The following is a 144,179-nucleotide window of genomic DNA, read 5'->3' on the forward strand; positions in this document are numbered from 1 at the left end:
CATGGCACTTTTAAACTATTTGTGTGTTTTCAGCACAAGTCTCGCAGTGCAACGCGGACACCTTTAGAGATTCAGCAAAAACATTCTCGGATATTGCTATATATGCATCGGTTTCAAATTTTGTCTTCAGTCAATAGTTGAGTTGCCCGGCTCCTGCGCTTGCCTCCTATGTTCCGCTTTGTTCGGCTAGGTGTGCAAAAGGAGAACCACTGCGATTGTGCTTCCAGCACACATGGTTAAGCACCTCAGTGGAGAAAGCCGAAAACTGACTGACACAATAAGGGTAAACTGGTCGGCAATTCGATGACGGTGTTAAACGACGGGCCATTCATAACATTGGCCGAAGTGTTTACGGCTTGACCTCGACTGTCACCGAACACTACCGGGGGCTATTAACTGGCCTCCCAAACTAAATCCTCGATATTTTGCTCTTACATTGGAGCTGACGTTTCATGATCATGCTTAGCATGACAACCCAAAGAAAGGAACCGATAGTGGGACTATTTTCTTTGGAAGACATTTCTTCTGTTCAACAGTAGTATAACATGTCTCTCCGCGTACCTTTGTTTATAAAACCGTATGGCCAGATTGCCTTGTTTGTTGTAAATCTTTGCCCTCATAAAGGCTTTATAAAGTAGGACAAACACTCCTCGGCTATTGGCCGAGGAGGTGGACGCCGATGGTCGGTCAACAAAGTTTTGTACAATGCGGATCCAAGCATTAATGACGTAAAGTACTTGGATACATAGAGTCATTACACATAATTTGTGATTTTACTATGGATATCGATCCTTAATTCGGCCTCCCGTGCCCGTATTAAGGCTCGGGGGCTACTGGGCTTCGGGCTTATTATTTACAAATATTAAAGGCGCACATCGATCCCCTGATCTGGTGTTGCCACCCGACCAGTGTCTCGGGGCTACTGCATTACCTATTCTATGTAGAAAATTTTAAGTGCAATACAGTTTCCGAGGAGATTTTGATCCTCAGGTTAGTCGGCTGCATCCAACCTGAGTCTCGAGGACTGAGCATGCCGCTTTTTGTGTCTCGAAGTATTCTGTTGAGCTAGGACTTGATCCTCAGGACGATTTTGCAAATGAACCTGAGTCTCAGCAGTTACTGGGATCAGCGGTCTTATGTCATCCTTCAGGTGCATCTCGGGTTTTAGACCGATACACACCTTGAGGGCTACTGGCTTATCTCGTCAGAGAATAAATTGCATCAATAAAAATTATTGACAAAAATCGGCCCACATTCGGGGTGGTGCACCACCTCAGAAGCAGTCCGGCGTAAAGCTCGGGCGCTAGTGGCTGGCTCCATTGAGGGCACTTCCGGCATTAAGCTCGGCTAAACTCCTTCAAACTTCTTTGAACCAAGGTGATTTACGACACCTAGGATACAGTCCGGTGTTGGAGCTCGGATACATAGTCTGGCGTTGGAGCTCGGATACCGTCCGGCGTTGGAGCTCGGATACATAGTCCGACGTTAGAGCTGGGGAGCAGTCCGGCATTGGTGCTCGGCTGCAAAAGATATCTCGAATGCAGCCGGCGTTGGAGCTCAGATGCAAGAGGACGTTGCCGCCCGAGAACAATTTCAAACCCGAGGTGTGGCATAAAAATAACAAGGCATTGTTAAAGGCCAGAAACTTAAAGGGGCTCCTCGGATACCCGACGTGTAAACTCGTCGAATGCATTTCGGCGATCCTCAAGATCGAAGATGAGAAGATTTGTTGAACAAGTTTTCAAGACCGATGACCGAAGATGAAGAACAGTTTGGAAGAATCGAGGAGCGTCCCCAACTTGAACACCGGTTCATGGGGCTACTGACGGTGTCCTGGACTAGGGGGTACTCACCATGTCGTCCCCCAATCGGTTAGATTGGGCCGAGGACCCCCAGGGCCGCATACTCATGGGCCAGTCTGGACAGGTGCCACATACAAGGAAGAATCCACAAGACTTGGCGATCAATACAAGGACTCCTCCCCCACCGGCGTATTCGGCTAGAACTCTTGTAATCCTAGGCCTCTGGTGCATTATATAAACCGGGGCCAGGCTAGTTGATGGAGACATATACAACAACAATCATACCATAGGCTAGCTTCTAGGGTTTAGCCTCTCTGATCTCGTGGTAGATCAACTCTTGTACTACCCATATCATCAATATTAATCAAGCAGGAGTAGGGTCTTACCTCCATCGAGAGGGCCCGAACCTGGGTAAACATTGTGTCCCTTGCCTCCTGTTACCATTGATCCTAAGACGCACAGTTCGGGACCCCCTACCCGAGATCCGCCGGTTTTGACACCGACAGTAGTCCATAGTACGATGGCACAATGGCGGTGCAAGCTGGGAACAAACTGCAAATGCTCGGAATGATTCTAGTAACTGGGGAGAAGCTCAACAAACGAGAGTGATTCCACTGTTGAAAAGTTATAACATAACCAAGGAAACTGAGAGCAATCCCAGTTAGTGCAGATGATAACACCTAGTGCTTGTGTGTGCTCTCAAGAACTTGAGCATTTCCATATTCATCAAGGTTTTACCAATATCCGTGTCAAGGATCCTGGCAACACAACACACTACCATGATGAATACCAGTGGAGGATGCAGATGCAAAGGAAGATAACACTTTCTCAGATTTCACCTTAGCGGGGCCAAGGGGACATAATCTGGATGATCGACCAAGAGAAATTTAGCACTCCGCTTCTAGTGTTCTCCTTGATGTGCTAGCGTAACCCATGTATTGATATGGTTTGATATCTAGAACATCAAGTAAAAGGTCAGACTTCGGGAGCTCAAAAATCCATAAGGAACAACTACTGGAGATAAATCCTACGAAATCCTTATGGGGAGGTGTACAACTTTCTCAATCAGGATACTACAGTAATAGGCCTTCCGGCTGGGTGTGTTGGCCACGACATCCACTTTACCGGGTTATAGAGAGACCGATACTATAGTTCTTGGGAAAATGTTCCAACCATCATAACTGCCTTAGATTCAGATCTGGTTGGTGTCAGGATTTCCAAACTCATCATGTCTAGAAACAAAAATTAATGTTTGCAACACAAATCGATGAGATGACATTGCAAGATTCTCGGGAAATGGACTATGGTAGTAAGCTCCAAAACATGAGCTGGTTCTGCTACAAACATGTGAACACATTGTCCCAGACAAGCATGGCCATGTAGTAGTCTTATAATAAAACACTACCGAGTTCAGGTGGGGAACCATCATCGAGGATATCATACTCCTTGCATAAGGCATGCTCTTAAGAAGGAACTTCTTCTCCTTGGACAAGTCAATCAGTGGCTTGGTGTGCTAGCGAACACATATAGAATGGAGGCGTCCAACCTATCAAACCATAGAGCACGTCGCACATGTGTGACTAACTTGGGATGATTTCAATGAAGCAACATTGACTTTCTCGAATTCACGGCGGCAACTTGCATCAAATGCACATGAATTAAAGGAAGTCACTTATTTCATCCGAACATATGCTTCATGCATGGGACATGAAGATAATGCTTATATAAGTTTCCAATACTAGCTTAATGTTCAACAAGATTATGGAGAAGATAAGTATGTTGTCGATGGGCTCAACAACAATTCATCCAAGTTTCCATATAAATGGAATTCCACAATTATGTGAACACGGTGATAGCATTGGTCAGACCAAAAGATATAATGGAGTATGCTCGAGGAGAAACCATGAGTAAGACAATATTACGAACATCATTGGTTCTGATTTGATTTGAGATTAGCCCGCACTCAAATCAAAGTTTTGATAAGATAATAGGTCCAACAACTGATCACAGGAACCAATCAAGGAAGGTATCATCTTTCTTCAACATACATACCTACAAGATACCCCTTAAAATGAGATAAATCGAACAAGCTTTTATCTTCCAACTCTCCAAGTTGTTGTTTAGCTTATCCAACTAGCTCAGGGTATCCGACACAGATTCTTGGAGAAAGGGTGGTTCATAGAGAAACTAACTTGAGCTCGAACCCAACGTAGCGGTCAAGTGTCAACCTGGTAATACTTATGAAAATATATTCGGAAAATCATGAACCATCGACATGTTACTAAGCTCGAGAACAATCTTGCTTTTCAGGGCCAGACGATATGATCAAAAGAACGAGGTATCAATACAATCCCAACTCATTGATCGAAGAGTGCACCCGGAAGTAGGGACTAGGTAGCACGATCAATCTTAGGGTGATGAGTCAATAATCAACATGCTAAGAATGAGATTAATGTCCATTTAACTACCAAGCAACAGAGTTGCTAGGAGTATAGATTTCACACATCACGGTTCACTTGTCGGCACTCCGGTTGCAACAACACGGGAACCAAGGAATGAACAACGATGGCGAGAAATATCACTGGATCAAGAGTTCATAGAATGGTGTGCAACTCCTATGATATTCTTGATATAAAAGATGGTAATACTCCAAGGTAGAACAAACCAGAAGCTGGATTAGCATTTTGATCTATGGAATACAACTGATTTGACCCAATGTTCGATATGGATGAGGTACTGGAGTTTGTTTCTCCTAGTCATTCTGGAACATAATGGCTTGACGGCTCATATGAGTGGTTGGCATTGATGAACACGAATGCACGACAACTCCTAACTATCAACTGATAGGCGGAGATCAGAATACAACTAAGGAGGGACAACTCAAAGGAACATATCATTTTTTGAGTTGTGGATGCATAGATTAGTATGTCGAACAAAGCTCAACATATTTCTTCCGGATTACCCATGCAGAAAGGTAGAACTTGAAGAGTCACAACATAGAATCGAGAACTCCTCAAGAGCACTCTGGTTGTGATCTTTCGATCAGCGAGGAACTTCTGCCATAAGTAGTTCATGGTATTTGGAAGAAGGATATACCACGAACCTGAGGACTATCACAAAGGTTACTATTAACCTAAAGGAACTAACAAACACTATCAACATGAAGTAAGTAGGGTGAATCTCGGGTTCAAAACCCAGGAGTAGACTACCTACTAACTAAATTGCATCACGGGATGCTTTCGAGAATGATGGCCAGAATCATCACACTGGGACACAATACATGGCTAGATTACTAGGTGATACTCTAGAAACCTAGGGTCATAATAATAGCTCCAACATAAATGTCGAGGCAGTACCTCAACACACTAGTTAGTGTGGTTGATCTGGCACAAAGGAACTTTGGAATGGTAAGAAGGGATTTGCAAATGCATTGGACCGTTTAGAGACCTGGAATGACTCGGACAACATAACGGCTGTAAATGCTCAAAAAGGTCTGAGACATCTTGTAAAGTGGTGGCATAACCACTCAAAAGCACAATATCAAAGTTCCGAGACCAACTATGAACAAATGGAAGTAGTAGAAATTGAACTGGGGCTTAAATCCAACTATCTTATAAGTCTATGGATTAGTAACACGTGATCTTGATAGAGAGAACGGAAAGCCTAGTTCCTTAACCCCGTAGGAAGGTAGCATGACTCGGATCAGAAGGGCATGAGGTTTAAGAAGTAAAAGGAGCCTTACGTTCCCATCCACAATTAATTCCCTTATATAACTAAAGAATTTCTAGACTCAACTTCGACCAGTTTTGCTTGGTAATCCTACAGGCAGTCAGGCTCTGATACCAAAGCTGTCAAGACCCCGATCCTATGCCACACCGATCTAGCATGTAACACCTCATATCACTTTGCGGCCTCACACATGGTATTCCCACGGGTGTCCCCTTACTAGGCCCGGGACTGTTTGTGCCTTTTGGCTAACATATATGATAGTGTCGCTAGCATCCATATGACAAAGAACCCGGGCTGACATGGCTAGTCGTGAACCCAAAGTGGCACTAACTTACAGGGACATGCATACATGACCCAGCAACGAACATGTCGATCAACAACGAATGAATCCCAAGTCGTAGCAAGCTACAAGGACTTAAAGGATTATCGCGTGACATTTCCCCAAAGGGACAGACATAGGAACGAAGAAGGACACATGCCAGCCAGCCTAAGTGTTTCGGAGCAGTAGCAAGCTACCATGGCTCAGTGGAAGCACCAGGAGACATTTCCCAGTAAGAGAGGCTACCAAGGATAAACAACTAGATAGTCAGATCCCACACATACCAAACATTTAAATAACATACACACAATATGCTCGATATGTGCAAATACAACATGGCATGACAACATGACTCTACAACTCAAGTATTTTATTCAATAGGCTCTGAGGAGCGAGATATTACAAACATGGGTCTCATGACCCAACATTTAGAGCATACAAGTCAAAGCACATGCGGAAGCTTAACATGTCTGAGTACACACATCTACAAATGAAAAAGGCTGAGAAGCCTAACTAACTACCAGATCCTACCGAGGGCACAAGATCGTAGCTGAGGTAACAAGCTAAATGTCGAAGTCCACATGGAATTACTAGCGAGACTAAAGTCTCTCTGCAAAAACATAAATTAAGCAAACGTGAGTACACATGTGCCCAGCAAGACTTACATCAGAACAAACTACATATGCATCATTATCAACAAAGGGATGGTGGGGTTTAACTGCAGCAGGCCAGCTTCGACTCAGTGGCTAACCTGAACTATGACTGCAAGTAACTCTTTTGAGGTGACGCACACGAGTCCACATATTCACCATATCAATACACCACTATGGATCCGCTCCCGTCTTCCTACGAGAACGCCATACATAGCACTCATGCTTATCTTGCGTATTTTAGAGTATCCACTTTCACTTGTCTATGAACTGTATAGGAAACCCATAGGTCCTTTACCGCAGATCCGGCTATTCGAATAGGTCATTCATAACCCTGCAGGGGTGTACTTCTTCATACATGTTTCCACCACTTACCGTCTGCACACGACATGTGCTCGGCAGAGTTCAAGCGAAGCCAACGTGGGTTTAGACCACGACCTACCTAAACACTCAAGTCTCTAGTCCAGGTTTATCGCCTATCCAGGTTCCATCCGCAGGGAGTCCGGCGGAGGTTTCCACATACGGCCCCGAACGATGTGTGCAGGGTTCCATTGGTCAGTGTATAAACTAACTATCCGGGTTAATTATCACTAACCTAAAACTAACTAAAGATTAACAGGGCGGGCCCATGTGTCGGTGACCCTAGGGGGTCAAACCCCAGGTCAAACGTGTCAACCTCGCCGGATTTGGTCCACGGCTCGTCGCCGGCGATGGCAGAGACGGTGGAGGTGCTGGGAATCGCAGCTCAAGCGACCAAATGAGCGGCGGAGAGGCTCTACGTGGAGCTGGCGATCGCGCGCATCTAACGGGGCAAGCCGGAGCAGCTGGGGTGGACCAAGATCGTCGGAAGCGAGCTCGCGGCGGCAGCCGGAGTTCGGCCAACTAAGGTTTGCACATTGCAGGGCATGTCAGGAGCCGTGGATGGTCGTGATCGACTCGCGGAAGTGCAGCCAGTGTAGCGGTAGGCTCGGACGCGTGCTTGCACGGCCGTAGTCACGGTGGCGACATGACCGGCGGCGAGGAGCTGTCGGCTCCAGTGGCCACGGTGGCTAGAAGGCGCGGACGAGCACAGGGAGAGAGGGGAAAGGGGCAGGGGCACACGACGAACCTAGCAGAGGCAACGGCGAGGCCAGGGAGGGGTTGGAGCTCGTGAATCCCCGGTTAGTTCACCAGCGGTCAAAGGTTTAAGATGAGGTCGGGGATGATGCTGTAGGTCTTCCGGCGGGGCATGGCTCGGTGGGGAGGAAGAGGGGGTCGAGGTGGAGCTTCTAAGCGCTTCGGTGAGGCGAGGTAGTGGCTGTGGCCACGGCAACAGCGAGCGGCGGCGATGACGGCGCTCGGGGCATGAGAGGAAAGAGAGCAGAGGAGGGGGGAAGCTCAGGGAGAGTGAGAGAGGGAGGTCGAGGGGGCTGTGTGGCGTCACCTGAAGAGGCCAGGGCGAAGCGGCAAGCAGGAGGTGCCCGAGCGTGCGACGGCGTGCGTTGACCATGGATTGTCCTCCTGACAAGGAGGAAGACGATGGGGGAGGGGGCAGGTGGGCTGCGCCCGGCCACTTGGGCCGCCATGTGACTGCACAGGTGAGTTGGCCCAGGTAAGTTTTTGTTCTTTCCATTTATTTATCTTTTCTATTATTCTGTAACTTGATGGCTTTATTAAAAATACTTAGACACTTCCAAAAATCATGAAACTACTCATGCTCACTATTGGGAATATATCCTACAGTAAACATTTCAGCTTATGATTATTTGGGCATTTAAAATATTTTATATCATTTAAATGCCCAAATGCAAATACTATATGATTTAGTTCACTGACCCTATGATGTCCTAGAAAAGTGTGCACCATTTTTTCCAGAGGTTCTAGACCAAGGCAAATATGATGAACATTTTAGAAGGGCATTTCAGGTTCATTGAAAAATATTTTAGTAAACCCTAATTGGTTTAAGGGGGTTGCTGGGGGTTCTTTCATCCTCATTTCAAATTCATTTAAATTGTAAACATGACGACATGAGAAACAAGCAATGGTAACAGGGGCTGAGCTAGGGCTGTGACAGCAGCACACACATCTCTCTCCCGCCATTGTTCCATCTTCACAAGCTCTCTCTACATGTTTCATTCACACATTGGGATGTGGTCAAAATGTTGCTTTAGAATGGATTATCCAGAGTTATGTTAGTTTTGTTGCGTGTGCATCCGGATTATGTGACTTTGAGCATATTGATTCGGATGTCCTACATATTAATAACTATGAAATGCCTTTAGATTTTCATTTGATTCGGATTATGTGAGTTTGAGCATATTGTGAAGTATTATAGACCTGATATACATCTTGGAATTCAACAATGATTCTAAATATTGAATTGCATAAACCATTACATTCGAAGTCAGTAGCTTAATATATTTATTTCATGATTACAACAAATTATTCATTCCACTACAAACTAAGAAAACAAAAGTGTACTCCCTCCGTTTTTATTTAAGTCCACGTATTAGCATTGGTCAAAGTCAAGTTTTGTAAACTCTCACAAAGTTTATAACAAAAAATATTAACATATACAATAACAACTAAATACCATTAGATTCATTATTGAATGTACTTTCACATCATAGATATTTTTATGGTAAATGTTTATATTTTTCTATAAACTTGGTCAAACTTTAGGAAGTTTGACTTTGGTCAAACCTAATATGCAGAGTTAATAAAAAGGAGGGAGTACTAGTAGTTACTAGTACTACTCGCTAGTTGCTTAGCCCAATCACCCAACACGACAGACGGGGAGTTCAGTGTTATAGAATTTTCTGGTCGGCGGGAAAATCTCCTGTGACCCTGATTCGAGCAGGGCGAAGTTACCATCATACCCTTCATAACAGGCCTACGAATGTTGGTGGGTAGGGGACTGTTTTGGTAACTTCAGGTTCACCCTACCCAGCCAACCCACCCCGGCACCCAGAGTAGTACACCTGAATACTCCCCATTTTCTATCCCCACAGAAAAATAGACTTCTCCACGGCACTGCAGCCTTCGCGCTTCTCCCCTTCTTCATCGGCGCACTCATCCACCACAACGCATCTGCCTCATCGACGACATTGTACGCTGCACTGGAGCCGGTCCACCATCATTGTCGTACACGGAGCCTCTTCCCTGGCACCGTATTCCACGGTCTCGGATCTGCTTCCCGGAAGCCAATGCCAAGCGCAGAAGCACCACCATCATGGACAATGAACTGACTCCCGTTGCCAACCATGATGCACAGACGCCACCGTGACCATCGTACTCCTCCTCGATTGGTAATGTGTATACTAAATCTCTTAGCAATACATGTGTAGTTCCAATTTTGTTCATACCTACCCTTCAAATTTCCTAGTTGATATTGTTCTGGTAAAAGTAATTGGTTATAGCTTGCATTGTCCAACAGAATATCACATTGTAATTGTGTGTGGCTCCTGTATTGCGGTGTGCTTGGGTAGGTTCTTCATGTGCAACCAGTAGTGTGGAAAATGATGGAAAGTTTTTTAGAACTAGCTACCAAAAAATATAAATCCCTAGCTACTAAAAACATCGGAAAAATAACAAATTGAGGATTTAACTCAATATCAAAACAGAGTTATAAGTAATTTTATTACAGTAGTAGGCCTCATTTCAGAGTTCGGCATAGGGCCCCAGATTTTGACTGCCTGGCCCTGTCAAGGGACAACAGGGAGTTGCGTTCTTTATATGCTCTGGTTCATCATGTGTAGCCAACCAACTTTTTATTATTCAAAATCTGCTTGCTCTTCTTTAGCATGCTCTTCTTCCCTTCTTCTTTTGTAAGTACTCTCTCCGTACCTAAATATAAGTCTTTGTAGACATTCCTCCATGGACTACATACGGGGTAAAATGAGTGAATCTACACTCTAAAATGTATCTATATACATCCGTATGTGATCCATAGTGGAATCTCTACAAAGAGTTGTATTTAGGAATAGAGGGAGTATAATAGTTGTACAGTATGTTCTTTGTAGTGAAGAGGAGCAGGGACAATTGCAGTGTACAGGTCTATTCGGTCGCTTGTCATGGATGCTTTAACATCTTCATGTTGGTCTTCATGTCGATTGTCATGATGCTTTCAACTCCTCGTATTCAGTAGTATGTGTCGCCATTGAGAGTTAGACTGATAGTAACAGTACTGCACCTTCAGTTGTAGAGAGCTAGTATCCGAAGCCTTTCTAGCCATACCGGAAATACTAGCACATATTTTCCAGCAAGTTCCAATTTCCTAATTTTACTCCTGATGCTTAGGCTTTTCCCATTATATCTACACTATGATATGCGTAGGTGCTTTGTGTCCTACTAGCAGTTGTCCACCCTTTAAAGCTAAATAACACCAATCATAATTCCAAAGGTTAGTTGTTCCAATATGAATGTGACATGATATTCATATTAGTTAATAGACATATATTTAATTGGTCAGCTAATGCTCCCGCTTGAGTTTCCAAATGCATGTGGCAACATAGAGAGAGACAGCATGGAATCGCATTTCTTTGGATGCTCTGATTCATCATGGGTGGGCAACCAACATTGTATAGAAAGAAATGGAATATCCATAATATGCTTCCTCTTGTATTCTTTAACATGTTCCTACTCTAATCTTCTTTAATAAGTACAGTATGTTCCTCGTCAAGAAGGCAAGCAGGGACATCGGCAGTCGACATGTCTATTTGGCCGCTTCTGCAAGTTGCTTTCAGCAATTCGAGTTGGTCTGCCATAATGTCCAGGAAATGATGGGAGTTGTGCGGCCTTTTAGAGACTAGACTGATAGTAACTGTATTGCGCCTTTAGGTGAAAAGATCTAGCCTGGACGGTGATCGATAGGCTTTTGATTAGTAGCAGCAATGCAACCCCATATTTTCCAGCCAGTTCCACTTCCCGGATTTATTTAGGATGCTTATGGTGTCCCCCTTTTATCGACACTACAATCTATGTAGTGTCTTTGTGTCGTAATAGTAGCACTCCATCCTTCAAGTGAAACTACATGCCAATCATATTTCCAAAGCTTACATTTAGTTGGTCAGCTAATGTTACTACATGAGTTTTGAAATGCATGTGCGCATATAGAGACATGTTGGACTACTATTTCTCTGTGCACTCTCGTTGTCATGGTTTCACAATAAACTTTCAATACAGTATAGTCTGAACCTATTATCTGCCAACTGTCCTTAATTTTGGAGCTCCCAACGGGGATCCTGTTTTGTGTGTAGTTGTGCTAGATTATATTATTGTACACACCACAGTACAGAACACACGGGCTCTCTCATCCAAATCCAGTGATGGCGCACAAGGGTTTACAAGGATCCCCTATTATATTAGAATATCCTCTAAACTACAAAGATAATCTCACTACTATTTATGTTGTCATGCTTCTTAGATATTGAACAAAATCGCAATGAATATGAGAATCGCACATCAGAAGAGTATCACGGAATAGTGCAATGACTAACAAACATGGCATCAAGGCATCGAGTTCCATTCTGGATGGAATGAAGCCCACAGGCTCCGCACCTATAGATTCATGTTCAGAATATGATCCTAATGACTATTTTGAGCTCAAGGAGTCAAAGGGATATGGCCTATCAGGTTCACCCTACAAGGTGCCTGTTCTAATTTGGCAAGGTTTTATTGGTTGCACGTAACTTGCGTAAGCTATCTTGCGTTCTTCTGCTTCTTTGCACCGCCATCTGCTTAGTTTACTCATCATATATGTGAAGTTGTCATGCCCACCCATTAAATACGCATTCCAATTATCATCATACCATGTTTTTTCATTCAAATGTTGTTCTTGTGTATCAGACATCCAAAAGGAAGAGAGTGATTGCAGAACCTGAAGGAGTAGTAGCAAAGTCCTTGAAAAAGGTGGTGGTACCGCAGAAATCAGACAGCACCCCACTTATATTGGCGATAGAACCAGCGCCACAAAACCTAAGATGTCGCTGCTTTGCTCTTGTTAGTACATGTTGTCTTGTATCGCAGTACTTATATCCATACCTGGTTGATTATGTGACATCAGTGTGCATGATAACCTGCATATCCATTGTTCTCTCCTAATTATCAAACCTATCTTAATGCTTACATTAATGTAGAATAAACCCAATGCTTATGAAGAAGTTTAGCTCTACATTGTTCTCGTAAGTATCTGTTGTCCTTTATCAATGTACTTATATTGTCAGCTATTTGTTCATGTACCATCACTTTGCAACTTATTTTCCCTTGGTATCCATTTTCTACACATCAGATCTATGTTTACTCTTACCCAAATGTTGAATAAAACCAATGCCACTGAAGATGTTTAGCTTTGCATTACTCTTGTTAGTACCATTTGGCTGTATGTTGTACCTACATTTATAGCTAGTTGATTATGTAGAATCACTCTGCATCTTTTCTTAAATAATCTCCATTTGTTCCTATATTATTACCTCTATATTTAATCTTAACAAAATGAAGAATAAAGGCAATGCTTATGAAGAAGACTTTGTGGTAAACTTCTTGAATTTCCCTCCCATCAACAAGAAAAAGGGCTTCATAGAGCCGGTCTTCATTACTAACGTAAGTTTGTCCTTCCCAAGCCTTCAAACTTTGTTGTGTATATTTGGATAGCAGTGCCTGCAACTTCTATTTATTTTCGTCGCTTGCATCAAATAGCATGTTTAAAGTTTATTATGAGGAAGTTCACAAACATAAGTTGCTCCTTCTCTATTTCAGTTTCTTGTTATACAACCTACTTCCTTATTCATACCATGTAAATTAAACTAAATTTAGCAACCGATCTTCCATAGTACTTCATGTATGCTTGTGTTGTTGATCTGTAATCCAGTGGTGTGGTCAAACTACCAACTCCAAGACAATGTCATATTCTGCTATGTCTTAACTATGAACAATGCATATTATGTTCATGTTATTTAAATTGTGTCTCTTTATTTGACAATCTAAAATTGGATAAATTGACAGTACACTCACCATCGATGCTTATAAATTCTTTAGCATTGCATGTATGCTTGTGTTCTTCATCTGTAATCCAGTGGTGTGGTGAAGCTGGCCACTCCTGCACAATGTAATTTCCTGCCATGTCTTAACTGTGAACAATTTTTATTCTATTTTAATCCAGGTGTCTTTATTTTTCACTAAGAAATGGGATGAATTGACAACACTATTGCTTATATGTGCAAAGCATGTTATTTGTCTGTTTTTTTCTATTTCAAGGTGATATCGGTGATTCGAAGAACTACCATTGATGCTATGCAATTAGAGTTGGATATAAGCATCATACAAGTGCAGTCATCAGCTTGCTTAGCTCTTGCGCTGCTGCTCCCAAGCAGGGCTAACCTTTTTAGAACTGTGTTGAAGTGTTGTCGGCTCTGTATATTGTTTTAGGCAGTGTGTTTATTCTCACTGGTGGTGTCCTTTGATGCCCAGTGTATGTAACTAGTTGCGAATTATTATCGCTGGTGGGGAACTTTTATGACAAGTGCGTGTAATATGCAGTAAGTTCTTTGTTGTATAGCCTAGGTATATTCTTCGTCATCATGTTGTAATTTAATTTTTGTATATATTCCGTCGTCGCTTCCTCAAAAGGCCATAAACTTTGAAGGAGCGCAACGGGCCTAAATGTTCGGTTTATTATATCAAAAAATTATGGTATTAAAACTGGCCGGCCTGCCAATTGTGAATGGGCCGAAAAGTGGGCCTGCAATCATGTCCAGCTAATAGCACGCCTAGATGTGTAAACTCACCAACCATTAGTTTCGGGCCTTTAACTAGCCGAGTAAACCAGTTGCCTAAATTGGGCCAAAAAATAGTATAGGCTTTAAATAGTCTGAAAAGTAGATTGGGCCTAAACAGTGTCGGATCCCCATGATTGGCCCAGCCACAAAACGGGCCGTTAGTAGGCGAAAATATGTGTCGGGCCACAGCTGACCCAATAACATTATGGGTCGTAAACACGCCGGTTGCAAAGCGGGCCATCATTAGGCCTAGTTATCTCACGGGCCTTTAATGGGCCAATAATCAGGTTCGGCTGAAATGTATCAAGAAGACTACGGGCCTTTAATGGGCCTATAGTAAGGTTGGGCTAAAATGTATCCACGAGGACTACGGGCCTTTAATAGGATGATGTAATATCGGGTCAAACTATTACATGGGCCTTTAAGAGGCCGTACTTAAAATGGTCCCAATGGGGGCGAAAGCACCATGCCTATTAATGGGCCAGATTAAATATGGGCCGTAATTTGGCCCAAAATATGTTAGGCAGTTAACATGCCGAATCCGATATGGGCCGTCATTTTTCCCAAAACATGACAGACTATTAACGGGCCAGATCTGATGTGGGTTGTCATTTGGCCCAAAACATGACAAACATCATAACGGGCCGGATCTTATGTCGTCCGTAATTTGGCCCAAACAGTGGCACGCTGTTAATGGGTCGGCCTAGTGGAGTATGACAAAATCTTGTGGGCCCTTGGTTGGGCCCTTTTTATCTTAAATGGGCTACTGTTGGATGGACGGCATCTGTCTCAACACTGAGCTGACACGTGGATACTTTGGCGAATCAGAATTCTACACGTGGAAAATAACCATTGGTCCAGGCAATTAATGGGATATCAGATCCAAACCGGAACCCGATAGCTTAACGGCGACCCGTTATGGTGGATGCCACATGTCGGTTACCCTTGACGAAAGCACTTCCATGACACGTCATTTATCGTCATGGAAGTGAACACTTCCGTGATGATAATTTTGGTATTGTCATGGAACACTTCTACGACAACACATGTATGACTATCTTGATTCTGTCATAAAATCATCATGGATGTACATGCATGACAGAAAACGTGACCTACTGTGACAAACACGTATCATCACGGAAGTGTATTTTTTAGTAGTGATCTAAGGCCATTCAATAACAAAGATTGAGTATAAAACGGTATCAAGCTATTTCACCTAACAGATTGGCTACTAGACCAATGCAATCTACTTCACAATATATACATGGTCCTAATACATGGCAGGATATTTTAGCAACTAATCGGGTGTGGCATGCCATCTTAGCAAAGAAGATTGAGTGCAGACCAGTGCAAGGAAGCTTCTTAAGCAGAGCATATTGACTGTAAACTATTTCGACAAGCAGTGAGATTAACAACGTCTATCAGCAAACATTCAGTACTACTCCGACATGCACAGGGCCTTAGTATAGAATGTGTGTACCATTGGAGAAGATGACTCACGTGCATCTCCACAAGAACTTTGCCAGCGATGGTGGCATGGCTGGAGGATGGCAGTCTACGAGGGCATACTGTGGGAGCAACAGGATTGCCGTGCGTCCCCTCAATGAGCCGCAGCACTGACGTATCGGCGCGGCGGGAGGGCGGCTTTGGTGGGGCAAATGGAGTCGAGGGAACCGGGGGAGGGGGTTTGGGGAATATTATTGGCTAGTTGGTCGAAGGGCAGATGAATTTGGGATTTGGGGGGGGGATTTTTTGGGGGCATTTCCGCACGGTGGGCGGGGGAGTTTGGCACATGGCTGGTTTCTCCAAATGCGGTCCCATGTGTCAGTGAAGAGGCAAGCCGAAGCGCGTTTCTCTTGGGTGAGTGGTGTGCAGGACCGACTATGTGAGGGGTGCAATGCGACCATGACAGGCGTGTTGTGAGTGTATCGCCTTTTCCCTTTTAAACTTTGTGCTTCGCGCGATCCATTGATACTACCAGTATCCAGTAAACCCGACTAAAATGGCGCTGCCGGGTCTTTTCCCACGCGATATGCTGGGAGGTTGGCTTAGTTGGTTTTTTGGACTTTTTTAGGGCATGGCTTAGTTGGTTTGATAGACAGAGCGAGATAAAGATGTGAAATGTGTGAATGTGTAGTGGGTGTACTATTGGAGCGCCTAAGATAAATTGTGTATGTAAACCCTATGTGTTTATTTACCTCGCATGTTAGCTTTGTCTCGGGTCAAACCTTCTAAACTTAGACCAAGTTTATACACACAAAAACAATGACAACCACAATACCAAGTAAACATGATTAGAATCAGCATTGGATATATTTTCATACAATATATCTTACTATTATTGTGAAAGTTCATATACAGCGGACAAGATTCATGCAAACACGGAAGATTTTCGTTACATTTCCAACTTATATAGGATAGAAAAACAAAAGAAACCCGACCCTAAGACTATCCTATGGCGGTGACCGATGTCCACTTTCCGTTGTACTTTCGCACTGCTGATGACGTCCTTCAACTGTCATCTCCATGCACAGGGGTGGGGTTCAAGACCCGTGAAGTGAAGGTGCAGTCTCTGGTGAGGAAGAGTAGAACATGAGAGATGGACCGGCCAGCTGGCACACCATGCCCTAGCACCTCCCATGCGCTACTCATCCTCGGAGGAGTCCCCGATCATGGTGGTGCCAGTGGATTTGAGGTCGATGATGATGGACGAGGACGGTCCGTCACTTCACCTGCCACATGCGCCATCGAATGTTGGATGGCGGCAAGTAGGACGCGTGGTTGGTGGTGCTCTTGTCATCGGCCGCCTGCGTTGCCACCACTTGTGCAGCCGCGTCTGCATCCGACTATGATGGCAGTGCATTGCCAGCGGCGAGTTGAGCGAGGGCAGCGACCTCGAGCTTCATCCCCGAAGACAAGCTCTCCCGCAGAGCGTTCCCGCTCGCGGTCATGGTGGATATGGTTCCAGGTTGGAGGATGCTCTCTGGTGTGGAGTTTAGCTGGGTGTTGCAGCTTTAAGTAGCACATTGCAGTGAGGCCAAGCGTCCGGGTGCGTCAATATGTCGCCGGAATTGGTCCCTCGGGCAACGAGCCTGCTTAATGACGGCATACAGACGGACAACATGAATGCGGGTAGCTGGCGCCAACTGGGAACACATGTGCACGAGGAACGAGGGTTTTTGTGGGCGTGGGTAGTCAGCTGCGGGCGTGACAATGTTGGAGATACTCTTTGCTCACATGTGATCCCACATGTCATTGAAAAATCAAGACGACCCGCATTCCCTTGGGTCAGTAGCATGCCGGACCAACGGTCTTGGGGTCCGACTTGAACATGACACGGGTGTTGTTAGTGTACCGCCTTTTCATTTCGAACTTGTAAACCAAACGCTTGTACTACTAGAGCGTACTTAACACCAAAAGAATATATGAAGTTGGCACCTCACCTCTGGTCAGCCTAGTACGTAGCCCACATGTACAATAGTTATTCATACTAGTATAAGTACCATTATAATAAGTGTACCGCCCGTCAATTTTTAACTTGTGAAGCATAACACTTGATTAAGTAGCCGGAAGATGTGTGTTGCCCTTTGAATGGCTTTGAGGTGTGCTAAGTCGTACTTAATCATCTGGCTACTTAATCAACTGTGCGACATATGCCCGTTTCTGGAAATAAGGAAGGGAGATTCAGACACTTGATTAACCACCTCACCTCTGCCACGTACGCCTATCTCCATATTGTGTCTAGGCCGGATCATTGCTCTTCTCGTCATGCACGCACAACCTTGCTGCACCGACCGCCTCCAATGACGCTAGTGAAAAAGAAAGAGGCAACTCGGGGAAGCAGAGGTAGTGCTCCGCATTACGCATTAGGCACAGAACTGGTGGTTTTTGTTCCCTGGTTCAAATGTGGTATAGTACCAAGTTGTTACCCTAGCCCCAGGTGTGGTGGTTTTGGGTACAGTACCACCCTTTTCCTTTTCAAACTCAGGAAGCATAACACCTGATTTAATAGCCCGGTCCGAGCCCATGTTTAGGGGTCCAACTTATACCATGTTCCGACAGTAGTAACTGTACTAATCCATGTGTATCTTACTCTGTGACCAAGACGGATGGGAAAAAGAGACACCTTCATGTTTATTTGAGCCGTCCAAGTATAATCATGTGGTCTTGCTTATTTCTCATTCCTCTCTAACCCTCTTCTCCATCAATCATGCCGCCCTCCGGTCGACTCCATCCTCCCGCATGCCTCATTTGAACATACCGTCGAGTGTCATTCGCATGTGGGCCTAGACCATGCATGTATTTCCAATGTTGTAATTTGCCCAACATGCATACGGATAAACGGTTCGTTTAAAGTATCTCGTTGCCTCCACTATGTGTCGCTTCCCATCTTTGTTTTCACATCCCATTTGGTTCATGCCCCGACACATCTTGACGAGATCGATAGATGTTGAGAGATGAAGTGTGTGTCATTAAAGGAGATAAAGGTCTGGTGTGTTTCTATCATTGAAATGATCGTGTGGGGTGGAGAGAAGGGGTGTTTTTGTGTGTGCGCATCGGTCGTGTACCATCTAGCTATGGATCGATTGAAAGAGGACTAGGGTACGTTCGAAGATCGATCGATCTTGAGAGGGGCGGAGAGAAAGATGAATGTATGCTTAAAAAAGATAGACGAAAGGCTTGGTTACAATTAGTGCATGGCAGAGTGACCTAGGCGTGTGTCGAAGAGTGACCTGACGAGCGATATACAATCCCGATACCTTGAGAGATCAATTATGTGTGACATGCACAAAGAGTAAGAGAGGTGGTATGTCTGTGCGCACGCGCGCGCGCGAGAGAGAGAGAGAGAGAGAGAGAGAGAGAGAGAGAGAGAGAGAGAGAGAGAGAGATGGAGAGAGAGAGAGAGAGAGATACCCCGAGATGAAACCGAGAGAGGTCGAGTGGGTGCATGTGTGATACACAGAGATGTGCCCATATAAGGCCTACTTATGTCAGGTCCATTTAAGCCCACGGCACATACGAGATGTGCCAATTCGGCCTGTGAACGGCCCGTTAAAGATTTGACACCATTGTAGCCCATCGTTAGTTCGAGCCCGTTAACAGCCCGCCATATATTTGGGCTCAATATTAGCCCGATGAGATTTCGTCTTGTTAATTGCCCGTTCAATGGATGGGCCAATTTTCAGGATGTACATCTTTCGGCCTTTTAGCGACCCTTTTAAATGTTGGGCTAATTTCCGGCCCGGTGTGTCTTTCAGCCTGTTGACGACCCATAATCATATGGGCCATTTGTAGTCGGACCTGAGTTTCGTCCTTTTAACGACCCATTTAAGTGTTGGGCTAATTTCCGGCCCAGTGTCTCTTTCAGCATGTTGACAGCCCATAAATCAGTTGGGCCATTTGTAGTCGGACCTCGGTTTTGGCCTTTTAGCGACCCATTTAAGCGTTGGGCCAATTCCCGGCCCGGTGTGCCTTTCGGCCTGTTAATGGACCATAAATGAGGTTGGCCATTTGTAGTCAGACCTAAGTTTTGGCTTGCCCGGTTTCTCTTTCATCCTGCTAAAGGCCCACAACACAGTTGGGCCATTTACAAGACGACCTGACTTTCGGCCTCTTAGCGGCCCATGCTCTTCATGGTCCAGTACAAACCCGCCATCTCTTTCGTCCTGCTAAAGGCCTACAGTATAGTTGGGCCATATGTAGCCCGAACTTAGTAACGGCCTGTTAACAACCCGTGAAATCAATTGGGCCCACCTGTTTCCCACTTCGATATCGACCTATTAACGACCCATGAGGTAAGAGGGCCGACCATTAACTTTCGGCCTAGTAGCGGCCCATTAACTCAATGGGCCCACAAAAGTTCGTACATGTCTTTAGGCCAAATTAGATAATTTGCGCCCATTACGACGAGCAATTATGCACAGGACCAAAACCGATCAAGCAAAGGTACGACATACAAGGAAAAACGTCGCACATCCAACATATATTACAGGAAATTACATCCACTGGGTAATCAAAGATTGATGCCAGTGCAAATAAATGAACAGAACCTAACAATCTACAATGTCACAATCTGCAACCTTAGCACGGATGACACCCATAAGCATGTGGGCAAGTTCTTGCTACTTTGCTACACTATCTCTGAAAACATTGATCAGTTGTTGTGTCGCACGACTCTGCAGCTCTGATTCCTCCACCATTTCCATCATTGCTTCAGCCATTAATTGTTTCACAAACATACATTTTTTCTGTTACGTTTGAGGCAGAGGATATTGATAAGATTCATATGGCGATTTGGCAGGCTTGTATTATTGATAGTGGAGAGTGTCTTGACCACTACATCATAACATAAATTAGGAGGGGAACCAAATAGATTAATCATGAGTTGTTGCCATATTACCTTGCCTAGATTTATTGGAAAGAAACAATGGGGTTGCCTTGCTGTTTTCAGAGTTTGTCTTCTTATCTTCAGCAGCCTGCACCATATTAACACACTAGCATTGCTATCATTGGCCAAGTCAGATAATAGGAAAGCAACATTGACACAATGAACATTTGGGCAACTAGCCTACACCAAATTAACACAATATGGCACAACTATCATCAGCCAGGTAAGGTAATATGAAAGCAACATTGACACAATGAATTAATGGGAAACCATAGCAGCACTACAATTCAGTAATCTGCATCATATGAGATAGTACACTCATGCAGCTCAGTACGCAAAACTACCAGACAGTATTCCTTACAAAAATTGACATTGGCGCCTTTAACACTTTGCTACAACTAATTTTAGAACAGATAAAGGTTAGATTCATGCCGATTAACAAAATACATGCTGATGTAAAAATATAGTTATATACAACAGGTACTTACATCAGCATTGGAGCACAGAGAATTCCCGCAATGTGACACTCCAAAATTTTTATTTGGTTTTTATCAAAAACTTTGTGGTTTTGAGGAGAGTTTTTTTTTAAGTGAAGCTCTATGAAATTTGGGTTTTTCTTATCTTTGAAGCCACCCTTGGCTTTGTATTTTTGCCCATGAGATAAAACCCCTCCAAAACCTCCCCTCCCCCTTGTGATCAACCTAAATTCTCTGTCCCAACTAATCCAAACTGGTTTTGGATTTTTATTCTAATTATTTTTTCCCTCAATTCAATTCTGAAAATTATTTGGAGCCTGAGGGATTTTCAAAGCAAGTACACTTTTTCATTTGAGTTTTGAACTCAAACCAATTCTCCTGGATTGTCCTTTGAACCCACAACCCAGAACCATCTTGATCCACTCCTCCTCTTCTCAAATTTTTCAAAATACAGTCTCTGCAAGTTTGGACCAGATTTGCCAAATTTGGTGAAATTCATATCCACACTGCTCCAAAAATTCCACCAAAAATCATGCAGCCTACTTGAGCAAGGAGAAGCCACTCCACCAAAAATCAGCTCAAGCAAAAATCACCAGAGGCCAATTTCATTCGGTCGAACACCTGGTGGGCACTGTTACTGTTCAAAGTTCAGAAAATTCAGTTTCAGTGTCATCTTCCGTCCGTCAGTTTCAGTCACGCGGCCACAGTGCCCTTGGCACGTTCCTCGCCGCCTATTCCTCTTGTCCGAAGCTGCACACACGTGCGTGGAGCCTTCCTGGCGTCGGTAGCGCGCTGGCTCGCCCTCGCCGGCGTCTTCTGCGGCGTCGGGACCTCCCGTGGCGGCCGACAGGAGGCACACCACGGCAGAACGCCGTTCCGCGCCGCCCATCGCTCCCTGGCTCTCCGCGTGGCCTCATGCACGCCAGCGCACGACCGTAGCACAGCCACCGTGGCCGGCAAGCACGGAACGCGCTCTCCGCCGCCGACGGGCCCGCGCCATCACCGTTCCGTCGAGCTCGCCCTTAACACCCAAACCCCGGCCAGTTTAACACCAAAACGGACCCATTGAACCTCCGTGATGACGCTCGACCCCCTAACCACCCCGACCGAGCACTGCGCCACCGTAATCGCTCGCCGGTGATCCTCGTTCACGGCAACCGCCTCGGACCGCCTATATAAAGGGGTCCCGAGCTCACTCTCGTGCACGCAGCACCCCCACTACTCACCAACACCCCGCCAGGCCACTAGGGGGACCTCGAGGAGGTCTCCTCCCCCAGCTCCGGCCGCCTCGCCCCGCCTCGGCCTCCAGCCCGATTCGTTCTGGTGAGGCCATCTCCGGCGCTCAACCCCGTTCGTTACCCTCTCTAGCTGCCAGGAGCATGACCCCCTCTTCAATTTAACCTTTGCAGCCCTCTCCGTCCGCCGGAGCAAAGCTCGCCGTCGACGTGGTGCTCGCCGACCGACTCCACCACCATCAACTGACGCGGAAGGGTGCCCTGAGCATGGAGGTACTCTCCGATCTCTCTGCCTCGCCGTGGATCGCCGCCGGCGACCACCGCGGCTCTCGGGCGCCGGCGAACTCTGCCGCCCCGTTTGAACATTTGAACCTGACGGGTGGGACCCCACCGTCAGCCTCTCTGCTCTCTCTTTCGAATCGTTTTCTGGAAGCGCCTTCGGGCAGAATGCGTTTTCTCTTCGGGCTGGCGTAGTCGCTACCGAAGCGTTTTCTGTTTTTATAAACTAGCCCCTGGAAATCTTCTGTTTCATTACAGATAAGTCCCTGGACAAAAACCCTTATAACTTTTAATCAGAAAAGTATTTTTGATTGATTCTTTTTCTGTTCTCTTTAAAATTTTGTCTAGTTTTTTATCAGATTTATTTGAAAAATATTTGGTTTACCTTCTGTGCACTCCTTGGTATTTACGTTAGCGCATATATTTTCTTTAAACCGTAGATACCGAAGGAGGTGACGGAGCCGCGAACTTCACCGAGCTAGGCTCCGACTACTCTGAACCAGGCAAGCATGTTTGAACTTTTGATATGATGAGTGTCTTGGCATGTTTTGCATTTAGTTAGTTTCATGGCATGTTGGTGAGCATACCGATGAACGTTATTTTATGTGATAATAAGGTGAGTGAGTTCAATGATCCATACGTGGATGAATGTGAATATGAATGGCCATGTGTTGGCATGAGGATGGGTACGATGGCAGTGTTGTAGCATGCCAGTCTTACGCCAGACTATGTGACTTCAGTGTCAAACCATATCGGTCCAGTACCTATCATTTCCTTCCTTGTACTACCACATGTTTTCCGCAAGGAATATGGTTTAGTAAGTTGCAAACCGCTTTCATGGTACACACCAAAGAGGAGAGGCCGTGATGATGGTTCCATGGCCCTGGATTAAAGCCAGTCATCCGGTCAGGGGGCATGGGTGTTTCCGGTTGGGACCGAGAGGGGGGCACCCCTTAGAGCGCGCGTATATAAATTTGATCCCATGCTATTCGAGATTGTGATCTCCCCGTCTCAAAAGTTTTTCTTGGACGATGACTAGGGTGATTCCTAGCATCGAGAGGTAGGATGGGTGTGTACCGGTTAGCTGTGTTTTCTTCCGAAATACCATAAACGGAACTAGTCCTTCGTGACTACGGAAATCCGTTGGCTGTGGGAAAAATTTTGTACAAACTCTGCAGAGTCATATATTCCTCCAAATCATCTCTTCCATGTCAAGTTTCGTTCCATCTTATCCTAATCAATTGTCAGCTTTGATGACAGAGACTCCGGTGAATCGCATGAGTGCTAAGTCCGATTGAATGATTATCCCTGTGGATGGACTAACCCGTTTATTCTCATGGATTGAATGTTTATTATGAGTATTGTTTACTGGTGAATTTAAAGCCCTTTCTGCGATGTCGCTCAGACGTCCGACTGTGGCATTTCATTTAAAGCCCTTTCTGTGATGTCGCTCAGACGTCCGACTGTGGCATTTCTTTTAAAGCCCTTTCTGCGATGTCGCTCAGACGTCCGGCTGTGGCATTTCTTTTAAAGCCCTTTCTGCGATGTCTCTCAGACGTCCGACCGTGGCATTTCTTTTAAAGCCCGTTATGTGGTGTCGCTAAGATGCCCGACTGTGGCATCATTTTCCTTATTTTTATTTGTTCACCTTTCGAGGTGTCGCTTCAGACACCCGATCGGTCCTTATTTATGCTCTATGAAATTTCAGGCGGACCACCGCCGTTTCCCCTTTTTACTTACCCGTTATGCCAATTTTATTTATTGTGCATTAAGGAATTAATCATGTTGCATCCATGCACGCATTTGTTATATCTTACATCTGAACTGTCTTGCGAGTACTTTCAAAGTACTCACTGGCTTGTTGATTTGGCCAGATGCTGACGAAGGAGATCTCATGGATGAAGAGTTCGATAGCGAGTCCGACACTTAGAGGAGTCCCAGTCAGTCTCGTGCGACCCTGGATTTGATCACTGTTTTATATCCGCTTCCGCTACCAAATAAATTTATCGAGCCTCACCTCGACGTTCGATGAAATGATATTCTTAGAGTCTTGTTTTTCCCTTCCCGCTGTGCTTTTCCACCACCAACCTATCCATGAGTCAGTAGTATGTCTCCACACCACTGTGTCCTGTCCGCCATTATGTATGATTATTGGCGTGCTTGTAATAATTTGGTTGAGCGACCGCAGTTCAACCCTGTAATATATTTTATGCTACTGGCTTATTGTATCAAGAAATTGTCTACCAGTGAGGAGGATTTCTCTCATACTGGACTCAAAAGACTGGTTTATCAATAAATATTTTTATTGGAAAACCGGCCGTGACAAGCTTGGTACCAGAGCCAGGCTGACTGTAGGAAGCCACTAGGTGCGATCGCTAATTAGTTATTAGCATGACAGGGCTATTTTATGCTTTTGCAATTGTAGTCATTTTCTGTCAGTCAGCATAAATTTATGATCTGACCCTGCAGAATTTTGCCTACTTTTGTAGATGGCCGACGTCAGCTGCGAGTCTCAGACCTTCGCCAACGTGCCCGATGGGTTCGTCAAGCTTCTTTCTTCCATCGTTCAGGTCGCGATGGGGCCATCCGTGCGCCCAGTCTTCACACTCTACCAGCACCGAGTCAACGACAGTCTGACCATGCACCAGGCCGCGGTGCAGTTCAGGGGAGGGCGTGGTGAGTTACGCCGCTTCCGGTTCGTGGGAAGAGCCATGCCTACGGAGAGGCATGCTATGCAGATGGCAGCCCGCGAGGCGATAGCTCGTCTCAGGGATGTCCTTCCCGTGATGAAGACTCGTCGTTACCGTTATCTTCCGTGCCATGTGCCTTACACCTGTCACTACGCATACTCCTGCCCCAGAGGAGAACGAGACGAGGCTTTTGAGATGCTCATTGAGTATCTCCGGGCCCTGGAGGCAGCCTTCGACAACCTGGTGGACGACTTCGTAGCTACCCGCATGGACTCAGTCCATGGCTGTGCTGCCAACAGGAGGGAGCTCCTACCCATCGCTCCGCCACCGACTTTTGTCTCGTCATCAGCATCTTTTACGCCTACTCGTCGCCTGCCTTCTACCGAAGAATTTAACCAAGTCATTGCACCCACTCCAGCGCGCACTACACCAACCTTCGCGCCCACTCCTGTACGTGTTGCTCCGCCCCTGGCAACCGCTCCGTCCGCTCTGCGCAACACTACACGTATGGAGCCCATTAGCGAGGAGGAAGTCGAGTCCCCAACCTCGCTACGCCTCGCCCTCGGCAGGGCAAGGGAGGTCGTCAACATCTCTGCCTGAGTACGCTTAGCTGCCATGTATTGTACCGCTTTGTAAGATATGTGCATAGGTTGTGAGAAGTAGCCTGTTTGCGCATCATGTAGGATCTGGAGAAGTGCACTAGCCTTAATAACATGTCAGGATTATGTACGCATATCCTGAGTGATGTACTGTATAATTACCGCCCGCGTGTAAGATATGTAATGAGCAGTCCTTCTCCGTGCGCAAGTCGATTTGTTTTTCTTAAGTAAGCTTGGGTATTTAATAATATCTGCCAGCTTTATGCATTTATGGTTTTATTTTTGCGACTCTTTCCGCTTTTCTTAAGAGTTTTACAAAAATATTTTTCCCAGAGTGAAAAATGTCTCGTCCTTGGACACGTTCCATGCCAACTCCACCAGAGGAAATTCATGATACTCAACCCAACAATGAGTTCACTCAGGGACAGTCAAGCCAACAAGGCAGTGAATCGGCACTTTCACAAATGTGCCGCCTTTATGAACAGAGTCAGCAACAACATCGCGAGATGATGAACCAAGTCATCAACATGGGGAATCAGCATGGACAGTATCAGCAACATTCCAAGTTATCTGAGCTACAGAAGACACGTCCTCAAACATTTTCTCACACTGACAAGCCTCTTGAAGCCGAGGACTGGCTTCGAGATATGGAGAGGAAATTAATTATTGCAAAGTGTTCAGATCTCGAGAAAGTACTATATGCTCCACACTATCTCACAGGAGCAGCCGCATCGTGGTGGGAGAATTTTCTGCACATGCATCCCAACGAAAATGACATAACCTGGGATGATTTCAAGGAAGGTTTCCGTGGTGCACATATTCCTAAGAGTATTATGAAAATCAAGAAGAGAGAATTTGATGACCTCAAACAAAGGAACATGACAGTGTCAGATTACAACAGTCAATTTACCCTATTATCCCGCTACGCCAATGAGGAGCGTATGACTGAAATCAAGAAGATGGAGAAATTCCTTGACGGTCTGGCGCCCGCACTTAAATGCCAACTGGTCGTGCACACTTTTCCTGATTTTAAAACGCTGGTGGACAAGGCCATTACTCTGGAAAATGAGAGACGCAGTCTGGAAGATATCCGCAAGCGAAAAAGGGACCAGACTAATCACACTCGCAATCACCGAAGCAAGATAGATTTTAAAAAGGGTGGGACACCCAAATTCTCATCCAATGTCTCACGCCCAATCAAGAATTTTCATGCAAGGGACAAGGAATTCACCTATCGCCCCGGCGTTACTTGTTACGCTTGTGGAGAAGAAGGGCATTATGCCAAACAGTGCCCCAAGCCAAGGAACTCAACCCCAAAGCCGAACAACGGCGGCAATAATTCAGCGCCCAAACGAAACAATTTCAATCCCAACAATAACCACAGGAAGGGTCATCTGAACCACGTAACCAAAGAGGAGGCACAAAATGCTCCGGATATCGTACTCGGTACGTTTCCTGTCAACACAATACCTGCAATGGTTTTGTTTGATTCTGGAGCTTCTCACTCTTTCATCTCGAAAAGTTTTGCTTTGCAAAATAATTTTTCGATGCTTCCTTTGGAGAAATCCATAATAATCAAGTCCCCCGGGATTCAGCAAGTTTCTCAGAATTACTGTCAGAATGTGGTCATTGAGTTTGAAGGATTGGAGTTTTACGCAAATCTTATTGTATTGGAAAATAAAGGACTGGATGTCATCCTAGGGATGGATTGGCTAACCACCAATAAAGGTTTTATCGACTGTTTCAACAGGACCGTGATTCTCACACACCACCAAGGGAAGACAATAAGAGTATCAGCCAAGGAAGGAAAAAGACCCCGGCAACCGAGATTAAATAAGGTGGACGTTTCTGAGCTAAACAAGGTTCCAGTAGTGTGTGAATTTCCAGATGTATTCCCTGAAGAGCTGCCAGGCATGCCACCAGATCGAGAAATAGAATTCCGCATTGAGCTAGCACCAGGAACCACCCCCATATACAAGAAACCATACAGAATGGCACCATCCGAGTTGATCGAATTGAAGAAGCAAATAAAGGAATTACTGGATAAAGGATACATTCGGGCCAGCTCCTCACCTTGGGGATCACCAATTTTATTTGCCAAGAAGAAGGATGGAACGCTGAGATTGTGTATCGACTATCGAGCACTTAACATGGTCACAGTCAAAAACAAATACCCGATGCCAAGGATAAACGATTTGTTTGATCAACTTGCTCAGGCCAAGGTATTCTCAAAAATTGACTTAAGGTCAGGATACCATCAATTGAAGGTACGAACGGAAGATATCCCCAAAACAGCCTTCACCTCCAGATATGGACTGTACGAGTTCACAGTGATGCCATTTGGATTAACTAACGCCCCGGCATATTTTGTTCACCTCATGAACAAAGTATTTATGAAGTTTATGGACAAATTCGTCGTAGTATTCATCGACGATATTCTGGTATACTCCAAAACACCAGAAGAGCACGCAGAACATCTCAGGATTGTACTAGGAGAGCTAAGGAAACACCAATTGTATGCCAAGTTCAGCAAGTGCGAATTTTGGCTAAGACAAGTAGGTTTTCTAGGCCACGTGCTGACTCAAGACGGTATAGCAGTGGACCCAGAGAAAGTCAAGGCCGTACTTGACTGGAAGTCACCAGCCAGCGTAACAGACATACGAAGTTTCTTGGGAATGGCAGGATATTACCGCAGATTTATTGAAGGATTTTCCACCATATCCAAGCCTATGACACAGTTACTCAAGAAAGATAAGAAGTTTGAATGGACAGAAGCCTGCGAGAAAAGTTTCCAAGAGCTAAAGCGGAAATTAACAACAGCACCAGTATTAATTGTACCCGATATACACAAGAATTTTGAAGTATTTTGTGACGCATCCAGAAAGGGTCTCGGATGCGTGTTGATGCAAGAAGGCAAGGTTGTCGCCTACGCTTCAAGGCAACTTCGCAAACACGAGGAAAATTATCCCACTCATGATTTAGAAATGGCAGCAGTTATTCATGCACTCAAGGAATGGAGGCATTTTCTACTTGGGAATCGATGTGAGATATATACGGATCACAAAAGCCTCAAATACATTTTTACGCAGCCAGAACTAAATTTACGGCAACGCCGCTGGTTGGAATTGGTAAAGGATTATGATGTTGGTATCCATTACCATCCAGGGAAAGCAAACGTAGTGGCCGATGCCCTGAGTCGGAACCCCAGCTCCGACGGGAACTATCTGCACAGCTTGAGGCCCGAATTCCATCAAGAATTTGTCAAGCTCAACTTGATAATGGTAGCAGAAGGCACCATATCAAACTTGGAAATACAACCACACCTTGTGGAGAAAATTAAAGAGGCTCAGTCCGGTCACCCCAGCATTGAAGGAATTAAAAGGAAGTTGAGTATGGGCAAGGCCTCGGAATTCGTCATAGACAATGAAGGAATATTATGGTACGGAGAAAGGCTATGCGTGCCAAACATAGAAGACCTTAAACAGCAAGTTTTAACTGAAGCACACACCACTCCATATTCGATCCACCCTGGAGGAACCAAAATGTATAAGGATATTCAGGAAAGATTTTGGTGGCACGGTATGAAGAGGGACATAGCCGCTTTCATTGCATGTTGCGACTCATGTCAACGCATAAAAGCTGAACATCAGAGACCAGCCGGACTACTGCAACCTAACAAAATACCTGAGTGGAAATGGGATGAAATAGGGATGGATTTTATTGTCGGATTACCTCGGTCACGACACGGGAATGATGCCATATGGGTCATCACTGACAGGTTGACCAAAGTAGCACACTTTATTCCAGTGAAGACAACCTACACCACTCAGAGGCTTGCCAGGATTTATCTTTCCCGCATAGTCTGTCTGCACGGTGTCCCGAAGACTATAATTTCCGACAGAGGCACTCAGTTCGTCTCAAGATTTTGGGAGCAATTACAACAGGCTCTGGGAACCCAACTAGCCTTCAGTACCGCATACCATCCACAGACTGATGGACAAACAGAACGCGTAAACCAGGTTTTAGAAGACATGCTGAGAGCATGTGTCCTCACCTATGGAACCAGTTGGGAGGACAGCCTGCCATATGCCGAGTTCGCATACAACAACAGTTACCAGGCCAGCCTGCAAATGGCTCCTTTCGAAGCCCTATACGGAAGGAGATGTCGTACCCCGTTAAATTGGTCAGAGACCGGAGACAGCCGCATCTTCGGACCAGATATGCTCAGAGAAGCCGAGGAAAAAGTCAAGCTAATCAGGGACCGACTTAAGACCGCTCAAAGTCGACAGAAAAGTTATTATGATCAGAAACATCGTAGGGTCAGCTTCGAACCCGGTGAATTCGTATACTTGAGAGTATCCCCGATGAGAGGATTGCAACGGTTTAAGATTAAAGGAAAATTAGCACCAAGATTCATTGGACCATTTTGCATAGTGGCACGAAGAGGCACTGTAGCCTACCAGCTAGACTTACCCGAAGACTTGTCCGACATTCACGACGTGTTCCACGTCTCTCAATTAAGGAAGTGCGTAAGCAACCCAGAGAAACAAGTATCTCATGAGAACATTGACATACAGCCAGACCTCACTTATCGAGAACGTCCCATAAGAATATTAGAGGAGTCTGAAAGGAGGACCCGACAGAAAACCATCAAGTTTTTCAAAGTCCAGTGGAGCAATCACACCGACAGTGAAGCAACTTGGGAAAGCGAGGATTTTCTTCGGACAGAGCATCCACACTTATTTAAGGATCAGCTGAAATCTCGGGGACGAGATTTTTCCTAAGGGGGTAGGTGTTGTGACACTCCAAAAATTTTTATTTGGTTTTTATCAAAAACTTTGTGGTTTTGAGGAGAGTTTTTTTTTTAAGTGAAGCTCTATGAAAATTGGGTTTTTCTTATCTTTGAAGCCACCCTTGGCTTTGTATTTTTGCCCATGAGATAAAACCCCTCCAAAACCTCCCCTCCCCCTTGTGATCAACCTAAATTCTCTGTCCCAACTAATCCAAACTGGTTTTGGATTTTTATTCTAATTATTTTTCCCCTCATTTCAATTCTGAAAATTATTTTGAGCCTGAGGGATTTTCAAAGCAAGTACACTTTTTCATTTGAGTTTTGAACTCAAACCAATTCTCCTGGATTGTCCTTTGAACCCACAACCCAGAACCATCTTGATCCACTCCTCCTCTTCTCAAATTTTTCAAAATACAGTCTCTGCAAGTTTGGACCAGATTTGCCAAATTTGGTGAAATTCATATCCACACTGCTCCAAAAATTCCACCAAAAATCATGCAGCCTACTTGAGCAAGGAGAAGCCACTCCACCAAAAATCAGCTCAAGGAAAAATCACCAGAGGCCAATTTCATTCGGTCGAACACCTGGTGGGCACTGTTACTGTTCAAAGTTCAGAAAATTCAGTTTCAGTGTCATCTTCCGTCCGTCAGTTTCAGTCACGCGGCCACAGTGCCCTTGGCACGTTCCTCGCCGCCTATTCCTCTTGTCCGAAGCTGCACACACGTGCGTGGAGCCTTCCTGGCGTCGGTAGCGCGCTGGCTCGCCCTCGCCGGCGTCTTCTGCGGCGTCGGGACCTCCCGTGGCGGCCGACAGGAGGCACACCACGGCAGAACGCCGTTCCGCGCCGCCCATCGCTCCCTGGCTCTCCGCGTGGCCTCATGCACGCCAGCGCACGACCGTAGCACAGCCACCGTGGCCGGCAAGCACGGAACGCGCTCTCCGCCGCCGACGGGCCCGCGCCATCACCGTTCCGTCGAGCTCGCCCTTAACACCCAAACCCCGGCCAGTTTAACACCAAAACGGACCCATTGAACCTCCGTGATGACGCTCGACCCCCTAACCACCCCGACCGAGCACTGCGCCACCGTAATCGCTCGCCGGTGATCCTCGTTCACGGCAACCGCCTCGGACCGCCTATATAAAGGGGTCCCGAGCTCACTCTCGTGCACGCAGCACCCCCACTACTCACCAACACCCCGCCAGGCCACTAGGGGGACCTCGAGGAGGTCTCCTCCCCCAGCTCCGGCCGCCTCGCCCCGCCTCGGCCTCCAGCCCGATTCGTTCTGGTGAGGCCATCTCCGGCGCTCAAACCCCGTTCGTTACCCTCTCTAGCTGCCAGGAGCATGACCCCCTCTTCAATTTAACCTTTGCAGCCCTCTCCGACGAGCCCCTCGACCACCCGAGCCGCCGTCCGCCGGAGCAAAGCTCGCCGTCGACGTGGTGCTCGCCGACCGACTCCACCACCATCAACTGACGCGGAAGGGTGCCCTGAGCACGGAGGTACTCTCCGATCTCTCTGCCTCGCCGTGGATCGCCGCCGGCGACCACCGCGGCTCTCGGGCGCCGGCGAACTCTGCCGCCCCGTTTGAACATTTGAACCTGACGGGTGGGACCCCACCGTCAGCCTCTCTGCTCTCTCTTTCGAATCGTTTTCTGGAAGCGCCTTCGGGCAGAATGCGTTTTCTCTTCGGGCTGGCGTAGTCGCTACCGAAGCGTTTTCTGTTTTTATAAACTAGCCCCTGGAAATCTTCTGTTTCATTACAGATAAGTCCCTGGACAAAAACCCTTATAACTTTTAATCAGAAAAGTATTTTTGATTGATTCTTTTTCTGTTCTCTTTAAAATTTTGTCTAGTTTTTTATCAGATTTATTTGAAAAATATTTGGTTTACCTTCTGTGCACTCCTTGGTATTTACGTTAGCGCATATATTTTCTTTAAACCGTAGATACCGAAGGAGGTGACGGAGCCGCGAACTTCACCGAGCTAGGCTCCGACTACTCTGAACCAGGCAAGCATGTTTGAACTTTTGATATGATGAGTGTCTTGGCATGTTTTGCATTTAGTTAGTTTCATGGCATGTTGGTGAGCATACCGATGAACGTTATTTTATGTGATAATAAGGTGAGTGAGTTCAATGATCCATACGTGGATGAATGTGAATATGAATGGCCATGTGTTGGCATGAGGATGGGTACGATGGCAGTGTTGTAGCATGCCAGTCTTACGCCAGACTATGTGACTTCAGTGTCAAACCATATCGGTCCAGTACCTATCATTTCCTTCCTTGTACTACCACATGTTTTCCGCAAGGAATATGGTTTAGTAAGTTGCAAACCGCTTTCATGGTACACACCAAAGAGGAGAGGCCGTGATGATGGTTCCATGGCCCTGGATTAAAGCCAGTCATCCGGTCAGGGGGCATGGGTGTTTCCGGTTGGGACCGAGAGGGGGGCACCCCTTAGAGCGCGCGTATATAAATTTGATCCCATGCTATTCGAGATTGTGATCTCCCCGTCTCAAAAGTTTTTCTTGGACGATGACTAGGGTGATTCCTAGCATCGAGAGGTAGGATGGGTGTGTACCGGTTAGCTGTGTTTTCTTCCGAAATACCATAAACGGAACTAGTCCTTCGTGACTACGGAAATCCGTTGGCTGTGGGAAAAATTTTGTACAAACTCTGCAGAGTCATATATTCCTCCAAATCATCTTCCATGTCAAGTTCGTTCCATCTTATCTAATCAATTGTCAGCTTTGATGACAGAGACTCCGGTGAATCGCATGAGTGCTAAGTCCGATTGAATGATTATCCCTGTGGATGGACTAACCCGTTTATTCTCATGGATTGAATGTTTATTATGAGTATTGTTTACTGGTGAATTTAAAGCCCTTTCTGCGATGTCGCTCAGACGTCCGACTGTGGCATTTCTTTTAAAGCCCTTTCTGCGATGTCGCTCAGACGTCCGACTGTGGCATTTCTTTTAAAGCCCTTTCTGCGATGTCGCTCAGACGTCCGACTGTGGCATTTCTTTTAAAGCCCTTTCTGCGATGTCGCTCAGACGTCCGACCGTGGCATTTCTTTTAAAGCCCTTTATGTGGTGTCGCTAAGATGCCCGACTGTGGCATCATTTTCCTTATTTTTATTTGTTCACCTTTTGAGGCGTCGCTTCAGACACCCGATCGGTCCTTATTTATGCTCTGTGAAATTTCAGGCGGACTACCGCCGTTTCCCCTTTTTACTTACCCGTTATGCCAATTTTATTTATTGTGCATTAAGGAATTAATCATGTTGCATCCATGCACGCATTTGTTATATCTTACGTCTGAACTGTCTTGCGAGTACTTTCAAAGTACTCACTGGCTTTTTGATTTGGCCAGATGCTGACGAAGGCGATCTCATGGATGAAGAGTTCGATAGCGAGTCCGACACTTAGAGGAGTCCCAGTCAGTCTCGTGCGACCCTGGATTTGGTCACTGTTTTATATCCGCTTCCGCTACCAAATAAATTTATCGAGCCTCACCTCGACGTTCGATGAAATGATATTCTTAGAGTCTTGTTTTTCCCTTCCCGCCGTGCTTTTCCACCACCAACCTATCCATGAGTCAGTAGTATGTCTCCACACCACTGTGTCCTGTTCGCCATTATGTATGATTATTGGCGTGCTTGTAATAATTTGGTTGAGCGACCGCAGTTCAACCCTGTAATATATTTTATGCTACTGGCTTATTGTATCAAGAAATTGTCTACCAGTGAGGAGGATTTCTCTCATACTGGACTCAAAAGACTGGTTTATCAATAAATATTTTTATTGGAAAACCGGCCGTGACACGCAAGATATTTTCCTCGAATACGATCCCAACGGAGGAAGTCTTCTATCGTTTAACCTTATTTTCTAAAAGAGAGATGGGTAAGAAACATGTAGAAAATATGATCAGAATGCTATAAAATTTCATGATACGAGGATACGCACATGCCTCTTAGAATGGAGTTGACATTCTTTTGCTGGACTGGAGCGGACTAGTTCTTTGGCCACTGGAATCTGCTTATTATCAGTGGGAGTTGGGTTTCTCTGTGCTGGAGCAGTATCTATGAAAAATGGAGTTGGTTTATTATCTCCTGACGTTTGAATCTTTTGCAAAGACCTGGTTTGTAACCCTTCAGATTCTAACATAGCCGTCTTCCCCTTGCATGCCTTATATAGAAGAATGGAGCTTCAGTTATAAAAAATGCTACAGTAGAGATGGAATAGGTACTGAAGAATAGAAAGGCATGACATATTGACATGTATTCCCTCCATCGGGAAATAAATGGATGGGTCTAGGCGTATTTCAGTTCTAGATACATCTAGTTTTATCCATTTCTGCGACATGTAATCCGGACAGAAGGAGTATGATGTAAGAGCTAGGGATACGACAGGACAACACAGTAAAAAAACACTGAAAACCCATTGCAGAACCAAAGTATTCAAGCCCATTGATATGCGATAGTACACTCATGCAGCTCAGGATGCAAAACTACCAGGCAGTTTTCCTTACAAAAATCAACATTGTGGCCTTTAATCATACATTTTGGTACAACTAAATTTAGATCGGATAAAGGTTGGATTCACGCTGATTAAAAAAATAAACACTGATGTAAAAATATAGTGATATACAACAGGTACTTACATCTGCATTGGAGCACAGAGAATTCCTGCAAGAATCTTTCCTCACAGACAATACGAGTGCAAAAATTCTTCTATCTGTTAAGCTTATTTTCTAAAAGAGAGATGGGTAAGAAACATGTAGAAAATAAGATCAGCATACTATATAATTTCATGATGCAAGGATACGCACACGCTTCTTGGAATGGAGTTGACATATTTTTGTTGGACCGGAGCGGACAAGTTCTTTGGCCACTGGAATCTGCTTGTTATCAGTAGGAGTTGGGTTTCTCTGTGCTGGAGCAATATCTATAAAAACTGGAGTTGGTTTATTATCTCCTGGCATTTGTATCTTTTGCAAAGACCTTGTTTGTAACCCTTCAGATTCTAGTCGTCTTCCCCTTGCATGCCTTGTATAGAAGAATGGTGCTTTAATTATAAAACATGCTATAGCAGAGAGATGGAATAGGTACTGAAGAATAGAAAGGCATGACATATTGACATGTATTCCCTCCATCCGGAAAAAATGGATGGGTCTAGGCATATTTCAGTTCTAGATACTATCACATCCCTAGTTCTTGTATGCTCAAGGCTAGCTAGTCATTTGTGAATCATGTTTAAATTCCATTTAAGTTTGAAATGGGGATTTGTGAAACCCTCAGAATCATTTTTGGAAATGACCCAAATAAAAATTGTTCCAAAAAGGTCCAAGAAAATGCTCATGTTGCTCTCTGAAAATATTGGACAGAGATAAAAATCAAACCAATATTTTTAAGAGCCCATAAGTATTTATTTTGGGCATTTGGAATTAATGCATAAGTTTGCATTGGATATATATTTTTATATATATAATATATGTCCAAATATTATGCCATTTGTTGAGGAGCTCTGGAATAATACCACTAGTTCCTACAAAAATTGGCATAAGTAAATAAAATGATTTAGTATTTTTATTAAATCAAAACAAATGTCAGAATATAGAAAAAGAAATGGAAAACCTACCTGTGCTTACCTGTGCAGCCACCTGGCGGCCCAAGTGGCCAGCCCAGCAGCAGCCCGGCCCACTGGCTCCTCTGTCGTCTTCCTCCCCCTCGCCCAAAGCAGCTGCGTGGCCGGCATGCCGCAGCTGCACCACGTCTCCGCCACCTCCTGCTTCTCCCCCTCGTCGTCTGGATGCCCTGCACGTCGCCACGCGCCCCCCGGAACCTCTCACTCTACCCCGGTCCTCTCCTCTCCTCTCCCTCGCTCTCTCTCCCACGGCCGAGCGCCACAGTTGCCACCGGCCACCGTTGCCGTTGCCACCCCCTCCCCCTCACCTCTCCAACCAGCCCAGAAGCTCCACCACATCGCCGGCTACCTCCCCGTCAAGCCACGCGCCTCGGGAGGCCCTGGAGAGCCGCCTCGCCGCCATATTCATCTCCGGTCGCCGGAGATCGAATTCACCGCCCCGCCATCTTCAGCGTGTCCCCGAGCTCGCCGACAAGCCCTTCGAGTCCGCGGTGAGCATCTCCCCGTTTTCCCTCTCTTCTCCCCCTCGTTCCGCGTCGTAGCCGTCGTTTCCACCATGGCCGAAGCCATCGCCGCCGCAGCTCCTCGCCTCGTGGCCACAGCCGCCGCAGCCCGCAGCCGAGCTCGCCGTTGCACTCAGTGCACTCTGGCGAGTCACGCGGACCCGCTCGCAGCCTCCCCCGTACCCCGCAACATCAAAACCCCGATGGTCGAACTCTAGCCGCCGCACTCATCGTCGCCGCCATCGTTCTGGGCCACCTCCGGTGAAACCCTTTGCACCGTTGGATGCGGCACTCCGCCAGCTTCCCGTAGGTCCTCTCCCTGTGTCGTCTGGACGCCGGAACAACGACTCCAGCGAAGAACCGCCGCGGCTCGAGGTCGTCGCTGGCCGAACTCCGGCGAGGCCGACGTGGCTGTCATTAGCGCCTAATCCCGCAGCCTAAACCACCCCACCAGCCGCTGACCGTGAGCCCCAAAGCCAAGTCAAACCCTGGTCAGTGCGGGTTTGACCCGGGCTTAACCACTGTTTCACTGACGTGTGGACCCCACAGGTCAGGTTTGACCCAGGTTGACTGCTGACACGGTGCTGACCTCAAGCTGACACAATTATTTATTTTCATAATTCAATCGTAGCTCAGATTGAAATAATTTGAATATGAAAATTATCAAAAAAATGCAATCTATCCATTTGTACTAGTTTCATGCATGTAAAACCAACTTATACCTACTGTATAAGTGAAACACTATAATGGCATATATATAAGAGCTTAACTTGGAGTTGCATTTGAACCCTTGGTTCAAATGGACTTCATTCAAACAGAATACTAGCTGCATTAGCTCAAAAAACATCACATATTCATGCCATGTTCATGCATCATATTGTTGCATATGCTTGTGTATTTATTGTCGACATCGTTCCTTCTTGATAGGTCCTGCTCCGGAGACCGTTCCAGAGTACCTGTCTGTGAAGCAGTGCCTTCCTTGTTGATCTACCAGGCAAGCAAACCCCCTTGTTCATTCCGATACAATCCTACTCTCTCACTCCTCCTCTCAGTTATTGCATTAGGACAACAACATTTCAACTGCTACTTTGTGCTACGGTAGTTGAGCCCATTCCTCTGCATGACCTGTCATTGCCACAGTAAATAGTTGAAACCCACTAGCATGTGTAGGAGTTGATTGAAGCCATTGTTGTGTTCCTACCATGCCATGCCTGCTCTTGCTTAGAGTGTGTCAGGTCTGATTCATTGGGAATGAATTGGAGTACAGTGCTCTATGTTCTGATGCTGAGAGTGAATGTGTGAACACAATTTGGTAAAGGTAGCAGGGAGAGGCCATGTAGGAGTGCATGGTGGGTTGTCTCACTGGAACCGTCCTTAAGCATTGAGTTTTATGTATGTCGTCCAATGACTCGATACTACCACACATTGGGTTCCGGTAACTCGGCCCCTCTCGACTTATTAACCAACTTGGTCTCTATCCAGGAGTCGCAACTAGTTTCTGGTGTTTGTAGGTAGTGTTAGTAGTCTACCAAGTGGCACCCGGCCAGGTGGGCTTGGGACAGACAAGGCACAGTGCCACGGTGTACCAAGTGGCACCCGGATGGTGGGCTTGGGAACCCTGCTCAAATCGTTTGGGGCCGTGAGCGACACCCCGGCCGAATCTCCTTGCGGATGGAACCCGAATAGGCGATAAACCTGGACTAGAGTCTTGTGTGGTTAGTCAGGTCGTGGCCGACACCCTCGCCAGGCTTCCGCTTGAAGGTTGCCGAGATACATGACGTGTACATGGCGGTAAGTGGCGAGAGCGTGTGTGAAGAAGTACACCCCTGCAGGGTTAACATGATATATTCGAATAGTCGGGTCCGCGGTTATGGACTTCTTGGATGCTTACATGGTACATAGACAACTTGAAGTGGATACTGTAAAATGCTCAAGACAAGTGTGAGTGCTATGGATGGCCTTCACGTAGGGAGACGGGGATGAATCCATAGTAGTGTATTGTGTGGTGATTAGTGGACTCGTGTGCACCATATCACCTCAAGAAGTTTCTCGTAGTCGTAGAACATGATTGCCACTGAGTCAAAGCTGGCTTGCTGCAACTAAACCCCACATTACCCTCTTGATACAAATGCATGTATGATAGGATTTGATGTAAGACTTGCTGAGTACCTTTGTACTCATGTTGCTTTATTTATGTTTTTGCAGCGGAGACTTCGGTCTTACTAGTGTTCTCATGGGCTTCGACGAGTAGCTTGTACCTCAGCTACGATCTTGATCGGATGTCGTAGATAGTCAGGCCCTTTAGCCTTTTCCATTTGTAGATGTCTGTACTCAGACATGTAATGCTTCCGCTTGTTGCTTGTTTGCGCTGAATGTTGGGTCATGTGACCCCTGTTTGTAATAAATGCTATGATGGCTCTTTGAGCTTTATCTATATGAGTTGTTGAGTTATGCTGTGATGCCATGTTGTACGGCACATACTTGCATGTTATGCGTTCGTGTAATGTGTATTGCTATGTGTGGGATCTGACTATCTAGTTGTTTATCCTTAGTAGCCTCTCTTATCAGGAAATGTCTCCTAGTGCTTCCACTGAGCCCTGGTAGCTTGCTACTGCTCCGGAACACTTAGGTTGGACGACATGTGTCCTTCTTCGATCCTGTGTCTGTCCCTTCGGGGAAATGTCACGCGGTTTCTACCGGAGTCCTGTTAGCCTGCTACAGCCCGGTTTACCGGAGTCCTGCTAGCCCAGTTGCTACAGCCCAGATTCACTCGCTGATGACCGACACGTTCGATGTTGGGTCATGTATGCCTGTCCCTGTAAGTTAGTGCCACTTCGGGTTCACGACTAGCCATGTCAGCCCGGGTTCATTATCATATGGATGCTAGCGACACCATCATATACGTGTGCTAAAAGGCGCAAACGGTCCCGGGCATGGTAAGGCGACACCCGTGGGAATACCGCGCGTGAGGCCGCAAAGTGATATGAGGTGTTACATGCTAGATCGATGTGGCATAGAATCGGGGTCCTGACAGCTTTGGTATCAGAGCCTGACTGCCTGTAGGATTACGAAGGCAAACTGGTCGAAGTTGAGTCTAGAAATTCTTTAGTTATGTAAGGGAATTGATTGTGGGAAGGAACGTAAGGCTCTTTTTACTCCTTTTACCTCATGGCCTTCTGATCTGAGTCATCCTACCTTTCCTACGGGGTTAAGGAACTAGGCTTTCTCTTCCGTCTATTAGGATCACGTGTTACTACCCCGTATTCCCATATGATTGGTTGATCAGAGTCATACCCAGTTTTCGAGTACTTCCGGTGTAGTCTGCTTAGTATGATCTCAGAACCTTGAGTAATGATGTTGAGTATGTTACTAACCCATTTTAGCAGAATGTCTCATTCTGAGCATCTTACTGCAGTTATGCTGCCGGAATTGCTCTAGGAGTCCGAGAGTTACTAATTTCCTTATCCTACATTCTATAGCCTATAGTTGATGCTGATCCCGTCCTTCGTTTCGTTTCTCAGGATGTCATCAGTTTAGCGAAGTTCTGTTGCTCGTAGCCAGAACCACGGAGATGGTAGGGATCAAGATCCTCCCGACCAGCCTTCGTTGACAGAGTTCATGTTAGAGATGGAGAGGAACAAGCGTGAGTCTAACCACGTATCGAGGAGAACACCGCACATCGGATCAAAGGGTCTGCAACCATTCATGACTTCATTCGCTTGCACCCACCTACCTTCCATCACTCCATCGAGCCACTCGATGCAGATGATTGGCTCTGTAGCATCACTCATAAGCTACGTTCCGCGAATATAGCTGAAGATGACAAGGTCACTTATGCCACATACCATCTGGAAGATCCTACTAGTCTTTGGTGGCAGAACTATGAGGCTATGCTTCCAGATGGCCAGACTCCTACCTGGAGGGATTTCATTGAGGCTTTTCGCCAGCATCACATTCCTAAGGCCCTCATCGATCGCAAGAGAGAAGAGTTCTGTAGTTTCACCCAGAGTAAGATGGCTGTTGATGCTTACAGTAGAGAGTTTGAGAACCTCACCCGCTATGCTGTAGAAGAAGTGTCCACAGACGCCAAGAAGCAGGCTAGGTTCCAGAAGGGTCTCAACCCCAAGTTGCGTCGTGATCTCCACCTGCATCATTGTGATACATTCGAGGCCCTTGTGAACAAGGCCATTAATGCAGAGACAGCTCAGCTCACTAACGAGGAGTCTCGTAAGCACACCCGTGATTTGGGATCCTCCTCCAGTTCTAGTCCTCAGAAGTGCCGGATTTGGGTTCCAAACTCCGCTCTTCCTTCTGGATATACACCGAGACCATCTTATGTGGTGCCTTCCCCAGATCAGTCGTATGTTCCACCCAGGCCTACTGGTAGACCGCTTGTCAGTGCGGGTCCATGTCCAACTTCAGGGACTTGCTTCACATGCGGGAAGCCAGGGCACTATGCACGTGTCTGCTCTCAGACTAGTTATGCTCCACCCCAGCCCGAGAAGTCTGTTGGCTGTGTTAAGCCACCATGCAAGATGATCAGTGTCAAGTCAGCTCCCACTGAACGTGGACGCGTGCATCACGTCTCAGCTAAAGACGCTCATGATGATCCAGATGTCGTTCTTGATACACTCCTTGTCAATTGCCATCCAGCATCGGTTTTTTTCGATATTGGAGCGTCTCACTCCTTTATTTCTGACAGATATGCTAACTTTCACAACATGTCATTTTGTGATATGCCCTCTCCGCTGGTCATTCAAACTCCTGGATCCAAATGGCAAACCTCTAGTGTAAGCCATGGTAACGAAATCCTTGTAGACAGACTTGTTTTCCTCGCATCACTTATAGCCCTCAAGTCTACAGATATTAACATCATCTTGGGTATGGACTGGATGAAAGCTCATTATGCCAAGATTGATTGTTACACCAGGTCCGTTCAGCTTACACACCCATTTGGCAAGATAGTCACCGTCTCCACTAGAGTGGCCAAGCGTCAGCTATATTCTCTTAATGCCAGCCCTCTTCCAGACCTTGAAGATATCCCGGTAGAACGTGACTTTCCGGATGTCTTTCCAGAGGAACTGCCAGGTGTTCCACCTGATAGAGATGTAGAGTTCGTCATAGATCTTATCCCAGGAACTTCTCCAATCTCTAGGAGACCTTACAAAATGGCACCCTTAGAACTAGCCGAGCTTAAGAAACAACTTGATGAGTCCTTGCAAAAGGGTTTCATCCGTCCTAGTTCTTCTCCTTGGGCTTGCCCCATCCTCTTTCTCAAAAAGAAGGATGGTACGGATCGGATGGTTGTAGATTATTGTCCCATTAATTTGGTCACGATAAAGAACAAGTATCCGCTCCCCAGGATCAATGACCTATATGATCAGCTCGCTGGATCCTCAGTTTTCTCCAAGATGGATTTGAGGTTAGGCTACCACCAAATCAAGATCAGAAATGGGGACATTCCTAAGACGGCCTTTGTCACTCGTTATGGCCAGTACGAGTACACCGTCATGTCCTTTGGTCTAACCAACGCTCCAGCTACATTCTCTCGATTGATGAACTCGATCTTCATGGAGTACTTAGATAAATTCGTCATGGTTTACCTCGATGATATCCTTATCTACTCGAAGAACGAGGAAGAGCATGCGGAACATCTTAGAGTTGTGTTAGAAAAAACTTAGAGAGCACCGCCTTTATGCCAAGTTCTCCAAGTGTGAATTTTGGTTGCCAGAAGTGACCTACCTAGGCCACGTAATCTCTGGTAAGGGCATTGCTGTCAATCCCGAGAGAGTTAAGGCCGTTCTCGATTGGACTCCACCTGAAACCGTTAAACAAGTTAGGAGTTTCCTTGGTCTAGCCAGCTATTGTCGCCGCTTTGTTGAAAACTTCTCTAAAGTGGCCAAACCTCTCACGGAACTTCTCAAGAAAGATAAAAGGTTTGAGTGGTCCCCACAGTGTGAATACAGTTTTCAGGAACTGAAAAGACGCCTGACTTGTGCTCCCATGCTTGTGCCACCGGATTTCACAAAGGACTTTGTTATCTACTGCGACGCCTCACGATAGGGACTAGGTTGCATTCTTCTGCAGGATCGTCATGTGATTGCCTATGCATCTCGACAGTTGCATCCACATGAGGAGAATTATCCTACACATGATTTAGAGCTTGCAGCCGTAGTCTATGCACTCAAGACCTGGCGACATTACCTTCTTGGTAAACTTTGCGAGATCTACACCGATCACCAGAGTCTCAAGTATATCTTCACACAACCAGATTTGAACCTTAGGCAAAGACATTGGTTGGAGTTGATCTCAGATTATGATCTAGGGATTACCTACACCCCAGGCAAAGCTAATGTCATGGCTGATGCGCTAAGCCGTAAATCCTATTACAATAACCTCATGTTGCAGCAGGGCCAACCACTTCTCCATGAGGAATTCTGTAAGCTTAACCTTCACATTGCTCCTCACGGATTCCTATCTACCTTGGTGGCGAAACCTACTATTGTGGATCGTATCATAGAAGTCCAGAAGCATGACACAGGAATCTCCCGAATCAAGAAAAATATCTCCAAGGGAGTAGCTGATTGTTTCTCTATGGATGAACGAGGTGTTGTTTACTTTGGAAACCGCTTGGTGGTTCCCAAGAGTCAGCAGATGCAGCAATTGATTCTTAAGGAGGCGCATGAATCCCCTCTCACGATTCATCCCGGTAGTACTAAGATGTATCAGGACCTACGCCAGAGGTTCTGGTGGACTAGGATGAAGAGAGAAATCGCCGACTTCGTTGCTAATTGTGACATTTGTTGTCGCGTTAAGGCAGAGAATCAAAGGCCTGCTGGAACCCTTCAGTCTTTAGCCATTCCTGAGTGGAAATGGGATAAAGTTGGTACGGACTTCATCACCGGCTTTCCCAGGACCAAGAAAGGGAATAATGCTATCTTCGTAGTCGTTGATTGCCTTTCCAAAGTGGCTCACTTCCTACCTATTCGAGAGAGTATCACCGCTAGTCAGCTCGCTGACTTATATATTTCTCGAGTAGTGTCACTTCATGGTGTTCCACTAGAGATCAATTCAGACCGTGGTAGTCTTATCACTTCTCATTTCTGGGAGAGTTTTCAAACTGCCATGGGAACCCATCTTTCCTTCAGTACCGCTTTCCACCCTCAGTCGAGAGGTCAGGTGGAAAGGGTCAACCAAATTCTCGAAGACATGCTTAGAGCTTGCGTTATCTCATTCGGTATGGATTGGGAGAAATGTCTTCCTTTTGCCGAGTTTGCTTATAACAATAGCTATCAATCCGGTCTCAAGAAAGCTCCTTTTGAGATTCTATATGGACGAAGATGTCGAACACCCTTGAACTGGTTAGAAACCGGTGAAATACAATTCTTTGGACTGGACATGATCCAGGAGGCAGAAGAGCAAGTTCGCATCATTCATGAGAATTTGAAAACAGCCCAGTCTCGTCAAAAGAGCCAGTATGATCGTCATCATAAGGATATGACTTATGAAGTTAGCGACAAAGCTTATCTTCGGGTTACTCCCTTGAAGGGTACCCATCGTTTTGGTATCAAGGGCAAGTTGGCTCCTCGTTACATTGGTCCTTTTTGCATTCTCGCTAAATGAGGAGATGTTGCCTACCAGTTGGAACTACCCCCACATCTTTCTCGAGTTCATGATGTCTTCCACGTCTCTCAACTCAGGCGTTGCTTCTCGGATCCCATCCGCGGAGTGGACCATGAAACGCTTGATCTCCAAGATATCCTCACATACCGAGAGTACCCGGTTCGCATTCTTGATCAAGCAGAGCGTGTCACTCGACATCATAACGTCAAGTTCCTCAAGGTTCAGTGGTCTCATCATTCCGAGAGAGAAGCTACTCGGGAGCGAGAAGATCGTCTTCGATTGGAGTACCCCACTTTCTTTCCGTCGACCCCTGAATCTCGGCACGAGATTCTTTCAAGTGGGGGCGAGTTGTCACATCCCTAGTTCTGGTATGCTCAAGGCTAGCGAGTCATTTGTGCATCATGTTTAAATTCCATTTAATTTTGAAATGGGGATTTGTGAAACCCTCAGAATCATTTTTGGAAATGACCCAAATAAAAATTGTTCCAAAAAGGTCCAAGAAAATGCTCATGTTGCTCTCTGAAAATATTGGACAGAGATAAAAATCAAACCAATATTTTTAAGAGCCCATAAGGATTTATTTTGGGAATTTGGAATTAATGCATAAATATTTGCATTGGATATATATTTGTTATATATATAATATATGTCCAAAAATTATGCCATTTGTTGAGGAGCTCTGGAATAATACCACTAGTTCCTACAAAAATTGGCATAAGTAAATAAAATGATTTAGTATTTTTATTTAATCAAAACAAATGTCAGAAAATAGAAAAAGAAATGGAAAACCTACCTGTGCTTACCTGTGCAGCCACCTGGCGGCCCAAGTGGCCAGCCCAGCAGCAGCCCGGCCCACTGGCTCCTTTGTCGTCTTCCTCCCCCTCGCCCAAAGCAGCTGCGTGACCGGCATGCCGCAGCTGCGCCACATCTCCGCCACCTCCTGCTTCTCCCCCTCATCGTCTAGATGCCCCGCACGTCGCCACGCGCCCCCCGGTACCTCTCACTCTCCCCTGGTCCTCTCCTCTCCTCTCCCTCGCTCTCTCTCCCACGGCCGAGCGCCACCGTCGCCACCGGCCACCGTTGCCGTAGCCACCCCCTCCCCCTCACCTCTCCGACCAGCCCAGAAGCTCCGCCACATCGCCGGCTACCTCCCCGTCAAGCCACGCGCCTCGGGAGGCCCTGGAGAGCCGCCTCACCGTCGTCTTCATCTCCGGTCACCGGAGATCGTCTTCATCGCCCCGCCGTCTTCAGCGCGTCCCCGCGCTCGCCGACAAGCCCTTCAAGTCCGGTGTGAGCATCTCCCCGTTTTCCCTCTCCTCTCCCCCTTGTTCTGCGTCGTAGCCGTCGTTTCCACCATGGCAAAGCCATCACCGCTGCAGCTCCTAGCCGTCGTGGCCACAGCCGCAGCAGCCCGCAGCCGAGCTCGCCGTTGCACTTAGTGCACTCTGGCGAGTCGCGCAGACCCGCTCGCAGCCTCCCCCGTACCCCGCAACATCAAAACCCCGATGGCCGAACTCTGGCCGCCGCACTCGTCGTCGTCGCCGTCGTTCTGGGCCACCTCCGGTGAAACCCTTTGCACCGTTGGATGCGGCACTCCGCCAGCTTCCCGTAGCTCCTCTCCCTGTGTCGTCTGGACGCCGGAACAACGACTCCGGCGAAGAACCGCCGCAGCTCGAGGTCGTCGCCGGCTGAACTCCAGCCAGGCCGACGTGGCTGTCATTAGCGCCTAATCCCGCAGCCTAAACCACCCCACCAGCCGCTGACTGTGGGCCGCAGAGCCAAGTCAAACCCTGGTCAGTGCGGGTTTGACCCGGGCTTAACCACTGTGTCACTGACGTGTGGACCCCACACGTCAGGTTTAAACCAGGTTGACTGCTGACACGGTGCTGACCTCAAGCTGACGCAATTATTTATTTTCTGGATTTAAATTTAATCAGGAAATTCCAGGAATTGTTATAAACTTCAAAAAATCATAATAATTCAACCGTAGCTCAGATTGAAATAATTTGTATATGAAAAATTATTAGAAAAATGCTATCTATCCATTTGTACTAGTTTCATGCATGTAAAACCAACTTATACCTACTGTATAAGTGAAACACTATAATGGCATATATATAAGAGCTTAACTTGGAGTTGCATTTGAACCCTTGGTTCAAATGGACTTCATTCAAACAGAATACTAGCTGCATTAGCTCAAACAATATCACATATTCATGCCATGTTCCTGCATCATATTGTTGCATACGCTTGTGTATTTATTGTCAACACCGTTCCTTCTCGATAGGCCCTGCTCCGGAGACCGTTCTAGAGTACCTGTCTGTGAAGCAGTGCCTTCCTTGTTAATCTACCAGGCAAGCAAACCCCCTTGTTCATTCCGACACAATCCTACTCTCTCGCTCCTACTCTCAGATATTGCATTAGGACAACAATGTTTCAACTCCTACTTTGTGCTACGGTAGTTGAACCCATTCCTCTGCATGACCTATCATTGCCACAGTAAATAGTTGAAACCCACTAGCATGTGTAGGTGTTGATTGAAGCCATTGCTGTGTTCCTACCATGCCATGCCTGCTATTGCTTAGAGTGTGTCAGGTCTGATTCATTGGGAATGAATTGGAGTACAGTGCTCTATGTTCTGATGCTGAGAGTGAACGTGTGAACATGATTTGGTAAAGATAGCGGTGAGAGGCCATGTAGGAGTGCATGGTGGGTTGTCTCACTGGAACCGTCCTTAAGCACTAAGTTCTATGTATGTCGTCCAATGACTCGATACTACCACACATTGGGTTCCGATAACTCGGCCCCTCTCGACTTACTAACCAACTTGGTCTCTATCCAGGAGTCGCAACTAGTTTCTGGTGTTTGTAGGTAGTGTTAGTAGTCCACCAAGTGGCACCCGCCCAGGTGGGCTTGGGACAGACTTGGCACAATGGCACGGTGTACCAAGTGGCACCCGGATGGTGGGCTTGGGAACCCTGATCACATCGTTTGGGGCCGTGAGCGACACCCCGGCCGGATCTCCTTGCGGATGGAACCCGAATAGGCAATAAACCTGGACTCGAGTCTTGTGTGGTTAGTCAGGTCGTGGCCGACACCCTCGCCAGGCTTCCGCTTGAAGGTTGCCGAGATACATGACGTGTACATGGCAGTAAGTGGTGAGAGCGTGTGTGAAGAAGTACACCCCTGCAGGGTTAACATGATCTATTTGAATAGCCGGGTCCGCGGTTATGGACTTCTTGGATGCTTACATGGTACATAGACAACTTGAAGTGGATACTCTAAAATGCTCAAGGCAAGTGTGAGTGCTATGGATGGCCTTCACGTAGGGAGACGGGGATGAATCCATAGTAGTGTATTGTGTGGTGATTAGTGGACTCGTGTGCGCCATATCACCTCAAGAAGTTTCTTGTAGTCGTAGAACATGATAGCCACTGAGTCAAAGCTGGCTTGCTGCAACTAAACCCCACATTACCCTCTTCATACAAATGCATGTATGATAGGATCTGATGTAAGACTTGCTGAGTACCTTTGTACTCATGTTGCTTTATTTATGTTTTTGCAGCGGAGACTTCAGTCTTACTAGTGATCTCATGGGCTTCGACGAGTAGCTTGTACCTCAGCTACGATCTTGATCGGATGTTGTAGATAGTCAGGCTCTTTAGCCTTTCCCATTTGTAGATGTCTGTACTCAGACATGTAATGCTTCCGCTTGTTGCTTGTTTGCTCTGAATGTTGGGTCATGTGACCCCTGTTTGTAATAAATGCTATGATGGCTCTTTGAGCTTCATCTATATGAGTTGTTGAGTTATGTTGTGATGCCATATTGTACATCACATACTTCCATGTTATGCGTACGTGTAATGTGTATTGCTATGTGTGGGATCTGACTATCTAGTTGTTTATCCTTAGTAGCCTCTCTTGTCGGGAAATGTCTCCTAGTGCTTCCACTGAGCCCTAGTAGCTTGCTACTGCTCCGGAACACTTAGGCTGGCCGGCATGTTTCCTTCTTCGATCCTGTGTCTGTCCCTTCGGGGAAATGTCACGCGGTGTCTACCAGAGTCCTATTAGCCTGCTATAGCCCGGTTTACTGGAGTCCTGCTAGCCCAGTTGCTACAGCCCGGATTCACTCGCTGATGACCAACACGTTCGATGTTGGGTCATGTATGCCTATCCCTGTAAGTTAGTGCCACTTCGGGTTCATGACTAGCCATGTCAGCCCGAGTTCATTGTCATATGGATGCTAGCGACACCATCATATACGTGTCCCAAAAGGCACAAACGGTCCCGGGCATGGTAAGGTGACACCCGTGGGAATACCGTGCGTGAGGCCGCAAAGTGATATGAGGTGTTACATGCTAGAGCGGTGTGGCATAGAATCGGGGTCCTGACAGATACATCCTTTTTTATCCATTTCGGCAACATGTAATCCGGATGGAGGGAGTATGGTGTAAGAGCTAGGGATACGACAGGACAACACAGTAAAAAAACACTAGTTGAATGTAAAACTGTATGCTACCGGAATATCTACAGAAAAAACTAAGGCAACATGCACGTGTATGATTTGGAAACTAAGATGGCATTGCAACAGAGCACTAGAACAACACTTCAATGTAAAAAAACATGGTATGTTAGACAGATGAAGTACATACTGATGAATAACAATGCATAAGATATTCAGAAGCATGATGTCCAAATTAAGCAGATGGCTTTGCGATAGAGTAGAATGACAGTACTTGAATTTAAAAACATGTTATCATGAATGGAATAGGTACTGAAAACCAGGAAGGCATGACATATTTACATGCATGATCAGCATGCTAAGCACATGGCATTGCAACAGAGTAGATACACTCCAGGACATTACATGCATGTTGTACCCATATCACATGCCAAGTTAGAGCAAGGACCTTGTGGGGTGAAGAGGATTCATCATCTTCCTCCAAGTCTTCTGAAGAACTGACGTTACATGTTCCATCATATTGGGTATCATTGACATCAAGTTTACTGGCCTTTACATTGCTCTGTGAGGTTCTTGTGGATATATCAGTGTGTGCGATTATATCTGACATGCATGGAAGACAACTAGTAGTTAGATTTATGTAATGAGTGCCTGTAGGGGACGACATAAATAGTAGCACTGGGGTTAACTAGCAGCAACAGGTCTCAAAAACTAAAGGGAGAACACAGATGAAAGCTACAGAATATGTATCGTTTGTAGTCGAGATTAACTAGATGGCACACAAAAGTATTAAAGAACAACATAGGTAATACTAGAAGTGCTATAATACTATAATCACTAGCTTGTGGGATAGCATTAGCTGATGGATGATAACTATGGAACAGCGTTACCTAAAGAACAAGTATCTTAGCTGAACTATGGAACAAAGTTAACTCATGAACAAGACCCGTAAGATATCAACATGAATATAAAGTGAAATGTGATAATCTATTTTCCATGCTTAGATGAATAACAAAGCCATAAATGTTGCACACAAGTAAGATGAGGGTACAACCTTTTTGGCCGCCATCCATAGGAGTGAGCATCATGTCGGGCACGCGCATTCGATGCCAGGAAATATTGAGTGGGGACTATAGCTCCCTTCTGGTGTATGCTTCCCTTGTTAGAGCAGCTGAAGTGAGTCGAAAGACAGTGTAGCTTAAGATGCAGATAACGCATAATGTTAAGACAACATATCTCTTTGATCTGAAGAAATACACTAAGGGATTAATAGCAAGGTATGAGAGTGGTCACGTGTCTATTGACTGAAGACTAAATTGGGGTCACATGATTTTATTTTATTTTGGTACCATCCGATCTACGCCAGATGGCTTGATGGCCGTCTTGTGCCTCCCGGCTGACACTGTTCAGAATCTTCCCCGAAGAGCCAGCGACCAACGGCAAAGTAGCCTGCATCCGTCGTCCATGGCCCTGGCCAAAACCCCACTCCCCGCCCCACCGCACTGCCATGGTTGCGCCGCGCCCGGGCCAATCCACAAAGACTCCCCATCATCCAGATCCGGTGGCGGCAGTACCTTCAACCCACTCAACTCTAAGATAGCCATCTAAGAGCTTCTTCCGCGGCGAACTTGCAGCCCAGCACCCTTACGTTAGACACCAGCCAACCGGCAGCCTAGGAGCTCTGCCGCCTCGAGGGGTGCTGCTTCCCATTGGGAATGTATTGGCCAGGAATAAACATTCAGACAACTGACGCGTAAATAAAGTGATTTAAGATGAGGGTGCGACCTATCTATCGGCATGGTGAAGTAGGCAGGTCCTGTTGCCAAGTCGATGAGGCCGGCGTGGTTGCGGTGGCGACCGGCGGCAGGGAAACGTCAATGTCACGACGGTCGAGGCTACGGGGAAGCAGCGTCGGGACTCTGGACGGATCCAAAGTTGGAGCCGCTCCGGTGCCATGAACAACGGCGGGGGTGAATCAGCTCCGATACGGTTCACGCGGCCGTCATCGAGGCAGCTCCACCAGCACGGAGTAAGAGGCACACAGCCCAGTGCACGACGACAAATGGACAGTGTCTCCGGCATTAGGGAGGAGGGCGGCTGTGAAATTGGTACGGTGGGGGTGCCATGGAGGAGGGGCTGAGGTTTCGCGGCACGGGCGAAGGGAGCTTCCGGGGAGAAGGTGATTTGGCGCCCACGAGGTATGAATGGGGGGGGGATTGGGAGGGGAGTGGAACCATGTCTTACGGACGCATTTTTCTGAAAAGTGAGTGGGAGTTACAGTTCTACCCCTACCTTTAGGCTTCTCGGCTTGGGTCTATGTACTGAGGGTCAGGGATAGTAGAGTAACTTTGCTTCTCCCCAAATAGTGGGCGGGAGCAATTTCGGGCGACGAGGGCGTATTTTGAAATATAGTGGGCGCGAGCGATTTCGGGCGACGAGAGCGTGTTTTGAAATAATAGGCGCGAGCTATTTCGGGGGAGGAGAGCGTGTTTTGCCGACCATGGTTTATGAATTATTCGGCACATGTCATTTTGGCCCAGGAGAAGGCGTGCTTGGATGAAGTTACTAACCTACCCTCGGTGTACAACGGGCCAATTGATGCATGTCCCACATAGCACGGTAATTTCGCGTCTCCCATTTATTTGCTCGGGCAAATTCCACCGAGCACAGGATGTTTAACAGTTCGTTCAAATTTTGGGAGAACGAGCATCCACGTCTACCTTACCAAGTCGATTAGAATCAAATTTTGAAATATTAGCTTGCCACTTCTTTTTTAGATGGAGAGATGATGCTCGGGAGTAATGTGTTTTTACATGCTCGTTGCTAGCGATTTACTATATGACAAATAGTTGACCCACTAAAAACGCGAATCAAACCCGAAATGAAATATCTCGATTCAATGAAATAGCTCGTTCACTAGGTCAAAATAGTGAACTAAATCCAAAATTGAACACCTCAATCGAGTAGCATGTTGTACAGTATTATAGTACTCCATGAACATGTTGAAAGTCAAATTAATGAACTTGTTTGATATACGCATATATCCGTTCATGTGTGGATTGCAGACAAGATGTTCTCCAATTTAAATATTTGAATGCAAGTTTATATCGAAATATGGTTTATGTTAGTCTTTGATGCATAAAACGCAACCTCTCCCTCTCCTGGACTTCTGCTCTCTCTCTCTCTCTCTCTCTCTCTCTCTGACAATCTTCAATTCTGTCGCACGCATCCGACACACAAACCTTGTTTGTCCCTCTCCCTTTCTCTCCATCTCTCTATCTCTTTGTGTGTGCGCTACAAAAAAAAGACACATCCGTGACATTTTGGGTCGAACGAAAAAAAATTATGTCATACATATGACACTTCTATGACGATAATTGTGACAAAACCCGGTATCATCATAGATGTGGTGGGATCCTACTTCTACGACAAAAAATCATGACAGAAAATGGGCTTTTCGTCCTGGGCGGGCCGAAGACGTAGCTGCATGACATTCTTTGGGCCGTCCATGACGGAAAAAACCGTGGTAGAAGCGAGGGGGAGGAAAATTTCTGGTAGTTGCCGGTTACGGTGGGAGGTCAAGGGCGGAGCGATGCGTGTTTCTCTCGTACGTATGCGCGTGTGTGCGAGGCATTGGCTCTAACTGAAGCCGAGCGAGGCGTTGGGCTCTAACTGAACCCGAGCGATTGCACTGCAGGCTACGCGTTACTGAACCAGAGCGATCGATCGATGGCTGTTAACTGAACCCGATGGAGCGATTCCTTCGCTACTGCTGCTAACTGAAGCCGATCGATTAGATGAACAGTGAGTGTTGCGGGGGGGTTTGGATGAACAGTGAGCGGTGGCGTTGCCTCTGGATGAACAGGAACCCGTGGTGTGGAGGGCTGGATGAACAGTAGACGGTGGAAGGGTGGCCGTGGAGGGGTGGTTGAACAGGACCCCGTGGTGTGGAGGGCTGGATGAACAGTAGACGGTGGAGGGGTGCCCGTGGAGGGGTGGTTGAACAGTAGCCGGTGGAGTAGCGCGCGGTGGAGGCTGGATGAAGAGGAGCCCATGGAGGCTGGAGGAGGTCGACAGTAGCCCATGGAGGCTGGAGGAGGTCGACGGTGGAGATGAACAGTATCCCGTGGAGTCCCGTTTTGCGGTACGCCACCCCCCCCCCCCCCCCGTTTCAACCGTAGCGCTCCAATACAAGTCTGTTTCGTCCGTTTTGCGGTACGCAACACCCCTCCCGATCAACAGGACCCCCGTTTCGACCGTAGCGCTCCAACACAAGTCGGTTTCGTCCGTTTTGCGGTACACCACACCCCTCTCGATCAACAGCACCCCCGTTTCGACCATAGGAGGTCCGTTTCCTCCGTTTTGTGGTACACCACACCCCTCCCGATCAACAGGACCCCCGTTTCGACCGTAGGAGGTTTGTTTCCTCCATTTTGCAACGCCAGGCCCCTCCCGATCAACAGGACCCCGTTTTGAACGTGGCCGGTCGAACACAAGGTCGTTTCCTCCATTGTGCGGTACGCCAGGCCTCGTTTCCATCACCTATTCCGTCCAAGCCCTCCCGATGAACACGACCACGCATTCCATTCCGACCCAGCCGGTTGGCTCCCCATGAACACGACGATTACGCTGTTTCTCTGTTCCGACCTAGCCATGTACGTATGCACGATAGGCGTTAGAGACCCTGCCCGTATGTACGTATGTGGCCGTATTTTCTTTCTTGCACCCTCGCTGATGTATGTACGTGTACATGCTACGTGCGCGCCTCTACTACGACACATGCGCGCCTCTACATCCACCAGTATATATGTATGTACACGTTCACGACGAGAATGACAACGCTACGTACGCTTCGACCAGGTGGGTCCCGACTGTTAGGCACTTCCTTGCGTGCGAAAATGTAGCTGGTGGGTCCCAGCAGTCAGAGGGGTGAATCGTTTTTTTGCCCGGACGCACTTCCTTGCGTGCGAAGGTGTAGCTAGTGGGTCCCAGCAGTCAGGGGGGAAACGTTTTCTTCGCGAAATACGGTGTCCCGTTCGGTTGGTCCCCGCTGTCAGGTGGAGGAATAATTATTTTCCGCGTAATAAGGAGGCACTTCCTTGGTGCGGCCATGGACCCAGCTGTCAGCCTCTCCACTTATAGTCCACGTCCGATGGAAATCGTTCCTTGACCATGTTGACCACGCCGCGCCGAGAGCACTAGGGCGGTGGATGACGGCGAGGCCTAGGAAGGGGACGACAGGGAGCCGGGGAAGACGCGGCAGTGGAAGCCCGCGCTGAGAGGAGTACGAGGGTTCACTGGTTCGGCTGCGGTGTGAGGCTGCCGTCGCCGCAGGGCCTGGCCAGTGGTGGGAATAATAGGGGGCGGTTAGGCCTCCGCGGCAGCACATCTGGCCACGGGAGGCAGGAGCATGCGGCATGAGTGACACTTCTTTGGGCGGCTGGAGCAAGAAGACCAGAGGTTTAAGAAGCACTACGGCCGTTGGATGGACATTGTACGGTCACTGGAGCTAGAATTGTTTATATTGACTAAGTTGACAAAGCCCTCCGTCCCCGTCAACTTAGTAGACCCACAAGTCAGCCTCCCACCAAGGTGGGTCCCAGCTAGCTGGGGGGTATTCATTTTTTTGTGCGTAATAAGGAGGCACTTCCGATGGGTCCGAGCTGACAGCAAGGGGAATGTTTTTTTGCGAAATACGGTGGCCCGTCGGGTAGGTCCCAGCAGTCAGGGGCAAACATTTTTTTTGCAAAATACTGGTGGCCCGTCCGGTGGGTCCCTGCTGTTAGGTGGAGGAATAATTATTTTCCGCGTAATAAGGAGGCACTTCCTTGCGGCTGCCGTGGTCCCAGCTGTCAGCCTCTCCACGTACAGTATTCTTTCGATGGAATTCGGTCGTTGACCACATTGACCGCGCCGCGCCGAGAGCACCATAGCGGTGGACGACGGTGAGGCCTAGGAAGGGGACGGCGCGAAACCGGGGAAGACGCAGCAGTGGATGCCCACGCGGAGAGGAGTACGAGGGTTCACTGGTTCGGCTGCGCTGCCGTCGCCGCAGAACAACAGGGGGTGTGGGTGAGTGGAGTGGAGGGATGGCCTGGCCAGCGGTGGTAGTAGTATGGGGAAGGTGAGGCCTCCGCGGCAGCACAGCCGGCCATGGGAGGCAGGAGCAGGCGGCACAACCGGCGCTGCTTTGGGCAGCTGGAGCAAGAAGACCAGAGGTTGAAGAAGCACTACGGCCGTTGGATGGACATCGTACGGTCAGTCGAGCTAGAATCGTGCATATTGACTAAGTTCACAAAGCTCTTCGTCCCCGTCAACTTAGTAGGCCCACTATACTGGGTCCGAGCTAGCAGGGGGAGTATTCTTTTTTTGGGCATAATAAGGAGGCACTTCCTTGCGTGCGAAGATATAGCTGGTGGGTCCGAGCTGTCAGCGGCGGTAACGTTTTTTCGCGAAATACAGAGGCCCTTTCGGTAGGTCCCAGATGTCGGGTGGAGGAATCATTATTTTCCACGTAATAAGGAGGCATTTCCTTGCGTGCAGTCGTGGACCCAGCTGTCAGCCTCTCCACGTATAGTCCACTTCTGATGGATGTCGTTCATTGACCATGTTGACTAGGCCGCGCCGAGAGCACCAGGGCAGTGGATGACGGCGAGGCCTAGGAAGGGAACAACATGGAGCCAGGCAATACTCGGTAGTTATTTCCCACGCGGAGGAGTACGAGGGTTTACTGGTTCATCTGTCGTCGCCGTAGAATAACAACATGTGTGGGAATGAGGGTGAGTAGAGGGATAGCTAGGCCAGCGATGGGAGTACGGTGGGGCGGTGAGGCCTGCGCGGCAGCACAGCCGACCGCGGGGAGGAGGGAGCAAGCAGTCCCGTCGGCGCTTGTTTGAGCGGCTGGAGCAGGAAGAGTAGAGATTGAAGAAGTGCGACGGCCGTTGGATGGAGATCCAACAGTATACACGCCATTGGTGGAAAGCCTCAAATATGTGGAAAACAGCATACAACCCATCTGCCATTATTTCAAATAGTTTACAGCCCATTTGCTAATTCTTACGGGTTTTTTTGGAGCCCATATTATTTTTGTTAGCACTACAACCCATATTGTGGCCACAGTTAAAAAATTATACGAAATTTTGCATATGTCGGTGCGGTCTGAACTGTTTTTAATCCCGAAATTTTGAGTCACATTCAGACTGATTTTAAAAATAAATGTATATCAATATAAAATCCAATAAATTGTCCATGCATAAAAATCAATGCAATTTAAAATCTCGAAATGAAAAAAAGATATTTGAAACTAATTGCCAGTTTGATGTGTTTTAAAAATGTACAGCCCATTTCTCATTACTGATAGGCCATTTTCTCGGTCAGCCGAATGAAGCTCTCCTTGTCTAGCCCAACAGGCTTGATAAAGTGACTTACTTGACAAATCACAAAAAAACTGGGCTAGCCATTTTCAAAAAGAAAAAAAACTACTGGGCTGGTCTGTGGTAAACACAAAAGAAAAGGTTGTCTAGATAGGCCAGAGTGTCCCGCACAGCCTAGTTGACACCATGCTTCTGTCTCAAAAACATATTAGATAAATGCCACTCCAATTATGATGATTCATAAAAATGCCACTGCAATTTCCAAACTTTGAAAAATGCCACTGCAATTTTTGCAAACATTGAAAAACACCACTGCAGTTTGCAAACTTTGAAAAACGCCACTCCAGACTTCAAAAAATGCCACTAGAAATGGCATGAAATGGCATTTTTCAAAGTTTGGAAATTGCAGTGGCATTTCTCGGAGGCATTTATCAAATTAACCCAAAACAAAAATAACTAGCCGAGCTGCTGGGTCCCTCGTGTCAGCCGCTCGTTGTGCAATTCTCTCGTTTACGTACTACGTTGACAATGGCATGGGACCCAGATGTCAGAAATCCACTAGGAGGAGCCATTTTTTTATTGGCTTCAAATAAGGAGGCACTTGCTTGCGTACTGCCATGACCTTGGCGGGTCCCTGCTGTCATCCTCTCCACGTACAATCATCTCCTGATTATGTACGCGTCAACTTGCTAGGCCCACAAGTCAACCTCTAAACCCGTGGAGGACAAATACAACACATTTAAAAAAATAACAGCCCATTCCATACGTTCAAATGGGAAGTTCAACATTCAAAGCAAAGTAACAGGTCTGATCCACATATAGAGTACTGAACTTCCACGTTGACAACCATCATAGCCAAGTTAACTATCTACACCCACTATACAAGTACTAACTTACTCTTATCTAACTAGACGATGCCGGCGGTACACGCTAAACGCTGGCACTGGCGTCCTGCGCCTCGCCTCGGACTTGCCAGAGGTGCGATAGCGCGCGTTGCTCGCGCGCGTTGGCCCTTTCCATGCCGGCGTGGTCCACCGAAGCTTCGGCTTCAAAGCGGGAAACCCACTTGACGAGCTGGTAGTAAAAATCAGCGTCACGAACGCATGCGTGCCCGACAGCCTCCAGGGCTATTTGCCGGGCGCCGACCTCCACATAGTCGGCCCAGTAGCGGGCGCTCTGCTCGCGACTCAGAGCGTCGGTGCGCTGCTGCTCCATGTCCCGCTGGCAGCGCAAATCGGTGTTACGCTGCTCCTTCGCCAGGCGGTCGCGCTGCAACAACTACTGCTCCTCCGCCATGCGGTCGCGCTACAACAAATCCTCGATCTACGCATTGCCATCTAAAGACAGATAGAATGTATCCTCCCTCCGTCTGCCTTCCGGCGAAAAACCGAACACTAGTTCCGGCGGTGACCGCCTCCGGCGTCGCCTACTGCGGATGGGCGGGGGCATGGCGGACGTGGAGAGCGACGTCGGGCTGGTGCGGGCTTATGAGGATATGGCGAGTTGGGTCACGGTGGCACTGGAGAATGCCGGGAAACAATACTTATAGGGGGAAGGTAGCGCGACGGTCATCGGAATTCAATGCATAATGGCTTAGCGCGCCAGCTTGCCGTGGAAAACTAGGGAAATTGAAATTATGACTGTGCCGTCCCGTCCCGTCTGGGTCGCACGCCGGCATGGCGGTCAAACAGTGCACTCCAATCATCTCCCTCCTTGTCAATAATGATTTCACGGATTTAAAAAGCCCGCAACAATTAAAGTGTATCTTTTTTCGCATCAGTTAGCTGCCTTAATTACAGCCGGCTGCATGCAGACACTCAGAATCGCTCGCGGGCAGTAGGCGAAGCAGCATGCAATGAGTCGCAGCCGAGGGCACGCATGCAGCCACTTAAATCGCTGGAATTAATTAGGCTTAACCTTCTACATGCCGTTAATTATTGCCATGCCTTGGTCATGCTGCTTTGATCACGGGACTAATAAACCCGGACGGAGGGAGTACCTTGGTTGGTGAGAGGTTTGAATTAAGCCCTGCAAACCGGAAAGGAGGTACTAGTATGTGTGTGATCCGCTATTTATTTGTGTAGGATCGAGTAGGTCGTTTTTTGAATTGAGCCCTGCAAACCGGAAAGGAGGTAGTACGTGCGTGATACACTATTTATCCGTGTAGGATCAATAGTGTAGCTTGTCAGTTTCTTCAGAGGTAGGCATTTTTATCCGTGTAGGATCGATAGTGTAGCTTGTCAGTTTCTTTAGAGGTAGGCATTTTTATTCGAAAAACTGCCACTTCGCATCTTGCTCGCAAATAAAACTGCCAGGTGCGCATTTGTAGGCTAGCTAGTGATCGATCAGTAACTTGTAAACACTGAGCAAACAGAAATAAGTAACTGTTATTGCATCTCAATGATTCACATATCATATGCAAATATGTAGCTCCAAAAGCAAAGATCAGCCACTTCGGATCTTGCGTCGCAACTAAAACTAACTAGTACGATTCCCATACATAAGATCAACATGTTATGCATCTCAATGATTCATAGATCATATACAAATATGTAGCTCCAAAAGCAAAGATCTAGAAAAACATCTGTTCTTCCTACTAACATGGATGCTTCTCTTGACCAACATTCAGTACAGACTAAAAGACAAATTTGTTTGTGAAGTCTACAATTCCTCTTGCAAACGTAAGTGGTTTCACCAACAGCTGGAACCATGAGAATGAACCACACATGATGGAGAAACATCCACTGCAATATGATTTGGTCTTCTCTCGATCACACCGTGAGACTATTTTCGGAATACAAACTTAAACTTAGGGAAAATGATGCCCATTGTATAATCAGACCAAAGCAATGAAGCACCAAGTGTTGGCCAGTAAATAGTACAGTACTACTTTTCTGCAGTCCATGAAGTGACTATCCAATCTTTGTGTCTATTTTCAAATGGCACTGCATGCAGTGACTATACTATTCTCTTGTGCAGTTCAACTAAAATTGTGGACACTTTGTTTGTTTGCCAAATAGCAACGGGCAGACATCTCTGTCTGCACAAATATCAAGCAGCTAGTAAACATATACCACACCATGTTCGCAGTGATGGAAGAGGTGAAATCCTGTCCTGCACCTCCAATGTAGGTCCACCCTGCCGATAAATTCACATGCAAACCACTAGTATTACTACCAAATGACAGTACAAAAAGAGTAGCAAGATAGTAGCAAACCATGTACCTTCGTAATGAACAGCTCATAGTGCCACCAATTGGATATAAAGGTTTGGAAAAAAACATGCTCCTAATGTTGAACCAGTTGGACTTTTTGTGCAGCTCCACTAAAATCGAGCATCCCTATTTGCATAGATATTGAACGTGTGATTACTATAAAAGTGGCACTAGTTGGAGCATAGACTCACAAATATAAGCATTCCAATTTCTTAATGGGAAAAGGTAGCAAGACTGTTTCTAACCGCCTGTTTGAAGGAATAAATAAAGCAACATCGGCTGATGTCAGGAAGGCATACATAGTTTTTTTCTGAAAAACTGAGCCATTCCTGACCTTTCCTCTTCTTTTAAGCAAATTTTGTGCAGATCTACTAAAATAAAATGCCATCACCGCCTTGAAAATTTAGTTACACTATACAAAAGGAAATGACTTAACATTACATCATGATGTCGGGTATGTAGTAGACACGCATTAGAGACAAACATACAGACCTCCTCCGATAACATAATGAACATTAATTTTAACAAAGGTGTGACTAGCTTTACCGGGATAATTTGAGTGAACTCTACACCATTTGTTCCTTAATATAAGACATTTTCGCGGTTCAATTTAAAGTACCCAAACGTCTAGTATTTAGAAAAACAGGTACTAGTTTTCTTGAGCACATATCTTGGAAAGCTTGCCACACATTATTTATGTCCATACGCTAATGCAACACCATTCGAATACTACAAATATACACTAATCCAGTGGCTAGTGCAATAGTAGAGTAGTTAGTTCATTACAGGGTACAATACAATGGTTTTACTGAACAGATTTCAATAAACCCTAGCACTGGAAGGTTTCTATAAGAATTAACAATACAAAATGTAAAGGTAACAAGTTTCAGCATTGGTATACTAGATGTGCATGAGCATTAAATCAAATGCAAAAGTCTGAAGGTAATTAGCATCATTAACTAATGAAAGTATAAAAAAATTGCAAACCATGTACCTCCAAGGTAAATATCATTTCGAACTCGGGGGACCTTAAAAATTGCTATCCCAATCTTGATAATCGATCAAACATAAAAATTTGATCTTTCCTCTTGATAATCAAGAGAACAGCCGGAGGAGGAGGTACCCACTCTTAACCATTCCTCTTGTCTTCATAATTGTCTGTGCAGTTTAACCAAAATAAAATGACATCAGCGCCTTGGCATTTTGGCGACACTATACAAAAAAATTAACTTATCTCATGAAAATGAGGTATGTAATCTATAAGCATTAACAATGCAAAAATCTGAAGGTAGTAACAAGTTTCATCGTTGGTATACTGGTTGTGCAACAACATTAGAATGCCTTAGCTGAAAAATCTTTAATACATCCACAATCAATAGCTAACCCTGAAATGATCCAGTGACATTAAATGGCACTGCTTAAATTTATCTGTGGCATTAGACCGAGAGCGGCATTAGTTAAATGTGGCATCACTTTAGCAGTAGCATTGCTTGACTTGACTACTGGCGTTATACTAACAGCAAAAAAAGTGGCAATAAGAGCATGGGAGGCCCATTCGGACAGTGGGCGCACCAGTACGATGTACCTCCACGGACGTAGAGTGGTGAGGGAGGTATGGTTGCCCAGAGCAACAAATATCCAGGCAGCATATATGGATTACGTCCCATTTTTGTTCTCTTTAGACACCTTTTTCCTATGTGAGGACAACAAACCGATCGACCTGGTCATTCTCTATTGTGTTGTCATGCCTTTGTACCCTTCTTCAACCAAGAGACACAAGACTCGTTCCTTAGCTACTGATTTTCCCCTTTTCAACCTAGATGCAGGTTTGATGCCTACTCTCTTGGACAGTACAGTCTCCCTTCCTTTCCTTATTCAACCCAGACATGCATTAGTCTGCATGAAGTAGGGTTTCCTTTAATAGTGCAAATTATGGTTTTCGTCTGCGTGGCCAGCAGAGCAGAGGATAGCAAATTGGGAAGATGGTGGAGTTGAAAAAGATCCACATGCAACGACGTGCCAGATGGGGCAATAGAACAAGGGTATGGTTCAAAAAGAGATAGTATACCTGAGGGTCGGCGAGAAGTGGCTTCGCTCGTGGTCGTCGTCCTCCGCACACACTACGGCAGCGATCCCGCGCGGGCGCTAGGTCCGAAGGACGGCCTTGTCGTCAGTGCGTGACCTCGCTCGCCGACGACGAGTGCGTCAACGCTGCACGTCCTTTTCTTCCCCGGTGGATCTATGACCACTAGTGAGGAGGGAGAGAGGGGGCTTCTTTTTAGATCTGGAGAGAGGGTGGTAGTGTGAGAAGCAAGTGGGCAGCCCTTGGCAAGAAAGCGCTGAAGCTCCAGCCTATATATCTTCTTTATACTACTAGTACTGGAGGTGGACTAGTGGTAGAGTAGTTTATATTTTCTCTATGTACAGTACCAGTTAGTCGTGCTTCAAAACTGAACGACGCGCCATTAAAAAATGAAGGCCGATAACTAATGCGGCACCTCGGGCCAACGCGGCCAAATCGCATTTTGCACGAGAAATTACACACCATGTCTCGTTGACATGTGGTCCCGTTCCACATATCAGTGAGACGACGGCGAGTAGTAGGAGTATTTCTGAACCGACGTGAAGGCCGGGGCGCCCCTTCGTGAACCGTGGAAAACTGGCAACCGTCCACCGACTCTTCGCCTTTCCCTCTCGATTTGGAACTGCTGTCACACGCTCTTCCTCTCCCTCCTCCATTTTCCTTCAGCCCTTCACCCTTTCTTCAGCCATTGTTCGATCGTCTTCTCCATGGAGGGAATAGGACAGAAACGACCCTGTTATTCTTGCCCCGATCTGAAAGATGACGTGGTGGAGGAACTCATTGATCGGTGCGACGTCATCACCTCGGCTAGCATGGCAGGTTCGTTCAAGACCATTCTCGACTCAACTAATAAGATCATTACAAGGAACCCAAGAGTCATGGGGCGGTTTGATCTCCCCTATCTTCTTCCTCGTGACCCTGATGACTGGCGCCGTCACGACGGAGGCCTCACCCTGTGCAAGTTGATGCCACTTGATAATGATACGTATGATGTTAAGATGCCATCGCTTGAGGGCAAGGCTTGGGAAGGAGCAAATGGAGATTGGGTTGTTTACATTAGGTCCAACTGTGAGTGGGAACTTGTGAATGTGTACACTCGTGACCGGGTTCCACTTCCAAAAATCTCAGCAGACTGCCCAGAGGTTGAGCACACTGGTATTGTACGCACGTTCAAATACAATCATGGTGACTGTCTTCTACGGAAGATAGCAATTTCTCGAGTCCCCAACCGCTCTTGGAATTACAACAACTATGAAGTTGTTGCTATCTTCGACAAGCTTGTTGCCGTCGTCAGTGGTTTGACTGGATGGATATTGCTCAAAAATCAGTTTCTGTACACGAATGAGTACTGTGATGCAATTGAATACGAGGGCCTTGTGTTTGTTGCCACCACTCGTGCCACTATTTTTGCATGGCATCCTTGTTGTTTCGGTACGTTCGTCTTCCACCGTAATTATAATTGTTTCATCCACATGCATGCTGGTTAGCAAGGCTGGTCATAGTGGGGAGTAACTTAGACTAGTAACATGCATATGTTACTAGTTTATGTTACTACCTCTATAGTGCATAGTATCTTAGACCTCTTGCAATGCATAGGTGCTTAGATGAGGTGCTAAGTACATTAAATACCTTAGCAACTCAACTCCCCAACGCATAGGTGCTTAACTTGTTGTTGCTAAGCATAATTTATTTAATGAGTTAGCACCTAAAGTCTTTCTTGCATTGATCAAATTGTTTCATTTAAGTGGTTTGCCTAGGTTCTTGCGCTTGGCGTTGGTTCTTCCAGGGGTCACCAAAGTACTCTCTCCCCTCCTTAAATGTTGTGCCATGACATTTTTTCGCTTCTGTGGCATGCTTAGCACCTGTCCACGGTGGAGCACTGGGAAGGGCCTTAGATTAGTATCATAGGTGGTCTCATTTATTGCCATGCATGACACATAGTAGCATCACATTAATTATGTTACGGTATCTACCTATGTTACTATAACCATCTCTCTCTTCCTTAATTGCCTGCCACATAAGCATGTTTGCGAGTCCCAAGTGCATGATACTACTTATGTTACCCCCACTATGGCCAGCCTTACTAATTAACCTTCTTCTTGTGTTTCCAAGGTCCTGTGAACATTCCACCACCTATACTTGAAGATTTTTATAACCAAGGGGGAGATGATGATGGTGATGATCACGAGCATGAGGACGAGCAGCGCCCATATACTATTTGGCGCCAGGCAACTAATTCCGATGGATCACCTCTTCTCGTGTGTATACAGCCCACTGATAATGTTACTGCTAAGGAAGCAGGTGTAGTCTCCCATGGTCGCACTCTCCGGACCTAATCCAACACCCATTGCATGGTATTCAGTATGGATACTAGTGTGATAGCGCCAACTCCTTCTCCCTGGTACTGAATTGATAGTCTTGGAGAAAATTCGCTCTTCCTTGGACAAAACTATCCAATGATGGTGAAAGGCGATCCAACTGCTGTTGACACAACATTACTACCATTTATGAGAAGCAATTGTGTCTATACCTCGGACATTTGGGTGGTTCCCTACCCTGGTACTGATATAGTAGGCCGCTTCAGCCTAGATGATCAGTCCTGCGTTGGTCTCCAGATCCACAATGGATGGCCCGTCCCAGAGAATCACTTGTGGTTCAAAGCAAGCGTTTCCAACACCGAGGAATGGTTGAGTTGAAGTTCATTTCATTGCTTGTTATTTGTTGTGTGGTGAAAACTTTAGTATTTATAATGTATCCTCGTTGTCGATGTGGGTTGATGACCTGTTGTATGTAATAAAATGATATGCCTGTGATAAACTTACTAAATTTATGAATGGCTTTCGAGTTGCTTCTGTGAGTGAGTGGTGCGACGAGGCAAAAAAATATTTTCCGAATACATAATTGTATGTGCATTGCAATAGGTTATCGGATGAGGCCAATCATCAACAATAGTAGTACACTATTTGTACTAGCTTCACATGCTTCGCGCGTCATGCGGGTGTTTTTACTGTAGCCATACGTAACCAGCACCTCAAATCCTTGATACTAGTAGTACTATATAGTAAGTAGTAGGAGTAGTAGGGTGGCATGGGCCAGAACAAGCATTCACGACCAGGAGTACGTCACACTCCACCAGCACGACTTCCATCTGACACCATATTTCTTGGAGTCCGTGCTAGAGAAATCTCTTCAACCTCATCGTTTCTCTAACTCAGCCATCGCGCAGCGGGTGAGGTGGGGGTTTGCCGATAGTCGGTTTCCTCAACTGCGGTCCCACTTGTAAGGCCAACTCGAATGCTCTATCAATATATGGATGTACTCTTCTTCCCAATACAAAAACTTTCATCCATTCTACTCCCTCCGTTCTACTACCTCTGTCCTAGTTTATAGTTCCCCTTTGTAGTTTTGAGTCAAATTTTGACTAAAGATTTAACTAACAAAATGTTAATGCATGTCAAGAAAAATTATCTCATTGGATTCGTATTTGAACATAGTTTTCAAAAATATAATGTTTGGTGACATGCGTAAACATTTTGTTAGTTTAATCTATGGTCAAAATTTGGCACGAAATATAATGGGGACCAATAAACCTGGACGGAGGTAGTATTTGTCAAAATATATATGTATCTAGACATGTTTTAGTATATAGGCACATCCATTTTTTGACAAATGGAAGTCAAGTATTTTGGAATGGAGGGAGTACACAATAAAAATTTTAAGTTAGCACAACTAGTCTAATCCGAGAGCACAACCGAAGATTTGGTCGGGTTCTTCCTCCTTTTGCCGACATGTGGGACATCCAGCATCCAGGTCGTGTCATGAAAGAAAATAGAGTGGTAGTTGATAAGTTGAATCCACGAGATGTGCATCTTGGGTTAAACTGTAAATAGAATCTTACTACTCTTGAGTAACTCCAAAAGCGGCCACCGAAGATCTTTCTTGGATTTGTTTTTCATCACCAGCACGTCGAGGTGAAAGATGTGCAGGTTCAGTGGGTCCGCTTGCGTTTTCACTGACATGTGGGACCGCATGTGAGCAAACAGACGATGGGCTCCGCGCGTCCGCTGGCCGGCTGAGAAGAAAGATAGAGGAGTGCTGAGCACGGACTACAGGAAATTTTTTCTACATATTGTACCTCGATATAGGCTCATTATAGTGGGGTGGCATGGGCCATAACAAGCATTCACGTCTAGCACTATGGCACACGCCACCCACATGTGTCCCATCCGACACCAATTTTCATGGAGTCCCTGCTACAACCATCTCTTCTCCCTCCTATTTTCTCAGCCATCGCGCGGTGGGCGGGGTTTGCCGATAGTCGGTTTGCTCAACTACGGTCCCACTTGTAAGTGAAAATGCAACACCGCACGCATTACCGCTTAAGCGGCGTGCCGGAGCAACCGTGTGGGGGTGCGATGCGAACATGGCAGGCTTTTTCCTTTTGAACTCGTAACTTGTAAAATTTGGTTCTGCTCCATGGCGCGATCGATAGATAGAAAATAATGATTTTGCCTAGAGTAATGAGAAGTTTGGTTCTGGCGCCGTTCATGCATGGAGTACGTACAAAAATTATGAAGTTGATGCGAAAGGTAAGATAATTACTGTAGTATCATATACTACTACATGGATTTGACGGAAAGATAAAAATACATACGGATCCATCAACGACATCCTCACGCCCTAGTGCGCCGGGTCACCAACCAACGTGTGAGGAGCAGCGTCGTTGGCGGTGAGCTCAACGTGCTTCTGAACAGTGCGTCCAAGGTTGCCCTGCGGTCCAAGAAGGCCAGCGTCCTGTCGTCCTCCTCTTGCATGCGCGTAGACGTGGGTGATTATGTCCATGGTGTCTTGCTGCGCCAGGCGTTGCACGGCGAGCGCGACCTCAACATGGACATTCTCCGGCGCGACGGCGGGCAGTCGCAGGGCCACCAGTGCTTCGAAGAGGTTGTCACCATAGTGGCCGTTGAGGGTGGTGGGCATCACAGAGCCTGGGCGCGTCGGCTGAAGGCTTACGTCAAAGTCGTCTGCGAGCTTCTTGACGACGGTGAACTTGTCGAGGAAAACGACGAGGACCTTGTCGAACAAGGAGACGAAGCTGTCCAAGCGGCCCCTCACCCTACCGACCTCAAGCAATACTACCTGGAGACGTTCGTCATTGTCGGGCTGCAGGCCGGTGTCGTGGACCATCTGGCACGGCCTGTTGATGCTCGCGCTCATCGCCTCAATGGGTCTAGCTTAGCTTCTACTAGTCAACTGATCTTGTGATTCGAGTGATCACTCTTGCCCTTGGTTAGCGTGCGTAGGTGCGTAGGATTTCGTACTACTCCTCGGCCCTCTACTGCACCTGCCTTTGGCTGTATGATAGGTGGGCCAGCCACCCCCTAGGCCCACGTGTCATTCACCCAAAGGAATTTGCCGTAAGTCAACGAAGCTACGCCCCCCTCCGTGTCGGTGCAGTATAGTCATCTCACCGGACCTCTAGTTGGGGACAAACGGGAGAAGTTTGATGTTTACTGGTTTATTGGTCCCCTTTGCATTTTGCGCCAAGTTTTGACCTTTGATTTAACTAATAAAATGTTAATGCATGTAAACAAAAATGTTGTGTAAGTCACATTACGAAAACAAAATAATCCCAAAACACTTAGGCACGGTGCACTCCCTCCTTGTTTCTTATTTCGTGACATATCAACCAATGAGAGATGTGGGCCGTGCATGCTTTCAATGACTTGAGACTACCAAACATGACATGCAGTGTTTAGTTCATTGCATGTAATCCTATTAGGACTCTAGTTAGCAAGAAAACATTAAGTTCTCTCGCCGATAGGAATAAAACACCATGTATTTATTTACAGAGGAAGTAGTACATTTTTGTGACATGCATTACTAGATATTGCTAGTCAAATACTAAAATCCGGATGGACGTGGTAGTACTCCTAAATCCAGACGATGGTGCTACTAGTACTAGTAGTAGTACTACCAATGTAGTACTCCTAGGAGTAGTAGCATTGTACTACCCGTTGGTCAAATTATGACGTGTTGTTCCTCACAGTGAAGTGACAAGACCCTGCACCGGAGATGACACCAGAGTATAGGCGCCGTTGTCGGTGTACTAGAGTAGGGGTACCCTAGTATCCCGAACTTGTGCACGGGCAGTTGCAGCACCCCGCGGCAAGGCTTGCCGGGCGACCGCCAAGGTCCTCCGTGGTTCCCTTGGAGCCATTCAAGAACAAAGTATTCAAGCCAAGGAACTTGCCGCGACGCGCCACGCATCCCAGCAAGGCAACAAGGCCCCGGCAAGAGCAGCTTGCCGGGAAGACCAACCAAGGCATCTCAAGGCCTGGTGAGCGACAAGCTTCCAGGCGCGACAAGACAACGACCGCGGCAAGGCGCTTGCCGCGGCAAGTAACCACTCTGTACCCACGCTCCAGCACATCCGCCAACGTGTCGCTCTGGGGGCCTTTCCAGGCGCGCGTGGCGTGAGGCTGTGCAGCCAGCGGTGCGCGGTGGCATGCGACGCTGACAAGATCGCCATCGTGGCGAACGGTAGCGTCCCTGACGGTCCCTTTCTGCACTGTTTGGGTGACACAGACGAGCATTTAATGCCTTTGTCCCCTGCCGTCAGGGTTAGGTAGGATACACTGTGCAAGTAGGTGTACCAACCGCAACACTTTTTACGCTTTTACCCTTCTCTGCATTGCCACCTGTCGGTGACCCCTTGAGCATATAAAAGGAGGCCCATGCGCAATGTAGAGGGGGTTCGGCTCATTCGGAAGCCAGAAAAACACTTAGCTCTCTCGAGCAAGAACACAATACAATCAGACAAGCAGCAGTAGGAGTATTATCTCTCTGGAGATCTCCGAAGCTGGGTAAACTGCTCGTGTGCCTCGCCTCGATCCGCTCTTCGTGCGACCACCGCCCCCCGCCGAACCGAAAGGGGCTCGGTCCGCCGGCCCCATAGGTGTTCGTGGATCAATTTCCCCGACATCTTTGGCGCGCCAGTTCCATTCCAAGCAGATACACCAGCCAGCTCAAGCTCTCCAGACGATCCCTTTATCCTGGCCATTTTCGGTCTGGGGGCTCGATATCCTCGGTCCCTTCCCCCGAGCTGTCGGGGGCTTTGAGTACTTGTACGTTGTAATCGACAAGTTCACAAAGTGGCCAGAAGTGGAACCAGTGAGGAAGGTGACAGCACAGTCAGCAGTCAAGTTCTTCAGGTTGATTGTTTGCCGTTTCGGGATCCCTAACAGGATCATCACCGAAAACGGCACGCAATTTACGAGCCGCACCTTCATGCAGTACGTCCAAGATCTTGGCGCCAAGGTATGCTTCGCTTTTGTTGCTCATCCGAGAAGCAATGGTCAAGCGGAGAGGGCAAATGCTAAAGTGCTGCGCGGGCTCAAGACCAGAACTTTTAACAGGCGGCACAAGTGCGGAAAGAACTGGATTGAGGAGCTGCCGGTGGTTCTTTGGTCGATCAGGACGACGCCAAATCGAGCCACTGGCCAGACACCTTTCGCTCTAGTCTATGGAGCAGAGGCAGTTCTCCCCACGGAACTCGTATACGGGTCGCCTCGAGTGCTCGCTTATGATGAGCTTGAGCAAGAGCAGCTGCGACAAGATGATGCGCTGCTCCTTGAGGAGGATCGTCTTCAGGCTGCGGTACGAGCTGCTCAATACCAGCAAGCTTTGCGCCGCTACCATAGCCGCAAAGTTAAAGCCAGAAGCTTCGAGGAAGGCGACCTTGTTCTTCGGCGCGTTCAGTCCGCCAAGAATTCCAACAAGTTGACGCCGAAGTGGGAAGGCCCTTATCGGGTGAAACGAGTCACTAGGCCTGGCACTGTTCGCCTTGAGACCGAAGATGGCATGCCGGTGAGCAACTCCTGGAACATTGAGCATCTTCGTAAGTTTTACCCGTAGGGCGCGGTTGCCGGAACCCGTTCTGGCAACCACCTTTTGTACAAGTCTTGCCGATGTTGCATGTAATCCTTTGTACAAAGCCGGGCGCAGATCCCGAGCATAAGTAAAGCTCATGTGCTCCGCACATCTTGTCAATATCATGCATTTTACTTTATATTTGCATGCGTTATCTGACACCTTGTGCAGCACCTACTCCCGGTAAGCAATAACGAGCTATAAGGCTCCATGCCTTTATTTTCTCTTCTTTCTTTTTCTCAAAAAGGAAAGGAAGGTTCCCTCGCCCGCAAGTTTCCCGGGGGGGAAGGAGAAGATAATGGTGTGGATCAGGCGTCGTTCAAGCAAGTTTTCGCCTTACCGGAAAGCAAACGACAGAAAAGCTAAGTTACCAAAGTTTGAGCAATCAGTTTTTAAATTTTAAAGTTATCTTCCTTGAACGACCATGCTTTGTATGGAAAACCTGTGCACGGAGGAACCAACTCGTATCTAGTTGCGCCCTTACTTTGTTTCAAGTCCGCTCAACAACTTAAGTGAGCTGCGACTAGTTGCGACAAGTTTTCTTGTCGGAAGCGGCACCGCCAGCAGGCTACTGATGTCCCGCACTCAGCGCTCGCGGCAAAGGTGCCTGCGCCGTCAAGTTCCCTAAAAGCGTAGGGTAAAAACATACAACGGAAGGGAGCAAGTAAAGGAAATAACATAGCAATCTCTACCCAAAATAAAGTTATATTACAAGATAGCTTGTCGCAGATCTAATAGATTGTTCTCGTGACATAACCAGCAGCGACAAAGAGAAAAAGGAAACGGGCGGCCTAATCTACGCAATCGCCCTCAACCCTCTTGATCTCGCCCACCTTGTCCACAATGGGTGCGACAAGGCCCTTGAGCGCATCCAGATCAGCATCCAGCGGCAAGGATTTGAGGACGTTGGTGAGGTTAAGGCCTGGATTGCGGAACGCCACCTTCATCAGCACCTTCTGGAGAGCCCCCGCGCAAATCCTGCGCGACTCGTCGGCCAGCTGCTTTGGGATCCTCTCCCGGAGTCGCTGGAGGGCCGTCGCCACGCCTTTGAAGAACAGGCTGAGCTTGGCACTGGGTTGGAGATGCTCGTCGGAGGGATACCCAAAATCCTCCATCCCCAGCTGCGCCAACTCCCTGTCGATGGCAGCGGCGGCATCCACAAGACCTTCAGTCCAATGCTCCACTGTCTCCCTGAAGGCGTCGTGGGTGGCAGCAGCATTCGACAGCAGCGCCTCGTCGGCCTTGATCTTCTCCGACAAGGCCACCTCCCGCTCCCTGGCGCCGTCCAGCGTCTGAGTCAACGTGGCCAGCTTCAACTAGAGATCTGCGTTGGAGTCCTTGGCGGCACTGAGCTCCTTATTCCTCTCAGCGAGAAGACCCTGCAGCTCACCATGAGCGGCAGCATCCTTCTCGCGCTCACGCTTGAGCGCAGCGAGCTCCTCGCCGCTCGCCCTGAGATCGGCTTCCAGCTGCGCCACCTTCACCTCCAGCTCCTTCTTGGCGGCCTCAGCAGCTGCGGCAGCATCCCTTGCCTCCTTGAGAGCCCCGCCAATCACTTGCTCGCGCGCGGCAAGCTCCTCCTCGTGGCTGTCAAGATTGACCTTGCGCTGCGCCAACTCTCCTTCTTGCGCAAATAAATTCTCAGCGACAAGCCGTTGCTTCTCTTCAGCTTCAGCCTTCAGGAGGAGGAAGGCTTTCCGCTCTTCGAGAAGCTGCTCCCGCTCCTCCGGCAGGGACCGGAGAGCCTCCTGCCTGAGACCCCGGAGCTCCTCTGCGCGCTTCTCAATATCCACCCCCGCCTTCGTGACAAGCGCCTCTCGGGACGCCAGTTTGGCCTGGCGGGCGCGGTAAAGCGACGTCAGCTTCCATAGCAGCCGCTCCTCCTCAGGCTCGTCGCTGCCGCTGCTTGGCGTGTCGACCACCATCAGCCCAGTAGAGGCGAGCACCTCTCCGTCCAGGATTTCTCCCTCGACCGGCGCCCTGGAGCTTGACGCCCAGGGGAGCTTGATGAAGATACCGTCGCCGGCCTTCAAGTAGGCGCCGGGCTGGGGCTCTTCGGAGCCTGGCGCTGCAGCGTCGACGGAGGGATCGGCGGTCGGCGCAGCGCCTGGCGCTCCTGCGGCCTCGGTGCCGTCAGTGCGATCGCTGGATCCCTCGCCCGCTTCTGCGGTGGCAGCCTTGGCGGCCTCTTCGCCGGCGGGATCATCGGCACCGGCCTCTTCTTCGGTGGCGGCGGCATCGTCATTGTTGCCGCACGCGTCCTCCTCGCCGGCGGCCTCTGTCTCCATCAGATCCTTGGTGGGTGGATCTGACGACCGAAGAGGGGAGAAAGGTCAAGTAAATGTTCAAGAACAAAATCAGAAGAAGAAGAACACAAGGGGAGTTTTTCAGGCAAAAGGGTTACCTGTGCTTGGATCTGCAGTCGTGGTCTCAACCACCAGAGGATCGCTGGCACTGCCCCTTGCTGGAGAACTGCCCCTTGCCGGAGAGTTCTCCCTTGCCGGAGAGCGCTCCCTTGCCGGGGACTCCTCCCTTGGCGGCGTAGTCGAAGCAGATGGCACTTCGGGAGCAGCTTCCGGGCATTCCTGATGAGGCTGTTCTGCTCCTACACAAATCCAATAGACGAGATATCAGTAGAGAAAAGAGCACCCATGCGCACCTGACAGCAGGAAGTAAACTATAAACTTACGCTGGGGGCTGCTTTGGGGAGTAGTTGCCGGGTCCGTCAAGGTGGTCTCAGACACACCCCCTGCTGACACAGTGAGATCATCTTCGATGACAATCATCGGGGCCTTGGCTCTCTTCGCAGCTCTCTGGACCAGCGTCCTGAAAAGGAATGGATTCAGATCGAAGCAAGTTAGATACAAGACGAAAGCAGCAAGATAGCAAGAATTGAAGAACTCGAGGACAGCAAGGGGATCTTACTCTTCTTCTTCATCGTCGGAGCTGAGCGCGGAGAGATCGAAGTCCGGCTCGCCTCCGGTGCAGCGAAGTGGAGGAGTAGGCTCCCTCGCCCGCTTGGCAGGAGCAGTGGTGGCGGACCGGGAAGACCCCGCTCCAGTTGCCGCAGCGGTGTGTGGCGCTCCCGCGGCAACGGTGCTTGCCGCGGTAGAGCGTGTCGCGCGGCTCGGCCGCTGTTGACCCGTCGGCCGCCCCGCTACATCCGCGGCCTTGCGAAGACGCCTCCTTGCCGGAGCCGGGGGCTCCGCCTGCGGCAAGCTATCTGAAGGTTCGGGATCTTCCTCGCCGGGCTCGCTCGGCTCAGCTTCAGGGCCGGCAAGATCCTCCTCGCCGGCAAACTCCTCGCGCTCGGCAAGGCTTGCCGCCTCTGCTGCCTCTGCCTCCTCCACGGTGAACCCGAACATGCCCGCGGCAGCAGCTGCTGCCGCCTCTTCCAGCCTGGTGGCGATGCGCTGCATCTCCGCATCGGTGGTGTCGCGGGTGAGGCTCTTCTGCTCATCAGCGCGGACCGGCACTTCTACCAAGTCATCGAAGAACGCCCGCACGATGTCATCCGCAGGTTCTTGCCAAGTTGGGGCGATTCCATGAGAGTCACACAATGGCATCATCGCGCGGATGCGGTCAAGTGAAGAATTGTTGCACAGCGGAACGACATTCCGCGGCAACATAAATGGGTGCTGAGGGTCGCGCTTGAACAGCTCCAGAAGCATCGCGTCCAATTCCAAGACCGTGAAGTTGAAATTGAGGCCCGGGCGCAGCCTCATGATATCCGCCGAGTTCTTGAACTCCCAGGCGGGTCTTCCACTCTCCTGCAGGGGGGCGATACGGCGGCGAAGTAAATCTGCGCCTACAGCGCCTATAGTGAGCCCGGCAAGCCTGAGGCGAAGGATGCGGGTGACGGCAATCTTCAGCCTGTCATCTTCCGGGGCCACGTTGCTCCAATCATTACCGCGTACTATTGGGGCTTGGCGCACGGCAGTGAATGGCTGTGGCTCCTCCTCTACGATCCAGCACCACTCTGCTCTCCACTCCTCCCACTTGCTGCGGAGCTCACCCTCCAGATATGCTTCCTTCTTGCCGACTCTCGAGATCCAAGCAATCCCGCCGGCAAGAGGCTCTCCTCTCTCAACCCGAGGCATGAAGAAGTGGCGGAAAAGGGCTACGTTTGGGTGGACTCCGACAAAGTTTTCGCACAGATGTGCGAAAACTGCCATGGTCAGAACGGTGTTGGGGGTGAAGTCAAGGAGGCGGAACCCGTAGGTGTTCATGATGTCGCAAAAGAATTCAGAGAAAGGCGGGCAGAGCCCGCAGTAGAAGAACAGCGCGAAAAAGGGGTACCCGTTCGGAGCCAGTCTCGAAGCGGTGGCCGGGAGTACCCTCGTGCGTGAATGCGCTCGCGTCTCCGTCGACCAGAAGAGGTAGTAGTACTCCCTCAGCTCCTTCGCACCCAGCTGAGGGGAGAAGAGGGCCCGCTCCTTCCGCAGCGCCGCGAGCCACTGTGCCTCGGCCGACTTCACGCCCTTCCCCTTGTTAGCTTTTGGAGCCATGGCAAAGGTGGTGGGGGAAGTTGGCGGCATTGGTGATGTTGGTGGCAACAGGGGGCGGAGCGCTGCTCTCCTTCGGCTTCGGGAAGAAGGGGGGGGGGGCGGCGGAGATTTGTGAGAATGGAGTAGCAACCGGCGAAGTGGACGAACTGCCCCTCTTTCCCCTGCTTATAAAGAGGGAGGGGGCGGACTTTTCGCCCTTCCGAATAAAGAAACCACCCACGATCTCTCCCACGATGCCGCATTCAATGCGTGCCGTTCGGGGAGGGCGCGGTGGATACGGAGCAGGATACGGCGTGAACCAGGCCGTGTGTGCCCGTGCCCTGTTTTGGGCCTAGCCCAACAGCGCTTGGCACCGTGTGTGGCCCAGGCCCGGGGGCTCCTGTCGGTGTACTAGAGTAGGGGTACCCTAGTATCCCGAACTTGTGCACGGGCAGTTGCAGCACCCCGCGGCAAGGCTTGCCGGGCGACCGCCAAGGTCCTCCGTGGTTCCCTTGGAGCCATTCAAGAACAAAGTATTCAAGCCAAGGAACTTGCCGCGACGCGCCACCCGTCCCGGCAAGGCAACAAGGCCCCGGCAAGAGGAGCTTGCCGGGAAGACCAACCAAGGCATCTCGAGGCCTGGTGAGCGACAAGCTTCCGGGCGCGACAAGACGACGACCGCGGCAAGGCGCTTGCCGCGACAAGTAACCACTCTGTACCCACGCTCCAGCACATCTGCCAACGTGTCACTTTGGGGGCCTTTCCAGGCGCGCGTGGCGTGAGGCTGTGCAGCCAGCAGTGCGCGGTGGCATGCGACGCTGACAAGATCGTCATCGTGGCGAACGGTGGCGTCCCTGACGGTCCCTTTCTGCACTGTTTGGGCGACACAGACGGGCATTTAATGCCTTTGTCCCCTGCCGTCAGGGTTAGGTAGGATACACTGTGCAAGTAGGTGTACCAACCGCAACACTTTTTACGCTTTTACCCTTCTCTGTGTTGCAACCTTTCGGTGACCCCTTGAGCATATAAAAGGAGGCCCATGCGCAATGTAGAGGGGGTTCGGCTCATTCGGAAGCCAGAAAAACACTTAGCTCTCTCGAGCAAGAACACAATACAATCAGATAAGCAGCAGTAGGAGTATTATCTCTCTGGAGAGCTCTGAAGCTGGGTAAACTGCTCGTGTGCCTCGCCTCGATCCGCTCTTCGTGCGACCTCCGCCCCCCGCCGAACCGAAAGGGGCTCGGTCCGCCGGCCCCATAGGTGTTCGTGGATCAGTTTCCCTGACAGCCGTGTTCGGCATACCATAGTCATCCTCACCGTATGCAGTCACTATCATCATGGTTGTAGAGCTAGCCTTCTTACAACTAGCCCTGTTCGACATAATTTCCCATGCATAGATGCCCGTGCATTGCATGGAACACCAAGATTGGTGGTGGACTGCTCCAGCAGCGGCCATCGCACCAGATTTTTCCACAGCCTTCTAGATGTGGTGGAGAGGAGATAAGGCTGATTGTGAGAGACAAGGAGTTGTTTGTAAATAGGGAACAAGTGCGCGTATCTTTTTGCAAAAATGGAGAAGCTTGGTTTGTATGCGTCAGATCTTGATCTGACGGCTACTGGTGAAAGATGGGAGGCACAACATCATCACCAACTCAGGACATGTTTGATTCGCAGGATTTTGTAAACGCAGGAATAGGACACGGCAATATTACAAGCTTCAAACTGATATTACAAATGTTAGGAGTAATGCTGCTCCTAGGAAGAGGGAATTACTAGGAAGTTCACGTAAGAACTTTCGTTACTTTAGGTGGATGCAGCGTTATCGTACAAACTAAAATCCACCGCCCTGACAAGTCACTAATGGGCAAATAAGTTTTCAAGTCTCTGGCCACTTGATGTTTCAAAAACAAATTCAGCTTCTGCAGAGACTTTGTCATTTAGGCTTAGACGCTTGTGGTGATTAGCACGCCATTCATTGTTGTGCCAGAGAACGCCAAACCACATTACCTTGAGCACACTTGCCTCCAAAACAAAGAACCTGGCCAATTTAATCTCAGATGTGCTGCCTCGGTAGTCGATCAAATCAATTTCTGTAAGATGGAGATCAAGGCATTCGATGAGATTGTTATAGTGCAGCACATTTTTCACTTTCGGGTCTTTTTTTATCTGCAAAAGAAGAGAACATATTAGAGCAGCTGGCTACATAAGATTGTCGTGTCATCAAGAGGTACCAATATCATTCGCTCATACGATAGGGTTGGCTGGGTAGTGATATTTTTTCACTCACTCTCTCTCTCTCCCTCTCTCTCTCTCTCTCTGTTTCTGTTTCCTCTCATTTAACTAGGAGCACGTGAAGATCTTGGGCATTTGTTGCCTTCCACTATGTGGCCGATGCCATATTTCGCAAAATTATGCCACATAATACGCATCGATGTCAAATCAAAAGATTTTGGCACCGCTCTAGCGACGTGAGAGAGTTGGCACCGCTGTGCACACAGACCCACATGTATAAACAAATAAATCAAACCAACTACACCAACCTCTCACTCTCCCAAACAAGTGTTTTTTATTGCCTCAGTCCTCTCTCTCTCCCACGTAGTGTTTTTTCATTGCGTGAGCTAATTTGGCACCGGAGCAAAGTAGGTGCTCCAGATTGGGGCACCGGGTGAGCAATGGAGGGGCATTGATGCCAAATGCATCACAAGTGAATTTGGCACGTGTTTTGTCCTACATAGCCCACTTTTGTACTCCCTCCGTCCCAAAATTCTTGTCTTAAATTTGTCTAAATATGGATGTATCTAGTTACATTTTAGTGTTAGATACATCCGTATCTAAAGAAATGTAAGACAAGAATTTTGGGACGGAGGGAATACTACTGTAACGCCCTCAATGCGGCTATATCTCCCACGTGTCGAAGCACGACTTAGAGGCATAACCGCATTGAAAGCAATGTCGCAAGTGAGGTAATCTTCACACAACCCATGTAATACATAAGGGAAAGAGATACATAGTTGGCTTACAATCGCCACTTCACACAATTACATGAATAAAGCATTACATCATCCAGATACAATCAAGGTCCGACTACGGAACCAAAATAAAAGAAGAACCCCAAATGCGACAAAGGTCCCCGATCGACCCCAACTGGGCTCCACTACTGATCAACTAGAACGAAACAACACAAAGGGCAAGATCTTCATCGAGCTCCTCCTTGAGCTTGGTTGCGTCACCTGTTCGATAACATAGGCACCTGCAAACTGGTTTTGGAAGTATCTGTGAGCCACGGGGACTCAGCAATCTCGCACCCGCGAGATCAAGACTATTTAAGCTTATAGGAAGGATGGAGTAATGAGGTGGAGTTGCAGCAAGCGACTAGCATATATGGTGGCTAACATACGCAAATGAGAGCGAGAAGAGAAGGCAAAGCACGGTCGAGAAACTATGATCAAGAAGTGATCCTGAAACTACTTACGTCAAACATAACTCCAACACCGTGTTCACTTTCCGGACTCCGCCGAGAAGAGACCATCACGGTTACACACGCGGTTGATGTATTTTAATTAAGGTCAACTTCGGGTTTTCTACAACCGGACGTTAACAAATTCCCATCTGCCCATAACCGCGGGCACGGCTTTCGAAAGTTCAAATCCCTGCAGGGTGTCCCAACTTAGCCCATCACAAGCTCTCACGGTCAACGAAGGAATAGACCTCCACCCGAGACATTCCGATCAGACTCGGTATCCCGGTACAATAAGACATTTCGACAGGGTAAAACTAAACCAGCAACACCGCCCGAATGTGCCGACAAATCCCGATAGGAGCTGCACATATCTCTTTCTCAGGGCACACTCAGATGAGCGCTCCATACAACTAAAACCAAACCTCGAGTTTCCCCGAGGGGGCGCTGCACAGGACTCTAGTTCGGACCAACACTCAGAGGAGCACTGGCCCGGGGGGGTTAAAAAATGATGACCCTTGAGTCTGCAGAACCCAAGGGAAAGAAAAGGCTAGGTGGCAAATGGTAAAACCAATGTTGGGCATTGCTGGAGAAGCTTTACTTAAGGCGAACTGTCAAGGGGTTCCCATTATAGCCCAACCGTGTAAGGAACGCAAAATCCGGGAACATAACACCGATATGACGGAAACTAGGGCGGCAAGAGTGGAACAAAACACCAGGCATAAGGCCGAGCCTTCCACCCTTTACCAAGTATATAGATGCATTAATTAATTAAGATATATTGTGATATCCCAACAAGTAAACATGTTCCAACAAGGAACAACATCTCCATGTTCCAACAAGGAACAAACTTCAATCTTCACCTGCAACTAACAACGCTATAAGAGGGGCTGAGCAAAGCGGTAACATAGCCAATCAACGGTTTGCTAGGACATGATGGGTTAGAGGTTTGACATGGCAATTTGGGAGGCTGACAAGCAAATGGTAGGCATCGTAGCATTGGCATAGCAAAAGAGCGAGCAAACTAGCATAGCAAAGATAGTAGTGATTTCGAGGGTATGATCATCTTGCCTGAAATCCCGCAAGGAAGAAGAACGAGTCCAAGAAGAAGACAATCGGTCGTAGACGAACGAATCCTCACAACTCCGGAACGAAACCGAAGCTAACGAGAGAAGCAACCCGGAAAGAAACAAACAACATAGTAAACAACCAGCACATCAACATGGCATGATGCACAATCAAGTATGATGCATGTCCGGTTTAATGAGGCATGGCATGGCAAAGTGCAACAAACAATACTACAAGTTAAGTGGAGCTCAATATGCAACGAGGTGCATGTTGACGGAACACCACATCAATTATTTAGTTACCTCTCGTTTAAGCTACCCAACAATATTAACTGTTGTTAAACATGGCAAGAGGTGAAGCATAATATAAACTATACCATCTAAACAATTTAAATGGGGCCGGATATAAAAACAACAAATCCGGTAAATCCCCATATGCATTTAGCAATTTAATGCAACAACAAGTTTAAACATTTTAAATGTTGTTATCATGATGCGGATGACATATACAAGTTTTATGCAATTTTATGAAAATGTTGACATGAGCATGTTATGAAGCATTTGGTCACCATGGCGGAACATAAAGGGTGCCACGGCGGCGAAACAAAAATGGTGCCACGGTAACATTCCGAAAATGATGCCACGGCAACATATCGGTTCCGGTAGCTCACGGAGATACCGGTACAAAAGGAAGTGAGCGTGAGCGAGTCATGCAAGATGGTGGGGTGATCCCGACTTCCGGGTTCCCACGGGACGGTGGCACGGCAAAAGAGGGGCATCGCAAGGACGATTCAATCACGGTGCAAAACTCGAGCATCTCATTCAACACATGCATTCGGTCCACGGCGGTCGTTCTCGGCGGTTATACCTTTGAAGCGTGCGTTTTCGGGGCGGTTCGAGGAAGTAGGCGTTCACGGGACGTCGTGGAAGTAGTCGTTCGCGGCGTCGGTAGAGGTACATCTCGTAGTGGAAGTAGGTGTTCATGATCCATAGATGTTTGGGGTCCACGGGGTCTTCGAGGGTCGACGGTAGTGGTACACGTTTTTGTAGTCGTCCAGGGTCGTCGAGAGAGGTACTTGTCGCATCACCGAGTGTAGTTGTACATGAGAGTCTTGACGAATTCGAAGGGTACTTGACGGGTCCGGTCTTGGCGAAATCCAGAACAACACCAAAGGCCTCGGGTTTCGATCTTCAAGAGCAGCGGAGAGCACGCACACAGGGCACGGCAGAGGTTGTGCACGGCAACAACAGGTCGGCCAAAAGAGGCAGAGGCCATGGCAGGGCAGGCGCTTGGGGCGCCGGTGGCTGCCTCAGCAAGGAGAAGGGCGCGACGGGGTGGCCTGGAGGTCAAGGAGGCAGGCGGGTTCACGGGAGGCGCGGGAGGGCAACGAAGCAGTAGAGGCGTGGGCGTCGGGCCATGGTGACGGGGAGACGATGCAGAGGAGGGTCAGAGGCACCGGAAGCGGACGACGGAGGGGCGACACAGAGCATGGCGGCACGGCGGCCGGACTTGGCGCAGAGAGGGAAGGATGGCGCGGGGCTCATCTGCTGGGCTGCTCGACGGCGGAGGGAGCCCCGGTGGCCTGGCAGGCCGGCGGGGTTGCTCGTTCCCGAGCTGCTGCTCGAAGCAGGGAAAGCTGACGGAGGAGGCGAGACGCGGAGCGGCGTCAGGCGATGCAGCGGGGCGACGAGGATGGACGGCCTCGCGCGCAGCGGAGGGAGGAGGCGACGAGGGGAAGGGGCGCGGCGGAGAGGATGGGGCAGGGCCCGATCGAGGAGGAGGGAGGCGAGGGGATCGGGCGCAGGTTCTTCCTGGCGGCGCAAACGAGGGGAACGAGGAGTAGATGGATCGGGAGGATGGTCGGGCTAGGGTTAAAGGGCGCGGCTGGGCCAAGACGCAAATGGGCCGGCCTGGCAGCTACTGTTGTTGGGTCTTGGTGGGCAGAGGGGGAACAGGGGGGGGTCTGGGTGAGCTGCTCTCTCTCTCTCTCTCTTATATTTTCCTTAACAGAAAAGAATTAGAGAGAAGGAAAGAAAGGAAGGGTTAGGGAAAGAATATGTGCATGCGGACAATTTTCCCGGACTCATAAAAATGAGCTCGATCCAGGAAAAATAGAAGTGGGCATGATCGAAAGATTTAAATTCAAACTCATTTGAAATTCAAATGGGTTTGAACTAGGACTTGATGAAAGGAAGGTCCAAAAATGTTCGGATTTTTGGTGGAGCTCCGGAAAATGATGAAAGAATAAATGGCAAAGTTGGAGATCAAGAATTAAGACAACAGAAGCATTGGGATTTTGCAAGTGTGTTATGGTGAATTAAAAAATAGTGGAATATTTAATATAGCTCTCTAATATTGGAGGATATGTTATAAAGAGAAGTCACCATGTGAGTCCCTCGATTTAAATGGATCGAAAAATCCATACAATTTATTTAGTTGAGGTTTTAAAAATTAATGATATGATGGCATGATGCAATGCAAATGATGCAAGGATGAATGCAACAAACAAATAAAACACACTGCGAAACTCGGAATAGCTGGAAGTCTTCTGGAGCGTCGGTCTCGGGGCGTTACAACACTCCACCACTACAAGAGGATCTCGTCCCGAGATCTAGAATGGCACCGGAGGGAAAACAGAAGAGAAAGAGAAGAGGTAAAACTAAGTTGCTTCTTTGACAAACGAGTGAATCCAAAGAACCTTGAAAGGTTAATCCATTTCGAGAAAAAAAATACAATGGAGATGACGAAGCTGAAAACACTCCGTTAGAAAAGAGGAACAAGGGAGAACAACTTCGGGCAGCACTCCGATTGAAAAGAAAAAGAATTGAATAAGAACTTGATAAGATGAGAAGATACTTGATGAAATCACAATACACTGCCTCCGGGAGAAAGAAATAGAAGATTGATAATTGAAATAAAGAATGTTGAAGAAAATGCCAACTTCTGCCACAAAAGAGTTTGAAAAGGCATCTTAAGGAGAAGGGTCGAACGGAGTTATTGGAAAGCCAACAACGAAAGAATAAACTTGATATGGTCTTATGGAGTACATCTCAAAATATGAGGTGACAACCTGCCACTCACGGGAAAAGAATTGTATTGATATGAACAAGGAGACGAGAAAGTATATCGCACCGAAAAGGGTAAATGAAGAAATTGGATCATTGATAAACACCATGAGAGCGACAATTCTTAAAGGAAAGCTTTAGGTGAAATATAACCCGAGATAACTCCAACGAAGAGGTTGATGGATTTAAAATATCTCATACTTAACAACATGTGAATCATGAAACATGAACTCAAATTATCAAGAATGGCATAATACCACCTCCAATAATATGATAGAAAGAATGCACTCCGGATTACAATATGAAGAAAGCTTGAGTTTCTTAGAAAAGAATCTTGATGAAAACTTTGAGAAGGGAATTAAATCCTTGATGAACCCTCATGTAGAACCTCCATGAAGAACTCCGGTAAACAAAAGGAATGAAAAGAAAGAGAAATTGAAAACACAAGGTGAATCCTTGCAATGATTTAGATGGATCTCCGTGATAATTAGAGCTTGGAACTCCGGGAAAAAGAGAAGATGAAACAAATGAAACCGAGAATTTTAAGGGCCTCCGGAATAAAGAATTAATCACTTGGATGAACAAGAATAATAATTATGTTATGCTTATCCTTCACCAATTAAATTGATGACAATCAACGGATTTGACATACTACTTATTCTCGTAGAAAGGATTAAAAGAGATATATCAAAACTTGAGAAGGTCTTCAACGAACCACCGGTAGAATTGAAATAACAAATACATAGATATGATACACGAAGGAAGAAAACTCTTGAACGAACCACAGGAAGAATTGAAAAGAACGAATAAAAGATAACGAATCACCGGAAGAATTTGCAAATGAACGAGGATGCTTGAGAGGATTTAGATACATGAGAGCGCATAGATCACGAGCTGATTAGAGATCACTTGATGCACCGGTAAAATTGGAGAGTGATAACTGAAAGCTGAGAATGAATAATCCCGAAATAATGGCCTTCAGAGAATCAAACTGAAAAGACTCCTGAATTTGCACCGGATGGATAAAAAGAATATCTCACAATCGCAAATAATTATGAGAGGATGGCAACAAGCTAGAATTACGAATCTCTGAGAGAGCGGATAGATATGGAGGAAAAGTCTTCGTCGGTCTTCAATATCTGAGAATGACGATGAGAAACACCACCAAGAATTATTGAGGCACACCGGAAGAATCAAAAGCGAAGAGGTTGAGCCAACTATGAAAAGAATTTGAAAGATCTTGGAGAAAACATTTGACTGATGCTAAATCATTCTTACGTCAAACTTCGAAAAGAATTTTCAGAATACCTTCGGGAAAATAAGAAGAGTCAGGTAAGATCCTGGAAAAAGACCTGTGGGTTAGGGCCCACTCAAAAGAAAACACCGTTGAACGATTTAAAAGAGAGGCTGCACCGGTTGAATTAAATGACTTGAATGAGATACCAATCTCGAAAGAGCTTGAACGAATGCAGAGTGGAAACACGAATCTTTGAGATATCTTGAGCACTCCGGAACAATTAAATAGCGAGAAGTGAATGAATATGAGGTGCACCGGCATGAGAAGGTATTTGAAACGAGGAAAGGATATGATCAACACCGAAAGCTTGAATTGGCAACACCGGAGAAGAAAAAGAATGAAGAATGATGAACTAGAAACTCCGTTAGAATCTTTATGAGAATCACCGGATAAGAATATTGACGGAAAAAAAAGAGTGGGGAGGCTTCACATGAATAAGATGGATACTTGAAGAAGAAATCTTAGTCCTTGAAGAAAAACAAAAGGGAGGGAGGGTGGGAAAAACAAAGGCAACTTGGAGACGGATGAAACAAACAGCGTTGAGAAGAAGTGATAAATGATCTTGCAAATGTTGACGTGAACGGATCCACTTGAGGAGAGACACACCGGTTAAAAAAAAGGATTGACAAGACAGACTCGATGATCAAGAAGGATTAGTATTCACATAGGAATATGAGAACACCATTTGGAAAAGGTATGGAATCAACATTTGACACTGAAGCAACTCGAATACCACAACTCAAAACAAAAACAAAGGACTGGCTTGCAGAATAAGCCAGAACAAACATATGATAGAGATTTCGTCCGAAGTTTTCGTGGTGGGGCCTACACGGGCTCGATCGTACAGCACCATCATGTACAAGGCAGTGCGCATGACATACGAAGCGTCCCCGAGTCGGCATAGCCAAGGACTCTTTAAGACACAACGAGACCACTGTAAAACCAACCGTGAATAGGCGGACCACTAGACGTCGAACCCCAATTTCATATCATACATCCGTCAGAAAGATATCCTAAGAGCTACTTGAATTCCCACCTATGAAACTCCCGAAATTTTCCGGTTATGCAATCAGGTGTTGGGGATACAGGGGAAGCATAATATCTCACCCAAAACTAACAAATCCTACATCCAGCTGTATCCATCCTTCAACACATAACCAAGAAACCTTCGGAAATCGTCTACCTCAACCTTCGAAAAGCATCCGTTATACAAGTCATGGCAATACTCCCGTACTCACCTCAGTACTGGGTTATTCGGGTTATCTCACCAACAACTGCATAAAAGAGATTTTCGATGTCGGCGTACTAAACTCAGGTATTCCAGAACTGCAACGATAAAATTATGACGACAACACCTCAGAGCTCAACTCCCCGGGACACTTCCACTAAACCCCTGACAAGAGGCACCAAGACAATGTTCTCATCATAAAACCATCGGAACGATTCCAAGATACCCGCGTGATCCTAAAAAAACAATTTAGTGAAATTTGAGAAGAGAAGAGTCAAAAATCTACGTCAGGATGCCTCACCAGAGCGACGAAGGGACTGGGGAGTAAAAAGAATTCCTAAACTCTCCAATATATATAATTCCTAAAGGACTCAAAACATTTTTTTTCTAGACACAACTCGGCCGCTAAAAACGATCAAGCAGTGGGGCTCCTAAGGTCGGGGAAGGCTCTGATACCAACTTGTAACGCCCTCAATGCGGCTATATCTCCCACATGTCGAAGCACGACATAGAGGCATAACCGCATTGAAAGCAATGTCGCAAGTGAGGTAATCTTCACACAACCCATGTAATACATAAGGGAAAGAGATACATAGTTGGCTTACAATCGCCACTTCACACAATTACATGAATAAAGCATTACATCATCCAGATACAATCAAGGTCCGACTACGGAACCAAAATAAAAGAAGAACCCCAAATGCGACAAAGGTCCCCGATCGACCCCAACTGGGCTCCACTACTGATCAACTAGAACGAAACAACACAAAGGGCAAGATCTTCATCGAGCTCCTCCTTGAGCTTGGTTGCGTCACCTGTTCGATAACATAGGCACCTGCAAACTGGTTTTGGAAGTATATGTGAGCCACGGGGACTCAGCAATCTCGCACCCGCGAGATCAAGACTATTTAAGCCTATAGGAAGGATGGAGTAATGAGGTGGAGCTGCAGCAAGCGACTAGCATATATGGTGGCTAACATACGCAAATGAGAGCGAGAAGAGAAGGCAAAGCACGGTCGAGAAACTATGATCAAGAAGTGATCCTGAAACTACTTACGTCAAACATAACTCCAACACCGTGTTCACTTCCGGACTCCGCCGAGAAGAGACCATCACGGTTACACACGCGGTTGATGTATTTTAATTAAGGTCAACTTCGGGTTTTCTACAACCGGACGTTAACAAATTCCCATCTGCCCATAACCGCGGGCACGGCTTTCGAAAGTTCAAATCCCTGCAGGGTGTCCCAACTTAGCCCATCACAAGCTCTCACGGTCAACGAAGGAATAGACCTCCACCCGAGACATTCCGATCAGACTCGGTATCCCGGTACAACAAGACATTTCGACAGGGTAAAACTAAACCAGCAACACCGCCCGAATGTGCCGACAAATCCCGATAGGAGCTGCACATATCTCTTTCTCAGGGCACACTCAGATGAGCGCTCCATACAACTAAAACCAAACCTCGAGTTTCCCCGAGGGGGCGCTGCACAGGACTCTAGTTCGGACCAACACTCAGAGGAGCACTGGCCCGGGGGGGTTAAAAAATGATGACCCTTGAGTCTGCAGAACCCAAGGGAAAGAAAAGGCTAGGTGGCAAATGGTAAAACCAATGTTGGGCATTGCTGGAGAAGCTTTACTTAAGGCGAACTGTCAAGGGGTTCCCATTATAGCCCAACCGTGTAAGGAACGCAAAATTCGGGAACATAACACCGATATGACGGAAACTAGGGCGGCAAGAGTGGAACAAAACACCAGGCATAAGGCCGAGCCTTCCACCCTTTACCAAGTATATAGATGCATTAATTAAGTAAGATATATTGTGATATCCCAACAAGTAAACATGTTCCAACAAGGAACAACATCTCCATGTTCCAACAAGGAACAAACTTCAATCTTCACCTGCAACTAACAACGCTATAAGAGGGGCTGAGCAAAGCGGTAACATAGCCAATCAACGGTTTGCTAGGACATGATGGGTTAGAGGTTTGACATGGCAATTTGGGAGGCTGACAAGCAAATGGTAGGCATCGTAGCATTGGCATAGCAAAAGAGCGAGCAAACTAGCATAGCAAAGATAGTAGTGATTTCGAGGGTATGATCATCTTGCCTGAAATCCCGCAAGGAAGAAGAACGAGTCCAAGAAGAAGACAATCGGTCGTAGACGAACGAATCCTCACAACTCCGGAACGAAACCGAAGCTAACGAGAGAAGCAACCCGGAAAGAAACAAACAACATAGTAAACAACCAGCACATCAACATGGCATGATGCACAATCAAGTATGATGCATGTCCGGTTTAATGAGGCATGGCATGGCAAAGTGCAACAAACAATACTACAAGTTAAGTGGAGCTCAATATGCAACGAGGTGCATGTTGACGGAACACCACATCAATTATTTAGTTATCTCTCGTTTAAGCTACCCAACAATATTAACTGTTGTTAAACATGGCAAGAGGTGAAGCATAATATAAACTATACCATCTAAACAATTTAAATGGGGCCGGATATAAAAACAACAAATCCGGTAAATCCCCATATGCATTTAGCAATTTAATGCAACAACAAGTTTAAACATTTTAAATGTTTTTATCATGATGCGGATGACATATACAAGTTTTATGCAATTTTATGAAAATGTTGACATGAGCATGTTATGAAGCATTTGGTCACCATGGCGGAACATAAAGGGTGTCACGGCGGCGAAACAAAAATGGTGCCACGGTAACATTCCGAAAATGATGCCACGGCAACATATCGGTTCCGGTAGCTCACGGAGATACCGGTACAAAAGGAAGTGAGCGTGAGCGAGTCATGCAAGATGGTGGGGTGATCCCGACTTCCGGGTTCCCACGGGACGGTGGCACGACAAAAGAGGGGCATCGCAAGGACGATTCGATCACGGTGCAAAACTCGAGCATCTCATTCAACACATGCATTTGGTCCACGGCGGTCGTTCTCGGCGGTTATACCTTTGAAGCGTGCGTTTTCGGGGCGGTTCGAGGAAGTAGGCGTTCACGGGACGTCGTGGAAGTAGTCGTTCGCGGCGTCGGTAGAGGTACATCTCGTAGTGGAAGTAGGTGTTCATGATCCGTAGATGTTCGGGGTCCACGGGGTCTTCGAGGGTCGACGGTAGTGGTACACATTTTTGTAGTCGTCCAGGGTCGTCGAGAGAGGTACTTGTCGCATCACCGAGTGTAGTTGTACATGAGAGTCTTGACGAATCCGAAGGGTACTTGACGGGTCCGGTCTTGGCGAAATCCAGAACAACACCAAAGGCCTCGGGTTTCGATCTTCAAGAGCAGCGGAGAGCACGCACACAGGGCACGGCAGAGGTTGTGCACGGCAACAACGGGTCGGCCAAAAGAGGCAGAGGCCATGGCAGGGCAGGCGCTTGGGGCGCCGGTGGCTGCCTCAGCAAGGAGAAGGGCGCGACGGGGTGGCCTGGAGGTCAAGGAGGCAGGCGGGTTCACGGGAGGCGCGGGAGGGCAACGAAGCAGCAGAGGCGTGGGCGTCGGGCCATGGTGACGGGGAGACGATGCAGAGGAGGGTCGGAGGCGCCGGAAGCGGACGACGGAGGGGCGACACAGAGCATGGCGGCACGGCGGCCGGACTTGGCACAGAGAGGGAAGGATGGCGCGGGGCTCATCTGCTGGGCTGCTCGACGGCGGAGGGAGCCCCGGTGGCCTGGCAGGCCGGCGGGGTTGCTCGTTCCCGAGCTGCTGCTCGAAGCAGGGAAAGCTGACTGAGGAGGCGAGACGCGGAGCAGCGTCAGGCGATGCAGCGGGGCGACGAGGATGGACGGCCTCGCGCGCAGCAGAGGGAGGAGGCGACGAGGGGAAGGGGCGCGGCGGAGAGGATGGGGCAGGGCCCGATCGAGGAGGAGGGAGGCGAGGGGATCGGGCGCAGGTTCTTCCTGGCGGCGCAAACGAGGGGAACGAGGAGTAGATGGATCGGGAGGATGGTCGGGCTAGGGTTAAAGGGCGCGGTTGGGCCAAGACGCAAATGGGCCGGCCTGACAGCTACTGTTGTTGGGTCTTGGTGGGCAGAGGGGGAACAGGGGGGGTCTGGGTGAGCTGCTCTCTCTCTCTCTCTCTTATATTTTCCTTAACAGAAAAGAATTAGAGAGAAGGAAAGAAAGAAAGGGTTAGGGAAAGAATATGTGCATGCGGACAATTTTCCCGGACTCATAAAAATGAGCTCGATCCAGGAAAAATAGAAGTGGGCATGATCGAAAGATTTAAATTCAAACTCATTTGAAATTCAAATGGGTTTGAACTAGGACTTGATGAAAGGAAGGTCCAAAAATGTTCGGATTTTTGGTGGAGCTCCGGAAAATGATGAAAGAATAAATGGCAAAGTTGGAGATCAAGAATTAAGACAACAGAAGCATTGGGATTTTGCAAGTGTGTTATGGTGAATTCCAAAAATAGTGGAATATTTAATATAGCTCTCTAATATTGGAGGATATGTTATAAAGAGAAGTCACCATGTGAGTCCCTCGATTTAAATGGATCAAAAAATCCATACAATTTATTTAGTTGAGGTTTTAAAAATTAATGATATGATGACATGATGCAATGCAAATGATGCAAGGATGAATGCAACAAACAAATAAAACACACTGCGAAACTCGGAATAGCTGGAAGTCTTCTGGAGCGTCGGTCTCGGGGCGTTACAACTACCTCGTATTTAGTATAAAATTTTGACCATAGATTTACCTAAGAAAATGCCAATTCATGTCACTAAAAATTACACCATTTGAAATTATGTTCAAATACGAATCCAACGATATAGTTCTTAGTGACATGCATTAACATTTTGTCAGTTAAACCTATGGTCAAATTTTGATACTACAAAATTGGAAGAGTAAACCAGGATGGAGGTAGTACTTGCCCTTAGGGTAACCATAGAGTTACTGGAGTAGTCTAAGTTACTCTCCACTATGACTAGCCTAGGCTACTATAGTAGTATAGCATAAAAATGATGCAGGTGATCACGTGAGAAAAAATACTAAAAACATTTCTTTCGGTGCAGTGCATGGATGTAGTTTTGAACACTACACTTGCCATCGTAATTTGGGGAAATTACGAAAAAAATTGAGCTACGTTGTGATTACCGTTTACTAATAGGAAAGAAGTTTCACCTCGATGAGTAGCTTCTCCGTGCATGGAAAGCATGTAAGGAATCCAACAAATTGATCTAGATTGGGGCCGATAGATTTTAGTGCTAAGATCTTCACTGTGCGCATGGACTGGGTCAAGCTTGTGGGAATCATTTTCTGGAAGACGGTCGTAAATACATCAAGAAGAAATTTAAAAATGTGAATTTCAAGAAGACGGAGAAGAAGATGAGTGTTGTACCTGAACGATTATGGATCCAATAAAGAGTTCGGAGAATTTGGCAGACGAGTACACCAACACTGTCAATTTCGGCGCATCAATGACCCTGATTTTTGTTGGACCTTCTATATCCGATACAAGCAATCTCTCAAGGAAAGGCGCATTCTCAATGACCATAACGTGGAACAGCTGGAGTGATCTCTTCCCAATTGATGTCTTGTTGCGGGGCCAGCAAGACACATAAATCCATCGGAGATTCGTCGAGGCGATGTGGAGGCTAATGAACCCGTGGATCTGCTCAAGACGAAGGTACTCAAGCGCAGTACAGCTGCGGAGAAGGTGCTCCATAGCCTTCTTCGAGATGACAACGTCGAACAGGTCGAGCTGCTTGAGTTGAGGGAGAAGAAGGGCGGGCGCGGCATTAATCAGGGGAAGATAGCAGGAGCTGAAGCTGGCGCGGCGCGGCATTGGCGTGAGGCGGAGCGCAGACGACGGCAGAGAGTGACATCGTCCAGCTTCAAAGCTGAGCTCCTCGAGCTGATCTAGGGCGGGGGATAAGAACCACTCGTCAAACTTGGGTTGGACCTTGCAGTTGGTACTGAACATGCGGATGTCAAGGCGTCTGGCTGGCCCAGGGTGCGATGAAAGGATCTTGGAGACTGCAGCCATGCGTTTGCAATCCCCGTCGCAGAGGCAACTGTCGATGATGAGTTTGAGGGGGACGTATCGCCAGAGGGGGCGCCACCACCGGGAGAGCATGGCGGTCCGCACGGCAGATTTGGTGGTGAGGAGGCCGATGATGATGAGCAGCATGTCGCTGGGGAGGCTGCTGATGAAGTCCAGGCTCGCCAGATGCGGTTTTGGCTTGAGCGGCCTCCGCTTGTTAGCTACCTCGCCGTCCATCTCAACTAGCAGCGACGCCGGTGTACACGTGTGCTGGTGTGTGTTGTGTGCTGGGTGTGCGCGAGTGCGTCCTTCTGTGCATGCCGCCGCGCAGTGGTGAATTGTGCGCGAGTGCATCCTTCGCGCACAAGAAGTTTGTCCTCAATGCGCCCTCAATTTACTAGCGTGCGAGGTGCTACCTCGAGTGGTTTCAACTTTGTTTCCTTCACCGCGTGTCAGATGGGCCTCTAGTTTACTTATTTTCACCCACTGCCACATGGGCCAGCACACCAAGATACAGAACACGAGCTGACAACACAACATGTGGATTGGTTGACCGGTCAACTAAACAATATACAGAGCTATACACTGACACAGTGAGCATATAATCCATCGGTATAGAGAGTTCGAGTGAGAGGGGAGGCCCGCGAGAGATAGCAGAGAAGAGAGAGAAAGAGCTACTCCCTCCGTTCGATTATGTAGTTACAACATTTTTTTAAAAGTCAAACTTTGAAACTTTGACCAAGTTTATAAAGAAATTACTTATATCGGCAATACCAAAGGTAAAAGATAGTATGAAGTAAGTACATGTTGTGATGAATCTAATGATCGTTCCAGATGTAAATGTTTTTCTCCACATATACCTAGTCAAACTTTTCTGAGGTTTGACTTTTCAAAACATCCATATGCTTATGGACGTTACAGAGTCCCTGACGAGAGAGAGAGAGAGAGAGAGTGAAAAAAGTGTGTGTGCGTGTGTGAAAGAGACATGGACAACACATGATAAAAGTGGAGAAAAAGCATGTGTGTCTTATGCAAACATATCACACATGCATCTTCGACAACGGAGGCAAGGTGAGGAGATAGTGTGTGGTTGTTTGGAACCGAGAGAGGAAGACCCCTAGCACGTGGCCAAGAGGGGTCTGACAAACAAGGGAGAGAGGTCGAGAGAGACGTACGGAGAAAATGCAGACATGGGGAGGAGAGAGTGTATGTTTGTCATAGAGAGATCCCCTAGAGATCGTGATGGGACTACATGGGTGGGAGATCGAGTGACAAGGTGTGTGCGCGATAGAAGATGCCCCGAGAGATATCGAGATAGACGTATGGATGGAAGGAGACAATACTTGTGTTCCTGGTGGCTAGTAAGAGATAATCATACTTAGTAGGAGGGGGTGCTTGCGCCTATGGCCCTATTTGGATACTCTAACTCAGATAGAGGTTAGAGTTAGATTCTAACCCTGAACTAACTCTAAGTAAAGAGGTGCTTGGATGGCAGGGTTAGATGGAGCGCGGATACGGCGAGGCACCTTCACAGGCGGTGCGAGAGGGAGGGAGGGAGAGGACGAGAAGCTTCAAGGAAGTGGGGAGGGATCTGCTGCGGGGAGAGCGAGAGAAAAAACTGTTTATTAGTGGTCCCAAGAAGAACTAACCCAAATAAGCACCTCTTGGATGGGTTAGTTTTTTTGGATGGGTTAGATGCATCTAACCTAAACTAACCCTCCTATTTGGATCTTTTTGGGTTAGTTGACTCCAAACTAACTCTAACCCATGGATCCAAACAGAGCCTATGATGGAGTGAGGGATTATGGTACTTAGGGGGGTGCGTGTCACATGGAGAGAGAACAAGGGCGGAGAGTGTTGGATGGGTCTATATGTATAGCGCGAGCGAGACATGTGTATGTGTGAACCAGGGAGATATAAGGCCTGTTTGGCTTGCGTCGTGAGCATCTTTTGCGTGGCCTGGGGTTGTGGCTGGATTTCATGCACGCTTGTTTGGTTGCTACCCTGTGAAAAAGAAAGCCCGCCCGGGGTTGTGGCTGGATTTCATGCACGCTTGTTGGATGGGTTCCCTTGCACTTTAATTAGCTTGGCTGAACTCCACACACTGCAAGTAGCCTGGCCCAAGCGACCGATTTTGAACACCTGGCCGTGCCTGGTCGTGCGGCCACGAGGCTAACAGCAACATGGATGGATATTAGCATTAAATAATTGATGCATGGATTGATTGATGGGACGTTGATGCTTTGCCTGGCCCAGGCATGAACCAAACGCTTCAGCACCACACAAGCCTGGCCAGGCAGAAATATTTTACATCTCACGTCCACACCAGGCAGTACCGACCATCAAGGCATGAGGGTCAGGTCACGAACCAAACTGACCAATAAAGTTTGAGAGAGATTGAGGAGCCCCGATAAGGCTGAGTGGTGCGTCAGATAGCTGAGAGGGGGAAAGAGATATTCCATCCGCTCGATAATGCAGTGCATGTAAATTTTTTAGAAGTCAAACTTTGGAAACTTTGATCAGGTTTACGCAAATGTTATTTATATCTACAATACCAAAGATACATCATACAAAACTACATCTCATGGTGAATCTAATGGTATATGTTTGCCGTACTAGATGTAATTCTTTTTCTCCACGTACATGGTCAAACTTTGTGATGTTTGACTTTTCAATAAATCTATGTGCTATGGACGGAGGTGAGTGCCTCAGTCGAGACAGATCAAGTGCGTGTGAAGGAGAATGAGTAAGTGTGCAAAAAGAGTATGTGTGTGAAAGAGAAAGTGACAACAAACGATAAATTAGAGAGAGTGTGTGTTTTTTCGTTTCTTATGCGAACATATCACGCATGCATCTCCGAGATGGAAAAGCGAGGCGAGGAGATACACGAAGATAGCTAGTGTGTGATTGTTTGCAACGGAGAGAGACACCCCTGTAGCACATGTCCAATAGAGGTCTGGCCAACAAGGAAAAAAGGTCGAGAGGGACACATGGATGGCATGGACGCAAGGGGAGGGAGAGAGGGTGTGTTTGTGATAGAGAGATCCCCTCGAGATCGTGAGGGGACTATATGGGTGGGAGATCGAGGGAGTGCGTGCGCGATAGAAAGATGCCCCGAGAGAAATCGAGATAGACCATGCACATGTTTGTGATGGAGACTAAGATTAGCTAGTCATATACATATAGGGGGGACTGCGTGTGCCTACAATTGAGTGAGAGACCATCATACTTGGCTAGCTGGGCATGAGATTGTGTGTGTGTGTGCGTGTGAGATGGAGAGAGAACGATGGAGAGAGATAGAGTTTTAGATGGGCCTATCGAGTGCGAGTGAGATATGCATGTGTATGTGTGACCCAGGTGGATGGAGAGTTTGAGAGAGGGGGGGAAGAGCTCCGAGACGACATAGTGGTGCGTGAGAGAGTTACGGGCAAAGAGCCAAGGAATTTGTGTGCGTACGATGAGTGCATCCAAGATATCTAGCTTGGACTAGCTAGAGTATCATACATAGTGTGCGAGAGAGACCTATAGATGGTGTATATATGAATGCGGACTAGAAAGACCCCCCCCCCACACACACACAGAGAGAGAGAAAGGGAGAGGGACCAACAAGGTTTTTGTGTCGGATGCGTGCGACAGAATTGAAGATTGTCGGCGAGAGAGTGAGAGAGAGAGAGAGAGAACAGGAGTCCGGGAGAGGGGGAGGTCGCGTTTTATGCATCAAAGACTGATATAAACTTGCATTCAAATATTTAAATTGGAGACCATGTTGTCTGCAATCCACACATGAACGGATATATGCGTATATCAAACAAGTTCATTAATTTGACTTTCAACATGTTCATGGAGTACTATAATACTGTACAACATGCTACTCGATTGAGGTGTTCAATTTTGGATTTAGTTCACTATTTTGACCTACTGAACGAGCTAGTTCATTGAATCGAGATATTTCATTTTGGGTTTGATTCGCGTTTTTGAGTGGGTCAACTATTTGTCATATAGTAAATCGCTAGCAACGAGCATGTAAAAACACATTACTCCCGAGCATCATCTCTCCATCTAAAAAAGAAGTGGCAAGCTAATATTTCAAAATTTGATTCGAATCGACTTGGTAAGGTAGACGTGGATGCTCGTTCTCCCAAAATTTGAACGAACCGTTAAACATCCTCTCTGCTCGGTGGAATTCGCCCGAGCAAATAAATGGGAGACGCGAAATTACCGTCCTATGTGGGACACGCATCAATTGGCCCGTTGTACATCGAGGGTAGGTTCGTAACTTCATCCAAGCGCGCCTTCTCCTCGGCCCAAATGACATGTGCCGAATAATTCATAAACCATGGTCGGCAAAACACGCTCTCCTCGCCCGAAATAGCTCACGCCCACTATTTCAAAACACGCTCTCCTCGCCCGAATTCGCTCGCGCCCACTATAGTTCAAAACACGCCCTCCTCGCCCGAAATCGCTCCCGCCCACTATTTGGGGAGAAGCAAAGTTACTCTACTATCCCCGACCCTCAGTACACAGACCCAAGCCGAGAAGCCTATAGGCAAGGGTAGAACTGTAACTCCCCCTCACATTTCAGACAAATGCGTCCGTAAGACATGGTTCCACTCCCCTCCCAATCCCCCCCCCCCGCCCGCCCCCATTCATACCTCATGGGCACCAAATCACCTTCTCCCCGGGAAGCTCCCTTCTCCCGAGCCGTGAAACCTCAGCCCCATCTCCATGGCGCCCCCCACCGCACCAATTTCACAGCCGCCCTCCTCCCTAATGCCGGAGACGCTGTCCAATTGCCGTCGTGCACTGGGCCGTCTGCCTCTTACTCCGTGCTGCTAGTGTTGCATCGACGATGGCCGCATGAACCGTACCGGAGCCGATTCACCCCCGCAGTTGTTCACGGCGCCGGAGCGGCTCCAACTTCGGATCTGTCCAGAGTCCTGGCGCTGCTTCCGCGTAGCCGTCGACCGTCGCAACATTTCTCTTTCCCTGCCGCCGGTCACCACCGCAACTGCGCCGGCCTCACCGACTCGGCAGCTAGAGCTTCCTACTTCACCATGCCGCCATATAGGTCGCACCCTCATCTGAAATCACTTTATTTAGGCGTCAGTTGTCTGAATTTTTATTCTGGGCCAATCAATTCCCAATGGGAAGCAGCACCCCTCGAGGTGGCGGAGCTCCTAGGCTGCCGGTTGGCTGGTGTCTAACGTAAGGGTGCGGGGCCGCAAGTTCGCCACGAAAGCAGCGCTTAGATAGCTATCTTTTAGAGTTACGTGGGAAGAAGGTACTGCCGCCGCTGAATCTGGATGACGGGGAGTCTTTGTGGATTGGCCCGGGGGCGGCGCAACCACGGCAGTGCGGTGGGGCGGGGAGCGGGGTTTTCGACGGGGCCAAGGACAGCGGAGGCAGGCTGCTCTGCCGTTGGTCGCTGGCTCTTCGGGGAAGATTCCGAACAGTGTCAGCCGGGAGGCACAAGACGGCCATCAAGCCATCCGGCATAGATCGGACAGTACCAAAATAAAATAAAATCGTGTGACCCCAATTTAGTCTTCAGTCAACAGACGTGTGACCACTCTCGTACCTTGCTGTTGATCTCTTAGTGTATTTCTTCGGATCAAAGAGATATGTCGTTCTTAACTTTATGCGTTATCTGCATCTTCAGACACACCGTCTTCCGACTCACCGCAGCTGCTCCAACAAGGGAAGCATACACCAGAAGGGAGCTACAGTCCCCACTCAACAGTTCCCTGCATCGAATGCGCGTGCCCGACATGGACAGCCACAACAACTGCAGGGCCATCGACAAGTCAGCACATGATGCTCACTCCTATGGATGGCAGCCAGATAGGTTGTACCCTCATCTTACTTGTGTGCAACATTTATGGCTTTGTTATTCATCTAAGCACGGAAAATAGATCATCACATTTCACTGTATATTCATGCTGATCTCTTACGGGTCTTGTTCAGGAGTTCACGTTGTTCCATAGTTCAGCTAAGATACTTGTTCTTTAGGTAACGTTGTTCCATAGTTATCATCCATCAGCCAATGCTATCCCACAGGCTGGTGATTATAGTATTATACCACTTCTAGTATTACCTATGTTGTTCTTTAATACTTTTGTGTGCCATCTAGTTAATCTCGAGTACAAACGATACATATTCTGTAGCTTTCATCTGTGTTCTCCCTTTAGTTTATGAGACCTGTTGCTGCTAGTTAACCCCAGTCCTACTATTTATGTCGTCTCCTACAGGCACTCATTTACATAAATCTAACTACTAGTTGTCTTCCATGCATGTCAGATATAATTGCACACACTGATATATCCACAAGAACCTCACGGAGCAATGTAAAGGCCAATAAACTTGATGTCAATGATACCCAATATGATGGAACATGTAAAGGCAGTTCTTCAGAAGACTTGCAGAAAGATGATGAATCCTCTTCACCCCACAAGGTCCTTGCTCTAACTTGGCCTGTGATATGGGTACAACATGCATATAATGTCCTGGAGTGTATCTACTCTGTTGCAATGCCATGTGCTTAGCATGCTGATCATGCATGTAAATATGTCATGCCTTCCTGTTTTTCAGTACCTATTCCATTCATGATAACATGTTTTCAAATTCAAGTACTGTCATTCTACTCTATCGCAATGCCATCTGCTTAATTTGGACATCATGCTTCTGAATATCTTATGCATTGTTATTCATCAGTATGTACTTCATCTGTCTGCCATACCATGTTTTTTTACATTGAAGTGTTGTTCTAGTGCTCTGTTGCAATGCCATCTTATTTTCCCAATCATACACGTGTATGTTGCCTTGGTTATTTCTGTACGTATTCCGCTAGCATATAGTTTTACATTCAACTAGTTTTTTTTGCTGTGTTGTCCTGTCGTATCCCTAGCTCTTACACCATACTCCCTCCGTCCGGATTACATGTTGCCGAAATGGATAAAAAAGGATGTATCTAGAACTGAAATACGCCTAGACCCATCCATTTTTTTCCGGATGGAGGGAATACATGTCAATATGTCATGCCTTTCTATTCTTCAGTACCTATTCCATCTCTCTGCTGTCGCATGTTTTATAATTAAAGCACCATTCTTCTATACAAGGCATGCAAGGGGAAGACGACTATGTTAGAATCTGAAGGGTTACAAACAAGGCCTTTGCAAAAGATCCAAACGCCAGGAGATAATAAACCAACTCCAGTTTTTATAGATACTGCTCCAGCACAGAGAAACCCAACTCCTACTGATAATAAGCAGATTCCAGTGGCCAAAGAACTAGTCCGCTCCAGTCGAGCAAAAATATGTCAACTCAATTCTAAGAAGCGTGTGCGTATCCTTGCATCATGAAATTTTATAGCATGCTGATCATATTTTCTACATGTTTCTTACCCATCTCTCTTTTAGAAAATAAGCTTAACAGATAGAAGAATTTCTGCAATGGTATCGTTTATGAGGAAAGATTCTTGCAGGAATTCTCTGTGCTCCAATGTAGATGTAAGTACCTGTTGTATATCACTATATTTTTACATCAGCATGTATTTTGTTAATCGGCGTGAATCCAACCTTTATCTGATCTAAATTTAGTTGTAGCAAAATGTATGATTAAAGGCCACAATGTTGATTTTTGTAAGGAAAACTGCCTGGTAGTTTTGCATCCTGAGCTGCATGAGTGTACTATCTCATATCAGTGGGTTTGAATACTTTGGTTCTGCAGTGGGTTTTTCAGTGTTTTTTTACTGTGTTGTCCTGTCGTATCCCTAGCTCTTACATCATACTCCCTCCGTCCGGATTAAATGTCGCAGAAATGGATAAAACTGGATGTATCTAGAACTGAAATACGCCTAGACCCGTCCATTTATTTCCGGATGGAGGGAATACATGTCAATATGTCATGCCTTTCTATTCTTCAGTACCTATTCCATCTCTGCTGTAGCATGTTTTATAACTGAATCACCATTCTTCTATATAAGGCATGCAAGGGGAAGACGGCTCTGTTAGAATCTGAAGGGTTACAAACCAGGTCTTTGCAAAAGATCCAAACGCCAGGAGATAATAAACCAACTCCATTTTTCATAGATACTGCTCCAGCACAGAGAAACCCAACTCCCACTGATAATAAGCAGATTCCAGTGGCCAAAGAACTAGTCCGCTCCAGTCCAGCAAAAGAATGTCAACTCCATTCTAAGAAGCGTGTGCGTATCCTCGCATCATGAAATTTTATAGCATTCTGATCATATTTTCTACATGTTTCTTACCCATCTCTCTTTTAGAAAATAAGGTTAAACGATAGAAGACTTCCTCCATTGGGATCGTATTCGAGGAAAATATCTTGCGGGAATTCTCTGTGCTCCAATGCTGATGTAAGTACCTGTTGTATATCACTATATTTTTACATCAACATGTATTTTGTTAATCGGCGTGAATCTAACCTTTATCTGATCTAAAATTAGTTGTAGCAAAATGTTAAAGGCGCCAATGTTGATTTTTGTAAGGAAAACTGCCTGGTAGTTTTGCATACTGAGCTGCATGAATGTACTATCTCATATCACGCACATTACTGAATTGTAGTGCTTCTCTGGTTGCCCATTCATTCATTGTGTCAATGTTGCTTTCGTACTACCTTACCTGGCTGATGATAGCTGTGCCATATTGTGTTAATTTGGTGTAGGCTACTTGCCCAAACGTTCGTTGTGTCAATGTTGCTTTCCTATTATCTGACTTGGCCAATGATAGCAATGCTAGTGTGTTAATTTTGTGCAGGCTGCTGAAGATAAGAAGACAAACTCTGAAAACAGCAAGGCAACCCCATTGTTTCTTTCCAGTAAATCTAGGCCAGGTAATATGGCAATAACTCATGATTAATCTGTTTGGTTCCCGTCCTAATTTATGTTATGATGCAGTGGTCGAGACACTCTCCACTATCAATAATACAAGCCTGCCAAAATCGCCATCTGAATCTGTTCAGTATCCTCTGTCTCGAATGCAACGGAATAAATGTATGTTTGTGAACCAATTAATGGCTGAAGCAATGATGGAAATGGTGGATGAATCAGAGGTGCAGAGTCGTGCGACACAACAACTGATCAATGTTTTCAGAGACAGTGTAGCAAAGCAGAAAGAACTTGCCCACATGCTTATGGGCGTCATCTGTGCTGAGGTTGCAGATTGTGACGTTGTAGATGGTTAGGTTCTGCTCATTTATTTGCACTGGCATCAATCTTTGATTGCCCAGTGGATGTAATTTCCTGTAATATATGCTGGATGTGCAACGTTATTCCCTGTATGCCGTACCTTTGCGTGATCGGTTTTGGTCCTGTGCATAATTGCTCGTCGTAATGGGCTCAAATTATCTAATTTGGCCTAAAGACATGTACGAACTTTAGTGGGCCCATTAAGTTAATGGGCCGTTACTAGGCCGAAAGTTAATGGTCGGCCCTCTTACCTCCCGGGTCGTTAACAGGCCGACATCGAAGCGGGCAACAGGTGGCCCCAGTTTATTTCACGGGCCGTTAACAGGCCGTTACTAAGTTTGGGCTACATATGGCCCAACTATACTGTAGGCCTTTAGCAGGCCGAAAGAGACAGCGGGCTTGTACTGGACCATGAAGACCATGGGCCGCTAAGAGGCCGAAAGTCAGGTCGTATTGTAAATGGCCCAACTGTGTTGTGGGCCTTTAGCAGGCCGAAAGAGAAACCGGGCTGGTATTGGACCATGAAGGGCATGGGCCGTTAAAGGGCCAAAACTAAGGTCCGACTACAAATGGCCCAACTCATTTATGGTCCGTTAACAGGCCGAAAGTCACACAGGGCCGGGAATTGGCCCAACACTTAAATGGGTCGCTAAAAGGCCAAAACTCAGGTCCGACTAAAAATGGCCCAACTGATTTATGGGCCGTCAACAGGCTGAAAGTGACACCGGGCCAGAAAATTGGCCCAACACTTAAATGGGCCGCTAAAAGGCCGAAACTCAGGTCCGACAACAAATGGCCCATCAGATTTATGGGCCGTCAACAGGCTGAAAGACACACCGGGCCGGAAACTAGCCCAACATTTAAATGGGTCGCTAAAAGGCCGAAAGATGTACATCCTGAAAATTGGCCCATCCATTAAACGGGCCGTTAACAGGCCGAAATCTCATCGGGCCGATATTGAGCCCAGATATATAGCGGGCTGTTAACGGGCTCGAACTGACGATGGGCTGCAATGGTGTCAAATCTTTAACGGGCCGTTGACGGGCCGAATTGGCTCATCTCGTATGGGCCGTGGGCTTAAATGGACCTGACACAAGTAGGCCTTATATGGGCTGGCCTACTAATTTTTACTGGGCCGGCCTTTTCACAAGAATGGGCCTCTGTTGGGCCGTGCCACGTGTCGACGTACCATAGGCGTCTTCCATCCAATGAGTGGATAACATCTGTCCCAACGGTGAGCCGACACGTGTTTCCTCCAGCCAATGATGATTTTACACATGGAAAATCCCCATTGGTCGGGGCTGTTAATGGGTTATCAGATCCAAAACCTGACCTGGTAGCTTAACAGCGTTCCATTACGGTGGATGCCACGTGTCGGTCACCCTTGACGAAAGCACTTCTGTGACACGCGATTTATCGTCATGGAAGTGGACACTTCTGTGATGATAATTTTGGTAATGTCATGGAACACTTCTACGACAGCACGGGTATGACTATCTTGATTCTGTCATAAATTTGTCATGGATGTACATGCATGACAAAAAACGCAACCTACTGTGACAAACATGTATCATCACGGAAGTGTATTTTTTTTGTATTGGTGTGTGGGGGTGGGGTCTTTCTAGTTCGCATGCATATATACTCCATCTATAGGTCTCTCTCGCACACTATGTATGATACTCTAGTCCAAGCCAGATATCTTGGGTGCACTCATCGTACGCACACAAATTCCTTGGCTCATTGCCCGTAATTCTCTCACGCACCACTCTGTCATCTCGGAGCTCTTCCCCATCTCTCCCAAACTCTCCATCTACCAGGGTCACACATACACATGCATATCTCACTCGCACTCGATAGGCCCATCTAAACTCGATCTCCCTCCCCTGTTCTCTCTCCATCTCACACGCGCACACACACAATCTCATGCCTAGCTAACCAAGTATGATGGTCTCTCACTTAATTGTAGGCACACGCAGTCCAGCCTATATGTATATGACTATCTAATCTCAGTCTCCATCACAAACATGTGCATGGTCTATCTCGATTTCTCTCGGGGCATCTTTTTATCGCGCATGCACCTCCCTCGATCTCCCACCATATAGTCCCCTCACTATCTCAAGGGGATCTCTCTATCACAAACACACCTTCTCTCCCTCTCCATGCGTCCATGTTCTCCATGTGTCCCTCTCGACCTTTGTTCCTTGTTGGCCAGACCTCTATTGGACATGTGCTATAGGGGTGTCTCTCTCTGTTGCAAACAATCACACGCTAGCTATCTCCGTGTATCTCCTCACCTCGCTTTTCTATCTCGAACATGCATGTGTGATATGTTCGCATAAGAAACAAAAAAACACACTCTCTCTCTAATTTATCGTTTGTTGCCACTTTCTCTTTCACACACGTACTCTTTTTGCACACTTACTCATATCCTTCACACAAAGACATGACATGTCTCGACTTAGGCACTTGTAACGCCCCGGATGTAACTTTCCATAATTGTAACTCTAACTCTTGCCATTTCCGGCTATGTGTTGTGTTATTTCCTCTATGGTTGGGTTTTTGTCTTTCATTTTGCATTTTGTTCATGTCATGCATCTCATCTCATAGCATCATGCGCATTGCATCTACATGCTTTCATAAAGCTTCCATCCATTCGTAGTTGCCGCATTCCCCCCTTGCCGTCATGGACCATTCCGAGACCAACCGTGTTTTCGTTTCCCTCTTGTCAAACCACCTAACCTCTTTGCACAACCACCGACCCCCTCGCGCGTGTCCGAAACTTCCCCGAACCCGATCCGCTCAGTCATCACCATTGTATTCAGATCATCCCCAAACATCCCTCTAATATCTTCGATTTATCATCTCAACCCTTTTTATCTCGACTGTATGATGTAAATCGGAGGTTCTAAGTCTACCCCAAACCATCTCCTTTCCCTATATATAAGCTACCTCATTCTAAATCGGGTCAAACCCTAGATCCTAGCCCTCTTGTACCATCCTTCCCGATCGCTGCCGCCAGTCCTCTTCCGCCTCGGGATCCATCCCGATCTGCCCACCTCCTCTCCCTTGAATTCCCCATCAAGCCAACCGGCACCCACGACCTTCTCGCCTTCATCCACCCTCCAACCAGAGCAGCCAGCCGCGCTCCTCGTGCTCGAGGCCCCCCAAGACGCTCCTCACCGGCAACCAGCAGGACCGTAGCGTCCCTCCTTCTCCTTTCCCCTGTCTCCCTCTCGCTCACACCATCTTTCTCCCTGTCTTTTTCCCTACAGGAGCTTCCCGCGCCATGGTTGCAGCCCGAGTCCTCCTTCCTCGCTCGATCTGGACCAGGAGGGTCCCGAGCATCTCCACCGCCGCATCCCCCTGTTCCCCATGAAGCGCTCCGCCTTGCCTCGTCACCCGCACGCATGCTCGAGGATGCCCGAGGCCGTGCCTCTTCTTCCCTCTGCTCGATCCCGAGTGGATCGTGAGCACCAGCGCTTTCGTGCGGCCTTGCGCGTCCACGCCACCGCCGACAACAGCTACAACGTCATCCTGCTCCTCTACTTCGACAGCCAGGCGTCCGAGGCCACGCGCTCCACCCCTCGCGCAACACCTCGTTGCCGTCAAGAGCCTCCTCGCGCCGTCGCCATCTCGCAAGTAACCGGACTAGGACCCCTCTCCCGCCGGCCATCTCTCCAACCAGGAACTCCCGCTGATGCCATGGCTCCTGGACCTCATGTCTCTCGCCCGCGGCAAGTTCCAGCCGCGCCAGGCCGCCGATGTGTCCTCTGCTTCCCCTACACCGAACAACATACGCTCGCTCGTCGTCTCGTTGACCGCGTCAACCCGCGACCTGGGTCGTTGCCTCTCCAGCTGCCAGCTTCAACCGGGCCTCAGCCCATGAGTGAGCTGCCCCAGCGCCTCCTTGTTTGGCCTGCTAGTCAGTTTCGTCTTGATCTGTTTTTTCCTGTTCCAGCGATTTTAGTTATTTATCTAGTGAATAAACAGATTTGCAGAAAACCCCTCTAACTTCGTGCATATAATAACTCTACTATGCATCATATGTAAATAATTTATATATCTAAAATGCTTAGAATTTCATCTAGTTTCATAATATGCAACTTTCACCCCTGTTTAAAATGTTTAAAATGTTGTTTTCTTAAATTTGCTTAAATGCCATGTTAAAATGATTTATTTCATTAACAAAATAACCGTAGCTCCAATTTTAATAAACTTTATATGTAAATGGGGTGGATAAATGCCTATTTTAACTTGGTGCACTTACTTTTCATGTTTAACAATTCTAAAACTATGTAATAGACAGAACAATACCAAACTCAAATTATGCACATGGGGATTTTCCAGTTGTTCTTTGTTGTTCCGGCCTCATTTAAACTTGCCTAGATAGGTAGTTTAATTATGCTTCACCTCTTGCCATGTTTAACAACATTTAATATTGTTTGGTAGCTTAAATGAGATTAAACTAAATATGTCAATGTGGTGCTTTGTCAATATGCAACTCGTTTCATATTGAGCTCCACTTAACTTGTAGTATTGTTTGTTGCACTTTGCCATGCCATGCCACATTAAACCGGACATGCATCATACTTGATTGTGCATCATGCCATGGTTATGCTTGTGTGTTTACCATGTTGTTTCCTCCTTTCCGGTTTGCTTCTCTCGTTAGCTTTGGTTTCGTTCTGGAGTTGTGAGGATTCGTTCGACTACGTCTGTTTGTCTTCTTCATGGTCTCGTTCTTCTTCCTTGCGGGATCTCAAGCAAGATGACCATTACCCTCGATATCACTTCTATCTTTGCTTGCTAGTTGCTTCGTTCTATCGCTATGTTGTGCTACTTTTCACTTGTTTACCATGCCTCCCATATTGCCATGTTAGCCTCTAACCCACCTTTCCTAGCAAACCGTTGTTTGGCTAAGTTACCGCTTTTGCTCAGCCCCTCTTATACCGTTGCTAGTTGCAGGTGAAGTTGAAGATTGCTCCATGGTGAACAGGATTTTGGTGGATATCACAATATCTCTTTATTATTAATGCATCTATATACTTGTAAAGGGTGGAAGGCTCGGCCTTTTGCCTGGTGTTTTGTTCCACTCTTGCCACCCTAGTGTCCGTCATACCGGTGTTATGTTCCCGGATTTGCGTTCCTTACGCGGTCGGGTAATTTATGGGACCCCTTGACAGTTCGCTTTGAATAAAACTCCTCAGCAAGGCCAACATTGGTTTTAGCTTTGCCTCACCACACCTACTTTTACCTTGGGTCTGCGTCTCTGAGGGTCATCTTTATTATAGCCCCCTCGGGCCAGTGCTTGTCTAAGTGTTGGTACCGAAACCAGAGCCATTGCAGCGCCACCTCGGGGAAACTCGAGGTCTGGTTCTAGTTGTACGTGTGTTCATCCGGTGTTGCCCTGAGAACGAGATATGTGCAGCTCCTATTGGGATTGTCGGCGCATCAGGCGGTCTTGCTGGTCTTGTTTTACCATTGTCGAAATGTCTTGTAACCGGGATTCCGAGGCTGATCGGGTCTTCCCGGGAGAAGGAATATCCTTCGCTGATCGTGAGAGCTCGTGATGGGCTAAGTTGAGACACCCCTGCAGGGTTTACACTTTCGAGAGCTGTGCCCGCGGTTATGTGGCAGATGGGAATTTGTTAATATCCGATTGTAGAGAACTTGGCACTTGACTTAAATTAAACGCATCAACCGTGTGTGTAGCCGTGATGGTCTCTTTTCGGCGAAGTCCGGGAAGTGAACACGGTCTTTGTGTTATGATTGTGCAGAAGTAGTTTCAGGATCACTTCTTGATCACTTCTAGCTTCTCGACCGTTCCGTTGCTTCTATTCTCACTCTTATTTGCGTATGTTAGCCACCATATTTGCTTAGTGCTTGCTGCAACTCCACCTCGTTACCACTTCATACCCATAAGCTGAAATAGTCTTGATCTCGCGGGTTTTGAGATTGTTGAGTCCTCGTGTCTCACCAGATACTATCACAACAGTTACAGGTGCCGATGATACTAGTGCAGGTGATGCAACCGAGCTTAGATGGGAGCTCAATGAAGATCTTGGTTGTTGCTATGTTTCGTTTCATGTTGATCAGTAGTGGAGCCTAGTTGAGACGATGGGGGATCTAGCAGTTAGGTTATCTTCTTTTCTTTTGGCTTCGTCCATAGTCGGACTATGTGTGTACTCTGAATGATGTATGAATTATATGTTCATTGTGTGAAGTGGCGATTGTAAGCCAACTCTTTATCCCATTCTTGTTCATTACATGGGATTGTGTGAAGATGACCCTTCTTGCGCAAGACCACCATGCGGTTATGCCTCTAAATCGTGCCTCGACACGTGAGAGATATAGCCGCATCGTGGGTGTTACAAGTTGGTATCAGAGCCATCCCAGACTTAGGAGCCCCATGCTTGATCGAATCACTGACGTTGTTGAGTCTAGACCAAATGTTTTGAGTCTTAGGATTATATATATCGGAGAGTAGGATTCTTTTTACTCCTCAGTCCCTTTGTCGCTTTGGTGAGGCCTCCTGACGTAGATGTTTTGACTTTCATCTCCTCAAATTTCACTATTTTTTTAGGATCGCGCGGGTATCTTGGGATCGTTCTGATATTCTTGTGATGAGAACATTGTTCTTGGTGCCTCCTGACATTTAGGGGTTGTGGCAGTGTCCCGGGGAGTTGAGCTCCGAGGTGTTGTCGTCACAATTTTATCGTTGCAGTTCTGGAATACCTGAGTTTTGCCGACATCGAAAATCTCTTTTATGCAGTTGTTGGTGAGATAACCTCGACGCCACCCAGTACTGGGGCGGGAGTTCGAGACTATTTCCATAGCTCGTATAACGGATGCTTTTCGAAGGTTGAGGTACACTATTTCTAGAGTTTTCTTGGTTATGTGTTGACGGATGGATACAGCTTGGATGTAGGTATTGTTAGTTTGGGTGAGATATTTATGGCTTCCCCTATATCCCCAACACCAGATTGCATAACCAGAAAGTTTTGGGAGTTTATTGGTGGGAATTCAAGTAGCTCTAGTTTTTTTTCTTTTCGACAAATGCATGATATGAGATTGGGGTTCAACGTCTAGTGGTCCGCCTATCCACGGTCATTTTTACAGTGGTCTCGTTGTGTCTTAAAGAATCCTTGGCTATGCTGATTCGGGGACGCTTCATATGTCATGTGCACTGCCTTGTACATGATGGTGCTGCACGATCGAGCCCGTGTGGGACCCACCATGAAAATTTCAGACGAAATCTCTATCATATGTTTGTTTCCGGCTTATTCTCCAAGCCAAATCCTTTTTTTTGAGTTATGGTATTCGAGTTGCTTCGATGTCAAGTGTTGATCCATAGCTTTCCTAAACGGTGTTCTCATATTGCTATGTGAATACTAATCATTCTTGATCGTCGAGGTCGTCATGCTAATTCTTTTCCAACTGGCGTGCTTCTCTTCAAGTGGATCCGATCATTTCAACATTTGCGAGATCAATTCTAAGTTTTCTCAGCGGTGTTTGTTTCATCCGTCCAAAGTTGCCTCTGTTTTTTCCCGCCCTCCCACCCTTTTCTTCAAGGACTCATATATTTTAATCAAGTATCCTTTTATTGATGGGAAGTCTCTCCATTCTTTTTTGTCAATGTTCTTATTCGGTGATTATTAGGAAGATACTAACGGAGCTTCAAGTCTATTATTCTTTGTCTCTTTTCTTCTCTGGTGGATTAATTTCAAGCTTCGGTGTTGATTATTTCTCTTCCTTTTGTTTCACATATCTTCCCATGTGAATTTCTTATCCAAGGCTCTCTTATTTTATTCACCTTGCCCAGTTCATATCCGGAGTGTTGAAGATATCTTGCAAGATTCGTGTTTTCATTCTCAATCCTTCAAGTTATTTTGGAGATTGTTATCTCATTCAAGCCATTTAATTCAACCAGTGAAATCTCTCTTTAAAATTATTTCGAATGGTGTTTTCTTTTGAGTGGGCCCTAACCCACAGGTCTTTTCCCAGGATCTTACCTGACTCTTTTAATTATCAGGAGCGATTCTCAAATTCATTTCCAAGTTTGACGTAAGAATGAATTTTCATCAGTCACATGCCTTCTCCAAGGTCGTTTTCAAATTCTTTTGATCTTTGGATCAACCTTTTTTTCTTTTAATCCTTTCGGAGTGTCTCAACAATTCATGGTGGTGTTTCTCGTCATTATTATCGAATTTTGAAGACCGAAGAAGAGTTCCTCTTAAATCCTTACCCGTTCTTCCAGAGATTCATGGTTCTAGCTTTATGCCATCCTCTCATAATTGTTTTTGATTGTGACAATTCTTTTCTTACCATCCGGAGCATTTCATGAGTTGTTTCCATTTCTTTCCTCCGAAGGCCATCATGTCATAATTCTTCATGCTCAACATGTAGCTATCATTCTCAAAATCTTACCGGTGCATCGTTCAAATACCCTCTAATTAGTTCATGATCTCTTCGTTATCATGTATCTAAATCCCCTCAAATATCTTCATTCAGTTTCCAATTCTTCCCGGTGAATTGTGCCTTTGCTACTTTCATTTTCAATTCTTACGGTTGTTCGTTCAAGATTTCACTTCCTTCATTATCATATCAATTCATTTGTTGTTTCCAAATCCCACCGGTGGTTCCATCTATACCTTCTCAAGTTTACGCTATATCTCTCTTAATCCTTTCTACGAGAATAAGTAGTATGCCAAATCCGTTGCTTGTCGTCAATTTAAATTGGTGAAGGATAGGCATAACATAATTCTTATTATTGATTCATCCAAGTAATCTAGTTTCTTCTTTCCAGAGTTGTTCATCATGTCATTTTTCTCCGTTCAAGATGCTTCATCTTTTCTTTTCTGGAGTTCCAAGTTTTCCGCATTATCTCGTCGCGAAGATCCATCTAAACAAGTTTTCTGAAGTTTCGAAATAATGGTCAAAGTCATTAGAACATTCATAACAAGTTGATACAAACTCAGAAAAATGCAAATAAGTTATTAGGATGTTCAGAAAACATCACCTACATTTGCATCTTTTTTTTATTCATGAAAAAAATATTGTTTATACCTATTTACTTTTAATAATGTTAATAACATTAATTACCTCGGGTAGTTTAAATGATGATTTTGTCCTGAATGCAAATGATATGCCCATAAAGGTAATGTTTATCTGAACATTTTGATATCTTATTTGCATTTTTCTGAGTTCATATGAATTAGTTATGAATTTTCAAAGTTTTGGTCAAACGGTCAAATGGCATTCGAGGGACCTTGATGGAAAAAGTAAGGGCAAAACTGAGCAAGCTCGAAAAGTAAGGGCAAAACCCGTGGGTAGGAACCAACTAGGGGTAAAAAGGCAATTGTCCCATTTATATATGTAAAATGCTTAGAATTTCATCTAGTTTCATAATATGCAACTTTCACCCCTATTTAAAATGTTTAAAATGTTATTTGTTTAAATTTGCTTAAATGCCATGTTAAAATGATTTATTTCATAACTAAATAACCGTAGCTCTAATTTTAATAAACTTTATATGTAAATGGGGTGGAGAAATGCCTAGTTTAACTTGGTGCACTTACTTTGGATGTTTAACAATTCTAAAACTATGTAATAGGCAGAACAATACCAAACTCAAATTATGCACATGGCGATTTCCCGGAATTGGTGTTTGTTGTTCCGGCCTCATTTAAGCTTGTCTAGATAGGTAGTTTAATTATGCTTCACCTCTTGCCATGTTTAACAACATTTAATATTGTTTGCTAGCTTAAAAAAGATTAAATTAAATATGTCAATGTGGTGTTTTGTCAATATGCAACTCATTGCATATTGAGCTCCACTTAACTTGTAGTATTGTTTGTTGCACTTTGCCATGCCATGCCTCATTAAACCGGACATGCATCATACTTGATTGTGCATCATGCCATGATTATGCTTGTGTGTTTACCATGTTGTTTCCTCCTTTCCGGTTTGCTTCTCTCGTTAGCTTTGATTTTGTTCCGGAGTTGTGAGGATTCGTTCGACTACGTCTGTTTGTCTTCTTCATGGTCTCGTTCTTCTTCCTTGCGGGATCTCAAGCAAGATGACCATTACCCTCGATATCACTTCTATCTTTGCTTGCTAGTTGCTTCGTTCTATCGCTATGTTGTGCCACATTTCACTTGTTTACCATGCCTCCCATATTGCCATGTCAGCCTCTAACCCACCTTTCCTAGCAAATCGTTTTTTGGCTAAGTTACCGCTTTTGCTCAGCCCCTCTTAGAGCGTTGCTAGTTGTAGGTGAAGTTGAAGATTGCTCCATGTTGGAACAGGATCATTTCGGGATATCACAATATCTCTTATTTAATTAATGCATCTATATACTTAGTTTTCGTCATACCGGTGTTATGTTCCTTGATTTTGCATTCCTTACGCGGTCGGGTTTATGGGAACCCCTTGACAATTCGCTTTGAATTAAACTCCTCCAGCAAGGCCCAACATTGGTTTTCCATTTGCCTAACAACCTATAACCCTTCCTTGGGGTCTGCAGCCCCGAGGGTCATCTTTATTTTAACACCCCCGGGCTAGTGCTTGTCCAATTGTTGGTCCGAACCAGGCGATGTCCGGCGCCCCCTGGGCAACCAGGGTCTATGCCAACCCGACGCCTTGCCCATCCGGTGTGCCATGAGAACTAGATACGTGCGACTCTTATCGGGATTTGTCGGCACATCGGGCGGTCTAGCTGGTCTTGTTTTACCATTGACGAAATGTCTTGTAACCGGGATTCCGAGGCTGATCGGGTGTTCTTGGGAGAAGGAATATCCTTCACAGATCCTGAGAGCTTGTGATGGGCTAAGTTGGGACACACCTGCAGGGTTTAAAATTTTGAGAGCCGTGCCCATGGTTATGTGGCAGATGGGAATTTGTTAATATCCGGTTGTAGGGAACTTGGCACGTGACTTAATTAAAACGCATCAACCGCGTGTGTAGCTGTGATGGTCTCTTTTCGGCGGAGTCCGGGAAGTGAACACGGTCTTTGTGTTATGATTGTGCGTAAGTAGTTTCAGGATCACTTCTTGATCACTCTAGCTTCTTGACTGTTCAGTTGCTTCTCTTCTCGCTCTTATTTGCGTATGTTAGCCACCATATTTGCTTAGTGCTTGCTGCAACTCCACCTCATTACCACTTCCTACCCATAAGCTTAAATAGTCTTGATCTCACGGGTAGGGATGGCAATGGGGACAATCCCCTATGGGGATACCTACAACGTCCCCATCCCCATCTATTCCCTATCATCCCATCCCCATCCCTGTTTACATGACTGGGGATGAAATTTCCCCATACCCATGCCCCACTGGGGAACGGGGCCCCATTAGGGTCCCCATCCCCATAAACAAATACTCATATACATAATATGAGACCCTATGATCAACATACATACATGGTGTTGTCCTTGTCCTGCTAATGCCTATCTAGGTCATATTGACTTCTTGGTCATGGTGGCAGCTGAGGTGAGGATGTGAGATAGGTTTAAGGTTTTTTTAGAGCTTTTTTTGTTTTCGCAAGTTTGTTTGTGTATATTTTAACATTGACCGCAGTGTCACACTTACTAACCGGGTCCCCGATGGGTATTGGGTCTGGGGAATAGGATATCGTCCCCATCCTCGTTGTACCCGATGGGGAATAAATTAGTTTGGTAAATATCCCCATGGGGATGTTTTTCGCCCATCCCCACCCCCTAATATATGAAATCCCCATGGGTTTGGCGGGTATGGGGCTCCGTTGCCATCCCTACTCACGGGTTTTAGATTGCTGAGTCGTGGTGACTCACCAGATACTATCACAACAATTGCAGGTGCTGATGATACCAGTGCAGGTGATGCAACCGAGCTCAGATGGGAGCTCAACAAAGATCTTGGTCGTTGCTATGTTTCGTTTCATGTTGATCAGTAGTGGAGCCCAGTTGAGACGATCGGGGATCTAGCAGTTGGGTTATCTTCTTTTCTTTTGGCTTCGTCCATAGTCGGACTATGTGTGTACTCTGAATGATGTATGGATTATATGTTCATTGTGTGAAGTGGCGATTGTAAGCCAACTCTTTATCCCATTCTTGTTCATTACATGGGATTGTCTGAAGATGACCCTTCTTGCGACAAAACCACGATGCGGTTATGCCTCTAAATCATGCCTCGACACGCGAGAGATATAGTCGCATCATGGGTGTTACAGCACTCTCCTCGGTCCATAGCATATAGATTTATTGAGAAGTCAAACATCACAAAGTTTGACCATGTACGTGGAGAAAAACAATTACATCTAGAACGGCAAACATATACCATTAGATTCACCATGAGATATAGTTTTGTATGATGTATCTTTGGTATTGTAGATATAAATAACATTTGCGTAAACCTGATCAAAGTTTCCAAAGTTTGACTTCTAAAAAATTTACATGCAATGCATTATCGAGCGGATGTAATATCTGTTTCCCCCTCTCAGCTACCTGGCGCACTACTCAGCCTTATCGGGGCTCCTCAATCTCTCTCAAACTTTATTGGTTAGTTTGGTTTGTGACCTGACCCTCATGCCTTGATGGCCAGTACTGCCTGGTGTGGACGTGAGATGTAAAATATTTCTGCCTGGGCAGGCTTGTGTAGTGCTGAAGCGTTTGGTTCATGCCTGGCCCAAGCAAAGCATCAACGTCCCATCAACCAGTCCATGCAGCAATTATTTAATGCAAATATCCATCCAGGCTGCAGTTAGCCTCATGGCCGTACGACCAGGCACAGCCAGGCGTTCGAAATCGGTCGCCTGGGCCTGGCTACTTGCAATGTCTGGAGTCCAGCCAGGCTAATTAAAGTGCAAGGGAATCTAGGCCAGGCGGGCTTTCTTTTTCACACGGTAGCAACCAAACAAGCGTGCATCAAATCCAGGCACAGCCCTAGGCCAGGCAAAAGATGATCAGGATGCAAACCAAATTGACCTTATATCTCCCTGGTTCACACATACACAGGTCTCGCTCGCACTATACATGTAGACCCATCCATCACTCTCCGCCCTTGTTCTCTCTCCATGTGGCACGCACCCCCCTAAGTACCATAATCCATCACTCCATCATAGGCGCAAACACTCCCCCCCTAAGTATGATTATCTCTCACTAGCCATCAGGAACACATGTATTGTCTCCTTCCATCCATACGTCTATCTCGATATCTCTCGGGGCATCTTCTATCGCGCACACACCTTGTCACTCGATCTCCCACCCATGTAGTCCCATCATGATTTCTATGGGATCTCTCTATGACAAACATACACTCTTCCTCCCCATGTCTTCATTTTCCCCGTACGTCTCTCTCGACCTCTCTCCCTTGTTTGTCAGACCCCTCTTGGCCACGTGCTAGGGGTCTTGCTCTCTCGGTTCCAAACAACCACACACTATCTCCTCACCTTGCCCCCGTTATCGAAGATGCATGTGTGATATGTTTGCATAAGACACACACACACACTTTTTCTCTACTTTTATCGTGTGTTGTCCATGTCTCTTTCACACACCCACACACACTTTTTTCACTCACACTTTCTATCTCTCTCTCTCTCTCTCTCTCTCTCTCTTTGTTAGGGACTCTGTCACGTCCATAAGCATATGGATGTTTTAAAAGTCAAACCTCAGAAATGTTTGACCAGGTATATGTGGAGAAAAACATTTACATCTGGAACGATCATTAGATTCATCACAACATGTACTTACTTCATACTATCACTTATCTTTGGTATTGTAGATATAAGTAATTTGTTTATAAACTTGGTCAAAGTTTCAAAAGTTTGACTAAAAAAAATGTTGGAACTACATTATCGAACGGAGGGAGTAGCTCTTTCTCTCTCTATGTGCTATCTCTCACGGGCCTCCCCTCTCACTGGAACGCTCTATACCGACAGATCATACGCTCACAGTGTTAGCGTATAGCTCCGTATATTGTTTAGTTGACCGGTCAACCAGTCCAAATGCTGCCTTGTCAGCTCGTGTTCTGTATCTTCGTGTGATGGCCCATGTGGCAGTGCGTGAAAATAAGTAAACTAGAGGCACATCTGACATGCGGTGAAGTAAACAAAGTTGAAACCACTTGGGGTAGCACCCCGCACGCTAGTAAATTGAGGGTGCATTGAGGACACACTTCTTGCATGTGAAGGACGCACAATTCACGACTACGCGGCGGTATGCACAGAAGGACGCACTTGCGCACACCCAGCACACAACACACACCAGCACATGTGTACACCGGCATCACGCCGATTGAGATGGACGGTGAGGCAGCTAACAAGCGGAGGCGGCTCAAGCCAAAACCGCATCTAGCGAGCCTGGGCTTCATCAGCAGCCTCTCCGACGACATGCTGCTCATCATCATCGGCCTCCTCCCCACCAAATCTGTCGTGCGGACCGCCCTGCTCACCCGGCGGTGGTGCCCCCTATGGCGCCGCGTCCCCCTCAACTTCACCGTCTACAGTTGCCTCTACGATGGGGATTGCAAACACATGGCCGCAGTCTCCAAGATCCTTTCATCGCACCCTGGGCCATCCAGACGCCTTTACATCCGCATGTTCAGTACCAACTGCAAGGTCAAACCCAAGTTCGACGAGTGGTTCTTACCCCCGCCCTAGATCAGCTCGAGGAGCTCAGCTTTGAAGCTAGACGATGCCGCTCTCTGCTGCTGTCCGCGCTCCGCCTCACGCCAACGCTGCGCCGCGCCAGCTTCAGCTCCTGCTATCTTCCCCAGATTAATGCCACGCCCGCCCTTCTTCTCTCTCAACTCAAGCAGCTCGACCTCTTCAACATTTTCATCTCAAAGACGGCTATGGAGCACCTGCTCCACAGCTGTACCGTGTCGGTGTACAAAAGTAGGGGCTCTACTTTTGACCCCTTTACTTGTGCACGAGAAGTCAGAGCCTCCCGCCACGGCCACGCATAACATAGCAGGAAAGGGAAGCCGGAGAGAAGCCGAATCCATAAGGCAAACAGAGCAATGACAAGGACCAAGGCCACGAAGATCAGATGGACGGAGCAGGTTTCCCCAGCAAGGATCCTTGCCGGGGCAGCCTCAGCAGCCCCGGCAAGACCCTTGCCGGGGGAGCTCGCCCCCACCAGCCGAGCGAGCCACCTTCGAGTCCACCAACGCTAGACAAGCGCGTCAGGACAGGGATCGGGAGGCACCTCCGTGGTGGCATGCACATCTTTGTGAAGACATAGAATACTCAAGATCAAATGAGGATAGGAAGGCAACTATCCTCACCGAAGAAACCCACAAGACCCCCGGCAAGATGATCGCCGGGGATGCCAGCGCGCCACGGCAAGACCCTTGCCAGGCCACCCGGCAAGACCCTCGCCAAGCACACCGGCAGGGCCGCTGCCAGTCCCGCACCAGCCAGGTCTTTGCCACTGTTCGCATGCAGCTGCCGACCCAGCCAGCTGGGCAGGCACCTGTGTGGCAACATGCAGCTCTTCGTGGAGGCTCCACCACCACGCCACCTCAGCTGCCTGCCTACCTACATGGCACCGCATGCATCGCTGGCCAGGGCGCATGTCGAAACAAGGAGGGGCGGCGACGGACGGGACGGGCCTCGCCCCCGTCCCCGATAAAGCGAAGGGACACCTAAGCCTTGCATTAAATGCGCCTTCTCCTGTAATACGAGCGATAAGATCGCAACGCTGTAGCACATTCCACCTCGTGTGTGCCACTGTGGCAGCCCCTTTCGTCTATAAAAGGAGGCCCATGGCACACGGAGAAAGGATTCGGCTCTTTCGAACCTCGCAGCACCTAGAGCTAGTTCGAGAGCTCAAGAACACTAAATACATCCACCGAAGCAGGATCGTAGGGTTTTACCCATCTTTGCGGCCCGAACCTGGGTAAATCCCCCCCCCTTGTGTTGCCTACTAGTCCCGATCTTCTCACGATCCCCGCACCCCGCAACCATAGAAGGGATTCCAGTGATCCCATAGGTGTCGTTTCCCACCGACATCTTTGGCGTTCCAGGTAGGGGCGCAATCGTGAGGATATGGTCTAGCAGTTGACCTAGCTGTTTCTCATCGACATGGCTCCTAAGAAGAAGACGACCATGGCGATCGGTTCAACCGAGACCGGATTGGTACCGGCACGGACCGGTAGCAGGCTAGTCGTAGACAGAACCCATGGCGCGGCCCGCGAACATCTACATCAGCCCGATGGTCCCGGCCTAGCAAGTGGCGTCGTTCACATGCCAGGCGATGAGCCACCAGTCGCGGGCTCCGGAGGTGGAGTCGGGCCCCCCGCAGGCGGAGCAGGGCCCTCCAGGGGCGCCGCCGTCCCGCCAGGTGGCGGCACGGCAACCTCCAAGACGCCAACACCGGTGCCCACGGCGTGCTCCTCTCAGGTTGTGCGTGATGAGCAGCGTCACCATGCCGGTGACCCTGCCCGCCGCCCTGGGAAGAGTCCCGTGCGTCCATCACATGAAGAAGAGGGCCAGCATGCGCGCTGAGGTGCTGATGAAGGTGGCGAACGGATACGGAGCCGTGACGCAGCTCCTTCTAACGTGGTTAGGAGTCAAGGCGCATCGCGGTCCACCCAGCTTTCGCCGCCACCCACGCCAGCAGAAGCCCTAGCGCGCGCAGCTGCTCCTTGATTTTCCTCCCGTCACGGAGAAGCTTGACAAATGAAGGGCCACCGTCCGGAGCCTCGTCGGCATCGCCAACAACGATGGGTTGCGGCCGGCGGGACCCGTCGGCCGGCGCTCCACCGGGCTATCGCGTGCTAGCGGAGGCCATGCCGGTGGCGACGCGGGCACGGTGTACTCACCTCCATCCCGACCACCCCGGGCGTCGGCCCGTCGCAGCGACGCTCATGACGATATCTCCATCGCGTCGTCCGACCCGCGAACCAACCTCGATTAGCGCCAAGTCCTTCGGGAGCGGGCTCATGAGGATGCTCGAACTACGATCGAGCGCTGACGTGACGCGCGCCACCAGTCGGACAGGCAGGCAGGGCCTGCTACAGACCACCCAGTGCCGGGAGGCTACGGTGGCCTACCTTACGAGGTGGATTGTCCGGCTTTCACCCGTGAGATGCGGCAGTTCCAGTGGCCCTCCCACCGCACGTTCAAGCCTGACGTTGGCGAGAAGTACAACGGCAAGAATCACCCGTCAGAATTCCTCAGCATCTTCACCATCGCGATGCAAGCTGCTAGGGCCCGCGGCAATAAGGTGCTTGCCAACTACTTCCCGTTGGCACTCAAGCCTAATGTTATGTCATGGTTAATGCTCTTGCCGGTGGATTCCATCTCTTCTTGGGAGGATCTGTGCCATGAGTTTGTTGGCGCCTTTACCGGAGGTCACCAAGCTCATGGCCAGGCGAGTGATTTACACATCATCCCCCAGAAGGAAGGAGAAAACTTGCACAAGTACATACAAAGGTTCAGTCGAGTGCAATACAACATCCCCGACGTTCATCCTGCCGCCATGATCAGTGCGTTCCATTAGAACATGCACAATCACAAGATGCGAGAAGAGCTGGCGATGAACAAGGTTAAGGAAGTACCCCAGCGAAGACACTGGCGTGGAAACCGCCTCCACAGATGACACCACCACCCCTGCGAAGAAGGGTCGACGCCGTAACGGGAAGCGCAGGAGCAAGACCGTGCTTGCCGTCAAGGGATCCAACAATACCGGCGCCACCAAGAAACTCAAGGCAAGTGACCCCGGCAAGGAGGTTGCCGAGTGTGCCACTTGCTGGGCCTTGGTGGCTACCGATAAGCCAGGAGGCTCCGACAAGCAGTATTGCAAGATCCACCGCACCAAGGGCCATGATCTCCAAAACTGTCGGCAAGTAGACCTGCTCGCCGAGAAGCAGAAAGCCGAGTATGAGCGGCGGGACAAGGAGAAAGGCCCAGATGGTGCCGAGGGATCCGGCAAGAAACATGGCGGCTAAAGAGGCCGCCGCGGTAAGGATAACCAGCAAGAGAGGCCCGCCCGGGGCCGCGACAAGAAGCAGGAAGACGATGATCATGACGAGGACGACGAGTCCAACGATCACAAGTTTCAGAAAGCCACAGAGGCCATGTGCGTCGATGGTGGTGCCTCGCTGCATACATCCCACCGCCAACTCAAGCAGTGGGCGCATGAGATCACGGTGGTGGAGCCATCGTTTGATGCATGGAAGCCTTTGAAATGATCCAGCACGCCCATCATCTTCGACACCGAGGACCACCCTGACCGCACCACTGCGGTCGGGTGCTTGCCGTTGTTGGTTTCACCAACAATCTGCAATCTCAAGGTGACAAAGATGTTGGTTGACGGCGGGGCCGGCCTGAACTTGATCTTGCCTGTTGTGGTCAAAAGGTTGCAGATCCCTGATGGAGACCTCGAGGAGACGGGCACGTTCCAAGGGGTTAACCCAGGGAGGAGCCAGCCAAAGGGAAAGATCACGCTGCCCCTGACATTCGGGGGCAATCTGAACCACAGGACAAAAAGGATTGTTTTCGATGTAGCCGAGATCCCCTTTCCTTACAACGGGATCCTCGGCCGCCCGGCACTAGCCAAGTTCATGGCGGCTTCACACTACGCCTACAACATGCTGAAGATGCCCGGGGCGATGAACATCATCACCGTCCCCTCCAACAAGGAAGATGCGCGGATCTGCGCCAACCAACTCTACCGGGAAGTGATTGCAGCAGCTACCGCTAAGGCACCTGCTCCTGCCGACGGAGCCCCGGGGGAGAACAAGATCGGCGAGACCCCTTGCACCCACTCCGGCAAGTGCACATCTTCTGGGGGTTGTGCTTCCGTTGAGAACATGCCAGAGAGCTCCCCGGCAAGAGCAAGAAGTCCAAAGCTACACCACCGGAGACCAAAAAGGTTCCCATCAAGGAGGATGGCACGGGGGGAGCGTTCACCATAAGCTCCACCCTTGACGGCAAATAGGAAAGTGAGCTCGTCACCTTCCTGCGGGTGAATGTCGATATGTTTGCATGGCAAGCCTCCGACATCCCCGGTGTTCCCAGGGAGGTGATTGAGCACCACCTTGCTGTCTGTCCCCATAAGTGACCCGTCAAGTAGAAGGTCAGGAAGCAAGCTCTGGAGAGGCAGGAGTTCATCATGGAGGAAATCAGAAAGCTAGAGGCGGCAGGCTTGGTGAGAGGAGTACTCCATCCGATGTGGTTGGCCGATCCGATAGTGGTGCGCAAGGCAAATGGGAAGTGGAGGCTGTGTATTGACTACACAGACATCAATACGGCATGTCCAAAGGATCCCTTCCCGTTACCGCGCATCGACCAGATTGTTGACTCCACAGCTGGGTGTGACATGTTATCGTTCCCTGACGCCTACTCAGGATACCACCAGATCTTCATGACAAAAGAAGACGAGGAAAAGACAACATTCATCACTCCATGCGGTACGTATTGCTTTTTACGGATGCCTTTGGGTTGAAGAGTGCTAGATCAACCTTTGCAAGAGCAGTCCAAATTGGTTTTGAGCCCCAGCCACATAGAAATATGGAAGCATATATGGATGACATAGTGGCCAAAACCAAGGACAAAGCGACCCTTGTCCAAGATCTGGAAGAAACATTTGCAAACCTGCACAAGATCAACCTCGAATTGAACCCTGAGAAGTGTGTCTTCGGCATCCCGTCAGGCAAGCTTCTAGGGTTCTTTGTGTCCCAACGCGGGATTGAAGCAAACCCAGATAAGATCAAGGCCATCGAGTAGAATGAGGCACCCAAATGGAGCAAGGATGTGTTTCGGCTCACTGGTTATGTTGCCGCCATGAGCCGGTTCATTTCCAAGTCGGCGGAGAATGTCGTTCCTTTTTTTCATGATCTTCAAGAAGGCTGGGCCAGTGGAGTGGACCCCAGAGGCTGAGGCAGCGCTGCAGGATTTGAAGAAATACCTCTCCTCTACCCCAGTGTTGGTCGCGCCCAAACCACAAGAGCCGTTGCTGCTTTATGTAGCAGCAACAAATCAAGTGGTTAGCGCCGCACTAGTGGCGCAGAGAGAGGTCGACGAGAAGGTAGCGGCAGCGGCAGAGTCAACAGATGGCAAGCCGAAACCCTCTCCGGCAGGGCTCGATCCCGGCAAGATTAAGTCCCGGCAGGGGTTGACGCCAGCGCGACAGGACCCACACGACCGGGTGAAGAGGCGCAGAAGAAGAAGATGGTGCAGCACCCAGTGTACTTTGTCAGCTCCCTCTTGCAGTGGGCTAGGTCAAGGTACTCAGGTGTGCAAAAGCTGCTCTTCGGCCTCCTTATGGCTTCGAGGAAGCTGCGCCATTACTTCCAAGTGCACGAGATCACGGTGGTCACCCGCCTCCCATTGCAACGGATACTACACGACCCAGATGCAACGGGGAGGATCGTGGAATGGGCCCTGGAGCTGTCAAGTTTCGGTTTGAAGTTTGAAAGTACCTCGACGATTCAGAACAGAGTCTTGGCAGAGTTTGTTGCGGAATGGACCTCGACGCCTGACGAAGAGGTACAGGAGACCACTCTCCCCGGCAAGGAAACGAGCCGCAACTGGATCATGTACTTTGATGGTGCCTTCTCGCTGCAAGGCGTCGGCGCTGGTGTGCTGCTTGTCGCACCCACCGGAGAGCACCTCAAGTATGTCATCCAGATGCACTTCCCTCGGGAGATGTCAACCAACAACACCGCCGAGTATGTGGGTTCGCTTGCCGGTCTCAGGCTTGCAGCAGAACTCGGAGTTAAGAAGCTCATCGTCAGGGGCGACTCACAGCTCGTCGTCAGGCAGATCAACAAAGATTATTAAAGCCCGTTGATGGAAGCTTACGTAGATGAGGTGAGGAAACTGGAGGAGAGCTTTGACGATATACAAGCGGAGCATGTCCCTCGGGCAGAGAATGACATCGCTGACTACCTGTCAAAGCGCGCTGCCCTCAAGCTACCTGTGGAACCAGGTACCTTTGTGCTTCAGTTAAACCAACCATCCGTTGAGCCGTCGACTGGTCAGAACAAGCGGAGGAAGCTAGGCCCCGGCAAATACTTCCCCACTGAGCTCCCCGGAGCCATCGGTGAAGATGTTGTCTTGGATGCCAGTCATGCCGCAGGGTAACCAACTCCAGCAGAACCTCAGGTCATGGCCGTGGAGGCGGCCGCTCCTGTGGTAGAAGAGATGCCTTTGGTCCTTGTTGTCGAGCCACTGGCTCCGGCATGGGCGCAGCACACCGTCCGATTCCTTCAAAAAGGAGAGCTTCCTGAGGAGCAGGAAGAGGCAGAAAGAGTAGCCCGCCGGTCTGCTCTGTACCAATTTGTTGATAATGTATTGTGCAGAAGAAGACCGAATGGGGTGAAATTGATGTGCATCTCCCGGGAGGAAGGACTAAAGATGTTTGCTGAGATACATGGAGGCATATGTGGCTCCCACATAGGGTCGAGGGCCCATGCCGGCAACGCTTTCCGGCAACGCTTCTTCTGGCCCACCGCCCTCCAGGATGCCACGGCACTAGTAACCAAGTGTGAAGCATGCCAGTTCCATTCGAAGAAGCTCCATCAACCAGCTCAAGCCCTTCAAACTATTCCTCTCTCCTAGCTTTTCTCGGTCTAGGGGCTCGACATATTGGGCCCTTTCCCCCGTGCTGTCGGGGGCTTTGAGTACTTGTATGTCACAATTGACAAGTTCACAAAGTGGCCAGAAGTAGAAGCAGTGAGGAAGGTGACAGCGCAGTCAGCCATCAAGTTTTTCAAGGGACTAGTATGCCATTTTGGGGTGCCCAACAGGATCATCACCGACAACGGCACACAGTTCATGAGCCGTGCCTTCATGCAATACATTGAGGATCTCGGCAGCAGGGTATATTTTGCTTCCGTGGTACATCCATGGAGCAACGGCCAAGTGAAGAGAGCAAATGCTGAAGTCATGCGAGGCTTAAGGACGAAGACTTTTGACAGGCTGCGCAAGAGTGGAGGGCGCTAGATTGGTGAGTTACCGGCGGTTCTTTGGTCGATCAGAACAACGCCAAATTGAGCCGCCGGCCAGACACCCTTTGCCCTGGTTTATAGGGCAGAAGCAGTTCTCCCTACAGAATTCATATACGGGTCACCTCGAGTGCTCGCTTATGATGAGCTTGAGCAAGAGCGATTGCGGCAAGATGATGCGACGCTCCTTGAGGAAGATCGTCTCCGGGCGGCTGTGAGGGCAGCACGCTACCAGCAAGCCTTGCGCCGCTACCATAGCCACAAGGTTCATGCCCGGAGCTTTGAGGAAGGCGACCTTGTTCTTCAGCACATTCAGTCGGCCAAGAATTCCAACAAGTTGACGCCAAAGTGGGAAGGCCCTTATCGGGTAACACGAGTCACCAGGCCCGGCGTAGTCTGGCTGGAGACCAAAGATGCCATTCCAGTGAGCAACTCCTGGAACATCGAGCATCTTCGCAAGTTTTACCCATAGGCGCGGCTGCCGGGCCTCCCGGCAAGACACCCTTTTGTACAAGCCTTGTCGGCAAGGCATATAACCCTTTGTACAAAGTCAGGCGCAGACCCTGAGCATAAATAAACGAAGCGCTGGCGCCCTAAGTTATAGCATGCTGATGACCCACGAGTGTAGGGGATCTATCGTAGTCCTTTCGATAAGTAAGAGTGTCGAACCCAACGAGGAGTAGAAGGAAATGATAAGCGGTTTTCGATAACGTTTTCTCTACAAGCACTGAAATAATAGATGATAGATAGTTTTGTGATAAGATAAATAGTAACAAGAAAAAAGTAAATAAAGTAAATAAAGTGCGGCAAGGTGGCCCAATCCTTTAAGTAGCAAAGGATAAGCCTGGACAAATTCTAATAATGAAGAAGGAGCTCCCGAGGACACATTGGGAATTATCGTCAAGCTAGTTTTCATCACGTTCATATGATTCGCGTTCGGTACTTTCATAATTTGATATGTGGGTGGACCGGTACTTGGGTACTGTCCTAATTTGGACAAGAATCCCACTTATGATTAACCCCTATTGCAAGCATCCGCAACTACAAAAGAAGGTATTAAGGTAAACCTAACCACAGCATTAAGCATATGGATCCATATCAACCCCTAACGAAGCAACGCATAAACTAGGGTTTAAGCTTCTATCACTCTAGCAACCCATCATCTACTTATTACTTCCCCATGCCTTCCTCTAGGCCCAAATAATGGTGAAGCGTCATGTAGTCGATGTTCACATAACACCACTAGAGGAAAAGACAACATACATCTCATCAAAATATCGAACGAATACCAAATTCACATGACTACTAATAGCAAGACTTCACCCATGTCCTCAGCAACAAACGTAACTACTCACAAAGAATATTCATGTTCATAATCAGAGGAGTAATAATATGCATAAAGGATCTGAACATATGATCTTCCACCAAGTAAACCAATTAGAATCAACTACAAGGAGTAATCAACACTACTAGCAACCCACAAGTACCAATTTGTGGTTTTGATACAAGATTGGATACAAGAGATGAACTAGGTTTTTGAGAGGAGATGGTGCTGGTGAAGATGTTGATGGAGATTGACCCCCTCCCGATGAGAGGATCGTTGGTGATGACGTTGGTGATGATTTCCCCCTCCCGGAGGGAAGTGTCCCCGGCAGAACAGCTCCGCTAGAGCCCTAGATTGATTCCGCCAAGGTTCCACCTCGTGGCGGCGGAGTTTCATCCCGTAAGCTTGCCCATGACTTTTTCCAGGGTAAAAGTGATGATATAGCAGAAGATGGATGCCGGAGGCCCACCAGGGGGCCTAGGGGATAGGGGGCCGCGCCCTACGGGGGGGCGCCCCCTGTCTCCTGGACAGGGTGTGGGCCCCCTGGCCTATTTCTTCCGCACATAAATTCTTATTAAATCCAAAAAGTTGTTTTGTGGAGTTTCAGCACTTTTGGAGTTGTGCAGAATAGGTTTCTAACATTTGCTCCTTTTCCAGCCAGAATTCCAACAGCCGGCATTCCCCCTCTTCATGGTAAACCTTGTGAAATAAGAGAGAATAGCCATAAGTATTGAGATATAATGTGTAATAACAGACCATAATGCAATAAATATTGATATAAAAGCATGATGCAAAATGGACGTATCACATGCATGCTAGGTTGAGTCTCTTCCACGGTTAGGGTTGATAGTTCTTAACAGCGGCTAAACCCTAGCTTAGAAGTCGAGTGTGTGTCTCTCTGTTCTTCTCTGTCTTCTTTGGTTCGCAGGGCACATAAGTATTCTTGCCTAGCTATTTTGGAAGAAAGGGAACGGACCAGCATCCGGGCCCCAGCAAGCCAAAGTTGCCGGGGGGCTGCAAGAACCAAGATCCATCCGCGGCAAGCCAAGGTTGCCGAGGCCTACAGATCCAGATAAGTTCTCTATCCCCTATCATGCATTTCGTTATGGACTGGGATACGTGAAACCCCGTTCTGTCTCTGAGCTATCGTGCTCCCCCTTTTCGGCACTCGAGGGTTATCCCCTGGGTCTGAATTTTGTCGCAGCTGCGGCAGCAAAATGAGGAACGAGGAGCCTAAGCCCACCTCATCCCTGCCTCCGCCAAGAGCGTGAGAAAGCTCGAGCAAAGTGGGGAGACGGCAAGGCCTGTTGCCGGGCGAAAAAAAACATTTTTCTTAAGGATAACAAGGATTCACTCCTTGTCGTGGGTTCCTCCTATGAATGAAAAACCCGGCAAACATCCCTTTTTTATTAAAAAACATCCCGTACAGGTATAGCTCATACGAAATGAAAAACATGAACAAGGGGATTACAAGTTCTAAAGTTAACAAAGGCCCGAAGGCTTACAAGACTAAAAAGTTATAAGGTGCCTCTAATCCCTTTCTTGTCCCTCTCCTCAGGAAATGGAACAAGAAAGAAGAAAGGCAAAAGGGGCGCCTAGGCGAGCTACAAGTGGCAGAAGACACCAAGAGAGCATCTCGGTGGCCGCCCAGGAGCTGGATGGTGATGGTGGCGCCCGAGGCAGAGCTCGAAGATGAGGCGGCGGGACGTCAATACGCGACGAAGGCGTCGGTGCCCGCGTACTCCGACTTGATAGCCTTGCCGCCCGTCCTCTTCCTCTTCCGTCGCCTCCCAATGCCAGCCACCCAAGGAGACGACCCCGAGAAGTTCAAGGAGCCGGCAACACAGATGATGGGGTCGCCGGTGCCGCTCGGAGCGGTGCCTGACACCTAGTCGGACCCGCCATCCTGCCGCCCGCTGCCCTCGTCGTCGCTGCCATTGTCTTCCTCGCCACTCTTGCTTGAGGAGGAATCTACGTCGTTGGAGGAGCTCTCCACGCAGCACCTCACGTGAGTCCCGAAGTGCCCGAAGATCTTGACGGAGAGGAGGCCACCCTCCATTAGTTTGAAATGGAGAGTGAACCCATCCATCAAGCTGTGGAGGCGAGCGAAGGTCTTCCACCCTCGGTGAAGATACATGACGTGAGGGGCGGGGAACTCGACGTCGGCCCATGTGCTGCTGTTCCCGCAACGCCTACGGCGGATCCAGCTCCATCTCCCGTGCGAATGGAGTCGGGAGGCGAAGGTGATGGCGCGGGGGCTGACGCAGCCTGACGAGGAACTCATAGGGATTGTCCTTGGCGTGGCCCTCCATCGGAGGAGGGGCTGCCGGCGGAGGCGAGGCTGATCTGCCGCCCCGTCCTCCTCTCCCTCAAGCATCGCGACGGCCTCGACCTCGCCCCCTCCCCCTTCCTCTAGCAGCCGGCTCCGCCACAACGAGCTCTTGGGGAGGAGCGATGCGCTGTCTGGCCGAGACCCTCGCCGCCACCAATGATGCATCGCGACGCCCCCTCGCCATGACAAAAGAGGAAGGGAAGTAGGAATGGGGAGAGTCAAATGGCGAAGAGTTGAGAGGCACCGTTCCTCCCACTCCCCTCTTTATAAAGGGGCGCGAGCGAGGCTCGGCCGCCCAGTCCTAGCCAATCCGGCTCATTGAAGTGACAGCAAGCGAGGCCGTCGACCGCCCTCCCCGCTCCATTGAAGGCACGTGGGAATCGACCCGCACGGCGCGACTTCCCACATCCCATGTGCCTACCATTCGCTCTGCGTTATGCATGCAGTGAACGTGGCACAAGGGGCGGGCGCAGTGGGACGTGTGGAACGACGGTTCCCAAGCGAGGGCTATAAATGGGAGGCGGCCCTGCAGTCTCGAAGAGACACGCAAGCCGCCTCTTTACTGTCCACCACAAGGTGACACCAGCATGCCCACGTCAAGCGCGCATGACCCCCATGTCGCGCGTTCGACGTGGGTCGTGGGGAAGTGCAGCGGACGGAACAGTGGCCGCGGTAAAAATCCACCACAACTTCCCGCGCACCATTCTGGACTTGGCCCAACAACGTATGGCGCTTATGTATGGCCTAGGCCCGGGGGCTCCTGTTGGTGTACAAAAGTAGGAGCTCTGCTTTTGACCCCTTTACTTGTGCACGAGCAGTTAGAGCCTCCCGCCACGGCCACGCATAACATGGCAGGAAAGGGAAGCCGGAGAGAAGCCGAAGCCAGAAGGCAAACATAGCAATGACAAGGACCAAGGCCATGAAGATCAGATGGATGGAGCAGGTTTCCCCGGCAAGGATCCTTGCCGGGGCAGCCTCAGCGGCCCCGGCAAGACCCTTGCCAGGGGAGCTCGCCCCCACCAGCCGAGCGAGACACCTTCGAGCCCACCAACGCTAAACAAACGCGTCAGGACAGGGTCGGGAGGCACCTCCGTGGTGGCATGCAGATCTTTGTGAAGACATAGAATACTCAAGATCAAATGAGGATAGGAAGGCAACTATCCTCGCCGAAGAAACCCACAAGACCCCCGGCAAGATCCTCGCCGGGGACGCCAGCGCGCCACGGCAAGACCCTTGTCGGGCCACCCGGCAATACCGTCACCAAGCGCACCGGCAGGGCCACTGCCAGGCCCGCACCAGCCAAGTCTTCGCCGCCGTTCGCATGCAGCTGCCGACCCAGCCAACTGGGTAGGCACCTGCATGGCAACATCCAGCTCTTCGTGGAGGCTCCACCACCGCGCCACCTCAATTGCGTGTCTACCTACATGGCACCACATGCATCGCTGGCCAGGGCGCGTGTCGAAACAAGGAGGGGCGGCGACGGACGGGACGGGCCTCGCCCCCATCCCCGATAAAGCGAAGGGACACCTAAGCCTCGCATTAAATGCACCTTGTCCTGTAATACGAGCGATAAGCTCGCAACGTTGTAGCACTTTCCACCTCCTATGTGCCACTGTGGCAGCCCCTTTCGTCTATAAAAGGAGGCCCATGGCACACGGAGAAAGGATTCGGATCTTTCGAACCTCGCAGCACCTGGAGCTAGTTCGAGAGCTCTAGAATACTAAATACATCCACCAAAGCAGGATCGTAGGATTTTACGCATCTTTGTGGCCCGAACCTTGGTAAATCCCCCCGCCCTTGTGTTTCCTACTAGTCCCGCTCTTCTCATGATCCCCGCACCCCGCAACCGCTGGAGTACCTTCGTCTTGAGCAGATCCACGGGTTCATTAGCCTCCACATCACATCGACCAATCTCCAATGGATTTATGTGTCTTGCTGGCCCCGCAACAAGACATCAATTGGGAAGAGATCACTCCAGCTATTCCACGTGATGGACATTGAGAATGCGCCTTTCCTTTGGAGATTGCTTGTATCGGATCTAGAAGGTCCAACAAAAATCAGGGTCATTGATGCGCTGAAATTGACAGCGTTGGTGTACTCGTCTGCCAAATTCTCCAAACTCTTTATTTGATCCATAATCGTTCAGGTACAACACTCATCTTCTTCTCCGTCTTCTTGAAATTCACATTTTTAAATTTCTTCTTGATGTATTTACGACCGTCTTCAAGAAAATAATTCCCACAAGCTTGACCCAGTCTATGCGCAGAGTGAAGATCTTAGCAATAAAATCTATCAGCCCCAATCTGGACCAAGTTGTTGGATTCCTTACATGCTTTCCGTGCATGGAGAAGCTACTCATCGACGTGAAACTTCTTTCCTATTAGTAAACAGTAATCACAAGGTAGCTCAATTTTTTCTTAATTTTCCCAAATTACGATGACAAGTGTAGTGTTCGAAACTACATCTACGCACTGCAAAAAAATGTTTTTAGTATTTTTTCTCACGTGATCACCTACATCATTTTTATGCTGTACTACTATAGTAGCCTAGGCTAGTCATAGTGGAAAGTAACTTAGACTACTCCAGTAACTCTATGGTTACCCTAAGAGCAAGTACTACCTCCGTCCTGGTTTACTCTTCCTATTTTGTAGTATCAAAATTTGACCATAGATTTAACTGACAAAATGTTAATGCATGTCACCAAGAATTATATCATTGGATTCGTATTTGAACATAATTTCAAATCGTGTAATTTTTAGTGATATGCATTGGCATTTTCTTAGGTAAATCTATGGTCAAAATTTTATACTGAATACAAGGTAGTACTCCCTCCATCCCAAAATTCTTGTCTTACATTTGTTTAGATATGGATGTATCTAACACTAAAATGTAACTAGATACATCCGTATTTAGACAAATTTATGACAATAATTTTGGGACGGAGGGAGTACAAAAGTGGGCTATGTAGGCCAAAACACATGCCAAATTCACTTGTGATGCATTTGGCATCAATGCCCCTCCATTGCTCACCTGGTGCCCCGATCTGGATCACCTGCTTTGCTCCTGTGCCAAATTAACTCACACAATGAAGAACACTTGCGTTGGAGAGAGAGAGGTCCGAGGCAATAAAAAACACTTGTTTGGGAGAGTGAGAGGCTGGTGTAGTTGGTTTGATTGATTTGTTTATCCATGTGGGTCTGTGTGCACAGCGGTGCCAACTCTCTCACATCGCGAGAGTGGTGCCAAAATCTTTTGATTTCACATCGATGCGTATTATGCGGCATACTTTTGAGAAATATGGCATCGGCCACATAGTGGAAGGCAACAAATGCCCAAGCTCTTCACGTGCTCCTAGGTAAATGGAGGAAACAGAAAGAGAGAGAAAGAGTGAAAAAATATCACTAGCCAGCCAACGCTATCGTATGAGCGAATGATATTGGTACCTCTTGATGACACGGCAAGCTTATACAGCCAGCTGCTCTAATATGTTCTCTTCTTTTGCAGATAAGAAAAGACCCAAAAGTGAAAAATGTGTTGCACTATAACAATCACATTGAATGCCTTGATCTCCATCTTACAGAAACCGATTTGATCGACTACCGAGGCAGCACATCTGAGATTAAATTGGTTAGGTTCTTTGTTCTGGAGGCAAGTGTGCTCAAGGTAATGAGGTTTGGCGTTCTCTGGCGCAACAATGAATGGCGTGTTGATCACCACAAGCGTCTAAGCCTAAATGACAAAGTCTCCGCATAAGCTGAATTTGTCTTTGAAACATCAAGTGGCCAGAGACTCGAAACCTTATTTGCCCATTAGTGACTTGTAAGGGCGGTGGATTTTAGTTTGTATGATAATGCTGCATCCACCTAAAGTAATGAAAGTTCTTACGTAAACTTCCTAGTAATTCCCTCTTCGTAGGTGCATCATTACTCCTAACATTTGTAATATCAGTTTGAAACTTGTAATATTGCCGTGTCCTATTCCTGCATTTTCAAAATCCTGCGAATCAAAAAGATCCTGAGTTGGTAATGATGTTGGGCCTCCCATCTTTCACCAATAGCCGTCAGATCTAGATCTGGCGCATACAAACCAAACTTCTCCATTTTTGCAAAAAGATGCGCGCACTTGTTCCCTATTTACAAACAACTCCTTGTGGCTCACAATCAAGGTTATCTCCTCCCCACCACATCTAGAAGGCCATGGAAAAATCTGGCACGATGGCCGCTGCCGGCGCCGTCCACCCCCAGTCTCGGAGTTCCGTGCAATGCACGGGCATCTACGCACGGGAAATTATGCCGAACAGGGCTATAGTTGTAAGCGGGCTAGCTCTACACCCATGATGATAGTGACTGCAGACAGTGAGGCTGACTATGGTACAACGCCTATACTCAGTTGTCATCTCCGGCGCAGGCTCTTGTCACTTCACTGTGAGGAGCAGCACGTAATAATTTGACCAATGGGTAGTACAATGCTAGTACTCCTACTACATGGGTAGTACTACTATTAGTAGTAGTACGACCACCATTTGGATTTAGGAGTACTGCCACGTCCATCTAGATTTTAGTATTTGACTAGCAATATCTAGTAATGCATGTGACAAAAAATGTACTACTCCCTCTGTAAATAAATACATGGTTCATTGTTTTATTCCTATCGGCGAGAGAACTCAATGTCTTTTTGCTAATTAATAGGATTACATGCAATGAACTAAACACTGCATGTCATGTTTGGTAGTCTCAAGTCATTGGAAGCATGCACGGCCCACATTTCTCATTGGTTGATATGTCATGAAATAAGAAACGAGGAGAGAGTTAATGTATCGTGCCTAAGTGTTTTGGGATTATTTGGTTTTCGTAAGGTGACTTACACAACATTTTTGTTTACATGCATTAACATTTTATTATTTAAATCAAAGGTCAAAACTTGGTGCAAAATGCAAAGGGGACCAATAAACCAGTAACCATCAAACTTCTCTCGTTTGGCCCCAACTAGAGGTCCGGTGAGATGACTATACTGCACCGGCACGGAGGGGGACGCAACTTCATTGAATTACTGCAACTGCCTTGGGGTGAATGACATTTGGGCCCAATGGGTGGCTGGCCCACCTATCATATAGCCAAAGGCAGGTGCAGTAGAGGGCCGAGGAGTAGATGGCCAACACGCACATGAATTCAACGCAGTCTGCACTTCTCATATAAAGGCTCCCCGCCAGTCCAATCTACTTCCTCCGTCTAGGTGAGTAAGTCTTCTTAGGTTGTGCACCGTGACCAAGAAGGAGGGGAAAATGAGAGAACTTAATGTTTATTTGCTAATTAGTAGCATTGCATGCAATGAACTGACCACTGCATGTCGTGTTTGGTAGTATCAAGTCATTAAAAGCATGCACACCCCAAAATAATGCACCGCGTCTAAGTGTTTTGGGATTATTTGGTTTTTGCAAGATGACTTACACACGTAGATGGAGGGAGTAGTACGAAATCCTACACACCTACGCACGCTAACCAAGGGCAAGAGTGATCACTCGAATCGCAAGATTAGTTGACTAGAAGCTAAGCTGGACCCATGGGGGCGATGAGCGCGAGCATCAGCCAGCTGTGCCAAATGGTCCACGACGCTGGCCTGCAGCCCGACACCGAGGAATGTCTCCAGGTATTGCTTGAGGCCACCAGGGCAAGGGGCCGCTTGGATGACAGCTTCATCTCCTTGTTCGACGAGGTCCTCGTCAGTTTCCTCGACAAGTTCACCGTCGTCAAGAAGCTCGCGGACGACTTAGACGTACGCCTCCAACCGACACGCCCAGGCTCTGCGATGCCCGTCACCCTCAACGGCCACTATGGTGACAACCTCTTTGACGCACTGGTGGCCCTGCGACTGCCCGCTATCGCGTCGGAGAATGTCCACCTCGAAGTCATGCTCTCCGCGCAGCGCCTGGCGCAACAAGACACCATCGACATAATCACACACTTCTACGCGCAAATCGACATGCAAGAGGAGGACGATAGAATACTGGCCTTCTTGGACCGTAGGGCAACCTTGGACGGCATTGTTCAGAAGCACGCTGAGCTCGCCGCCAACGCCGCTGCTTCTCACACGTCGGTTGGTGACCCGGCGCACTAGGGCGTGAGGATGTCGTTGATGGATCTGTATGTATTTTTATCTTTCCGTCAAATCCATGTAGTAGTATATGGTACTACTAGTAATTATCTTACCTTTCGCATCAACTTCATAACTATCGTACATACTCCATGCATGAATGGCGCCAGAACCAAACTTCTCATTACTCTAGGGAAAATCGTTATTTCTATCTATCGGTCGCGCCATGGAGCAGAGCCAAATTTTACAAGTTACAAGTTCAAAAGGAAAATCCTGCCGTGCTCGCGTCGCACCCCCACACGGTCGGTCTAGCACGCCGCTCAAGGGGGAATGCGTGCGGTGTTCCATTTTCACTTACAAGTGGGACCGCAGTTGAGCAAACCGACTATCGGCAAACCCCCACCCCGCCCACCATGTGATGGCTGAGCAAATAGGAGGGAGAAGAGATGGTTGCAGCACAGACTCCAAGAAAATTGATGTCGGATAGGACTCGTGTTGGTGGCGTGTGCCGTACTGCTAGACGTGAATGCTAGTTATGTCCCATGCCACCCCACTATAGCCTATATCGAGGTGCTGGTTACGTAGAACCAATTTCTTGGAGTCCGTGCTCAGCCCTCCTCTATCTTTCTTCTCAGCCAGCCAGCGGACGTGCGGATCCCATCGTCTGTTTGCTCATATGCGGTCCCACATGTCAGTGAAAATGCAACAGGACCAACTGAACCTGCACATCTTTCACCTCGACGTGCTGGTGATGAAAAACAAATCCAATAAAGATCTTCGCTGGCATCTTTTGGAGTTACTTAAGAGTAGTAATATTCTATTTATAGTTTAACCGAAGATGCACATCACGTTGCTTCAACTACCACTCTATTTTATTGCATGACACGACCTCGATTCTAGATGTCCCACATGTCGGCAAAAGAAGGAAGAACCCGACCAAATCTTCGGTTGTGCTCTTGGATTAGACTAGTTGTGCTAACTTAAAAATTTTATTGTGTAGAATGGATGCAAGTTTTGGTATTGGGAAGAAGATTACGTCGATATATTGATAGAGTGCAATTTAGTAGATGTTCTAGCACTTTTAGCTAGCATAGAGGCTAGAGATGAGACTAGTGCACTTGTTGATAGAATAGAGGCTAGACATGAGACTAGATGCGAGGAGGCAATGTCTACTTCTTTACACTCGAAGAAGAAAGAAGCACGCAAGATCGAGCCTCCGCAGATCAACAATGAATGCATCGAGAAGGCACTAATCCAACTTACAGGAGCAGTTATGGAAGTTGGATATCTTCTAAAATGTATTCTTGTGGTTCTTGTTTTCTTTGGTCTTGCTTTTCTAGTCAAAATTATCATTGGAGTTCGTACAAAACGGAGGTCCGTTCGAGGTCGTGCATTGGAGTTGGCTTTACAAGTGGGACCGCAGTTGAGGAAACCGACTATCGGCAAACCCCCACCTCGCCCGCCGCATGATGGCTCAGTTAGAGGAATGACGAGGTTGAAGAGATTGCTCTAGCACGGACTCCAAGAAATATGGTGTCAGATGGAAGTCGTGCTGGTGGCGTGTGCCGTACTCTTAGACATGAATGCTTGTTCTGGCCCATGCCACCCTACTACTCCTACTACTTATATAGTAATAGTAGTATGGAGGATTCGAGGTGCTGGTTACGTACAACGAACACATTAACATATGGCCCACCTGACACTATGGCCAAATTTCCTGGAGTCTATGTGTCGGTGTACTAGAATAGGGGTACCCTAGTACACCGAACTTGTGCACGGGCAGTTGCAGCACCCCGCGGCAAAGGCTTGCCGGGCGAACGCCAAGATCCCCCAAGGTTCCCTTGGAGCCATCCAAGAACAATGTATTTAAGCTAAGGAGACAAGGCCCCGGCAAGAGGAGCTTGCCGGGAAGGCCAACCAAGGCGCTCCAAGGAACTTGCCGCGACGTGCCACGCGCTCCGGCAAGCCAACAAGGCCCCGGCAAGAGGAGCTTGTCGGGAAGACTAAACAAGGTACCCCGGGGCCCGGTGATCGACGAGCTTCTGGACCCGGCAAGATAACAACAGCGGCAAGGCGCTTGCCGCGGCAGGCGGCCACTCTGCGCCCACGCTCCAGCGCATCCACCAACGTGTCGCTCTGGGGGCTTCTCCGGTCGCGCGTGGCGGGAGGCTGTGCAGCCAGCGGTGCGCAGTGGCATGCGAAGCTGACAAGATCGCCATCGTGGCGAACGGTGGCGCCCCTAACGGTCCTTTTCTGCACTGTTCGGGCGACTCAGACGGGCATTTAATGCCCTTGTCCCCTGCCGTCACGGTTAGGTAGGGTGCACTGTACAAGCAACTGTATCAACTACCACGCTTTTTACGTTTTTACCCTCCTCTGTGTTGCCACCTGTCGGTGACCCCTTTAGCGTATAAAAGGAGGTCCATGCGCAACGTAGAGGGGGTTTGGGGTTCGGAGGTTCGGATAGTTTGCTTCAATTCATTCGTAGCCCAGAAAACATCACACTCTCTCGCTCAAGAGCAAGAACACCAGATAATACAACCAGACAAGCAGCAGTACGAGTGTTATCTCTTCGGAGAGCTCCGAAGCTAGGTAAACTGCTCGTGTGCCTCGCCTCGATCTGCTCTTCGTGCGACCTTCGCCCCCCGCCGAACCGAAAGGGGCCCGGTCCGCCGGCCCCATAGGTGTTCGTGGATCAGTTTCCCCGACATCTTTGGCGCGCCAGGTAGGGGGTGTTGAGATTGTGTGAACCAGATCCGGCGTTCACACGAGCTAGATCTTTATTCCCTTCATCAGCATGCCACCGAAGAAGAAGACTTCGGCGGCAGCCGCTCCATCCACGTCACTTCCGCCACCGTTGGAGCAAACGAGTGGTGGGATGGACGCCGGCGGAAGAAAGGACGTCGACGAGGAAGCTCATGATGCCGCCAGGTCCAAGAACAAGGCTGCACAAACCTCGGCGACTGTACATGTTCCGCGCCACTCTCAGGAGGCGCAAGATCAACAGCGTCATGGCACTAGCAGTGCCATACGCATGATAGCCCAAGACCAAGCTGGTGGATCTCGGGGCGCTCAAGACCAGCATGCACGCCAGCGTGCTGGCACGAGCGGGGCACGGTCGCCTGGACGGGATACTGCCCCTTCTAACATAGTTCGAAGTTCGAGCATGTCCCGCTCCTCGCGTCGTCCGCCACTGCCACCCACCACTCCAGCAGAAGCTTTGGCACGAGCTCAACTTCTCCTAGATTACCCTCCGACGTCGGACAATATCGACGAATGGAGGGCCACCATTCAGAGTCTCATCGGCTACGCCAACGGCGACACTCCACGGCGGCCGAGCGCGTCGCCGCCGCGGCAGGGCCGCCGGACGCGAGCCGGTGGCGACGAAACGGGCGGAGGTGCAACTACCATGCAATCACCGCCCCGAAGGCCAAGATCGCCGACTCGCCGGATCCACCTCAACAGCGACTCCACTGCATCGTCGGATCCACGAGCTCGTCGCGATCAGCGCCAAGTTCTTCATGATCGACAACAAGAAGACGCTCGAACCCGCATCGAGCGCCGAAGAGAAGCGCGACGTCAATCCGACAAGCGCGCTGGGCCCTCTGCTGACATGCATGCGCCAGGGGAACCAGGCGATCTACCGTACGCGGTAGGTTGTCCTGCGTTCACTCGTGAGCTGCGGCAAGTCCAGTGGCCCAGCACAAAGAACTTCAAGCCAGACGTACCGGAGAAGTACGACGGCAAGACACATCCGTCAGAGTTCCTCAGCATCTACACCATCGCGGTGCAGGCTGCTGGGGGACGGGATGACAAGATCCTTGCCAACTACTTCCTGCTGGTGCTCAAGCCCAACGTCAGATCCTGGCTCATGCACTTGCCGGACAACTCCATATCCTCTTGGGCTGATCTGTGCCATCAGTTTGTCGGCGCCTTTACAGGCGGACACAAGCCTCATGGCCAGGAGAGTGATCTTCATCTGCTCGCTCAGAAGGAAGGAGAGCTCCTGCGCAAGTACATTCAGAGATTCAGTAGTGTGCAGCACAACATCCCAGACGTCCACCCTGCCGCGGTGATCAGCGCGTTCCATCAGAACATGCGGAACCGCAGGATGCGGGAGGAAATGGCGATGTGCAAGATCAGGGACGTCAGTGAGTTATATGCACTGGCCGACAAGTGTGCGCGTGCTGAGGAAGGGAGGAGACTCCCCGAAGAAAATATAGGAGCGGGAGGATCTGACAGTGAAGATGCTGCCCCGACAAGGAAAAACCGGCGGCGGAACAACAGAAGGAGGAAAGGCAAAGAAGTGCTAGTTGTTGAGCAGTCCGGCAACGGTGGTGGCGCCAAGGAAGCCAAAGCTGGTGACTCCGGCAAGGAGGTTGCCGCGGAGGTGGCGGTCGCCGACGAGCAGGACGGCACCAACAAGCAGTATTGCAAGATTCACCGCACCAAGGGCCATGATCTTCAGAACTGTAAGAGAGTCGAGCAGCTTGTTGAGCAACAGAAAGCTGAATACGAGCGGCGCGACAAAGAGAAGGCCCAGGAAGGAGCTGGTGGATCCGGCAAGAAACGTCCCGGCCGAGGAGGACGCCGCGGCAAGGCCAAGCAGCGGCAAGGAGATAGACCTCCCCGTGGCCGCGACAAGGATGAAGATGATAACGAAGATGAAGATATGGATGACGAGGAGACTGATGAGCAGGAGTTCCAGAAAGCCACAGAGGTCCTGTGCATTGACGGTGGTGCTTCTCTGCATGCCTCGCACCGCCAGCTCAAGCAGTGGGTGCGGGAAGTTAATGCAGCAGAACCACTCGTCGAGTCACGCGAGCCTCTGAAATGGTCCGGCACGCCTATCATCTTTGATATTGAGGACCACCCGGATCGCATAACTACGGTCGGGTGCTTGCCGATGTTGGTTTGACCAACAATCCGCAACCTCAAGGTCACTAAGATGCTAGTTGACGGCGGGGCCTGCTTGAACCTGATCTCCTCCGCGGTGCTCCAGAAACTCCAGATCCCTGACAGCGAGCTCGAAGAGACCGGCACATTTCAAGGAATCAACCCGGGAAGGAGCAAGCCAAAGGGAAAGATCACGTTGCCGGTAACATTTGGCAGCGAGCTAAACTTCAGGACCGAGAGGGTCACGTTTGACTTTGCCGACTTTCCATTGCCTTACGATGGAATCCTTGGCCGACCGGCACTCGCCAAGTTCATGGCAGCCTCTCACTATGCGTACAACATACTGAAAATGCCAGGCCCAATAAGTGTCATCTCTGTCCCTGGCGACAAGAAGGATGCTCTAATCTGTGCCGACAAGATCTACCGGGAAGCAGCAGCCGCAGCAGAACGTAGGATACTTGCCGCTGAAGCTCCCGGGGGGAAGAAGAAGACCAAGTCCGGCAAGAGCTCTGATGCCCACTCCGGCAAGCGCACCTCTTCGGAGTGCTGCGCTACCGTCGAGGACGCACCATCGAGCTCCACCGGCAAGTGTAAGAAGGCAATGGCAGCTCCACCTGAGACCAAGAAGGTGTCCGCCAAGGAGGATGGCACTGGTGGTACCTTCACCATCAGCGCCACTCTTGACCTCAAATAGGAAAGCGCGCTCGTTGCTTTCCTGCGGGCGAATGTCGACATGTTTGCGTGGCAACCATCTGATATCCCCGGTGTTCCCAGGAAAGTAATTGAGCACCACCTTGCCATCTGTCCTCATGCGCGGCCCGTCAAGCAGAGAGTCAGGAAGCAGGCAGTAGAGCGCCAGGAATTCATCGCAGAAGAAATCAAGAAGTTGGAAGCAGCAGGCCTTGTCAGAGGAGTGCTCCATCCCACGTGGTTGGCCAATCCTGTTGTTGTGCGCAAAGCTAATGGGAAATGGAGACTTTGTATTGACTTCACTGACGTTAATAAAGCTTGTCCCAAAGACCCATTTCCCTTGCCGCGTATTGACCAGATTGTTGACTCCACAGCCGGATGTGATTTGCTTTCATTTCTTGATGCATACTCAGGATACCATCAGATCTTCATGGCAGAAGAAGATGAAGAGAAAACCGCATTTATCACCCCGTGTGGCACGTACTGCTTCGTATGGATGCCTTTCGGTTTGAAGAATGCTGGTTCAACATTCGCAAGGGTAGTCCACCACGCTTTTGAGCCACAAATGCACAGAAATGTGGAAGCTTACATGGATGACATAGTGGTCAAGAGCAGAAACAAGGCGACCCTGATTCAAGATTTAGACAAAACATTTGCAAACCTGCGCAAGATCAACCTCAAGCTTAACCCCGAGAAGTGCGTGTTTGGAGTCCCTTCCGGCAAGCTTCTCGGGTTCTTCGTGTCTCAGCGGGGAACTGAAGCCAACCCCGACAAGATCAAAGCCATTGAGCAGATCGATGCACCAAAGCGCGTCAAGGATGTACGAAGGCTTGCCGGTTGCGTGGCTGCTCTCAGCAGGTTTATCTCTAGATCTGCTGAGCGCGCCCTGCCATTTTTCAAAATTTTGAAAAAGGCAGGTCCAATGAAATGGACTCCGGAAGCGGAGGCTGCGCTACAGGACTTGAAGAGATACCTGTCCTCCACTCCAACGCTTGTCGCACCTAAGCCGCAAGAGAAGTTGCTGCTGTATATAGCGGCAACCAATCAAGTGGTTAGTGCTGCGTTAGTGGTGGAGAGGAAGGCGGATGATGAGCCAGCAACCACGGCAGACCCATCCAGCGACAAGCAGGGGGCTTCGCCGACAAGCTCTGGTCCCGACAAACATGGGTTTGCGCAGGAGCATGATAAGATGCCAAGGAGAATGGTGCAGCGCCCAGTCTACTTTGTCAGTTCCCTTCTGCAGGGGGCTAGATCAAGGTACTCTGGTGTGCAGAAGTTGCTTTTCGGCCTCCTCATGGCCTCAAGAAAGCTGCGCCATTACTTCCAAGCACATGAGATCACAGTCGTCACTCGCTTTCCGCTGAAGAGGATACTGCAAAGTCCAGAAGCAACGGGCAGGATTGTCGAGTGGGTGCTGGAACTGTCAAGCTTTGGCCTCAAGTTTCAGAGCACTTGAACTATCCAAAGCAGAGCATTAGCAGAGTTCATAGCAGAGTGGACGCCAACCCCAGATGAAGAAATTTCAGAAACGAGCATCCCCGTCAAAGAGGCAAGCTAAGAGTGGCTGATGTACTTTGATGGTGCCTTCTCGCTGCAAGGCGCCGGTGCAGGCATGCTGCTTGTCGCACCCACCGGAGAGCACCTCAAGTACGTAGTTCAGATGCACTTCCCCAAAGAGCAAGCAACCAACAACACTACAGAGTATGAAGGATTGCTTGCATGTCTCGGAATCGCAGCAGACCTTGGGATCAAGAAGCTCATTGTCAGGGGTGACTCACAGCTTGTCGTCCGGCAAGTGAACAAGAACTACCAGAGTCCGTTGATGGAAGCGTATGTTGATGAAGTGAGGAGGCTAGAAGAGCACTTTGACGGCCTACAAATGGAGCATATCCCAAGAGCTCAGAATGATATTGCTGATGGCCTGTCAAAGTGCGCCGCACTAAAATTACCTATGGAACCAGGGATCTTTGTGCTTAAGTTGACTTAACCATCCGTAACACCATCAACTGGACAAAGCAAGAAGAGGAAGTTGGTTTCTCGTGACTACTTTCCAGCAGAGCTCCCCGAAGCCGCCGCCAAGAAAGTCCCCAAGATGAACACCAAGGAGGCTGAGGGGCAGTCTGCTCCGGTAAGCCTCATGGTTTGTTCCGTTGAAGCAAACGCTCCCGACAAGTTTTGCTCCGGCAAGCTTGCCGGGGAACATCAAGCTCCGGCAGGACCGCAAGTCCTTGCCGTGGAAGCGGATGTTCCCACAGCAGCAGATGCGCCTTTAGTCCTTGTTGTCGAGCCACAAGCTCCAGCATTGGCACAGCAGATTGTCCACTTCCTTCAGACAGGAGAACTTCCCGAAGAATAAGAAGAAGCGGAAAGAGTAGCCTGGCAGTCAAGTATGTACCAGTTTGTCGATAGCATACTGTACAGAAGAAGACTCAACAGTGTGAAATTGAAGTGTATTCGCCGGGAAGATGGACAAAAGCTGTTGGCGGAGATACATGGAGGCATATGTGGCCACCACATTGGCACAAGATCACTTGCCGGCAAAGCTTTCCGGCAAGGTTTCTTTTGGCTGACAGCCCTCCAGGATGCAACTGCATAAGTAACCAAGTGTGAAGCGTGCCAGTTCCACTCCAAACAGATACACCAGCCAGCTCAAGCTCTCCAGACCATCCCTTTATCCTGGCCATTTTCGGTATGGGGGCTCGATATCCTCGGCCCCTTCCCCCGAGCTGTCGGGGGCTTTGAGTACTTGTACGTCGCAATCGACAAGTTCACAAAGTGGCCGGAAGTGCAGCCAGTGAGGAAGGTGACGGCACAGTCAGCAGTCAAGTTCTTCAGGTCAATTGTTTGCCGTTTCGGGATCCCTAACAGGATCATCACCGACAATGGCATGCAATTCACGAGCTGGACCTTCATGCAGTACGTCCAAGACCTTGGCGCCAAGGTCTGCTTCGCTTCTATTGCTCATCCAAGAAGCAACGGTCAAGCAGAGAGGGCAAATGCTGAAGTGTTGCGCGGGCTCAAGACCAGAACTTTCGACAGGCTGCACAGGTGCGGAAGAAACTGGATCGAGGAGCTGCCGGTGGTTCTTTGGTCGATCAGAACGACGCCAAATCGAGCCACTGGCCAGACACCTTTCGCTCTAGTCTATGGAGCAGAGGCAGTTCTCCCCACAGAACTCGTATACGGATCACCTCGAGTGCTCGCTTATGATGAGCTTGAGCAAGAACAGCTGCGGCAAGACGACGCGCTGCTCCTTGAGGAAGATCGTCTTCAGGCTGTTGTACGAGCTGCTCGATACCAGCAAGCTTTGCACCGCTATCATAGCCGCAAAGTTAAAGCCAGAAGCTTCGAGGAAGGCGACCTTGCTCTTCGGCGCGTTCAGTCCGCCAAGAATTCCAACAAGTTGACGCCAAAGTGGGAAGGCCCTTATCGGGTGAGACGAGTCACAAGGCCTGGCGCTGTCCGCCTTGAGACCGAAGATGGCATTCCGGTGAGCAACTCCTGGAGCATAGAACATCTTCGTAAGTTTTTCCCATAAGGCGCGGTTGTGGGAACCCGTTCCGGCAACCACCTTTTGTACAAGTCTTGCCGCTGTTGCATGTAATCCTTTGTACAAAGCCGGGCGCAGATCCCGTGCATAAGTAAAACCCCATGTGCTCCGCACAACTTGTCCATTTCATGCATTAGTTCCTTTCTGGCATGTGATTATCTGACACTTTGTGCAGCACCTACATCCGGTAAGCAGTAACAAGCCGAAGAGCTCCATATTATTATTTTCTCTTTTTTCTTTTTCTTTTAAAGGAAAAGAAGGTTCTCTCGCACACAAGTTTGCCGGGGGGGAAGGAGAAGATTGTGGTATGGGCCAGACGTCGTTCAAGCAAAGACTTGCCTTACCAGGAAGCAAATGACAGAAAAGCTAAGTTGCCAAAGTTTGAGCAATCACTTTTTAAATTTTTCAGTTATCTTCCTCGAACGACTCTGCTTTGTATGGAAAACCTGTGCGCGGAGGAACCAACTCTTGGCTAGTTGCGCCCTTACTTTGTTTCGAGTCCGCTCAACAGCTTAAGTGTGCTGCATCTAGTCGCGACAAGGTTTCTTGTCGGAAGCAGCGCCGCCAGCAGGCTGCTGAAGTTCCGCACTCAGCGCTCGCGGCTCGGGCGCCTGCGCCGACAAGTTCCCTAGAAGCGTAGGGTAAAAACATACAAAGGAAGGAATCTAGTAGAGGAAATAACATAGCAATTGATAACAGAAATAAAGTTATATTACAAGATAACTTGTCGCAGCTCTAACAGACTGTCTTCATAACATGATTAGCAGCGACAAGGGAGAAGAAGAAATGGGCGGCCTAATCTACGCGTCCGCCCTCGACTCTCTTGATCTCGCTCACCTTGTCCACAATGGGTGCGACAAGGGCCTTGAGTGCATCCAGATCAGCGTCAGGCGGCAAGGACCTGAGGACGTTGGTGAAGCTGAGGCCTGGGTTGCGGAAGGCCACCTTCATCAACACCTTTTGGAGAACCCCGACACAGATTTTGCGCGACTCATCGGCCAGCTGCTTTGGAATCCTCTCCCGGAGCCGCTGGAGTGTTGTCGCCACGCCCTTGAAGAACAGGCTGAGCTTGGCGCTGGGTTGAAGACTCTCGTCGGAAGGATACCCAAAGTCCTCCATCCCCAGCTGCACCAGCTCCTCGTTGATGACTGCGGCAGTGTTCACCAGACCTTCGGTCCAGTGCTCCACAGTGTCTCTGAACGAGTTCTGGGTAACTGCAATGCTCTCCAGCAGTGCCGCGTCAGCCTTGACCTTCTCCGACAAGGTCTTCTCCCACTCCTTGGTGGCCTCCAGCGTCTGCGTCAGCGTGGCCAGCTTCAGCTCCAGGTCTGCTTTGGAATCCTTGGCGGCACTAAGCTCCTTGCCCCTCTCAGCGAGAAGGCCTTGCAGCTCACCGTGGGCAGCAGCATCCTTCTCACGCTCACGCTTGAGCGCGGCAAGCTCCTCGCCGCTCTTCCCAATGTCGGCCTCCAGCTGCGCCACCTTCTCCTCTAGCTCTTTCTTGGCGGCCTCTGCAGTTGCCGCGGTGTCCTTTGCCTCCTTGAGCGCCCCGCCAAGTGCTCGCTCGCGCTCGGAGAGCTCTTCCTCGTAGCTGTCGAGGTGGGCCTTCCGCTGCACTAGTTCACCTTCCCGCGCGGACTGCTTCTCGGCAGCCAGCCTTTGTTCCTCCTCAGCCTCGGCCTTCTCGAGAAGAAAGGCCGTGCGCTCCTCGTCAACTCGCTCCCGCTCCTGCGCCAGGGACTGGAGAGCTTCTTGATTTTGTCCCCGGAGCTCCTCCGCGCGCTTCTCCATGTCAACTCCCGCCTTCACGACAAGCGCTTCCCGGGAAGCCAGCTTGGCTTGCCGGGTGCGGTAGAGTGACAGTAGCTTCCGCAGCAGCTGCTCCTCCTCAGGCTCACCGCTGCTGCTGCCGGGCGCATCAACCAATGACAGTCCAGCAGAGGTGAGCACCTCCCCGTCAAAAGTCTCCCCCTCGACCGGCGCCCTGGAGCTCGACGCCCAGGGTAGCTTGATGAAGATATTGTCACCGGCCTTCAAGTAGGCGCCGGGCTGGGGCTCCTCGGAGCCCGGCTCCGCAGAAGCGGCAGAAGGTTCGGCGGTCGGCGCAGCGCCCCGCGCTCCTGCGGCCTCAGGGTCTTCAGTGCGATCGCCCGACCCCTCGCTGGCTTCCGCAGCAGCAGCCCCGGCGGCCTCTTCGCCGGCGGTCTCATCAGCACCAGCACCTTCCTCGCCGGCGCCCTCTGTCTCCATTGGCTCAGCCGTAGATGGGTCTGAAGAACAAAGAAGGGAGGAAAATCAATCAAAAATCCAAGAAAGGAAAAACGGAAGAAGCAGAACCCAAGGGAAAGTTTCTGGGAAAGTGGATTACCTGCGCCAAGATCTTCAGTTGCGGCCTCGGTCGCTGCAGGATCAGCAGTGCCGTCCCTTGCCGGAGAGTCCCCCCTTGCCGGAGAGCGCTCCCTTGCCGGGGACTCCTCCCTTGGCGAGGCAGTCGAAGCAGGTGGCACTTCGGGACAAGCCTTCGGGCGCTCCTGATGAGGCTGCTCTGCTCCTGCACAAGTCAACAAGCAAGATATCAACAAAGGAAAAAGCACTCCAGCGCGCCCGACGGCAGAAGGCTAAACTATGAACTTACGCCGGGGGCTGTGCTGAGGGCTGCTTGGAGGGGTGATTGCCGGGTCCGTCAAGGTGGTCTCGGACCCACCTCCTACTGACACGATGGGGTCATCCTCGATGACGATCACCGCGGCCTTGGCCCTCTTCGCCGCTCTCTGGGCCAGCGTCCTGAAAAGAAAGGAATCCAGATTGGAGCAAGTCAGATACAAGATATAAACAGCAAGATTGAAGAACTACAAGAGCACCAAAGAAACTCACTCTTCTTCCTCCTCGTCGGAGCTGAGCGCGGAAAGATCGAAGTCCGGCCCTCGTCCGATGCGGCGAGGTGGAGGAGTAGGATCCCTTGCCCGCTTGGCGGGGGCAGTGGCGGTGGCCCGGGAAGATCCCGCTCTAGTTGCCACTGTTGCGTGAGGCGCTCCCGCGGCAACATTGCTTGCCGCGGTCGAGCGCGTCGCGCGTCTCGGTGGCTGTGGAGCCGGCTGCCGCCCCACTGCGTCCCCGGCCCTGCGGGGGCGCCTCCTTGGCGGGGCCAGGGGCTCCGCCTGCCGCAAGTTCTCTGAAGGCTCGGCCTCCTCCTCGCCGGCCTCGCTCGGCTCGGCTTTGGAACCGGCAGGCTCCTCCTCGCCCATGAACTCCGCGCGCTCAGCAAGGTTTGCTGCCTCCGCAGCCTCCGCCTCCTCCACAGTGAACCCAAACACGCCCGCAGCAGCTGCAGCCGTAGCCTCTTCCGCCCTAGTGGCGATGAGCTGCAGCTCCTCGTCGGTGGTGTCACGGGTGAGGCTCTTCTGCTCGTCAGCATGGACCGGCACTTCCTCCAAGGTGTCGAAGAACGCTCGCACAACGTCATCCGCAGGCTCTTGCCAAGTTGGGACAATGTCGTGTGAATCGCACAATGGCATCATGATGCGGATCCGGTCAAGCGAAGAGTTATTGCACAAAGGAACTACGCCCCTCGGCAGTGTGAATGGGTGCTGGGGGTCGCGTTTGAATAATTCCAAGAGCATTGCGTCCAACTCCAAGACGGTGAAGTTGTAGTTGAGGCCCGGTCGCAGCCTCATGATGTCCGCCGAATTCTTGAATTCCCAGGCGGGCCTCCCCCTCTCCTGCAGGGGGGCAATGCGGCGGCGGAGGAAATCTGCCACGACAGCACCTACGGTGAGCCCGGCAAGCCTGAGTCGAAGAATCCTAGTGATGGCGATCTTCAGCCTCTCGTCTTCCGGGGCCACGTTGCTCCAGTCATTGCTGCGCACTATTGGAGTTTGGCGCATGGCGGTGAAGGGCTGCGGATTCTCCTCGACGATCCAGCACCACTCCGCTCTCCACTCCTCCCACTTGCTGCGGAGCTCACCCTCCAAGTACGCCTCCTTCTTGCCGACTCTCGAGATCC

The sequence above is a fragment of the Triticum aestivum genome, chromosome 3B (assembly GCF_018294505.1).
Source record: "Triticum aestivum cultivar Chinese Spring chromosome 3B, IWGSC CS RefSeq v2.1, whole genome shotgun sequence".
Taxonomy (NCBI): domain Eukaryota; kingdom Viridiplantae; phylum Streptophyta; class Magnoliopsida; order Poales; family Poaceae; genus Triticum; species Triticum aestivum.